Source organism: Lissotriton helveticus, chromosome 1_1 (genome assembly GCF_964261635.1).
Source record: "Lissotriton helveticus chromosome 1_1, aLisHel1.1, whole genome shotgun sequence".
NCBI classification, from domain to species: Eukaryota; Metazoa; Chordata; class Amphibia; order Caudata; family Salamandridae; genus Lissotriton; species Lissotriton helveticus.
This window is the reverse complement of record NC_136057.1, coordinates 105,673,096-105,817,274: the sequence shown is the minus strand read 5'-3', so window position 1 is coordinate 105,817,274 and position 144,179 is coordinate 105,673,096. Positions and strand designations below refer to the sequence as shown.

Sequence of the window (144,179 nt, the reverse complement as noted above, 5' to 3'; positions counted from 1 at the left end):
AGAGATGGAGAGAGAGAGAAGAGGGAGAGAGAGAGAGATGGAGAGAGAAGAGAGAGAGAGAAGAGGGAGAGAGATGGAGAGAGAGAGAGAGAGAGAGGGAGAGAGATGGAGAGAGGGGGAGAGAAGAGGGAGAGAGAGAAAGAGAGAGAGAGATGGAGAGAGAGAGATGGAGAGAAGAGGGAGGAGGGAGGAGGGAGGGAGATGGAGAGAGAAGAGGGAGAGAGAGAGAGGGGGAGAGAGAGAGAGAGAGATGGAGAGAGAAGAGGGAGAGAGAGAGAGGGGGAGAGAGAGAGAGAGAGAGAGAGATGGAGAGAGAAGAGGGAGAGCAGAAGTACTAAAGGAGAGAAAGAGTTAGAAGAAAGGGGAGGGAGCGAGAGAGAATAGGGAGAGAGAGAGGGGGGGGAGAGAGAGGAGGTGGGAGGGAGAGATCGAAGGGGGCTGGCGTTGGGAGTGGGAGGGAGGGTTGATTTTATATTTCTGGTCCCGGGCTGCTCTCGGCGCTCCCTCTGCCGCTCAGTGACACGTGTGCTCTGCAGCATGAAGTAACGCGCGTTACATGTAACTGGGGCGCCTCCCAGTGGATTGTACACAGCAGAGGAGGACTCAGTCTTTTACTTCTAAACTTAAGGACGTGACTAGAAGCCCCGACACCAGCTCGGAGTTCCGCCATTGCCGAGAGCTACTGACTTTGCCAACGCTTGTTTTGGGAGGCCCTGGCAGTTTGCCTGGTTTGCCCAGAATCACAGGATCTGGAACCGACGCTGAGACTCGAAGCTGGTCTCCCAGCTCCAGAGTCGACAGCTCAAGCCCTTATGCCACACTTACACCGCAAACAGAAGGCGGGAAGAAACCCCCTCACTCAGTACCGTCCCGACTCCAGCCCTCCCACAACGGCAGCTCACCTGCCGCAGATCACACGGCGCTGCAGCAGATCACACGGCGCTCACCTGCCGCAGATCACACGGCGCGCTGTCCTCACAGCACTTGGGTTCAAAGTAACTCGCCTGCCTGTCTGAGTCTGGCATCCAGAGCTTTGGGGTCGCCCCGCCATGACCAGTGACGTCAGAGGCACTCCATCCAGTGGGGATGGTCAGGGGGGAGCCCCAGAACCCCCTCCAATCACCCCCAACCAAGGGATGGGGAGAGGGTAAAGGACGGAGGGGTTAGGGGCGGAGCCTACCCTTAGTCTCCTTGGCCTTTATTATTTATTTATTTGTGCATTTTTATAAAGCGCGGACTTTACCCGAAGGTGTCAGAGCGCTTCACAATAGGAACAGAACTGATACATGAGAACATTACACGTGAGCAAAATACAAAGGCAAACGTTACATTAAATGAAGCAAAAGTGACAATCGTGAGCCAACAAAATACAAGAGGAGCAAACGGTGCAAAACAGGAGGAAAAAGTGACGTGTGCAGGTTACAAAAGCGTACAAAGTACAGGTAGAGGTATAATACTGCAATATATGGAGGACACTCAAGCACAAGAACACACGTTACGTAGGCAGTGGTGGCACTTGTGCAGGTATCGAAAATAAACAAATGTAAGAGGTAGGAAACAGTGTGTTACAAGAGAAAATGACGGGTGCATGTTACAAAAGAGAAACAAACACAGGTAGAAGCATAATACTGCAATAAATGGCAGACTCTCAGACCACAAGACCACACTGGGAAGACACCTCCATAGTCATGTACAGTAGATTTTTCTTTTTTTTCTTTTTTTTTTTTTTTTTTCACGGATGATGAAATATTTTATTTAATTTGCAAACAAGAATGAAAAAAATCTAACTGTAATTTTAATAGAAGGTTGGAACTTTTCTAAATTGAATTGAGGTCTCTCATTGTCCATAGTATATTACGTTTGATGCACGTGACCTGCTCTCATGAATCAATCTGAAGACACTAATTTAATAATTAGCCTCCAATTTAAATTTCCTTCGCATTTACAGAACATATTAAAAGTTTCAGTTTTATGTTTTCCCTCCTAATTTATCTACATGTTATTATTCTATTAATAATATTTCATTTAAAGCAGTCGCGGACCCTCTGAGGAGGTTCCGCAGAAGTCCAGGGGTGCACGGGCCACAGGGTAAGAACCACAATGTGAGCAGTTAAGGGCAGCTCGCCTCTCAAGCATACACTGTGCCTTTACCACGTACCATTTATAGTTGGTCTGGTGGCTCAGTGGACTAATGCTTCCACTGTGTTTGACCTCATGGTCATAGGTTCAAATCCCGGCGGGTCCGCTCAGCCTTTCATCCTTCTGAGGTCGATAAAATGAGTACCATTGAGTTGGGTAGCAATAAACATCTGTTATTCAATGCCAAGATACATCTGGGTGAACGTGCGCTTTACAAATACTCATGTTATGTTATATTGTTCAAATGCTAACATAATAACTTTTATGCAGTGCTTTAACTTTCCTGTCTAAGCGCTGTAGACACAAGTGCTCCCATCAACCAATGGGAGTCAAATGCTATTCTTGGGAACTGCACTCACAGTGATTTCTCCTCCTGTTAGGATGATGCTCTCTGGATGAGTTTGACTGATGTGAATCAATGTGTCAGGATCGAATGAAGATTACATTTATTTATTTATTTTTATTTAGAAATTTTTTATTGGTATACAAAAGAAGGTCGTACAAAAATATATATATACAGATATAGGTACACAGATGGCGGTCATATCTATTGTTCTCCCTCCACTGGAGAAGAAAAGAGAAAAGAAGAAAGAAGGGGGGGGGGGGGAGGTACGCACATAGTTGTCTTTGATTGTCCTTTATTGGGTCGTCCTCAGGAGCTCATCGAGCGGGTCCCACATGTGCAGCTTGGCTTTGTGTTCTTTCGAGAAGGTGCCTGTGATGTTGTCGGCTCCCCTCAGAAAGGTAATCCAGTTGATCCATGTTTTAAAGCTTGCTTTGGCTGTGTTTTTCCAGTTCGTTAGGATCATTTTGAGGGCTGCTGTGAGAAGTAGGTCTAGGAGTTCTCTCTCTTCTTTACTTTTTAGGTTCGCTGTCAGGTGCTCAGTCGCCAGGCTGACGAAGCTGATCTCCAGATGTGTTTTGAGCATATCGTTCAGGAAAGTGTTGATTTGTGCCCAGAACTTCCTGACTTTCACGCAGGTGAAGATAAGGTGTTCGAGGGTCCCTTCCTCTTTCAGACAGTTCCAGCATTTGTCTGAGTCTGCTATGCCGACCTTGTGGAGTTTGGATGGCGTCCAGTATGCGTTGTGGAGCAGCCAGTATTTTGTTTGCGCTAGTTGTGGGGTGATTTTGTTTGTTGTCGCTGAGCTCCACATTATCGCTCGCTCCGTTTCATTTAATTGCCTGCCCAGGCGCGTCTCCCATGTGTTGGTTGCTTTTTTGTTCTGCGCCATCTTGGATGGGCTGAGGAGCTTATAGATCTTTGCCGTTTGGTGACCTGCTGAGTTGATGAGCTGCAGATACTTGATGATCCCCGGCTCTCCTCCGCACAGGTTGGCCTTTGTTATTGCTGTCTTAATTTTTAGGAAGTTATAGAACTCTTGGTTTGGGAGGTCATGTAGCTGCTGTAGGTTCTGGAACGTCAGCGGTTTTTTCTTTGTTTCCATTTGACTGGGCGTGCTGATGCCTTCTCCAATCCACGTGTCATTGTGCAGTGTCGCCCCTTGGTAGGTCACTTTAGTGTTGAACCAGATGGATTCCCAGGCAGTGCCTTTCAGTTTCTGCGCCATGTGCCTGTCCACTTTCAGCAGGGCGTCTCTCGTGTGTTTTAGTATGGCGCTCGCTTTCAGTGGGTGCCGGTTCGCTGTTAGGAGTGCTATTGGCTTGAGTCCTCCTAGGATGTCTTGTTCGACCTCCAGCCATACTGGCATGTACGTTTGTGTGGCATCTACCCAGGCGATGCCCTGTCTCGCCAGACATGCCGTCTGGTATGTCTTGAAGTTCGCCAGGTTAAGGCCTCCGAGGTCTCTTGACAGTCTTAGTTTTTGTAGGCTTATCCTTGGCTTCTTGTTTTTCCACAGGAAGATGTTTATGAGCTGGTCCAATTTTTTGTGAAAGGCCTCTGTCATTGGGAGTGGTAGCATTGATAGCGTGTAGTTTATTACCGGTGTTATCATCATTTTGATCGTTTCAATGCGTCCCCACCAGCTGATGAACTTTGGCGACCATAACTCCAGTCTCTCCTTTATCTTCTTCAGCGTGAGGTCCTCGTTGTGTTGCAGCGTTGACGTGAGGTCTCTCCCAAAGTGGAGCCCTAGGTATTTCAGAGGTTTCGTCTGCCATGCTAGGCCGGACTCGCCTAGGACTTCTCTTGTGGTGTGGACATTCATTGGCTTACACTCCGATTTCTCCTTATTGAGTTTGTAGCCTGAGGCTTCTGCGTATTCACCTATTGTGGCCATCAGAGCTTTTATCGACGTGGAGGGGTTCGCTGTTGTGATTAGGATGTCGTCGGCGTATGCTGCTAGTTTGACGGTCTTCCTCTTGAGCTTTACGCCTGTTATCTCAGTGTTGTCCCTGATTCTGGCTAGCAGGGGCTCTAGAGCGAGCAGGAATAGTCCGGGGGAGAGAGGGCATCCTTGTCTGGTGCCTCTGCCCAGCGTGAGCGTTTCGGATGCGCTCCCATTTACCACTATTTTCGCCTTCGGTTTGTTGTAGAGGGCCATGACCATCGCCGTGTACTTCCTGCCTAGGCCAAAGGCTCCCAGACAGTTACCCAGGAAGGGCCACGAGACTCTGTCGAAAGCCTTCTCCGCATCCAGCGCTATCATGACTGCCTGCTCGTTGCTGCTTGCTGTGTGGTTGATCAGGTGGCACAGTAACCTTGTGTTGTCCTGCGACAGTCTGTTCTTTATATATCCCACTTGTGAGGGGTGGATGATGTTCGGCAGGATCCTGTTTAGTCTGTTGGCTAAGACTTTTGCGTAGATCTTGCAGTCGACGTTTATTAGCGATATTGGTCTGTAGTTCTGGGGATATTGTGGGTCTTTCCCCTCCTTGGGAATTATGGTGATGTTGGCCTCGCACATGGACTCCGTCATCCTCCCTTTCTGGATGCATGTGGAGTATGTTTGTGCCATCAGTGTCTTGATGTGTTCGCTGAAGGTTTTATAGAATGTCGCCGAGTAGCCATCTGGTCCTGGCGCCTTGTTCCGTTTCAGTTGGCTTATGGCAGTTCCAATCTCTTCCTCCGAGATGTCAGCTTCGAGCGACTCCCTTTCCGCCTCGTCTAGCTTCGGCAGATTGGTTTTACTGAGTAGGTCACGTCCTGCATCTTTGTTCAGGTTTTGATCCTCAGTGTACAGTTTTTGGTAAAATTGTCTGAAAACCTCTAGTATTCCTTTGTTCGTTGTTTGGGATTTGTTCGTGCGGTCAGTTATCGCTGCTATCGTGTGTTGCCTTTGTTTTGCCTTTAAGTAGGACGCCAGCTGTTTCCCTGCTTTGTTTGCTGCACATAGGTTGACTGACTTGAACTTCGTCAACCAGGAGCCCGCTCTCTCGCTTAGGATCCTGTTCAGCTCATATTTCTTTTTTGTGAGCAAAGTGAGCGTGTTTTTGTCCGTTATGTTAGCACAGTGACCTCTCTCCAGTGCTGTTATTTCCTCCTCGAGCTCACGGAGTTTCTTGTTCCGTCCTCTGTTCATCCTGGCCTTGATGTTTATCAAATTCCCCCTTATTGTCGCTTTGAGGGCATCCCATACGGTGTCTTTCCCTACCTCCCCATTGTCGTTGTGTTCGAGGTACTCTTTGATTGTAGCTTCAATTTCTTTGACGTTCTCTCTGTTCTGGAGGATGTCATCGTTCAGTCTCCACCTCCTCGTTGGGTTTTCATTGTGTTTCCCACTTAGAGTGAGTGTTATGTGAGCATGGTCTGAGACGGTGATTGTGGCTATCTCCGTGTCTTCTATGAGGTGCGTGTGTGTGTTGGACATCAGTATGTAGTCGATCCTGCTGTAGGAGTTATGTGGGTGTGAGTAGAAGGTGTATTCTCGCGCTGTCGGGTGTTGGAGCCTCCACGGGTCTGCCAGTTGATGTTTGGTGCATAAGTCTTTCAGGGTGTTGTTGTTGTTGTTGGAGTTGTGACTTGGTCTGTTTGGGTGTCTGTCTGTTGCCTGGTCCATCGTCTTGTTCATATCCCCGGCTGTGATCAGGAGGTCCTCTTGGGGGAGATCTGATAGCTTGCTGTCCACTCCCAGCCAGAATTGCTTGTCTTCCGAGTTCGGACCATAGATATTGACCATGTGGATTGTGTCGCCTCCTCTCTGGACGCTTGCTATGAGCATGCGGCCATCTTCATCAGTGTCCACTGCTAGTGTTGTCATGTTGGCCTTCTTGCTCAGGATGGTTATTACTCCTCTTTTTTTCCCTTTTGCCGGTGAGCAGAGTACCTCCCCTATCCATCTGGCTTTGAGTAGTTTCGCCTCCTCTTTGGAGAGCTTGGTCTCTTGGAGCATGTACACATCTCCCTTTAGTTTGGACAAGTAGTCCAGGATTTTCCTGCGTTTGACTGGGTGGTTCAGTCCTTTAACATTCATGGACACTACCTTCAAATCAGTGGACAGGCCCGCTCTTGTTGGGTTTGTCATGGTGGTTTCGCTTCGTCGCTTGTGCTTTGCGTTCTGCGGCCCCCCCCGGGGTGCTGGATGGGAAAAAAGAAATAGGAAAAGTATAGGGTGCCTGTGGAGAAAGGCAAGATTCTAGGCCCTTTGTTCATGACGCAACCGGCGGCTCTGCCATGTACTGTCATATCCGCCGACTTCACTCCCCCCCCTAGCCCGACCCCCTCCCCCCCTCCCCCCTCCCCCCCGTCAGTAGTAAACCGGGTGTGCGACAGCAAGGGTCCTCACACTCCCCCCCCCCCAAGTTCTTCCTGAGTCTTTTAGTCCTTAGCGTGTTAGCCAAAAACCCCCCCGCCCCTCATGGTCAATTTCAAAAGAAAAGGATATGGTCAGCGGTTGCCCGCCCGTTCTTCCCGTGGCCACCGTGGCCTTGCTGAGGTAGGTATGGTTGTTCTTGCTGTTGGTGGCTCACGGCATGTTCTGTATCCCGGTGACTGTGGCCAATCTTGTTCTGTGGCCATCTGAGGTGGTATGTTGTTGTTGTGTGAGGTAGATTCCCTTTTTTGAGGTAGGTTGTTGTTAATGTCAGAGTTTCCTTGCATGGTTGCGCATGCTTGTTACTCCAGGCTATTGTTCGTAGCAGTCAAGAGTCTCGGTGGTTGCTGTTGCTCCTGTACATGGTTGTCTGCGACATGCGTGTTCCTTAAAAAGCACTCCTTCTTATTCACCTCCTTCGTGTGTTTCGTCAGAGGATGCCCTTCTCTTTGCCCCTGGGCTCGGCAGCTCCATCTCCTCTGGTTCCGGGTCTCGTAGGTATCGGTGCAGGTCGTTGGGGTCATCGAAGATTCTGCTTCCGTGTCTGTCTGTCACTCTCATCCTGGACGGGCCTGCAAATGTAAAAGCAATGTTCTTTTTCCGCAAATGTTCCCTTTGGGCTAGGAAGCCTTTCCTCACCTCGACTGTTAGTTTGGAGAAGTCCTGGGTGATGGTTACTTTGCTCCCGTTTATCATCATCGGGCGGCCCTTCCTGGCTACCGCAAATATCGCCTCTGTTTGATTTTCTCTTAGTGGTCTGCATATTATGGGTCTGGGGGCGTTGCTGTTCATTTGCTTCCTGGCTGGTATGCGGTACGCTTTGGTGATCTCCAGCGGTTTGTCGAAAGTAAGTCCCGTTATTTTAGGTATTAGGGCCTCCAGCATGAGGGCACATGCTCCTGGTGTGTCTTCCTCCTCCTCGGGTACTCCCAAGAGTCTTATGTTCCCCTTGCGACTCCTGTCCTCCTGCTCCGCTACGGCCTTCTGTAGTGCCGTTGTTCTCTTTATCACAAGCCCCATGTCCTTATGTGTTATATTTGCGTTGTCTTCTAGCGCACCTATTCGCTTCTCTGCCTCGTCAATTCTTCCATTGGCTCTGCTTTGCTCGGCTCTGATTGCTATTAGCTCCATCTGGATGCTGTCTACTGTTTTTTTCGTGGCTTTTGCCAGCTCGTTCCCCTCCGTTATTTTCTTCAGGAGCATGTCCAGCGTTATGGTGCCATCCCCCTGATTGTTTCGTTCTTTGCCCGGTGAGGGCGGTGTCTCATTCTTGCTTTTCTTCAAGTCGTTGGCCCCTTGTTTCCCGTCCCTGCCTGCCATGGCTTCTGTTCCTCTTTTGGCCTGGTTGAGACTGAGCCTCCCTTCTGTTAGTGGCTGTCTTTTTGCGGCTTTGTCTCCTCTTTCTCCCTCCTTGCCCCTCGGGGTGCAAATCGGCGTTATAGGGTCGTCTCTGAACCTGGGTGGCCACCTGACCACTCTGGTTTTGGTCCTAAGCTCCGCCAGCCTTCTGCGCTGTTCTCTGCACTGGCCGTGTCCCCTCTACTATTATTATGCTCCAGCTCTCGCCGCCGTCTGCTCAGGCTTGTTTGTCACAGCGTCAGTGGCCTTATTGATGGCTCTCTGCCTCCTCCCCTGTTGTGTACGTGCCTGGTGCGTGACTGATTGCCCCTCAGTTCCCTGCTTCGTTGGGGAAGTGCGGGCTTACCGCTCTGACCTGCTTGCACTGTGTTGTCGGCTCGCCTAATGCCAGGAGAATTTTCGCAGGGAGGTACTTTGGCTTATGGCAAGATGGCCGCCCCCGCTCACTCCCTCTCTACCAAGATGGCCACCTTGTTCTTGTCTTTTCTGCTGCCGTTGCAGCTGCGGCCTGGCCCCTCGATAGAATTGTGTGGCTGAGGCTGGTCGCCCCTTAGTTCTCCGCTGCGTCGGGAAGAGTGCAAGTTTGCCGGTCTGACCCACTCGCGCTGTGTTGTCGGGCCGTTTATCGCCGTTTGTCGCCGTAATGTACTTGTGGCTGTAGCAAGATGGCCGCCCCTGCTCCTTCCCCCTCTACCAAGATGGCCGCCTTGTTGTTGTTGTTGTTTTCCCTGCTACCGAAGCGGCTGTCGGCCCCTCTGCCGCGGTGTGTTACTGCCGCCTCGTCAGCATTCAGAATTGTGAGGGCGTGGGGGAGCTGCCAGTTCGTTCCTTGCGCTGACCTGCGCGCGCTGCTCCGTTGAGCCGGTGCTCACTTGCGTGACTGATTGCTCCTCAGTTCTCTGCTGCGTTGGGGAAACGCGGGTTTACCGCTCTGACCCGCTTGCACTGTGTTGTCGGGTCGTGTAATGCCAGGAGAATTTTTCCGCCGTGAGGTGCTTTGGCTCTAGCAAGATGGCCGCCCCCGCTCACTCTCTCTCTACCAAGATGGCCGCCTTGTTTTTGTCTTTTCTGTTGCTGTTGCAGCTGCGGCCTGGCCCCCCGATAGGATTGTGTGGCTGAGACTGGTCGCCTCTTGGTTCTCCGCTGCGTCGGAGAGAGTGCAAGTTTGCCGCTCTGACCCACTCGCGCTGTGTTGTCGGGCCGTTTATCGCCGTTTGTCGCCGTAATGTACTTGTGGCTTTAGCAAGATGGCCGCCCCTGCTCCTTCCCCCTCTACCAAGATGGCCGCCTTGTTGTTGTTGTTGTTTTCCCTGCTACCGAAGCGGCTGTCGGCCCCTCTGCCGCGGTATGTTACTGCCGCCTCGTCAGGATTCAGAATTGTAAGGGCGTGGGGGGGGCTGCCAGTTCGTTCCTTGCGCCGACCTGCGCACGCTCCTCCGCTGAGCCGGTACTCACCTGCTCGGTCTCCGCTCGGTCTCCGCACGCCGTGACTGCCTCTCTCTCCCTTCTTCCTGAGGCAGGGGGGGGAGCGGGGGTGTTGGGCGGTCGGTGTTGCGCTCTAGCGGATCGGCTCACCTGTCTTTGTGTGGCTCGCTGTCTTCCCGGTCTTCTGACTCAAGCCGCCATCTTGGTCGCTCCTCTTCCCCCCTGGTCGCTCACCTTCTCCCCCGCCGCCGCCTTATTCTTGGCTCTTTTTGGTCGCGGAGCCTCTCGTAGGGTGCCCGTTTGGTTCCCTCACACTTTTCCGGGGTTTGGCTCAGTTTCTCTCCGTTGGGCTGTGGTGCGCGCCGCTCGTTTGAACTTGGGGTCGGGAGCTCCGGACTTAGGTCTCCTGCCTCTTTGCCATCCAAGCCACGCCCCCTCTGTACAGTAGATTTTTCTATAGTGGAAGGGCTTCTTTCTTTGTCTGTCTTTGAGGCTGTCTTTGAGGCTCATAGCCGAAGGGTGGATGGAACTCCCAGAATGCATCTTGACATGTACAGTCAGTGTGCACTACAGAGCACAGAAGGGTGTACGAGAATTACTGAAAATCTACAAACAGCGTCAGGCGGACTCAAGAGAGGGTTGAGGAGAGGGGGAGGGGCTCGGGAGAGCGGGGGGGGGGGAGGAGGGGGTGGGGGGCATGTGGCCTTCAAACCCACAGCACACTGCATAATGCACAGCACTTAATGTGACTTGTACATGTGCAGTGAGACACTATGCAGCACTGAACCGCAGCCGTGCTGCAGCCCTGTGTGCTGGGTGGGGGGCGGGGGGGGAGAGCAGGAGAAGAAAGGACAGGAGAAGAGGGCACAGGTAGGGGCACAGGAGCCTGACATGCAGTGAGACACTGTGCAGTGAGTGTGCAGCACTGAACCGCACACCTGATGCTGCCCTGTGTGCTGTACAGGAGGACACAAGGAGGGGGCAGGAGAAGAGGGCACAAGGAGGGCACAGGAGCCTGGCATGCAGCGAGACACTGTACAGTGATTGTGCAGCACTGAACCGCACCCGTGCTGCTGCCCTGTGTGCTACACAGGAGGACAGAAGGAGGGGGCAAGACAGGAGGCCACAGGAGGAGGGCACAAGGAGGGGGGCAGGAGAGGAAAGGACAGGAGAAGAGGGCACAGGTAGGGGCACAAGAGTCTGACATGCAGTGAGACACTGTACAGTGACTGTGCAGCACTGAACCGCACCTGTGCTGCTGCCCTGTGTGCTGGGACAGTGTTTGGGCGGGCTTTCCGGATCCGAAGCCTCTGTGCAGCCCAGCACAGATTCTCGCGGTCCATTGTCACACATGGACTGACAAGGGTCAAACCCCGCAGGCACGTCCGGGGCGGCAGGCAGGCGAGGGGTTTATATTTTCCCCTCGCCATTTTATCAGCCTCTTTGCCGCTCTGGACGTCGCGCGTCGGCTCACGGGACACTGTTTTGGAGAGTCAGGCCTACGGGCTGTACCCCCCCTCCGCCTACTCCCTCCCTTTGGAGGTTTGAGCGGGGCTAGGCGGCCCACTTAGCGACGGGCCGCTGTGGAGGTGTGGGTAGATGGAAAACCGGGTTTATATCAGCCGTATGCACCGGCCGGGTCGGCTGAGGTGGGGTCAGGCCTGAGGGTCTGCTTTCATTGCCGCGCTCATCTTAGGGGGTGCAGCGAGGGTCGCAGCCTGCAGCTGTCTTGAGCCGCGTGCTCGTTACAGTGCGTGCCGAGGGCGTCCCTGCCTTTTAGTGGTAGGGGGTGCTGGCGCAGTTCTTCCCTCCTGCCCCGCGTCCTGTTATTCCCTGCGAGCACCGCATATCAAGTGGGCGGGCCAGTGGGCCATGTCGTTGGCCGCGGGCCTCGTGTGTTCGGTGCCGAGGAAGTCCAAGCCCCGGTCCCGTGTGCAGATGCAAGAATGGTGGCGAAACTGTCTCCTCACTGGCCGAGTTGGGCAGTGGCTGATCGTCGGTCCTTTGTTCCCTGCACTGCCGTCTGGTGCCTGCATTACCCTAGGGCGGCGCTTGGGGGTTGTACGCGGGGCAGGGTGTGTTGTAAACCCCCCCCCCCCCTTTTGTGCTCCCTCACCATGGCCTAACGTTGCCTTGTTAGTTCTTGGGGGGCCTGGGGGGCCCATTGACATGCTTCCTCCGGTCCGCCCCCGGTTGACGGGCTTCGGGTAGGTCTCGCTCGCCCCTTTCGCTGGCGTGTCCGCAGCTGCGCAGTACATCCTGCACTGCTACAGCCAGGGTCGGCGAGCTGGCGCGGAGCACTAGAGTCTAGAAGCATTCACATCCATCCCCGATGTGCTAAGGCTCTATGCGGAATATTAGGCCTCTGAGCTAAGGACTGGCAGGGGAGCGCCGCAACAGTGTGGGTGAATCAAAAATTAGCTAGCATTCGCGCCAGGAATTTTCAATTCTATTAAGGACACGGAGGCGAGGATTATGCTTCTCTTTCTTTACTGTATAAAACACAGCAGCCAATAAACATACAGTTTAGTGCAAATAAAACTTCAAAGACCATGATGCTTGGCATAGCCACGCCTCCTTCAGCACCCATAAGAGCCTAGGTCACACCTCCAGCTTCCTCTTTCTTTGCGCGAACTGCACAAGTCCATGAACCATAAACAGTCTATAACTTCTCCAACATGGAATAACCGGAACCTTGTTCCAACTTCATTCTTCAACGGAAGACTTCTTACTCGCTTTTCTTGTCATTGCCTGGAAAAAACCAAAAATACACAACCCGTAACTTCTGTATAAAACAGATTAATCAGAAAAACAACGGGTGGGTAAGCATGATCATACATTGAGCATAGCCGGGTGGGATAATCCTCGCCTCCGTGTCCTTAATAGAATTGAAAATTCTTGGCGCGAATGCTAGCTAATTTTTGATTCTATTACAGGACCGGAGGCTTCAGATTAGGCTAGTTCAAAGCTGTATTAAATACCACAGAAGTAATGTCTCCCACCGGCTTATAATAAAACTGTTTGAATGTCGATTAAGACGACCAATCTGCACAATGCATAATATCATTAACATTAGCCCCCAACAAATACGATTTTGAAGCCATGGCACCTCGCACCGAGTGCGCCCCAAACAATTGCACCTCAAAGCCAGACTCCTTCATGATAAATTTCAGCCATCTCGCTATAGTAGCCGAAGACACCGGTTTAAATGGCTTTTGTACAGCTATCAAAAGCTGTGTGGCCCCCGGGGGCCTTAACGTACGAGTACACTCCTCGTATGATTTCAAGCATTGGACCACACATAACTTTGGATTACTAGGAAAAGCATTATACTCAATGTGTCTAGAAAGTGTTTTCGTGCGACCTGTAATTGTAAAAGAAACTCCCTCCGGAGTAAATACTCTACCTGTAATATCCAAGGCACGAATGTCCGATGATCTCCTACATGCTGACAGACATAACAACATAGCTAACTTTGCCGACAACTGCTTTCTAGAAAGCAAATCGTTAGATGGCCAGGTGTCCAGAAATTTAATAACTGAAGAGACATCCCAAAGTCCAGAATATTTCGGCTTGGGGGGATTCGCTACCCGTACGCCCTTAAGGAGCTTACAAACCAAGGGATGCATGCCCACCGGTTTCCCGTCAATGTGGGCGTGTCCCGCCGAAATGGCCGACCGGAAATTGTTCACGGATCTGTAGGCCAAACCGCTAGCCGCTTTGTCCGACAAGAAATTTACTACGTGAGAAAGTCCTGCCCCCACAGGATCCAGATCCCGTTCCACGCACCAACATAACCAGCTCTTCCAGGCTGAAGAGTATCTCTTTCTCGTGGAGGGGGCCCAGGCTTGCTTGATGAAATCGCTAGCCGTTCCCGAAACTCCCGGCACGTTCCACTGTTGCCTGAAAGCCTCCATGCCATCAGCGTGAGGCGTTGAGACAGAATTAGCGGATGTTGTTCCCGCACTGGTCCCAGGAGTAGCGACTCCGACCATGGAATCCTCCTGGGAAGGTCACAACATATCCCTAGTAACATCGGGAACCATGGTTGCGACCGCCACAGAGGCGTCACTAAAATCACCTCGGCCTTCTGCTTGACAATGTGAGAGGCCACTCGTGGAATCAATAGAAAGGGGGGAAATGCATAATTCACCGACCCCGTCCAGTCCTGTAAGAATGCATCCGTCGCTTCCGCTGCTGGATCCGGTCTCCAGCTGAAAAACCTGGGAAGTTGACGGTTCAGTCTGGATGCAAATAGGTCTCTCTGGCACGGACCCCATAGGTCCTGCAGCCAACTGAAGATCCTGGGAAGCAGCTGCCAATCGCTGTAATCCCGAAGATGTCTCGAGTTCCAGTCCGCTACCACATTGGACTGTCCCGGAATATACTCCGCAATCACCGAGATTTGACGACTGAGACAATAATGCCAAAAATCCTTGGCTATCTCCACTAGCATGGACGATCTCGTCCCTCCCAGCTTGTTTATGTAACTAACCGCAGAGACGTTGTCCATCCGAAGAAGGATGCAACACGTGCTCTTCTGCGGCGAGAGTGTCCTGATCGCGAAGGAGCCCGCAAAGAGCTCCAGACAATTTATGTGCAATTTTAGCTCTTCCTGCGACCATCTTCCTCCTGTGGAAACATCGCCACCACGCGCGCCCCAGCCCCACAGGCTGGCGTCTGATTCTATGACCACTTCTGGCACGGAGCCGAAGATGGCTCTGCCTTTCCACGCTTCCACGTGGCTCAACCACCATTGCATCTCATCCCGCACTTCCTGAGTCAGCGGGACCAAATCGGAATAAGCCAGACCTCTCTGAAGGTGCTGGATTTTGAGTCTCTGCAGAGCCCTGTAATGGAGAGGGCCTGGAAAGATCGCCTGCACTGACGATGCCAACAATCCCACTACTCTGGCAACTGACCTTAGAGATGTCACCTGCTTGCTTAAGAGAGATATGATCTCCTTCTTCAAGTCCTTCAACTTCGATTTCGGCATGCTCAATTGCGCCATCTGTGAATTGATCACAAAACCCAGAAAATCCATCTCCTGCGACGGAATTAACGCCGATTTGGCTTTGTTTATTACAAATCCTAGATTCTGGAGTAGGGATATGGTCATCTGTAGATGCCTGGACACCAGATCCGGGCAGTGAGCCAAAAGCAAGATGTCATCCAGATATATGATGAGGTGCACCCCCTGTTCCCTGAGGTGCGCGACCACCGGCTTCATCACTTTGGTGAAGCACCAAGGAGCCGAGGAAAGCCCGAAAGGAAGGGCCGAGTATTCGAACCACTGTCCTCTCCATTGAAACTGAAGGAACCGCCGATGAGGGCGGTAGATGGGAATGGAAAGATAAGCATCTGTTAGGTCTAAACGCACCATCCAATCCCCTGACTGTAAAAGATCTGTTAACAGATGAATTCCCTCCATCTTGAAATGGTTGTATACCAGGAAGTAATTGAACTCCTTCAAGTTCAAAACAAGCCTGTGACCTCCACCTCTTTTCTGCACCAGGAAGATATTGCTGGAAAACCCGTGCGAGTTGTACTCGCACCTTGCTATGGCATGTTTGTGAAGAAATTCTTCTATTTCGCTGTCTATAGAATTCGCCTCTAGTTGGGAAAAATGGAGAACCCTCGGGGCCACCCTCTGTGTAGGATGTTGATAGAAATCCAGATGAAACCCCTGAATGGTCTGGAGAACCCATGCATCCTGAGTCAGTAGACTCCAATTGTGTAAGAAAAACATCGTACGACCCCCCAAAGGAGTGGGAAAACAATCTAGAGCGCTCACCTGAATTATTCTGGGCGTGGAAGCCTGCCCTCTTTCCGCCTCCATGGTATCTGTTATTGGGGTATCCGCGACGGGTCGGGTAGAAGGTACCTCCTCTGGTCGAGTCCCAATCACCTCGACCCCTTCCAAAATCACCTCTGCGGGGACCTTGATTGCCGAAACGGCCTGGCGAGCGTCCCCTACCTCGTCGGGCCCTATTAAAAAGGTTATTCTGCAGGGCTCGCTTGATGCCCGATTGGGCCTTGTCCAGGGAAGTGAAGGTTCCCACATATTTGGAAACGTCTTTCACGAACCGATCCCCAAAGAGATTGCCCTCTGCCAGGGGCCCCGGTTCCGCTGTGGCCAATTCGGTCAAATTTGAGTCCATTCTCATTAGTAGAGACTTGCGCCTTACAGATGACACGGCGCAGTTAGCGTTGCCGAGCAGACAAATGGCGCGCTGGGTCCAGCCCGTCAGGATGTCCGGATCTATAATGACGTTGGTCTCCTTGGCGTGCAAAGCCATTTCCAGGATCTTGGCTAGGGGCCCAACCATGTCCAACATCTTGTCCTGGCATCCCCTCCAGGCACGATCCAATCCCTTCTTGGGATCCTTGGCGAACTTTTTTAGGACCGTCAGCATACTGGCGTCGATCTCTGGGGTCTCGGCCACCTTATAGGGAAGATCAGGACTGGGGCACTCAGACCGCAGCCTGTTACGGACCTCCTTATCGAACCCTTTTCTCAAATTCTCCTCTAGGTATTGTGCCACGGCAGGGGCTGGAACCCAATCTTGCGACCGGGCATGCACAATTTCCGAAGGATTGAACGTAAATGGCGTGTCGGGAGGAGGGGGCACCGAAGCCGAAGAGGCAGACTTCTTTGCCTTCTTCTTCGGGGGCTGCTCCTCATCTGTGTCGGTGGTATTGGTGTCAGTGGTGGCGGTGGTATCAGTGTCCACGTAATGCTGCTTGCTCTTGGCCTTACCACTGCCTGCGTAAGCGTGATCCGAAATAGCTGGGTTCGGAAGAGAACTCAAAGCGCCGGAGTGTGGCCAATTATCAACAGAACCTGCCTGAGGAGTTGGTGTCTGTTTTCTACCGGACTTGTCTTTGGCACAGCCGTGGCGCTTAGCAAAACTCTCGAGTTGTTTGGTAATCGGCTTTAATGCTGCCGCCAATGCTTGTTGTACAGTAGCTGGCACTGTACTCTCCACTGCCTTATTAACCGAGGCCTGGACAGATGCATCCAGGGCCTCCACAATTTTATCTTCCACTGCTGCAGAAGGCTGCTCCTCATAGGGTCATTCCTCCGCCTCCTCATCGTAATATTGTCAACCTTCCATAATGAATTGCGATAAATCTGAGGTTATACACCCTAATCCAAGAGGCAGGCACTAGAGGAGTCAGGGGGGGGTCAGCCCCATGCACACTGCACGTAATGTTAGAGTCAGCCTAAGACCCCCTCAGCAGATGCTGTATTCAATTATTGCAGCCAAAAAGTAATACAAGGAGCGTGTGCCACTCCAATTTTAGGGCAAAGACTACTGTTACAGCCAGTCAGGCGTAATTACAACCAACTCCGGTGAATAGATCGTGTGGGAATGGAGAAAAAACGGCATTCGGCGTGTGTAGCCCAACGCGCACCCAAATCCTACTAAAACAAGCCCAATCGGTGCGCGTTGTGCTACACGCTCCTGCCGTGTGGTTTGCGGCTCACTGATGCGTCCGGGCGATTAGGGGAGCCCACGCGCAGCCTTCCCGGGGACGAGGGCACTGCTGGAAGCCCCAGGTAGGCGCGACCGTGAAACGGTCTTTTGCTGACTATCGCGCTGCTAGGCGCGCACTTCTTGGAGTTCGGAGCAGAGCTCCGATGCAGCGCGAGGCACGCCTGACAAAACACCCGCCTCCGGCGGGATAAACACAGCGGCAAAGCTCGCTAAAGCTGACGAGCCCCCAAACTGAACAAGCCATAAAACAAGGCACACACATAAGCGCTAAGCACTAGGGGCGCATCTGCACTCATTAATTATGCAAAATACATTCAAAGCGCCCCGAATTAACAACATAAAGTCTCAAGCACACAGGCATATAGATAAGGGGCTGGTCACTTAACTCTTGCTGTGTGAGCAGCAAAGAAAGAGGAAGCTGGAGGTGTGACCTAGGCTCTTATGGGTGCTGAAGGAGGCGTGGCTATGCCAAGCATCATGGTCTTTGAAGTTTTATTTGCACTAAACTGTATGTTTATTGGCTGCTGTGTTTTATACAGTAAAGAAAGAGAAGCATAATCTGAAGCCTCCGGTCCTGTAATAGAATCTCTCGTGCTGATACGCAGGCAGGAGACGACCCGTCTTCACCCCAAGAGGCAATAGGTCGTGAGTCCCAGAAAGCTGCAGTAAGTATGGTTTTCCCCGATCCTGTGCGTACTTAGAACCCTGCCATTAGCACAGGGATTCGTGCTGATGTCTTCGAACAGTGCTGTCATGTGTTCGATTCCCGCCATCGTTTAGGTGGAATGGTTTAAAATAAATAAAATGAAGGTGATAATTTTGGGCTCTGTCGCACTTGCCCTCCCCCGACCCTGGCATGAGCACCGTCCTGGGCTGTCGGTGTGTGTGTAAGAAAGGCCTCTGTCATCTCACACACAGCACTCCGCCATCGGCCTGGTAACGTCAGGGGAATGACCTTAGTACTACACTCACTCCCATACATCGCACCTTCGTGCAGCCAGCGCGTCGGCTAGTAATAATTTTTCTGCGCTGCTAAACGGTTTGCTGTAGGATGCTTTATTAATGTCCTAAGTTTGCCTCACCTCTCCCGCCATCATCGCGTGCTTGCAGGTATGGCCTCGCTCGGAAGCCCCCCCGTCGCTCCCCCACAGTGAGGGCAGCGGTGCCTCCTCCCCCTGGGGGCCCCTCGTTGCTCGGGGTCACTCGGAGGCAGCGGGGATTTCAGATTAAACCGTCCCTGTGGCGTGTAGTGTGTTTAGCTTGCAGCACGGCATGCCGACCTGTGGGTTTTTGTACCTGGGTCCGGGCAGAGGGGCGAGCAGCTGCTACTACTTACATGGGCATTAATACGGAGGCTTAGTATGCGTGTATCAATCCTGATCAACTTTAATAGCTATAAGCACCCAGTGGCTGCAATAACTACCCCCCCTCCTTCAAGGGAAATTTAATGGGAGCGAGACAGTCATAATTCAAGTCATACAAATGTAGACATGCGACTGCTTCAGCTCCCGGCAACTTGCGTGTCTTGAAAGGTCCGTCATCCACTCAGGAGCTTAGAAGGTGGATCCCCGACGGTGGAAGCTTCTTGGCCCCAGTCGAGGAGACATCACATTGTCTGGAGCAGCTATATTTAAATCTGTTAGATTAGCTGCTGACGCTTGTTCACGCACACATCCAATTCTATAGCTAGCTGCGGATGCGTTTCTGTGAATTTTCATTTTGCTGAGCTGTTATAGCCCTAGGAACCACGAAAACACAACACAATTAGCAATATATGGCCTTGGTCTAAGACATATCAGCCCCTGCCAAAAAGCAAAGACTGTATTTGTAGGGTCCCTTGCTCCAGGAGAAAGATAAACAATTTCAATAGACAAATACATATGCATCCGTGTCCAGAGCTCCTCCTAAGCTAGCTGGGGCGGGGCGGGCTCCCCTCTCCACTTAGCCCCCACCTGCCCACTCTCTCAGGCATTCCAGGAAGCGGCTCCTGGAAGCGCTGCACACTTCTGGGTCGAGTCCGGCGGCTGACCGGGGGGTTCGGGCCCCAGCGTCGCGTTCTTACACCAGACCCTGGTCAAATCGGCACCAGCGTGGGCATTGTATGTTTAGTATTAATTCCGCCACCAATTCTGCTGTGCCTGTGGCTTTGCGGACTAATGCTCCCAATTCTGGGCCTATAGTCGAACTTACAACCTCAGGTTAATGTTCCTGATGGGCCCCTCAGATTCTCACCCTTTGGAGATCAATGTAATAAGTACCATTGCGGTATAACAGTAATCATCTGTTCTATTGTGCCGTGGTATCCTGGGATGATACTCCGCATTACAAATGCACATTTTCCATGGTAGCGCTCCACCCCTGACCGAGTCGTGCTGTCGTCTTGGGGGCTGGAACTAGGGATCGAGCATGGGGTCGCATTCTCATCAGCTATTTCTGCCACATCTCGTACACGTGCCCGTGCCAGGTTGTGTCATGTATACCTGTCACAAGGGTACGTCTAATATGCGGGCGAGCTTGCGCGGGCAAATTTTGTGTTGCTAACAGATTTTCGCGGGGCCTCGAGCCTCGGGTCGTGCTTCACCCGGTCACCCTGGGCCAAACCTATATCGGGGTTCCCCTCTCATTTTCACATCGGCTTCCCGCGGAAGCTTCGAGCTCCAGTGGCTTTGGGCTGGCCAACCTCAGCTGGGACAGCCGGACTAGCGGGGCATGTAAGCCTAGATAATTTAGCTTGCACAATAAGCTAGTGAGCACATGAGCATGGGCTGGCTCGGGCCGGTAGACGCCTATGCCTGATGTGCCATCCGGGTCTCTGCAGAACATGTCATGTGGGATCCAGCACCTTTTTACACGCGGCATTAGCTTTTGGGAACTTTAAGATCACACCCAGTATACGATAGAATTTTAACAAACCTGACACCTGGTCGTGAAAGTATTCAATTATGTCTGTCCTTAGATGCCACTCTTTGACCCTGTGCTCTTAAACTCCCTTTCTTCCCCTGCATAAACACAATGTTGGCCACCGAGCATGCCTTACATCTGAAGTCTCGCACGTTGTGCACTAGGGCATTATGTTTCTTGAGTGTTGGCTGTAACACACATTGCATTGTTGAGGCGCGGTAAGTGCCAGTCTATGAACACCACGTGCGGTCGGTGCATGGTTGGTACTTACGTTGAGGTGTTGCTGGTCTGGGGAAGGCTGAGATATCAATACTGGCAATTATATATATTCATCGGCCTTAAGTCTGCGCACACTTTGAGATATTTAAGCGGTCGCACGAATGTTTTGGCTATCATAAACAGGGCCATAATTTGGTCCAGTTTGAACGTTGTGCTATGACACAGACCCATGTACTTTTTCACCGGCCATTTGGCCCATTGGGGCCGGGTCAATTATCCCTGCTGTTGGCCGCAGTTTTTCAATGCTTTTACACCTGCTTCGGGTTGGAAGTTCATGGCGGGAGGAGTTAGAAGATGTTTCTTGACAAAGGGTGTGCCATGATGATGGGTTTTGGTGCCTACGCCAGATTGTATCCCAAACTGTTTTCACTTTGACTACGGAGTCTAGATGAGCACAAGTGGCTCAGCGGGAGGATAACCGGTTTTTGAAGTTGTGCTCGTGCACATCTGTTATTCTCAAGCATTTAGTTTGGTTTGGAATAAACACGTAGGCCAGCAGGGGCTGAGTTCATGAGCGTCGCAAACGGAAGCTCTAACAGTCTTGGATTGTCAAGAAGGTATTATGCTTATTTGGGGTTGTACCCAACGTTTTGTGCATATGTTTTGGGTCACAAACAGTTGTCTGGCGCAGGGCGGTCACTTTACGCCGCGGTAGGCTCAAGCCGCTACATGGTATTTAGGTCGAGGTCTAGTGGTGCTTGTTTTAATCCTTCCTCTGCTTCTTATGAGTGCATGTCAGGTTGGGTAGCTTCCTTTCATCTGGAAGTGTAGGTGCGAGGTGGTCTTATTTTGCGCCTGCGTACGTGTGGAACGGTAGATCTAATTGTGTCCGCAAAACCGCGGGCAAGGGCTGCTTTAGCCTGGTACTTGGGTCGTCACTCGGGACATGGTCATCTTGGACCCGGTGATGCGCCAGCCTCGCCCAGAGCATAACAGCACAAACAGTTTCTGCAAGTCGCTTCTGTGGTTGTCAGTCACTTTTTATAACTTGTCCCGGTAGTGTGAATTCCACTCACACCCCATTCGCAGCATAGAACACCCCCCCACTTCAGGCATAGCGCTCGTCCTGGGGGCCCCTCCTTGGTTTGGGCAGTTTGGGTGTATCCGGGGTGTCCGGTTTGGCGCCGGAGTGGCGCGCACTGTCAGAAGCCTGTTGTATGGTACCTTTCTGTGGTGGTTGGAATTCAGTGTAAATTTTGGGCTGGTTTTGGTGCCGGGTGGCGTGCTCTGGGACAAGTTGGTTTCGGACTATGGCTTGAGCGGAGTCTCGCTGCTTGATTAACATGGTCCTTTTGCCACCAGGAGTTATGCATGTGACCCTTCGGTATGTCCGTTTGATGCAGGCGCCATTGATGGCAATTAGTGATTGCTGGTCGGTCCGGGTCAGGACTCTGTACTATTGTTTCTACTTCCTCACCGTTCTGGTGCATCAGCGGCCACTAAGCCATATACGTCACAGGGCGCTGCTCATACTAGGGTGGCCATGTTCACACAAGGTACCGAATTGTGTGCGGTGTCAGTCAATTGGGGTAACCCGGGGTAGCGTTTTGACCATTTTGATCTAGTTGCTTCAGTTAAGGCATATCCACCCGTGCCTTTGCCAGGGCAGCAGGCAGGGGAGGTAGTTGCATCCATCAAGTGTTGTGGCACAGAAAGTGGAGTACACAGTGGTGGAGCCATTGCGATAGGGTCCGTTGATCTTGGCATGCCCTCTTTACCCGAGGGAGCGTTTTGACCATTTTTACCTGGTCGCTTCAGTTGAGGCATTTCCACCCGGGCCTTAGCCAGGGCAGCAGGCGGGGGAGGTAGTTGCATCTGTCGAGTGTCGTGGCACAGAAAGTGGTGTACACAGTGGTAGAGCCATTGGCGACAGGGTCCGTTGACCTTGGCATGCCCTCTTACTTTACCCTGGAAGAGGGCACACAGTTGCAGCATGCTCCATTTCTCTGGGCCGGATGTACCAGAGAGCCTATCTGCGCGGCAGGGGCAGAGCTGATTGTACTGCAGTATTTTGGGGCATCCGCCTTCTGACATCACTTTGGTTAGCGATGTTTACAAGTGGGTATTTCCACAGGCTCATGGTCCAGCAGGCAACGCCTGTCACCCTCCTGTTATGGCTGGCAGGTGGCAGTATAGCAATCCATACAGCGAGTAGTTGGTGTATGTAAGATATTGGCATTGCCTTCGCAGGTATAGTGACGGATGTATTATGTCTCCAATGCTGTGGGCACCTGTATCAGTCAAGGCAACCCGTCATGGTGGTGTTTGTATGTCAACCTTTTAGACGAGTTATCCTAGAGGTAGCATGGACTAAGCAGCCTTCAGGCTAATTTCACGAGGGCATGTGTGCCAACAGTTTCACCTGTGCTTTCCTGTGATCTAATGATGGGACTCCACACAAGTTATATATTAACTTTGATTTTCTGGGGACCGCGCTACGGCAGAACTTGAAACCTGGGTGTAGTCTTCTGACACTCTGTGTGAGGGTTGTTGTTGGGTCCAAGTGGTTTGCGCTAGAACTCCATTGTACAAATTAGAAGCGCTAGCAGCTGCCCCCCCCTATTTTGCACTTGGTCATTCACCTGGGGCTATGACCCCTCGTACCTGGTCGGTCTACACTTTTGCTGTAGTGGGATTTTGACCCGGGGGTAATCTGCAGATTAGTGTCAGAGGGGCCTTTACCATTTTTGACTGGATCTGAGGTCTCGTTGAGGTGGAAGGGGTCCACCTCTCTCCTGTCGGTCTGGGCTTGTTCCTCTTGTTTTAAAGAGAAACTCTGCAGAGCGTAGGTTGCAGGCTGCATAAGTAGCAAAGTGGTGGGGAGCCCGGACGCCGACGGTGGCCGCCGGCCGGGCTGTGGCGGAATTACTGGGCGATCCGGGGGCAGAGAGGTGCAGCACTGTACTTAAGCGGGCACATAGGGGTGCCAGAGCCTAACTTGGAACCTCATGGGAGGCCGGGAACCCGTGTCGGTGCCCCAGTAGTCCTTCGGGCGGTTATGTGCCTGAGCAACCGGGGGTTTGCTAAGATACGCCCCGCAAGGGGCGTGAGTAGAGTTATTACCATAATGACACAGCAGATGGGTGGTTCGCCACTGTGCTGCTTGGCTCATCAGGCGGGCAGGTGGCGAGAATGCGGCCTGCCCTTGGATCGCCCGTAAGATAACCCACCGTGATTACATAATGTTGTATGTAATAAAATAAACCTGCAGCAACTTTTCCCAATCTAACACTGGTGTCTGTGTGTTATTTGCGGGATGTTGGGTATGTTGGGGCGGGGGGTGCTGTTGTCCTGATGGGACTATGCGGCTGCCCGAGGACACCCTGTGGCCATCAGGAGGGCGGGCCCTTAGTCCCAGAGGACTTCCCCCACCCCCCCTACTTGGGTAAGCCACTCCTCCGCGGGCAGGTGGTGCCCGGCTGAAGCGTGGGCGGGCCAGTGACGCACATCAGGGGCGGCAGGCAGGCGAGGGGTTTATATTTTCCCCTCGCCATTTTATCAGCCTCTTTGCCGCTCTGGACAACGCGCGTCGGGTCACGGGACACTCTTTTCCCTCCCTACCTCTTACCCTGAGTGTCAGCGAAGGGGGGGTTCCTGTGGGAACTTTAATGTGTTCTTTTTCGTTGCAGGCGGAGTTACTGGGCAATCCGGAAGCAGAGAGGTGCAGCACTGTACTTCAGCAGGCACATAGGGGTGCCAGATCCTATCCTGGAACCTCATGGGAGGCCAGGAACCTGTGTCGGCGCCCCAGTAGTCCTTCGGGCGGTTGTGTGCCTGTGCAACTGGGGGTTTGCCTAGATACCTCCCGCAAGGGGCATGAGTAGAGTTATTACCATAATGACTGTAGGAAGGTGGCTACCTGACTATGGTTACCCCAGATTTCTTGCCTGTGTTTAGCTGGTTTTTTTACTTAGTTGACCTGGTTCTCTGCTAATCAGGGCCCCAGGCCATCTGCTCTCTCTGTAAAATGGATTCCATGTACCCTAGGTACATACCACAATTGGAAATGGACTCCTTGTCAGCCCCTGTATAATGCACTATAGGTTCCCAGGGCATAGGGGCCACCAAGGCCTATCAGGGGCTGCAGCATATCTTTTGCCACCCCTGGCTGGTTCTTAAATTGACACAACTGGCTGATTACTCAGCTGGGGTAAGGTGGTGTAATCACCCCTTACTTAGATATGGTATACCTATATCTAAACCTATATCTGGACACATATTAACCTGTGAGCCACTCCTATGGAAGGCCTCATCAATCCTGGAGGCAGAGTGCGTGGTTTCATGTGAGATGGAGCTCTAGCATGAGCTGAGCCTGTCTGCAGCTGTCGGGAACAACTCCCTAAGCTGTTTCAGGATAATGCCATACGATATACTCTTAAGTGCCTTATAATCCTCGCGGTTATATAGCAACTCTGGTTTGGCTTTATCAAAACATGTCGTGTAAGGTGTCATATGATTTGGAATACTATCCCCTCGCCAGTTCTGGCGACGGGGATAGCATTCTACCCCTCTAGAGGGGTAAGACATGTTACTTTACTTAAATGCGGTTAATTTCTAAAAGGACCTTAGATCCACAAAATGGATGCCTCTGCCACAGACAAGAGTCTGACCCCCTGAAGCTGACCGAAACTCAGCCAAATGGGGCTTGGACAAAGGGTTTCCTGTCGCAGGGGGGTGTTACCACCCTCCAGACAGGAGATAGTGGATTGTAGCAGGGAGGTTTGAAAGAAACCAGACACTGCTTGGGGCGCACAAGGCTGCCCCTTGCATAATCCGGCCAAACCGGTTCTGGGGCACTCCAGCCCTCGTGCCAGGGTGGCCTGGATCAAAGGAAGGGGGTGTATCCACCCACTTCCTGGGTCCCACCCATAGGAGGGGACCTAGCAGGTAATCCAGCCCCCAAAATTAGTATAAGACTGGGAGCAGTGCCAATGCACTTCAGATTATCCTGATGAAACATAAGAAACGAAACTCTGGACCCTTCGACATCCTACTCAACGTAGAAGACTGAAGAATCTCCCTTGTGGTCAAGGAGTGACCACCCTGTGCAAACAGGCACCATCCAGCCTTCAACGTCTACTTTGTTGCAGTTCCCGCCGGAACTCGAGCGACAGAGATCGACGAGATCAAGCTTGCCTGCCTTCCTACAGCCCGATCCACAGTCCCTGCAGAGCTGAGACCCGTGGAGGCGACCGGAAGCGTGAGGCACGCCATCTTGGAAAGACCATGAGACGCTGACCGTGCAGCCCACGAGTGACCCTCGAAGCTGTACACCGGGGTTTGAGAAGCCCCAACCCTGAGCCACACTTGCACCGAAGTTCAGCCCTCCACACTCGACGAGTGCTGTGTGGGGCCCTTCTGCTTCTTTTGGCTCAACGCGTTGGCCCGGTCACTTGCCAGCCGGCTAGTGGCTCCTGTGCCGACGAAACTTGAAATTCGACCTGCGAATCTGGTTGCTCCAGATCTGCACCAGCTCCCCTGAAAAGGAGCCCCCACTCTGACCCTCCTGGTTCGAGTGAGAAGCAATCTCCCGGTTCCGCGTGGATTGCTTTTGCCAAGTGTTGTTTGCTCCAATCTTGAAGCCGACAGCGCCGACGGCGAGAGCCTGCGTGGGACAGATCGTGACCTGCTCCTGGACATCGTAGATGCCCCAGAGCCCACGTGACAGCGGAGAGAAGCTCCTCGACGACCACCTGATTGCGCCCGACATTGCCTGGTTCCGTCCTGGTTCCACCCTGGTCACTGCTGAGTGACCCAGACTCTGTCCCCTCTGCTTTCAGGTACTTTTCGACTCGAGTCCACCCTTGGACTCCACCGGACACTTCTCTTTCACCCCGCCTGCAGCCCTTTCAGCTTCAAGCACCAAGAGCCTGCGTGACGAAACCCGACTCAACTTCGACCCTGTGCACCCGCTTCCTGTGGGTGAGGTAACTTTGCTCCGCCGGTGTTCCCACACTGGTACACATCTCTAGGGTCTGTGTCTTAAGTTTTGTTCCTCTAGGTTCAGCGGAAGTGTCCTTAAACTTTAACTTTACAACTTTTACGCACCATTGGTTAACATTGGTGCATGCGTGCGCTTTCCGCACTGCACCCGAATCCCGTGGGCCTCTCCCGACTTCAGCATTGCTTGTCCCGACTGCTCCCAGCGATTCCCTAGGCCCTAGGCCTAACCACTGTTCGATTGGTATCTCTTATACCACTTGTTTAGTATATGGTTTGAGTGGCCCCCCGCCCTCATCCATAATTGTGCAACTTTGTATGTTTAAACTGTGCTTTTGATTTAACGCTTGTGCCCCTTTATTCATAAAGAATACTGGGGATTGTTTTTAGTAATAAATACATATATTTTTATAATATATACTTGTGTGGTGTCCTTTCATTTGATATTACAGGATTGTATGTGGTAAAACAGCTCGCTTAACACGACCTCTTAAGTTAAGCCTTTAGGCTGCTTAGTCCATGCTACCCCTAGGATAGCTTGTCTAACAAGGTTGACTTACAACCAGACACCATAAGGGATTGTTTGGTCTGATAACCGGTGGTTCCAGAATTGGAAACATCACCTATCAGGCCAACTTCTCACATTGGTGAGCAGCGGTGCGGATTTGAGCTTGCTGTTGTTTTACCATTGCAATCTTTTATCAAATTGAAAGATCACATCAAGTACCTTTTAGGTACATATAAATCAAAAGCTTAGCATATTTAAGTTCTGCTGAACTTAGTAGTTGTAGATTAAAGGGATTAGCACACCCTGACTACAACTCACTAGCAAGGTACAGTAGGGAAACACTTAGTGTAGGTAGGTGCATCACTTACACCACACTAGAGTCATGTCTGACACAGGAAAAGCCTCAGGGTCTGCTCCTGTGACAGTTGACCTTACCAAGGCAACTTCCAGCTATGACAAATTAACCCGAAAGGACTTGATTGCCTTGTGCGTATCAAGAGGGTTAAAAAGGGGCAGAAGTCCCACCTGTCCTATCCTGATAGTCATTCTAGAACAGGATGACTTAGAGAAGGCGAATGAAGTTCCCTTAGAGTCAGGAGATGGAGTGAACCCCCCTGTAACTGATACCACTCCAGAGGAGGAAGAAGAAGAGGAAGAAGAGGAGGAGGAGGAGGACTCAGATGTAGAAAAACAGGATCAGAGGGGTAGCCAGGTCCTAGTTGCCAGGCTTAGCCAGGCCAGCTTAAACCTACTTGGGAATGGAGAGGGCCAGCACCTCCCCAGACCCTATAACATTCTCCCAGGCAACAGAAGAGTGAGATCTCCCTCAGGGGACTCTCATATTTCTAGTGCCTCAAGAGAATCTCAGAGAGGTATGACTGCCTCTCAGAAGATAGAGCATAGGGCCAGAATGAGGGCTGTCAAACTCCAAATAGAGAGGGAGGAGGTAGCCTTGGCTCAAGCTAGACTTGCCTTGGCAAGAGAGCAGAAATTGTGTGGCTTAGATGCCACTGGTGGCAGCAATATTCCTAAAGAGAAACCCAGGTCCTATGATAGTAGAAACCTGACAAAGATTGTGCCCCCCTACAAGGAAGTGGATGACATCCACAAGTGGATAACTGCTCTTGAGAGAGCCTGCATGGTACAGCAGGTTCCTGAGGAACAGTGGGCAGCAATCTTATGGTACTCCTTTTCAGAGAAAGGGAGAGATAAGCTCCTCACTGTTAGACATGAGGATGCAAACAATTACAAAGTCCTGGAGAGTGTTCTGATAGATGGGTTTGGCTTAACCACTGAACAGTACAGGTTGAAGTTCAGAGACACCCAGAAGGCACAGACTCAGGACTGGACTGATTTTGTAGATTGTGCTACTAAGGCTCTGGAGGGTTGGCTACATGGCAGCAAAGTACATGACTTTACAGGATTGTATAATTTGATTATGAGGGAGCAGATCCTAAGTAATTGTCAGAACCAGCTCTTACACCAGCACCTGGTGGACTCTGATCTGACCTCTCCCCAAGAATTGGGAAAGAAGGCAGACAAGTGGGTCAGAACCAGGATTAGGCCTAAGAATCAGGACAGTAACCAGAAGAAGGAGTCTACCAAGCCTCAAGATAAGGGTGGGGATAAAAATAAAGAAAAGACTTCCCCAGGGCCCCAAAACTCCAAGAATGGGGGTGGGTCCCAAGACACTTCTTCAACAGAGAAAAAGCCCTATTGCCATGTCTGTAAGCAGGTTGGGCATTACAAAACAGACAACTGTTGTCCCAAGAATGGCAATAAAGAGAATATACCTCCAAAGCCAGCTCCAACACCTCCTGTTACTGTCAACAGTAATCCCCCAGGAAGTGGGAGCACACCCAGGAATCTGGGTGGGTTTACTTTTGGAGCCCAGGAGGACCCTGGCCAATCCAGGTCCCCATCCCCAAATAATCTTGTTTATGAGACTGGCATGGGGTTTGCCAACTTCTCTGATTGCCCAAATACTTTGAGCAAATATAGACAAGAACCCATCATCAATGGTTTGAAAGTTGAAGCTTTTAGAGACACAGGGGCTAGCATCACCATGGTGGCTGATGGTATAGTCCCCTCTAAGCAACTTTTACCTGGTGCCACATACCAGGTAACAAACATTGATGGCATCCAAACAAATCATCCCATGGCAGTAGTAAGTCTCAGCTGGGGAGGTGTCACTGGCCCAAAGAGAGTGGCAGTGTCATCAAACTTGCCTGTGGACTGTCTACTTGGTAATGATTTGGAAATCTCAGCCTGGGCTGAGGTTGAACAGGAAACCCATTCTAGAATGGTAAATTCCAATGGAAAGGTTAGTGGGGCTGTAATGGCTACAGCCCCAATTCAAGATGTCCTTCCTGAAAAGGTTGGTAGGGCTGAGCAACTCTCTGCCCCATCTGTAGCAAAAGCTCTTCCTGAACAGAATAGCAAAGCTGTTATGATAACAGCAGAAACCCAAACTGAGTTCCCTCCTGAAAAGGTTGGTGGGGCTGTGATGGCCACAGCCCAAACTCAAACTGATATGTGTGTTGTGAAGCCTGAAATGATGGATAACTCCACACAAACTGAGAGCACAGAGGAGGACGAGAAATCTCCCCCTCACCAGACTTTAGGAAAGGATCAGCCTCCTCAGGGAACTGATCTTACCCCTGATGAAGGAACTGCCCCAGAGGTGGTTAGGCCTAGCCTGACAGAGCCTCTGATGTCAGTGGACCCTTCTCAGGTGGGACCCAGTCTGGAGCAGGTAACCTGCCCCTCTCTACCTTGCCTTAGTCAGCCCAGGGCTGCATAGGACAAGAAGGACAGTGAGACCCAGAGGGCCCCCTGTCAAATAAAGCACCCCCATCAACAGATTAGGGGCACCAAAACTAGTAGCCCTAGTGAGGTGAAAACTTTAAAAACTCCTGAGGGAGCCCCCTTAAAAACAGTTAGGGACCTCCCACAGATGGATTCTGTTGGGCACAGCCAAACCTGGGACCCAAAGGGCCCAAACCTGAACTGTCCCTCCAGCAAGCCAAACAGAGAGACCCAACCTCCAGCTTTAGGTAGCCAGAGGTTGACCCTGAGAGCACAGTGCAACTCAGTTAAAGAAAGAAAGGCACCCATGGTGGAAGATAATTGGAGGAAGCTGAGCCCTAAATTAGTGGAGCCTCACTTCAATACTCCATATCCAAACCAGCCTTTAACTTTGCATAAACACACCCAAGGTAGTGATTCCCTATGGTGGAGACCCTCTGATAACCCAAGGGTGAGGGACTGCTTAGTGGACCATGAGACAGGGGGTACCCATGCTAGTGCAGGTACTTCCTTATATGGCCACTCAGGCAATATAGGCTTACCTGGCCAAGGATAGCCTTATCTCCTTTCGTTTGGGGTGGGGGTTGTGTAGGAAGGTGGCTACCTGACTATGGTTACCCCAGATTTTTTGCCTGTGTTTAGCTGGTTTTTTGACTTAGTTGACCTGGTTCCCTGCTAATCAGGGCCCCAGGCCATCTGCTCTCTCTGTAAAATGGATTCCATGTACCCTAGGTACATACCACAATTGAAAATGGACTCCTTGTCAGCCCCTGTATAATGCACTATAGGTGCCCAGGGCATAGGGGCCACCAAGGCCTACCAGGGGCTGCAGCATATCTTTTGCCACCCCTGGCTGGTTCTTAAATTGACACAACTGGCTGATCACTCAGCTGGGGTAAGGTGGTGTAATCACCCCTTACTTAGATATGGTATACCTATATCTAAACCTTTATCTGGACACATATTAACCTGTGAGCCACTCCTATGGAAGGCCTCATCAATCCTGGAGGCAGAGTGCGTGGTTTCATGTGAGATGGAGCTCTAGCATGAGCTGAGCCTGTCTGCAGCTGTCGGGAACAACTCCCTAAGCTGTTTCAGGATAATGCCATACCATATACTCTTAAGTGCCTTATAATCCTCGCGGTTATATAGCAACTCTGGTTTGGCTTTATCAAAACATGTCGTGTAAGGTGTCATACGATTTGGAATACTATCCCCTCGCCAGTTCTGGCGACGGGGATAGCATTCCACCCCTCTAGAGGGGTAAGACATGTTACTTTACTTAAATGCGGTTAATTTCTAAAAGGACCTTAGATCCACAAAATGGATGCCTCTGCCACAGACAAGAATCTGACCCCCTGAAGCTGACCGAAACTCAGCCAAATGGGGCTTGGACAAAGGGTTTCCTGTCGCAGGGGGGTGTTACCACCCTCCAGACAGGAGATAGTGGATTGTAGCAGGGAGGTTTGAAAGAAACCAGACACTGCTTGGGGCGCAAAAGGCTGCCCCTTGCATAATCCGGCCAAACCGGTTCTGGGGCACTCCAGCCCTCGTGCCAGGGCGGCCTGGATCAAAGGAAGGGGGTGTATCCACCCACTTCCTGGGTCCCACCCATAGGAGGGGACCTAGCAGGTAATCCAGCCCCCAAAATTAGTATAAGACTGGGAGCAGTGCCAATGCACTTCAGATTATCCTGATGAAACATAAGAAACGAAACTCTGGACCCTTCGACATCCTACTCAACGTAGAAGACTGAAGAATCTCCCTTGTGGTCAAGGAGTGACCACCCTGTGCAAACAGGCACCATCCAGCCTTCGACGTCTGCTTTGTTGCAGTTCCCGCCGGAACTCGAGCGACAGAGATCGACGAGATCAAGCTTGCCTGCCTTTCTACAGCCCGATCCACAGTCCCTGCAGAGCTGAGACCCGTGGAGGCGACCGGAAGCGTGGGGCACGCCATCTTGGAAAGACCACGAGACGCTGACCGTGCAGCCCACGAGTGACCCTCGAAGCTGTACACCGGGGTTTGAGAAGCCCCAACCCTGAGCCACACTTGCACCGAAGTTCAGCCCTCCACACTCGACGAGTGCTGCGTGGGGCCCTTCTGCTTCTTTTGGCTCAACGCGCTGGCCCGGTCACTTGCCAGCCGGCTAGTGGCCCCTGTGCCAACGAAACTTGAAATTCGACCTGCGAATCTGGTTGCTCCAGATCTGCACCAGCTCCCCTGAAAAGGAGCCCCCACTCTGACCCTCCTGGTTTCGAGTGAGAAGCAATCTCCCGGTTCCGCGTGGATTGCTTTTGCCAAGTGTTGTTTGCTCCAATCTTGAAGCCGACAGCGCCGACGGCGAGAGCCTGCGTGGGACAGATCGTGACCTGCTCCTGGACGTCGTAGATGCCCCAGAGCCCACGTGACAGCAGAGAGAAGCTCCTCGACGACCACCTGATTGCGCCCGACATTGCCTGGTTCCGTCCTGGTTCCACCCTGGTCACTGCTGAGTGACCCAGACTCTGTCCCCTCTGCTTTCAGGTACTTTTCGACTCGAGTCCACCCTTGGACTCCACCGGACACTTCTCTTTCACCCCGCCTGCAGCCCTTTCAGCTTCAAGCACCAAGAGCCTGCGTGACGAAACCCGACTCAACTTCGACCCTGTGCACCCGCTTCCTGTGGGTGAGGTAACTTTGCTCCGCCGGTGTTCCCACACTGGTACACATCTCTAGGGTCTGTGTCTTAAGTTTTGTTCCTCTAGGTCCAGCGGAAGTGTCCTTAAACTTTAACTTTACAACTTTTAAGCACCATTGGTTAACATTGGTGCATGCGTGCGCTTTCCGCACTGCACCCGAATCCCGTGGGCCTCTCCCGACTTCAGCATTGCTTGTCCCGACTGCTCCCAGCGATTCCCTAGGCCCTAGGCCTAACCACTGTTCGATTGGTATCTCTCATACCACTTGTTTAGTATATGGTTTGAGTGGCCCCCCGCCCTCATCCATAATTGTGCAACTTTGTATGTTTAAACTGTGCTTTTGATTTAACGCTTGTGCCCCTTTATTCATAAAGAATACTGGGGATTGTTTTTAGTAATAAATACATATATTTTTATAATATATACTTGTGTGGTGTCCTTTCATTTGATATTACAGGATTGTATGTGGTAAAACAGCTCGCTTAACACGACCTCTTAAGTTAAGCCTTTAGGCTGCTTAGTCCATGCTACCCCTAGGATAGCTTGTCTAACAAGGTTGACTTACAACCAGACACCATAAGGGATTGTTTGGTCTGATAACCGGTGGTTCCAGAATTGGAAACATCACCTATCAGGCCAACTTCTCACAATGACGCAGCAGATGGGTGGTTCGCCACTGTGCTGCTTGGCTCATCAGGCGGGCAGGTGGCGAGAATGCCGCCTGCCCTTGGATCGCCCGTAAGATAACCCACCGTGATTACATAATGTTGTATGTAATAAAATAAACCTGCAGCAACTTTTCCCAATCTAACACTGGTGTCTGTGTGTTATTTGCGGAATGTTGGGTATGTTGGGGCGGGGGGTGCTGTTGTCCTGATGGGACTATGGGGTGCGAACCAAGGGGGTCCCTGGAGTCATGGAAAGGGGGTCGAACATTCCCAGGCCTCACTTCTTCCAAAATGTGCTTTTCCTTTTGGATAAAGACACCAGTCAGGGACGCTTTACTCTGATGGGTAACATGCTTCTGCTGATGTTAATTGTGCCTCCTGTGGGGCAGACAGGTACAACAATCCTAACATCAGGTGCCCGCTTGGCTGAATGAAATGCAATGATGAGGGTTGAAGGGACAGTTATGCAAAAAACAAAATTGCATTACTTATGTACTGGTATTACTAAAATCTACATTTTGGAAGCTCCATTGTATCCTAAAATATTATAAAATAATAACGTATGCATTCACAGGCTGTGACCTCGTAGCACAAAAAATGACACGTCACTATTCTCCACTGCACCAATCAAATGTAAATCTGTGGCTCTCTGGTTACAGACACAGACCTCTGCAGGGCATTAACTAAGAGAGGTTTCATATTGTTCTACAGTGCATTTCCCACTGGGTAACATCCTTTTAAAATGCATTTTTAATTTAAGCTACCTAATATTTTATATGCAGCTACCTAATTGAGAAAGTTCTAAAACCAAGCAAAATATTTTGGGGCTTATTTATGAGACGCTTGTGCCGCTGGAGCGTCACTTTTTTTTAAGCTCCAGCAGCGCGAGCATCTCAATCATATCTATGTGCGACGCAAAGTCACCCAGCGTGGCTTTGAGTGGCCTCCTAGATATGGAGTAAGACACAGAAGTGCAAGTTGCTGCGTGGCCTTACTCTGCTTCAAGGAGGCGTTCCATGGGCGTTACGGTGGGTGTTCCCATGCCACACCCACGGATTTTGACGCTGCCCCAGATATACAAAAGCATGTAAACCCGGGACAGCGCCGACACCTTACGCCTCCACACAGCAGGCAGGATGCACCTCACATAGAAAGAGGCAAACCTCTCTCTGGATTGTTTCTGGAACAATCCTGCCTCTGTTGGCGCTGGGCAGCAGTTTGTGTGCCAACACAGGGGGAAAGGACAAGAATGTACCATATTTCATAAATAAGGTGCATTCCAGTCCTTTCACATTGGCGTAGGGCAGCCCAGCAAGAAGACTTGTGGCACTGCTGTAGGAGAGTAGGGTCTGCTTCCTATGGTCACCCCCACTTTTTGCTGTGATTCTCTGGTTTTTCGACTCTAGACTGGCTGTGGCCCTGCTAATCAGCACCACAGCCCAGCTATTCTCTCTCTAAATTATTACCATGTACTTTAGGTACATACCACATTGGGTATGTACCCATGTGGTATGGATTTTGGGTATTGGGTCACCTTTGTGTGCCCCTGTATAGTGTACCCTAGGTACCCAGGGCATAGGTGCATCCAAGGCCTACCTGGGGCTGCAGCATGTATTATGCCACCCCTGGCTTGCCTTCCAAACTGACACCACAGCTCTGCTGTGGCAGCTTGGGTAAGGTGGTGTAAACACCCTTAACTGGGATATAGTATACCTATACCCATACATATATATAGACACATATACACCTATAAGCCACTCCTATGGTAGGCCTTGACAATCTTGGAGGCAGAATGCTTGGTTATAATTGAGAGGGTGCCCTAGCATGAGCTGAGCCCCTCTGCAGCTTTCGTAACCATCTCCTTATAGTTGTTCTATGATATAGCCATACCATATACTCTTAAATGCATTATAATCCTAGCGCTTAATGCTAACTTTGGTTTGGCTTTATCGAAACATGTCGTGTAAGGTGTCAAACACTTTGGAATACTACCCCCCACCGGTCCTGGTGGCGGGGGTAGCATTCCACCCTTCTAGAGGGAGAAGACATGTAGTTACTGGTACACCCGGTTAAAATTAAACAGAGCCCTGGCACCACAAAATGGATGCTGCTGTCGCAGACACAAGTCTGCCCTCCTGCTGCTGGATGAACTCTGGCAGGGGAGGCCTGGACAATACGTTTCCTGTCAGGGGAGGTACCAGTACCTCTCCAGACAGGCTTTAGTGTATTTGGGCAGGGAGGGTTGCATTCAGAAATACTTTTCCAGACACTGCCTGGGGCACACAAGGTGCTCCATGCATAGCCCAGTTCAAACCGGTTGCTGGGGCGCAAGCCCTAGCTCTGGCGTGAAACTAGACAAAGGGAAGGGGGTGTACCCACCCCCTCCCCTGGTCCACCCATAGGAGGGACCTAGCAGGTAGTCCAGCCCCCTAACTCAGTATAAGTATAGGAGCTGTGTCCCTAGGACTTTAGATTCACCTGGACGACATCTTGATGCTGAAATCCCGGAACTTCGACAATCCATACCGACTGGAAGACTGAGGACATCTCCCTTGTGGTCAAGGAGTGACCACCCTGTTCAAACAGGCACCACAAGTAACTTTGCCGGCTAGCAACCTCGATGCTCCCGCCGGATCCCGAAGAGGCTGCAACACAGGAACTGGACTTCCAGACTTCTCTGACCCCGACCCACATCCACAGCGAAGCTGAGACCCATGGCGGACACGAGAGTCGTGGGACCGGAACTCCTGATCATCCTGCTTACTGTACCGACTCCTGAGGTAACTCGCAGTTGTGCATTGGGGTACTTGAAGCCTTAGACCCGAGCACGATTTGCACTGAAGCTGAAGCCCGCACACTCCACGAGTGTCCCGTGGGCCCCGCCTTTGCATTTCATCTCGACGGGTCTTCCCGGTTCCTAGCCCGTTGGCTAGTGAGCCCCTGGAAGACCTTTTTTACAATTTAACTTGCTTTAGTGGTTGCTCCAAGCTTGCTCCAGCTTCCCAGAAAAGGAGAAGCACCCCAGACCTTGCTGGTCTGCAGCAGAGCCAATCTTAACATCCGGCGTGGGTTGCGGCTGCCAAGGCTTGTTGGGTCCAATCCGGATACCGACACCACAGCCATCTAGATCATTTGTGAGACAGCTCAAATCCAGTGCCTGGTCATCGTCGATGCCTCCTGAACCACATGGCTGAAGAGACAAGCTCACCGTCTTCACTTCGAAAGCACCCGACATTGCCTGGTTCCTCCTGGTCACTGGCTAGTGAGCCAGACTCTGTCCCCTCTGCTTTCAGGTTCTACAGATCTTCGATCCACCCTTGGATCCACCCGGACACTTCTCCTCTGGTCGCCTGCAGCACTTCTTTACTGGTCTCCATAGAAAACGACGACAAACCCCGACACGAAAAGGCACCTATGCACCCGACTTCCCTGGGTGGGGTAACAAGAGTACTCCGGTGCTCCCGTGGGTCGTGACTCTCGAAGTGTCCTAGTCTAAAGGGGTTTTACCGTAGTTCATCCGGAAGTGTTCTTAAACAGTAACTTTGTAACTTCTTCGTTCTCCATTATAAGTCAATGGTAACCCGTGGCTGTGTTTAGACACTGCACGCGTCTCCCATGGGCCTCCTACTTCCTAATCTTTGGTTGTTTAGTGTAGCCCCAGCGATTCCTTAGGCCCTAGGGCATAACTGTATTTGTGCAACTTATCGTATGCTGATTGAGAATCTTGTAATGTACTTTGACCTCTGACCTCATAAAGAGTGCAGAGGGGATGTGTTTAGAATAAATACATATATATTTGATATATACCTTGTGTGGTGTCTTTTCAATAAAAATAGTGAGCATCAGGGATTGAGAGGCGGAAGAGGCGAGGCGGAAGAGGCGGAGCAGAATAGCTGCAGTGGGCGAGCAGAGCTGAGCTGAGAGGAGCGGGCTGCAGTTCGGCGTTTCGGTGTCTGGCGTTGCATTTGCGTTTGCGCTGCCAGCTGATTGCCGGAAGACCTCCCTTTCCCTCTGCCAGGGGGTCCGAGCCCACCGCCGCGGAGACAACCGCGGAGATATCCGCCAAAAATCAGCACCGGCTTCGGCGGGAGGCTCGAGGTCAATCCAGAGCCTGGCTACTCTCCAGAGCCCGGCTACTCTCCAGAGCCTCCCCAGAAGCCTGCAGGAGCCCGCCAGCCGACCGCAAGTGCACTTGCCAACCCACAGGTGAGAGCGCCCAGGGGGTGGACTAAGCACAGTGCTAGGCGTTTGGCGCCCTGCGCCCAGCGCCCTGGGCCCTCGCCCCAAGAAGAATTTGAGGCTCCAGTCCAGAGTTTCCAGTTGACCGTCTGCTCGAGAGTGCCGCAAGAGAGAGAAGCGGCAAAAGCAGCAGGTGCGGTCTGCAGCGCTGGAGCTCAGAAGGAATCCCCTCGAGAAACCGCGAGAGACCGAGCAGCAGCAGCTCCCGTGAGGCGGCGCAGTGAAGTGCGGTTCATCACTCCTTCCCTTGAGTAACCGCCGAGCTAAGCCCAGAGCTACAGAGCCACAGAGCCCCTGAGTGACCTCCCGGCTCCGAGCCCCGAACTCTGTAGGAGACAGGCTGCCAGCCGCCGCCCCTGGAAACCCCGAGTCGTGCCAGCTGCCAGTTGTTTCCGCACCCGCCCTCACTACCAGCAGCCAGCTGCCAGCCACGGCACGCAGAGAGCGCTGTGAAGTGTTGTGAGTGCACGCAGAAAGCGGAGCGTGGCGGAGCGAGGCGGGGGCTCGGTGGTGGAGCAAGGGCCCCGCGGCTCGTCGCGTACGTACAGCCACGCACCAGTCTGCTCCTGAAGTGGCTTCTATGGGTGAAACTGCCCGGTTCTATATCTACCTGATTGTCGGACTGTGGATTGTGGATTGTGGACCTGTGGACCTTGGACCTTGGACTTGGACTTTGGTGACTCAGGTGTCTTCTGTTTTGCCTGTTTTGGATACTGGGAGCAGTTATTGATTAATCTCAGATACAACCCGGATATAAGTCTTTTACAATATTTAGGATGGTGTGCGCTGGTGATAATTTTAATCTCCAAGTGCTTCCTCCGACCCGAGAAGTCTACCACGGTCACCATAGTCACCATAGCTCCAGTTGCCAGACGGGGGTCGGCGTGCGTCTCAGATTGGGCTACCGCTGAATCGCCCAAGCCTCGGGTAAGGTGTCACGTGAATAGCCGTGGGGTTCTGCGGAGGTATCTGGGGGCTATCTGAGGAATACTCTGTGGCGGACATAACGCCACTTAAAATCTGTCCTAAGGCGGTGCTTCACATCATTCAGTTATCCTTTCTCTTGGAATGAATTGCTCTCTCCTGCTAGCCTTGTCACATCTCTAGCTGGAGGAACTTTACGTTTAAGTGGTGAACATTTTTTTTTTTGCCATGGTAATGTCTGTCAGGCGATTGCGTTCTCAGTCTAAAGTAAAATCTGTAAACCCTCTAGAAGCCATTAACCATAGTGTCAAGAGTGATAAGAGTGACAAGAATTCGTGAAGTCCCCCAAAACCTCAAAAATTAATCCGTAGACGCAGAATTGGTGCTCACCTAACTCTTTTAAAATCATACCCATCAATAACATCAATGTTCTCTAAAAAGGGAAGAAGTTTTAAGAGCGGAACAGGCCAAAATAATGAAGAACTTGGAGTTGTGGGAAATGAGGAGAATTCAATGGAGGTGATAATGGACTCCGAAATAATTGCTGAGAATGGAGTAGATAGCCATATATCAAGACCAGAAGCACTCTTCCCTGTAATAATAATACAGAATTCTAATGGGGACGTAGGCAATGTAGCGCCCCATCTATTGTAAGTCGAGCTGTTGGGTCATATCAAGAAGGGGTAGAGAAAAATTCGGGGTTGGAGATGGAATTGGCTCAATCTAGGAATGAGGTGGCAGTTTCCACGCAGAGTAAGGGTGGCAAAAGTGAGGACGTCACCCCTCCTCCACTAGCAGATTTGATAACCCTTTTTGAAAAAGTACATGACAATGTAAGTGTATCTCAAAGGAGTTTACTAGACTGCTCATCAATAAAAAGAAGTGAATTTTCTCCTAAAAGTGAACGTCAGAAAGTCCATAGTGAACTTAATGGGCAGACAAAAACAGAAGACCTCACTCTTCCGGATATTGCCATTCAACTGGAAAAGAACGCTGAACGACTGAAGCAGTTAGAAAAATCGGGTGCTCAATGTTTGGTTATAGACCCCCATCTGAATAAGGAAATATTGTCTCCTCAAGCAGGATTTCATTTACACATGCCAGGTATGTATAGCAGTACCCCTACTAAATTCTCTTTGACTTCAGATTTTCATGATTTCTCTATGCCCTGTGATAACCGGGTAGGGAATTCCGCGTTTTCATTGTCAAAAAATGAGATTGCAGGTTCAGGGGGGCTAATGTATACCTTTACTAAATTGGAAAAAATTGTAGCTGCAATTTTGTCCCTGCTGGAGAAGAGTGCCTCTAACTCGGATCATATCCTCAAAGTCCTAACACCCATTTTGGGAGGGGTTTTACAACTTAAACAACATAGCCAAGTATGTGTGAAGTGTTCCTCCCCTATACGTAACAATCTTTGTCAATTTAGTGGCAGAATACATGATGCTGCTAATGGCTCAGGGTTAGGGGAACCGAATAATCAGTCGGTGAACGTTGGATGTTTGCCATCTGGAAGAAATCTAACTCCAAGCCCATCCCAAATTATTGCTAATGTCTCTACAAAGGTCCCCACTGAGGGGAAAAGTGTAAATGTAAAGGTCTCTCCAGTGACAGATACAGTGCGTGTTTACCCAATCTTTAATATGAGCAAGTCTAAAAAAAAAAACCTCATGAATCAGCTGAAATAATTAATATTTTAAAAGCCTCTGGAGTGGGGGAACATTTATCAGCAAGTGAGGGAAGTGTTAAAAACCATTGTAGGAGGAAAAGGAAGGGGAAAAATCGCCGGTTCCCAAAACGTAAGCAGAGAAAGCTGCGGTTCCAAAGCGTAGTACAATCGGATCATTCTAATTTTGCTCCTGATGATGAAAATAACACATCAACAGTGGCAAAACAGGGAGGAGCTTGGCGGGCATCTGTGATGGCCGCTTGAGCACAGCGCTCTCCGGACCCTCGCCGCTCCCGGCGATTTATCCTGACTAGATCCTGATTTCTCGTAAGAATTCAAGTAGAGGACGTTTGGCTGATTACCCTGGCACTTTCCGGAATTTGTTTTGGATCTCTTACTCCTGAGCTACAGTGGTCTGAACTTTTGGGCTCCGCCCTTGGGGTGCGCCCGGGACGGGGTGCAGCTCTGTGGCCGTCCTGGAATTGAACAACAACGGCATGAGATCTGGCCTGGTGAGACCCCCTTCCTGAGTTTCGGTTTCGATTCTTCTCGACCTGTGCCACGAGTGTGCGTATCGCGCTTGGCTGAGACTTGGAGACAGTTCGGACACGGGGCTTCTTCTTGTCTATTTGCTGGTTTGGTGGCCTCCTCCCGAGTGGAACCCTTCTCTTTGGTGTACTTTAGATCCTGAGTTTTGGGTGTTTGGCCCGTCGACCCTTGTGGCTTGTCCTGTGACGCATCTTCAAAATGGCGGGCAGAGGGGACAGAGAAACGCGCAAGACGAAAACACCTCTGCGCGGAGCGCCGGTTCAGACGAACGTCATGGACCGTTATACTCAATCTAAGGGGTCCCCCGGAGCTGCCCTACCCGGCCACAGTACGGCGTCTGAACGAATTTTGGAAGAGTCGGCGGAGCCTTCCCTACAGGATATCATGGGCGCCATCTCGGGAGTGAGGGAATCCACCGGACTTCAGTACGAGGCCTTGGCCCACAAACTTGACACCGTGGCCATTGAGGTGAACCTGATTCGTGCTGATCTCGGCAAGACGAATGAGAGGGTGCAGTCATTAGATATTAAATCATCTAGCCTCACGAAGGACGTCTCGGAGCTCCAGACGGAGGTTGGGAATCTTCGTCGGGTGCACGATTTCATGACCCGACGCCTGGAGGATTTTGAGAACAGGGCCCGTCGCTGCAATGTTCGCCTGGTTGGTGTGCCGGAAAACCCTGAACCCCACTCTGTTGATCTCCTGGTGGAGGGACTGATTTTGAACCATCTTGCCCCCTCCGGGCTTACAAAATTTTTCACGGTTGAACGTGCACATCGTGTCCCGGGGGGCAAAGTTAAGCCGGGTGCTCCGCCAAGGCCTATTGTGGCTAAATTGTTTCATTATAGAGATCGGGACGCTATCCTGCAGGCCTCACGGGCGAAGGGCCCGGTGGCCTTCGAGAATGCCACAGTGAACTTCTACCCGGACTTCTCCCAACAGGTTCAAAGACAGCGGATGGAGTTTCGTGGTGCTAAGAAACGTCTTCGAGATCGGGGTCTACGCTATGCTATGCTTTTCCCCACCAGACTTCGTGTCGAGTATAATGAGCGTACTCTGTTCTTTGATAGACCGGATGCTGTTAATGACTGGCTGGACTCCTTGCCTGACCGTCCTCCTGATACTGAGTCTGCCGCTCACCCTGGTGGTGCCGAAGGTGGTGTGGAGATCTGATTGTTTGACTCTGTTGTCTCGTTTTGAATATGTTCCCAGGAGTGGTGGCCGGCGTACCTCTGCAATATGATTATTCATTTTTTGTGTGTTGTCTTTTGCTCTTACTGTAATCTGGGGGCGGGTGGATCGGAGACCTTTCCTCCTCCGGGGTCTTTGTGTAGACTAGGGGCTTATGGGGCGACAGGCACACTGCAGGTTGGGGTGGCTCTTGAGCTTTTTGCAGGGGTGCAGGGTGGGGGGTGTTTCCTTTCAGCTTGGGGGTGGGGGGATGGGAAGTTCTTCCTTTTTTGTGTGTTGTTTTCAAGGCGAATTGCTTCTGTCTTTACTGAGGTTTCTGGTGTCTAGCTCTTGGATGGGGGGTCCTGGCTCGGGTGGGTGGGATGGGGGGTAGAGGGTTGAAATTTGTTTCCTGGAACGTTAATGGCCTGGGAGATCGCATCAAGCGCAGCGTGGTGTTGAAATATATAAGACGTTTGTCACCGGACATTGTTTTCCTGCAGGAGACCCATTTGATTGGGAATGTATGTAATGCAATGAATAGATGGGGCTACAGCCTTGTGGCACACTCGGGGTTTACTTCAGGATCCAGGGGTGTGGGTATCCTTGTTCGTAACTCCCTCCCTCTGGCGATAGATGAGGTGATTCGGGATGATCGTGGGAGATATATTGTTCTGGTGGGTAGATATGAGGGCCGCACCCTGTCCCTCTTTAATGTTTATGTCCCCCCAGGCTTACAAACTGTAACCTTCACTGATTTAGGTCGTGTCCTGTTGGACATTCCTGATAGTGTACTCTTTCTTGCCGGTGACTTTAATTCAGTGCTCTCTGGCCTTCACGATCGCCATCCCCCCAGGGATACCCCGCATGCCCAGCGTTGGTTGGGTGGGTTTTTGGATACTTTTGGCCTTGTGGACTGCTGGCGATTGTTACATCCTACTCAGCTTCAATACACTTTTCACTCTGGTGCCCATGGTAGCCTATCTCGGCTAGATTATTTCCTGATGCCCGCTGCCCAGTCGTCGGCGGTCCGTGAGATTATACATTTGCCAAGGGGCATCTCTGACCACTCGCCGCTCTGGCTTCGTTTTGAGGTCGGAATAGAGGCAGTGGGCCGAGTGGCTCCCATTAACCCATGGTATCTCTCCTCCCCTGAAACTCGTGCCCTCTTGCTCAAGTCCATAGATGCTTATTTCCTGGAAAACGAGGGGTCGGTCCCTTCGGCGGTGTCCCTGTGGGAAGCCTTCAAAACTGTGATTCGTGGCCAGGCCCTTTCTTTGATTGTTGAAGCTAAGAAAGCCGGGAGGAGGGAGGTAGTGGACCTCGAGGGGGAAATCTCTGCTTTGGAGGACGAGTTGGGATCTGATGTCACGCCTGAGAAACTTCATGCCCTGGGTCTAAAACAGTTTGCATATAAATCCCTAGTTACTGACGCTGCAAAAGTGATGTTTCGTGAGCAACAGGGCAGATTGTATGATGTTGGTGATAAGGCGGGTAAACTCCTGGCGTGGTTGGACAAGAAAGAAAGAGCTAATCGTGTGGTGCCGGTGATTCAGTCTGCGAGTGGTGCGAATGTGATTGATCCGATCGCCATTGTAGATCGTTTTGCGGAACATCTCCGTGTTGTGTATGCTCCTGTGTCGGTGAGGGATGTGGCTGACTCTCGCCTCCTTTTGCGTGATATTGCATTGCCCTGTGTCTCTGATTTGGACCGTATCGCTTTGGACTCCCCCTTTACGGTTGATGAAATAGCTACTGCCATTCGTTCGCTCCGTTCGGGCAAGGCGTTGGGTCCGAATGGTTTGCCTATTGAGTTGTACAAGTTGCGACCCGATAAAATGGCGCCATATCTCCGCGATATGTTTTTGGAATCACGTGAGCGTAACCTCCTTCCCTACGATCAGCGTTTGGCTACGATAGTCGTCATCCCTAAAGACGGTAAACCTCGCGACCTTTGTTCCTCATATAGACCCATCTCCCTGTTAAACGTTGAACCCAAGGTTCTGGCGAAACTTTTGGCGACTCGACTCCTATCGGTTCTTGGGGACTTAGTTCATCCGGATCAATCTGGTTTTATCCCGCATCGCAATACTGCTTTGAATCTACGTCGTCTTCACGGCGTGATAGCGAGGGCGGAGCTACTGACTGAACCGGCCATCTTGGCGTCCTTGGATGCCTCCATGGCCTTTGATACTGTGGAGTGGCCTTATTTATGGGCGACTCTTGAGAAGTTCGGTTTCGGGTGCGAGTTTATTAGCTGGATTAAATTATTGTATGCGGAACCTTTGGCGCAGGTGGTTGTGAATGGTAGGGTGTCTGCTCCCTTCCCCCTGGGCAGGGGCACCCGCCAGGGTTGCCCCTTGTCCCCGCTACTGTTTGCGCTCGCCCTTGAGCCGTTGGCGGCCTGGCTCCGCTGGGAACCGTCCCTTAAAGGTATCCGCTGGGCCCCGGACTTCGAGGACCGAGTCTCGCTCTATGCGGACGATATCCTCTTGTATCTTACCTCCCCTCGTAAGTCTTTATCTGTTCTATTTGACGTTCTTGTGTCCTTTGGTGCTAACTCAGGCCTCGTAATCAATTGGACCAAGTCCTGTGTGTATGTTTTGTCTGGTGTCTTGCCTCCATTACCGAGCAGGCTCCCTCTTCAGGTGGCCCGGGATGGTTTCAAATACTTGGGAGTTTTCGTTACTCTGGACTCGTCTCTTCGCTTTGATCGTAATCTCCTTCCTCCGTTGCTCCGACTGCGTCTGGACGTTGCTCGTTGGCGCAGGCTTCCCTTGTCTCCCCTTGGTCGGGCCGCCCTATTTAAAATGATGTCGTTACCGCGGTTTCTTTATGCTCTCCAGAATTATTATGATCCTGTCCCTCAGTCCTATTTTCGGGAGATTGAGACCCTTCAGAGACAACTTGTTTGGGATGGACGCCCGCGTATTGCTCTTGCTAAGCTTTCCATTCCTTGGTATGACGGTGGCATTGCACTCCCCGATATTAAGAGGTATTATTGGGCCTCACACTTGTCCGCTATTAACCACATCATGTTCTCGCCGGGTAGTAATCCGGCGTTTGAGATGGATCGACTTCAGCTTCCGGGAGGTGACTTTAACAGAGTGCTTTACTCTCGCCCTGCTGGGCGCCATCTTGTGGGTCCTACGTCGATTGCTTTGGCGGTGTGGTGGGCCGCGACTCGGAGCCTGGGCTGGGAGGATCGCTTGACGTTAGCCACGCCGCTTTATGCTTCCGAACGTCTGGGCGGTCTTTGGTCTACCAAGGGTTTCGATCGCTGGGACATGATTGGAATTTCTAAAGTGGGAGATCTCTATTCTAAGGGCTCTGTGCGCACATTTCAGGCCCTCCAGGCTGACTATGGCTTGAGTGGTCGGGAATTCTTTCGATACCTACAGGTTAGGCACGCCTTGACCGCTGTATTTGCTCCTGGTGAGATTCCGCCTGATTCTTCCCCCCTTGAGGACCGTGTCCTAGACGGACATCTTCCTGACAGCACTATCTCCCTGATTTATAAGAAACTGATTAATAATCGGACTGATCTGTTGGTCCGACTCCGGGAGGCGTGGGTTCGTGATGGCTTGGAGCTGGATGACGAGGATTGGCAATCGGCTCTCTCTTCTCCTAAAGAGGTGGCTATCCCGGCTCGTCTCCGTTTGGTCCAACTGAAGATCCTTCATCGGGTGTATGTTACGGGACCTCGTTTGCTTGTGATGGGTTTTTCTTCCGATGGGTTGTGTAAACGTGGATGTGGTTTGAGTGCGACTTTCCTACATATTCTTTGGGAGTGCCCGATGGTGGTTGCTTACTGGACGGCTGTGCTTGAGGTTATGGCTGTGGTGACAGGAGTGTCCTTGTGTCCGGAACCTCGTCGTTGTCTCTTGAATGTTTGGGAGCCCACTGACTGCTCGGTGGCCCAGACTAGGTGGGCCACCCTGGGTTATATGGTTGCGAAGCGAGATATTGCTCAACTTTGGGGGGCCTCCAAGCCCCCTGAACTATCGAAATGGGAAGACAACATGGATTGGTCTATGTTCCGTGAGAAGACTGTCTATGTGGCTAGGGGCAGACCCAGGGCATGGACTAGGGTGTGGGGTCAATGGAATGAGTATCGTGGTGCCATCTGTACTCCTCCCCTTTTGTATGACATTGAGCTTTCCCGGTCTCCTTAGGCGAGCGTTCTTGGAACCTTGCATATAGGGGTTGTGCTGGTTCCCCGGCTCCCCCCCTCCTTCTTTTCCTCCTTCGTGCCCCGTCCCCCCCCCCCCCATCCGGGCTCTTTGGAGCTTATAGCTCTGATTCCACTTTTGTTGCTGTCCCCTCCCGTCCTTTGGGCTGACCTTCAGTAGCACACTCTCGCCTTTTTTGTGTGTCTGTTCCTTTTATAAAACAAAATCTGTTTTTGTTCTGTATATTATATGGAGTATTGCATTGATGATTGATCGTTACCGCTACGGAAGTGTATATTGTGTATTTTCTCCTCTTTAGCGGCTGGCCCGTGTGGTTGTAGGCCCATCTTTGTATTTTATTGCATACTCAAATAAAGGTTTTAAAAAAATAAAAAAAAAAAAAAAAAACAGTGGCAAAACAGAGGATGAATTTGAGTACAACTGAGGAGCAAGATAATGTCCCCCAGACGATTAGTCTGACTAGTAGGACAAGTATTACCCAGAATGAAAATGGGTTGGGTGAGTCCAGGAAAAGAAGGGATTCTAATCTGGAGAGTAGCACAGGAGCAACGGTGGATAATATAAAAATCTTTGTACCATCCCCGAGTATAGAACTAAGTGGGACCGCATGTGAATCAGTGGGTCCCGCCCCGATTTTCATGAAGCCTGATGTAAGTAATGGTGGGGGAGTTAGTCGAAATATGACTACATCAGTTAATAACAATAAAGGGGGTAAATCCAATGATTCCACGAAGAGTCCTTATGATACGAATGTATTGTGGTCCCCAGAGTTAGGTACTGGGCATGTGAATAATGCCTTAATTTTTATCCCTCTCTTCGATGCTGAGCCAATGACATTGAATAGAAGGGCCCTTCTAGGAATTCTATTGGAAATTTATTTATTTTATTTATTTATTTGCAGGTTTATATAGCGCTAGGAATAGACTCCCGTAGGAGTATCTCCGCGCTTGAGACAACCGGCATGAGGGGCTAATGATAGTAGCATTGAAATTATAAAACTCGCAAAAACAATTACCTAATTCCAGAATAGAGATTTGCTTGGCTAGTATTGATTAAACAAGAAAGTTTTCAATTGCTTCCTAAAAAGGAGATGGTTGGGGCATTGTCTCAGTAAGAGTGGGAGCGAGTTCCACAGAATGGGACCTACCACAGACAGGGCCTTACCACCCAGTCTGGTTCTGCTGATCTTGGGAACACTCAGTAACAACTGTTCGCTTGACCTAAGGGTGTGGGTGGGAACATATGGTACACATTGTCTTGACAGATATTCAGGTCCTAGATCGTGTAGACCTTTATGTATAATACAACAGGTCTTAAACTTTACTCGTTGGCGTATGGACAGCCAGTGAAGTTTATTGAGCAGAGGTTTGGATGGAGATCTGGGAGGGGCATTAAGAACCAGCCTGACTGCTGTATTCTGCACTACTTGCAAACGATCTAGTACCTCTTCATTTGCACCTGCCAGGAGACCATTGCAATAATCAAGACGACTGATTACTAGAGCCTGAACCAAAGTTTTTCAGTAGGAGTCTGGGAGGAAAGGGAATATCCTACGAAGGAAACCTATCATGTGGAAACAAGATCCCACAATGCTGTTGTCAAGTTGTTTCATAGTCAACTCCGGTTCCAATCGTACCCCCAGGTTCTTGATTATTAGCTTGGGTTCAGGGACTGGGCCTAAGTCAGGTGGCCACCAGTCAGGGGACCACTGGACCCTGGCTTCACCGAAAAGCATCACCTCTGTCTTACCAACATTACATTGAAGAAAGTTGGAAGACATCCACCAAGCTACTGCCTTCATCCCCTCGGAGAAAGATTGTATAATCTCCGGTGTTAGTTGTTTGAAGGGAAAAAGAAGCTGCGTATCGTCAGCATAGGACACTGGACAGAAACCAAAAGCTCTGGTTATATCAGCCAAGGGGGCTACATAGGTATTAAACAGGGTCGGGCTCAAACAGGATCCCTGAGGAACCCCCTTGGTGATCTTAATCTCTTCCGACCTAAACTCACCCATGGTGACACATTGGGTGCGGTCTGAGAGAAAGTTCCTAATCCAGTCCAGTGCCTTGCCGCCGATTCCACTCACAGTCAGTCGTTCGATTAAGATGTTATGTGAGATGGTATCGAACGCTGCCGATAAATCCAGCAGCACCAGGACAACGGAATAACCATTGTCCTGGTACATACGTAGATCATCCGTTATCGACAGCAGGGCCATTTCGGTACTATATTTTGGCCTGAAACCTGACTGTGAGGGATCAAGGCTACCCGATTGTTCAAGGTAGTTGGATAGATGTTTGTTAGTGTGCTTCTCGATGATTTTCCCGAAAAATGGTAGCAGGGAGATCGGCCTAAGATTTGACATGTTGGTCCAAGGGGAAGAAGTGTTCTTCCTAATCGGTCTGACTAGGGCCTTTTTCCATTCCTGCGGGACACTTCCTGTTGTTAATGAGAGATTCACCAGTCTCTGAATGTCGGGACCAAGTGTTCTCCCTAAAGGTCCCATTAACCTGGCTGGAAGTAAATCAGCCGGGCTCCCACTTTTGATGTCAGTGAGCAGCTTCTGGACCTCTGACAAAGATATCTCAGGGAAATTTTCAAAGGTGTGGGAATTGGTGGACACAGTTTGAACCAAAGTTAGATCATCCTGGCTGGTCATGGTTGGGATAAGTGCCTCTATCTTTTCATAGATTGCGTCAATTTTTTCAGTGAAAAAACTCGAAATGCTGTCACAAAGGTACTGTGATGCCATATCTGCACTTTCACATGCCCTCGGTTTTAAAAAGGTGTTAACAATCTGGAAAAGTGCTTTCGAGTCGTTGCCTGCGGCCTCTAACTGCGAAGTAACATAGTCCTTACGCGCAGATCGAATAGCTTTATGATAGATGTTTATAGCCTTCTGGTGATTGATTTTATCTTCCTCCAAGTGTGACTTTCTCCATATCTTTTCAGTCTTTCTAGCCCTGCGCTTAAGGCTTCGCAGTTCTTCCGAGAACCAAACCTCCTGTTTTCTAGCAAAACTCTTTTTAAATGTTTTTAGCGGGGCAATCTGTTGCACCGCAGTATTGGTGGCTGAGTCCAACTTTGAAAGTGCAATATTAATATCATCAGTGGCCAGAAAGAGAGGAGGAGCGTAAGCTTTTTCAAAGTTTTCATTGGTTATTTTATGCCATTGCCTTCGTTTGAGTGGAATTTGTACAGGGGGATTGGGACATACACCCGTCTCCGGCATTGAGAACTCAAGCACAAAATGGTCTGTCCAATGATACTGTTTAGGTGCATAGCATTCAATGCCAGCAAAATTGGAGAGAATCAAGTCTAAAGTGTGACCTACCAGATGTGTCGGTCCACCATTACGCTGTTTTAGTCCTATTAAGGATAAATCAGTCAAGAAGGATTGTGCCTCACTATTATTTTCATTCTCACTGTGGATGTTAAAATCACCAACCAGTAGGAAATCTTTATCTGGATGCACATGCAAGGCTAATGCTTCCACTAACTGTTTAGATGTACCTTTTATGGGGCCTGGGGGGCGATAAACCAGAGCTCCTTTTCTACTATATTTGGCTGACATGCCAATTTTAAAGACCATCATTTCAAAGGCCGGGTTACACCATTGGTCAAGAACCGAGACCGAGATGTTATCTTTATAAACGATTGCTTTTCCCCCACCGGCTTTATTGGGTCTGTCCATTCTAATGATCTTATAACCCTCCGGTATACCAAGGGTAATGGCTGGGGTTGAATGGGGTTTGAGCCATGTCTCCGTAAGGAAACACAGGTCAGCCTTATGTGTGGAAATGAGGTTCCAGACCTCAGTGTGATGCTTTGCTAAAGATCTTATATTGCATAGTAGGTTGTTTCCACCCTGGACTAATACAGTAGGTATATTTATTAAACATTGTTGGGGGGATGCATTTATTTCTATTTGAAATTGATTCTGACATAGCCTACACGAAAACGGCCCTTCCGGAGAGCAGTGATGTATTTTCTTACATATTGTAAATGAATTATGGCGTAAACACTTTAGAGCCTGTGCAGAGTAGATCAAGTTGGGTATCTTAGCTGCAAAGGAAGTTTCTGCCATGGCCCCTGGTCCCGTCTGGTCGTGGACGGGCACAGACGGGCTTCTCTGTGGCGCGTCTCAGGCGCTTCGCTGCGCGCGACCGCTGCGCGCTTTCTGTGACGAGGGGGGTAAATACCCCTCTGCGTGCTGCAGCTAGAGCGCTGACCGCTCGATGTGGGCGGAAGTCACCTGGCTCTGCCTGACCCGCCCTTCGCTCAAAGGCACTGGTTGCCGAGTCGGACCGGGGCGGGCAGGTCGTGTGATCGAGCCCAGGCTTCACAACAGTAAGTTTTTTTCAATGCACATAAGCCCCTGATCTGTAGTGCAAATAAACAAATTCAGTAAGTGAGTTTTAAAATACGGCGCAGTTTAAAATATCTGCCAATCGTTGCTGTCATTAAAATTTAAATGCTACATTCAACAGCTTACAGCACTTAGCGTCAGCGGGTCGGGGAGACACTGCCACCGTCCTCCCTACTGCAATTCGCCGCCTGCTCCTCGCTGCCTAACTACCCCTCTGCGTGCTGCAGCTAGAGCGCTGACCGCTTGATGTGGGCGGAAGTCACCTGGCTCTGCCTGACCCTCCCTCCGCTCAACGGCACTGGTTGCCGAGTCGGACCGGGGCGGGCAGGTCGTGTGATCGAGCCCAGGCTTCACAACAGTAAGTTTTTTTCGATGCACATAAGCCCCTGATCTGTAGTGCAAATAAACAAATTCAGTAAGTGAGTTTTAAAATACGGCGCAGTTTAAAATATCTGCCAATCGTTGCTGTCATTAAAATTTAAATGCTACATTCAACAGCTTACAGCACTTAGCGTCAGCGGGTCGGGGAGACACTGCCACCGTCCTCCCTACCGCAATACGCCGCCTGCTCCTCGCTGCCTAAATACCCCTCTGCGTGCTGCAGCTAGAGCGCTGACCGCTCGATGTGGGCGGAAGTCACCTGGCTCTGCCTGACCCGCCCTCAGCTCAACGGCACTGGTTGCCGAGTCGGACCGGGGTGGGCAGGTCGTGTGATCGAGCCCAGGCTTCACAACAGTAAGTTTTTTTCAATGCACATAAGCCCCTGATCTGTAGTGCAAATAAACAAATTCAGTAAGTGAGTTTTAAAATACGGCGCAGTTTAAAATATCTGCCAATCGTTGCTGTCATTAAAATTTAAATGCTACATTCAACAGCTTACAGCACTTAGCGTCAGCGGGTCGGGGAGACACTGCCACCGTCCTCCCTACCGAAATAGAGGATCTAAAGTTAATTTCCTCTAAAGATATCGAACTGGTCCTTTTAGCTTGCAGGGACATACCTCAGGTCACCAAAGCAATCTTTACTTCAGGGGTGGTGTCGTCCCTCGTGTTAGCAAATGTGGATGGCTTTAGGAAAAGAGGAATAGATGTCATTGTTTGCCCCACATCCCAGGGTGCTCTGTTGAAGCGACTCAAAACTTCTCATTTTGGGCAAGGGACAGGATTAAATGACCATGAGGGTGAGAATATGACTTCTAAATTTGAGGATTTGAAAATTACAGTTGGGAGGGGATCGGGTGTAAGAAAAATAAAGGTAGTAGCACCCGAGGTTCCTGAGGTTTTTGGCATTGATAGTGAAGATGAGGTGTCAAAATGGAACTGGATCGCAGGCACTTTGAATGGGGCTAAATCTACTAACACTATCCCCATTGAGTGGAGGTAGCCTACTAGGAACAATCGTGTCTTGGAATATGGCGGGGCTAGGAAAAGAATATTTTAAGCTTATTTCCTTAGCACACCTAGACCCCAAAATAATCTGCCTCCAAGAGACGTGGGCAATTGAAGAATTCCAGTTAGATAACTACTACGTGTATTGTAGTGCAGCAAAAAAATCTATAAAGGGGCATGCAAGTGGAGGATTAGCTATTTTGCTAAGTTGCGAGTTAGTATGGGTCCCTGAGATATTTATTCATCCTTCAAATTGCTGTATCTGTGCAAAGTTAAAATTAGAACAAGACAACTTGGGTTGTGCGACATTTCTGTATGTGGTAAATGTATATATTTCTCCAGGGAAGGCGTCCACCCCACTGGTCGACTCCATTTGCACTTTTGTGCAAAAGTTATGTAGCAATGATGAAAGAGTGTGTATCCTGATGGTAGGAGATTTTAATGCCAAGATTAATAATAGTTCAATCGCATCCTTTTCCAATTTGGACCTGGAGGAGGTTTGGTTTACACCAGAGGCAGTATTCCCTTCCAATTTAAGATCTGATAAACGTGGCCTTTTACTGTTGCAAAATTTGAGAAACCTTGACCTTATAGTATTAAATGGCAGATTCCCAGAGGACTCACCTGCAGCCCTCACCTTTCACGGGTCATATGGCAATTCCCTTCTCGACTATATGGCAGTGTCATTTCAACTGTTCGGGGCATGCTCCCAGTTTAAGGTTCTTCCTACTAATTTGAGTGACCACAACATATTGGCTGTCAAGATAGCTTTAAACTTCGAGAAACCTGAACTATGGAATCAAAGGAATGAGATAGTAACATATTCTCGAAGTAATGGGCGCACTTGTTGGTCACATAAGAACCTTCCGAATCTTCATTGGGTATTTAAGAACATTGCGTTCAGTTTAACCTGGGAGAACCCGATCGTGAGATATGAAAGAGTCATGACTGCTGTCAGACAGTTGGGAAGAAAGATGAAAGGTGATAGCGCCGCCCCCAAAGTAACACTTTCTAATGAAATTAAAACTCTTAATAATAAGATAAATGGGTTGATCAGATCCCAATTTATAGACCCATGGCCGTCAAGACAAAAAGAGATATACAGACTAAAACAGGTCCGGAAAAGGAAAACAGCTGCAGATCGCAGGGCCTCTGAAGGCGAAAAATGGGTTAACCTTCGGGAAGTGGTACTCTCGGGGGATACTAGAAAGTACTGGGCATTGATTGCCAAATACTGTGACAGTAGAGTAAAATCTCAGCCCATGTTGATCTCTGAATCTGAATGGTCTACCTATATATCCCTATTGTACGCCCCCAATCCTATAGATGCTGGGGTTGAGGTGTTCAATAGGTCTACATTTTCGGTAGAAGAGGTAGAAGCACCAATAATGAGCAAACTAAAGGGATACATTAAGGGGACGAGATACTCCGGGGCAATGGAGCCGGATGATGTCCCTGTAGCCATAATAAACAAGCATTAGAAATGCAATCGGGCTCGGATTTATTTGAGTTTGAGCTAATGGCATTGTAAATGCCAATGTATTGTTGCTATGTGTTATGGAGTGTGTTCATGTGGTGTGTACTGCCAGTGATCTCCTTGTGAGTGTGAGAATATTGCACCGTTACTGCCTGTGATGTCCTTCTTGTGAGTGTGAGAAGCTTGCACCTCTGCTGCCTGTGGTCTCCTTCTGAGTGTAAGAAGCTTGCACTGCTGCTGCCTGTGATGTCGTTCTTGTGAGTGGGAGAAGATTGCACCTCAGCTGCCTGTGGTCTCCTTGTGAGTGTAAGAAGCTTGCACAGCTGCTGCCTGTGATGTCCTACTCACTACTCTACTCTACTCACTACTCTGCACTCACTACTCACTACTCTACTCACTACTCTACTCACTACTCTGCACTCACTACTCTGCACTCACTACTCACTACTCTACTCACTACTCTACTCACTACTCTACTCACTACTCTACTCACTACTCTACTCACTACTCTACTCACTACTCTGCACTCACTACTCTACTCACTACTCTACTCACTACTCTACTCACTACTCTACTCACTACTCTACTCACTACTCTGCACTCACTACTCACTACTCTACTCACTACTCACCTCACTACTCTACTAACTACTCACTACTCTACTCACTACTCTACTCACTACTCACTACTCTTCACTCACTACTCACTACTCTGCTCACTACTCACTACTCACTACTCTCCACTCACTACTCTACTTTCTACTCACTACTCTACTCACTATTCTACTCACTACTCACTACTCTACTCACTACTCTACTCACTACTCACTTCTCTACTCACTACTCTGCACTCACTACTTTACTCACTACTCTACTCTACTCACCTCACTACTCTACTCACTACTCTACTCACTACTGACTACTCTACTCACTACTCTGCACTCACTACTCACTACTCACCTCACTACTCTACTCACTACTCTACTCACTACTCACTACTCTACTCACTACTCTACTCTACTCACTACTCACTACTCTGCACTCACTACTCTGCACTCACTACTCACTACTCTACTCACTACTCTACTCACTACTCTACTCGCTACTCACTACTCTACTCACTACTCACTACTCTACTCACTACTCTGCACTCACTACTCACTACTCTACTCACTACTCTACTCACTACTCACTACTCACTTCTCTACTCACTACTCTGCACTCACTACTTTACTCACTACTCTACTCACCTCACTACTCTACTCACTACTCTACTCACTACTCACTACTCTACTCACTACTCACTACTCTCCTCACTACTCACTACTCTACTCAACTCACTACTCTACTCACTACTCACTACTCTGCACTCACTACTCACTACTTTACTCACTACTCTACTCACAACTCTACTCACTACTCTACTCACTACTCACTACTCTGCACTCTCTACTCACTACTCACTACTCTGCACTCACTACTCACTACTCTACTCTCTACTCACTACTCTACTCACTACTCTACTCACTACTCACTACTCTGCACTCACTACTCACTACTCTGCTCACTACTCACTACTCTACTCACTACTCTCCACTCACTACTCTACTCACTACTCTACTCACTACTCTACTCACTACTCACTACTCTGCGCTCACTACTTTACTCACTACTCTACTCACCTCACTACTCTACTCACTACTCTACTCACTACTCACTACTCTACTCACTACTCTGCACTCACTACTCACTACTCTACTCACTACTCTACTCACTACTCTACTCACTACTACCTACTCTACTCACTACTCACTACTCTACTCACTACTCACTACTCTACTCACTACTCTGCACTCACTACTCACCTCACTACTCTACTCACTACTCTACTCACTACTCACTACTCTGCACTCACTACTCACTACCCTACTCACTACTCTACTCACTACTCTACTCACCACTCTACTCTACTCACTACTCTACTCACTACTCACTACTCTACTCACTACTCTGCACTCACTACTCTACTCACTACTACCTACTCTACTCACTACTACCTACTCTACTCACTACTCACTACTCTACTCACTACGCACTACTCTACTCACTACTCACTACTCTGCACTCACTACTCACTACTCACTACTCACCTCACTACTCTACTCACTACTCTACTCACTACTCACTACTCTGCACTCACTTCTCACTACTCTACTCACTACTCACTACTCTACTCACTACTCTGCACTCACTACTCACTACTCTACTCACTACTCTACTCACTACTCTATTCACTACTCACTACTCTGCACTCACTACTCACTACTCCACTCACTACTCACTACTCTACTCACTACTCTACTCACTACTCACTACTCTGCACTCACTACTCACTACTTTACTCACTACTCTACTCACTACTCTACTCACTACTCTACTCACTACTCACTACTCACTACTCACTACTCACTACTCACTACTCTACTCACTACTCACTACTCTACTCACTACTCTACTCACTACTCTACTCACTACTCTACTCACTACTCTACTCACTACTCACTACTCTGCACTCACTACTCACTACTCTACTCACTACTCACTACTCTGCACTCACTACTCACTACTTTACTCACTACTCTACTCACTACTCTACTCACTACTCTACTCACTACTCTACTCACTACTACCTACTCTACTCACTACTCACTACTCTACTCACTACTCACTACTCTACTCACTACTCTGCACTCACTACTCACTACTCACCTCACTACTCTACTCACTACTCTACTCACTACTCACTACTCTGCACTCACTACTCACTACCCTACTCACTACTCTACTCACTACTCTACTCACCACTCTACTCTACTCACTACTCTACTCACTACTCACTACTCTACTCACTACTCTGCACTCACTACTCACTACTCTACTCACTACTCTACTCACTACTCTACTCACTACTACCTACTCTACTCACTACTACCTACTCTACTCACTACTCTACTCACTACTCACTACTCTACTCACTACGCACTACTCTACTCACTACTCACTACTCTGCACTCACTACTCACTACTCACTACTCACCTCACTACTCTACTCACTACTCACTACTCTACTCACTACTCACTACTCTGCACTCACTACTCTACTCACTACTCTGCACTCACTACTCACTACTCTACTCACTACTCTATTCACTACTCACTACTCTGCACTCACTACTCACTACTCTACTCACTACTCACTACTCTACTCACTACTCTACTCACTACTCACTACTCTGCACTCACTACTCACTACTTTACTCACTACTCTACTCACTACTCTACTCACTACTCTACTCACTACTCACTACTCTGCACTCACTACTCACTACTCTACTCACTACTCACTACTCTACTCACTACTCTACTCACTACTCACTACTCTGCACTCACTACTTTACTCACTACTCTTCTCACTACTCTACTCACTACTCTACTCACTACTCACTACTCTACTCACTACTCTACTCACTACTCTACTCACTACTCTACTCACTACTCACTACTCTACTCACTACTCTACTCACTACTCACTACTCTACTCACTACTCACTACTCTGCACTCATTACTCACTACTCTGCTCACTACTCTGCACTCAATACTCACTACTCTGCTCACTACTCACTACTCTACTCACTACTCTCCACTCACTACTCTACTCACTACTCACTACTCACTACTCTGCACTCACTACTTTACTCACTACTTTACTCACTACTCTACTCACTACTCACTACTCTACTCACTACTCTACTCACTACTCACTACTCTACTCACTACTCTCCACTCACTACTCTACTCACTACTCTACTCACTACTTTCTACTCACTACTCTACTCACTACTCACTACTCTGCACTCACTACTTTACTCACTACTCTACTCCTGTGTCAGTTTTCTGATGTTAGTGTGAGCCTCCCTTCTATGTCAGTGTACCAGCCTTAGAGCCCCATGTGATGTGATTGTCTCCTTATAAACTGCTTATTACATACTAAGTAAGCTTAGAAGAAGTAACAATATGGATGACCACTGGGGGTGGGGGAGAAGGGGTAAAGGATAAAGATGGAGAGTTCTGGTGATCTAAAAAATGGACCAGGGGTGATGAATATTTTAGGTAAGAAACTTGAAAAAAAAGTGGAAAGTAAAGGGCAAATTTACTGAATGTTAGCGCAACTGATCCCAGCAATCAATGTTTCTGTGTGCGTGGTTCAATTGAGAGAGAAATATTGGCGAGCTATATTTACTAAAAAAGGCCTGTTCCTGCATTCTCCCACTGCACTGCTCCATGATGCACAAGCAGCCACCATTGTGCAAAGGTGTGTGTGTGTGTGTGTGTGTGTGTACGTGTGTGCGTGTGCGTGTGTGTGTGATGGTGTGAAAACTAGATCTGATGCATGTGATTCTCTACATTGCTGGCCGGCTGTTCATGCGCGCACAGAGCTGAAGGGAAAAAAAACACAGCAGTGCACACGCTCCCAGCACCATCTGCCTTCAATTACCGGCACCTCGGACAGCTGGTAATTGAGGATTTATGTATTCTTCTGCGCGTGTCCGAAAACTTTATGCAGGAAGTGAACATTGACAAATTCCTAAGCCCTGTGGCGTGCTGCCTTACTTAAACACAGCCTTGCCTGGACCAATTACCATGCACATGGCAAAATACCACACTCAAAAACCGCGCGCTTTCTGGAATGTGGCAGCCCGGACCCCTTTCAGAATTCTTTTTTTTTTCTAATACATAAGAGCTCGGAAGCCCCGCCCCACTTCGTGGTGACGTAGGTCCGAGCCCTAAAAAGGACCGTGGCGATTGGGCAAAGGTGTTACATCCTCTGTTCGTCCATTGTTATAAGTTTGGGGATATCCCTAATTCCTGGAAGGGCAGTATAATAGTACCTCTATATAAGAAAGGCCCTAAAAATTCTCTTGCAAGCTATAGACAAATCTCCCTTTTGGGCGCAACGGGAAAACTTTTTGCAAAAAGCATCCTTGTCCACCTGCAAGAGTGGGTATTCGGTAATAATCTAATTCCCCTTGAACAGTCTGGTTTTCGGAAGAATAGTGGCACCTTAGACAACATCTCAGTCCTACAAACCCTAATTGATAAATATCCTGTGGGTCGGAGGCTTCCGCTGTATACAGCTTTCATTGACTTCTCCACAGCATTTGATAGGGTAGATCGGGGGACGCTGTGGAGGAAATTGATAAGGATGGGAATCCCAGGGAATTTGTTAAGAGTAATAATCGCTCTCCACTCTTCTACCTGGACTCACGTTCTATTAGGGGGGACCCAAAGCCTATCAAAGAAAATCATCACCCACAACGAGTTGAAGCAGGGGTGCCTCTTGGCCCCTTTACTCTTCTCAATCTACATAAATGACCTTCCAAGCCGGGTAGGGGAGAGTAAAGGGGACCCTCCACAAGTGGGTGATCTAATATTAAGTTGTTTGCTGTATGCTGACGACGCAATCATCATGGACCTAACTCCAATCGGGTTGCAAAGACGTCTAACGGAGCTGGTCAAGTACACTAATGAATATTTTTTTTAAATAAATACTTCTAAGAGTAAGGTAATGATTTTTAGTCAGAAAGGCTGTAAGGTTAGATCAAATCTGAAATGGTTTTCGGGGGATGAAAATATGGAAATAGTGACATTTTATCCTTATTTAGGAAACTATTTTACAAATAGGTGCTCTGCTAACAGACATTTAGATCACTGCAAAAGTAAAGCTATTTCACAAGCATCGGCAATTAACAGCTTGTGGGAAAAGACATTTTTCACATACAAAATAAAGATTCCGCCGACCTTAAATTCGCATGTGAAACAATGGTATGCAACCTTTACCACGCATTTTTTACCACGCAATACCATTACCACAAATTTTTTACAACGCAAAAACTTTTACAACGCAAACTTTTACAACAGATACTATTACAACGCAAGTACTTTTACAACGCATGTACTTTTACAACGCATTTCGTAAAATAAAGGGGTATTTTAAGGGTTAAGGGTTAGGTTTGGGTTTTTGGGTAAAGGGGTAGTTTTAGGGTTCAGGGCTAGGTTTGGGTTTTTGGGTAAAGGGGTATTTTCAGGGTTCAGGGTTAGGTTTGGGTTTTTGGGTAAAGGGGTATTTTTAGGCTTCAGGGCTAGGTTTGGGTTTTTGGGTAAAGGGGTATTTTTAGGGTTCAAGGCTAGGTTTGGGTTTTTGGGTAAAGGGGTATTTTTAGGGTTCAGGGCTAGGTTTGGGTTTTTGGGTAAAGGGGTATTTTTAGGGTTCAGGGCTAGGTTTGGGTTTTTGAGTGAAGGGGTATTTTTAGGGTTCAGGCCTAGGTTTGGGTTTTTGGGTAAAGGGGTATTTTTAGGGTTCAGGGCTAGGTTTGGGTTTTTGGGTAAAGGGGTATTTTTAGGGTTCAGGGCTAGGTTTGGGTTTTTGGGTAAAGGGGTATTTTTAGGGTTCAGGGCTAGGTTTGGGTTTTTGGGTAAAGGGGTATTTTTAGGGTTCAGGGCTAGGTTTGGGTTTTTGGGTAAAGGGGTATTTTTAGGGTTCAGGGCTAGGTTTGGGTTTTTGGGTAAAGGGGTATTTTTAGAGTTCAGGGCTTGGTTTGGGTTTTTGGGTAAAGGGGTATTTTTAGGGTTCAGGGTTAGGTTTGGGTTTTTGGGTAAAGGGGTATTTTTAGGGTTCAGGGCTAGGTTTGGGTTTTTGGGTAAAGGGTTATTTTTAGGGTTCAGGGCTAGGTTTGGGTTTTAAATAAAATTAAATTAAATTATAATAATTTAAATTACTTACATTTAAAAAAAAATTATATACTTACCAATACTTACGTTGTAATGGTATGCGTTGTAAAGGCATCTGCGTTGTAAAAAAATGTGTGGTAATGGTACTTCGTTGTAATGGATCCTGCGTTGTAAAAAATGCGTGGTAAAGGTATGCGTGCTAAAAGTATGCGTTCTAACGTCATACATCCGAAACAATTGACAAATGTGAGTGGGCTAAGTTCGAGAAAGTGGAAGGTAAAATTTGGCGTCAAATATGTAACCTGAGTCACGCTGCATTAATCGCGGCTCCTAGGCTCGAATTTGGCCCTCTCTCTACGTATGTTTTGTCATTGGCAGGGTCTTTAAGGTGGTGTAACGATTTGATAAATGGTCAAGAAAATCTATTAAGGCTAGCATTGCACAAGGAAATTTTTGGTAATTTATTGTGTAAAAGTGTAATTTTTAGAAACTATTTAAAAGCTTTAAGCATTTTGGGTTTAGACTTAGCAGGGGCAGCAGTTTTAAACAAAATAGCATTAAAGCAATTAATTAAAAAATCCATGTATGTGATCTCACGAGAAAGAGATCTGAAAATATGCAGAGGGAATGGCAGACTGGACTGCATAGCGGAGAGCTCAATTATTAAAAATCCTCATCCGTATGTTCTTTGGAACTTGAAACATGGTGTATGCAGAGTGATTCTACTCTTCAGAATGAATTTGTTGCCGTTGAGGATAGTAACAGGAGCTTGGGAGGGTATCCCCAAAAATGAAAGACTTTGTGATTTATGCAATGGTGGTATCCAAGATTTTAATCATGTTTTGATTGTGTGCCCAGCACTTAGTTCAATACGACGCAAATTTCTAAGGCATGTTTTTTTACATTATAATATTTCAACAGCAGAACAGGCACGCAACTTTCTTCAGCACCCCCCGTCAGAACAGATATGTTTTAAGATTTTCTGCTTTTTTAAAGAATTTTTAAATGTATATTAGAAGTCAATAAGTAGGGTGATTAGTGGATTATGTAGTACCTTGTATAACTTCCCTTGTCTTAGCACTTTTGAGCACTTTAAGCATTTTTAATTCGTTGTAACATACGATAAGTAACAATTATTTATTAGTGTGTTTAACAATCCTGTTTGCTACTTAACTTTTTTGTGCATCTTCCGAGTTATTTTGGTTATATTGATGCTAAATAATAATTCTGGGCTCTGTCCAGGATCAGGGCATCTATGCACGAGCACTTTATCATAATATACTTGCACCTTCAGTAGCACTTTACAAAATCATCTGTTGTTAACACTGTTCTCTGTTCTCGACATAAGAAATGTTTTAATTGCTTTTGCTTTTGTTAATCTGCTGCCTGTTTATTGGATAACAATTGTATAAATGTAGTGGAGTTTATTAATCATGGGCTAAAGACAAAAGGGTCGAATCATGTATAAGCCCTGGATAAAGATTACGTTTTTATTGCGTCAGCACAATGTAGATTGCATGGGCACTTAACATGGCACTTTATAAAAACCGGCCGCTATTTGCATTTAAAATTCATCTCCCAAAAATAAGATTTAAAAAAAAAAAAGATTTTAATTATTATATTAGATTAACGTTAACCGTACATTGGATGAACTATACATAATTTCTTAACCATGCACTGCCCAAATGTAATTGTAGATTAGAATAGATCGCTTCATTAAATTAGGGAGTCAGCCAATAGTGTTCCTTACTAGATAATGATTAGAAGATTTCAGTCCCCCGGAGTGACGTATTTAATGATTAACAGAGATTAGTCCCTTTAGGGATGAGGTAATTTTAGGAAAATTGTTTATCACAGTATTTATTCGTAATTAAAGTTAGGGGTTTAATGAAAAATGTATTATGTACTGTGTGTAATGTAGGATAATTACAGGATGTAACCTCTTGGGTTTTTAATACTGTTTTTTATGAATTAATGTTTTATTGTAATGTTATGTGGAATTCTTCGGAATTCCAAATCATAATAAAATAAATTGAAATTGAATTGTGTCTTTTCATTTGGTATTAAAGGGATTACAATTGGTAAAACAACTAGCTTCACATGCTTTCTAAAGTCTTAGCCTATTGACTGCTGGTCCATGCTACCCCTAGGATAGTTTTCTATAAGGTTCTTTACAACCACCATCAATAAGGGTCAGTCAGAAGTCAGTCAGAATATCTTTATTCGACTTATTACAAGTCATACAAATAAACAAAACAATAAAACCCTGAGAAGGGATATATACATAAATAACCCTTCAATGACCTAAAAACATCAAACTAAATACATATTATATTATAAATACTATATACAAGAATAAATAGAAAATGCATTATACAATCCATCAAAGTAAAGAAAAAACATAACAACTATTAAAAAAGTTTAAGGCGACACCTGACCCCCCCTTTTTGCCCTTGCAGCGGCCACTAAAAAGTTGGCAATACAAAAAGTTGTGCGGGGATTTGTCAGGAGTTGTAAATAAAGCAACGCCGGACGCACCTGAGTAAAGCCTGCTTCTTTCAGGATAGGGAGCAAATATTTTCTTCTCTGCTCATGGTATAGGCTGCAAAACATAATAAAATGCATTGTGTCCTGAACAGAAAAATGGTCACAACTGCATGGGGGGGCTAAGTCTGGCTTCTGCCAAGATGTAAAAGAACCTAAATAAAAATGTAGCAGGTTAAACCTAAATTTAGTTAGTAAAAACCTGTGGTAAGGGACTGTAACAAAAATGAGATAAGATGCAAGGGACGATTCACTCACCAAGAGATTGTGAGCCCTAACTGCTGGCTTCTGCATTTCAGCTTCCTCACGACGTGTTTCCATCATAACCCTGAATGACTGTTTTATAAGGTCTATGTCCAGAGCTCTAATTTTATCTGGGCTTAGAAAGAGTTCTGGGCGGCCCAAATCAGTAAATGATTTAATTAAGTAGGCCAACCACGGGATGCTACTATGTTTATCAAGTAATAAGACATCCTTCAATATTATGTGGTTCAAAGGAAGATCTTCGTTCAACCACATTTTCAGCCACAGAGTTAGAGGTGCTAAACTCAGTGAGTCTGACAGGTAGGGTAAACCCACCTCTTTATGTATGGAAAAAGTCGGAGTTGACTGGGGAATAGAGAGAAGCGACCTTATAAATCTATTTTCTGCCCTTTGGATGGGATCAAGATTCACGTACCCCCACAAAGGGGATCCATATAGGGCAATAGCAACAGGCTTGCACTTATAGATCTTTAAAAGTGCTTCCATGGGCCTGGCTCCCAGCTTACCAGCATAGCCCAAGAGCGATGAGGAAGATCTTATAACCGCCAGCCTCTTTGCTCTAATCTGTGGCCCCCACGTTCCGTTCTGGTCAAACAAAACACCCAAGTAGGGAAATGTGGTTACCTTGGCAACCAGGGCCCCTCTGCAGAAGAATGATTTATGTTTCTTTTTGAAACGTTCGCGGCCCATAACCATAGTATGTGATTTAGAGACATTAACCCTAAGGTCTAAGGTTATCCATGAAGGAGCCAAAAGCGTCCAAAAGACGCTGCAAACCCACACCAGTGCGAGCAATCAACACGGCGTCATCCGCGTACAGGAGTGCCGGAATATGGACATCTCCTGCACGTGGCACGTCCGCGTCCTGGTCTCGCAGATATTCCCCCAGGCCGTTGATGTAGATGGTAAAAAGCGTGGGCGCTAAGATGCAGCCTTGCCGAACCCCTTTTAAAGATTTAAAAAACGGGGTACATCTGCCGTTGTTTGAAACTCGGACAGCTGCAAAAAGCTCCTGATGCATGGTGGCCATGAACGTTACCAAAGCTTCATCAATACCCATCTCCAAAAGAATTGTCCAAAGTTTTGCCCTATTAACGAGGTCAAAGGCCGAGGATAGGTCCATAAATGCCAAAAACACCGAACCCTCCTTGGCCACCGTGTACTTTGAGATGAGTAAATGCAGATTAATACATTGTTCGATGGTCCCTTTTCTCTCCCTAAAACCATATTGTAGGTCAGACAACCCGCCACAGCCCTCAACATTCTCCCTCAGTCTAGATAAAAGGACTCTGCCCAGAATTTTTATCGTAGAGTCCAAGAGGGATATGGGCCTATAAAACGCGGGGTCGTCCCGCTGACCTTTATTTTTAAAAATGGGGACGATGGTAGATCTGGCCCACGAGGCGGGAGCTGGGTTACAATTAACTGCATTAAACACATTTGACATAACCTCAGCCCACAGTTTAGGAGAGTACATAAAAAAGTCAGCAGGGACTCCATCGGGGCCAGGTGCCTTATGTTTGGTGGTAGCCAAGATAGCTTTCTCCACTTCTTGGGGATTAAAGATAATGGGATGAAAGTCCACGTTTGTTAATGGAACATCTTTACAACCGACTTCATCACCCCCATAAACATTTTTAAAGAAACACAACCATTTTTCATCTGTGATCACGCAGTCCATAGGTGCATTGCTGTCATCAGAGAATATGGGCTGTTTGATAATCTCCCAAAATCTCCTACTGTCCTTCAGCACTGCTGCCGAGAGAAGATTATCCCATGTTTCGCTTTTAATGGTGTCTTTGCGTTTCTTGACGGCTAACTTATAGTTTTTCCTTAATCTCAAGATTACATCTTTATCCCTTGGAGTATTTTTTAAAGCTGCCAACAGTTCTCTATGGGCTTTTGAGCATGCAGAATCAAACCATCGCTTATGTCCTTGTACCCCCTGGAATGGTTTTGCTAAAAGATCCTTGGATACCTGATTACAGATTGCCTCATAGGCCGCTACTATGTGAATACCTTGCGTACCCGGATTTTTACAGATCTCCACATTGTCTTTGATTTTTGGAAAACATTTTCCATAAAAATTTTCCGGAATCACTTTAGCCCACTTCACTCGTCGGTCTTGATCAGTGGTCCTCAGGGTATGTGCCGGTTTTAGTTTCATAGGAGGCGCCCCCGTCTGGGCACCCCAGGCCACTTTGAGTAAAACTGGGTTATGGTCACTATAGTGTGTAGCAACTGTGCGATAAGCCATGGTCCGATTTAAGATCCCTGGTGAGACAAAAATGTAATCGATCACTGTGCCATTTTGGGCGCCGGTAAAGGTTGGCAATCTCAGGCCACTGTTCGGTTCATACAAGTCGTAATTAGCCAACAGATCTTCAAGCTCCTGGCCCTCTGCAGAATGTTCGAAATGAGGGCCCTGTAAGGCTGCGTCATCAAACTCATTTGTACTTCTTCCCTTACATGATAGGTTACATAAATGAATGTTAAAATCGCCTAATAAAATAAACTCAAAAGCTAACTCGATATTCTGTACTGCTGTATTTAAAATATTATCCAAACTGGAGATATTGCGACCGCTATATTCAGAATTCCCTGAATTGTAGAAATTTACATATAAAATCCTACATGTTTTGTTAATCACCCTTTCAATCATTAGGATATTGTCAGAGTCAGTACTAATCTGCCTATAGCTGCCCACTAAATCTAATGCAAACAAAATCACCAAGCCACCTTTGGCTCTGCCCGCCCTACTAGCCACTGCTGGTTTAGTAAAACAGGTGAACCCATCCCACCAAAGATTGCTGGATGTGTCCCATGTTTCTTGCAAGGCGATTATATGGTGCTTAGTGACAAAGCTCAACCAGGAATTATCTTGGCGTTTTGCAGCTAAGCCTGCTACATTCCAACTAATAATCCTGCAGGAATCAGTGGGTAACCTTAGTTCATTTGCAGCCTCTAAATCACCCTCAGCTACTAGTTGCGATAATGGGCCTTGGCTGTTGTCAACTAGGCACGGGCTCTGTATGCCCTCTCCCCCCGTACTCGAGTTTACCGCAGCCACAGTACAAGATGCAAGCAGTTGCTGTGCAGAATTCATTAACACTTGAGACTCTGATGCTACATTAGGTACAAAATTATTCGGGTACTCAAAAGTATTCAAATCTCCGTATTTTACTATCGGGTTGTTCAACACCTCCCTATCCGTGTCAAATCCTGGTACGAGTCAATCGCAAGTATTCAGGTCAGATAGAGGGCCAAACCTATTCCCTGTGGCAAAGCCCCACTCAAAAGGAGTAGCCACCTGACCCTGTCCATATAAAGCTGGGTTCCACATAGGTTGTGGGGTATTTGGGCGTGTAAGAAAATGGTCGTTTCTCAACCAGTGTGAGGGCCTAAATCCCTGCGCGCTATGTTCATGGCCCATAAGGCCAGAACCCCAGCCATTAAACCTTGGATCATGTGCCTGTTAGTTAACTCTTTCTGGTAGTTAAATCTTCCTGGCTCACGATATGCTGGGCGCTTGAACCAGTCATTAAAATGTTGAGATGTAGTACCCCCACCCCAGCTACTGGGGTTAACGTGTCTTTTGTAACTGGGAATAATGGGTATAGTAGCAAACTGAGTCTCATCATAAAAGAACTTTAGAGTAAGAGGAACTATAGAGCCGCTACTGCGTTGCGGTGGGAAAACATTATTCAAAATTTCTGGGAGGACCTCGGCATTGGCAAAGTTTAGAATGACACAGTCCCCCTGGAACTTTTTGGGCTTACTGCCAATCCAGGAGACCCTCCTAGTCATAACGATATCCCCTACCAGTTTATCAAGCCCTTGTTGTGCCATATACATATTATTAGAGAGCCAATGTAATGCTTTATCCTTTAGATCTTGATTGGACTCTTTTTTCCCTTGTGATAGAACCGGGACATTCGCCAGCACCAACACTACTGGCGAAGCTTCCACTACAAATTGGGCTGAAACATCCTCTTGTTGTATAACCGCTGTAGAACCAGTGGTGCTGTTTCGGCCATCTCCATTGTCAACGACAATATCCTGACCAGGAATAGGTACAGAAGGCAACGCTGGCAAAAGCAGCGGACCTTGTTGCATGGGTTGTAAATTACTTTCGGTTGGGGTAGCCTCCACAACTGTGGGTGTTAGATTTGTAACGAGAGAGGATAGATTCTCTACCTCATCTACTAATTTAATATGTACCCCACCCAGTTTTTTAACCTCAGATGTTAATTTATCTAATTTCCCGATGAGGGGCTTAATTATTGTCCTGATCTTGATGTCTATCATTTCTTGGATCCTATTAAGAAGATCATCATCGATAGTACGTTTGGACTCTATATCAATGTCGGGCTCTACATATCTCCCCCCCAGCCTAGTGGGTGGTGTCGCGGGTTTTTTCCTTCCTAATTGTTTCCCCCCCCCTCTTTGCTGGGAGTCTTCTGCAAGCTCTAACAGCCCGTGTTGAAGGCTGCAGAGATTGTGGGTCTTCCTCCGGGACAGCTGGCTGTTGGTTCACATCAATAAAAACACTATCTGATAGATCTATTAAATCAGTTCTATCTATTGGCGAGTCAACGTCAGCGTCAGCAGCTACCTCAATGCTGTTATTTTGAGGATCTTGTTCTGCGGAAACTGACAGCGGTTTTTCAGTGAGTGAATCCGATGTCGCTGTACTTAAGATGCTTGTAGAGGGGCTATCTGTATGCAAAATAGGTGATTGGCTTAGCCCGAGAGATTGCCTTCTCTTATTGTTAATATTACTGACTACTTGTACCAAATATGAGTCAATAGTATTCACTGCCTCAACCGGGGCAGGAATCAACTTTTTCCCCATGATTGAAAAGGTAAATATTTGATGATCTTCAAGGCACAAATCTGGTGAGTACAAACAATGTTGACAACGATGTACCGTGCAGGTCAGTCAAACATCCAGTAATGGAATAGGAGGCCGATGCTTCTTAATCAAATATAAACAAATATGAACTTAACTAGAGACAGTACCTTATAGATTACGTGGGAGGTGTCAGGGGGGTGGCCTAGCCTGGCCTCCTCGTGCCGCTGAGGGCCGTAGAGGGCCCGCCCTTTGCCCGGGCTTCGCCCCGGGCGTCCCGCTCGCGTCCCGCGACGCGGGTCTCTGTCTCCCTTTATTGGCCTCCTAGCGCACTGCTGGCGCATTTCGCGTCACTTCCACGCGCCGCCGCGATGCCTGCCGGGAGTTGTGGTCCCTCCCGGAGCGGCGGCGCGGTTTCTATGGCCAGGTATGACTCTCTTGGCGGTGGCGGCTTGTGCGTCAGCTTCGGCGCTTGCTCTGGCGCCCGTTTGCAGCCCGGAATGACTCTCGGTGGTGGCGGCAGACCAACGGGTCACAGGAATTGACTCTCGGCGGTGGCGGCAGGTAAGTGGTCTCCCCCGCTCTGCCGGTCTCTGTCTCCCTTTATTGGCCTCCTTGCGCACTGCTGGCGCGTTTCGCGTCACTTCCACGTGCCGCCGCGATGCCTGCCGGGAGTTGTGGTCCCTCCCGGAGCGGCGGCGCGGTTTCTATGGCCAGGTATGACTCTCTTGGCGGTGGCGGCTTGTGCGTCAGCTTCGGCGCTTGCTCTGGCGCCCGTTTGCAGCCCGGAATGACTCTCGGCAGTGGCGGCAGACCAACGGGTCACAGGAACTGACTCTCGGCGGTGGCGGCAGGTAAGTGGTCTCCCCCGCTCTGCCGGTCTCTGTCTCCCTTTATTGGCCTCCTTGCGCACTGCTGGCGCGTTTCGCGCCACTTCCACGCGCCGCCGCGATGCCTGCCGGGAGTTGTGGTCCCTCCCGGAGCGGCGGTGCGGTTTCTATGGCCAGGTATGACTCTCTTGGCGGTGGCGGCTTGTGCGTCAGCTTCGGCGCTTGCTCTGGCGCCCGTTTGCAGCCCGGAATGACTCTCGGCTGTGGCGGCAGACCAACGGGTCACAGGAACTGACTCTCGGCGGTGGCGGCAGGTAAGTGGTCTCCCCATCAATAAGGGTCGATTAAGGCTTTCCCAGCGAATTTTTTCAAAAATTTCACTTACAACTTGGGGCCCACTATAGAGCAGTGGTGGAGGAGACCAGGGAACGGGGCAGCCTGCCCCCAGATTGGAGACATGCTGAGGTGGTGGTGTTCCACAAACCTGGTCGGCCCCCCGAACAGCATGCTTCGTACCGTCCAATTTCTCTTTTAAATGTGGAGGCCAAGGTCTTGGCCAGGCTGGCTTCATGCCCCGACGGGCGATGCAACAAAATATTAGGCGGGCTCATGTGGCGGTGGCGGTGGTTCGCTCCACTGGGGTGCAGGCGGCGCTCTTCCTGGCCGACATGGACAGGGCGTTGGATTCGGTTAGCTGGATATACTTGTTCTCGCTTCTGCCCCGACTGAATCTGGGGCCCGTCTTCGTGTCATATGTTCGATTGCTTTACACGGATTTGACTGCCTCCGTTCGTGTGGCGGGGGTGTCGTCCTCGAGTTTTGCCATATGGAGGGGAACCAGGCAGGGCTGCCCCCCCTCGCCCTACTTATTCGCCTTGGCCATGGAGCCGCTGGCTGCGTGGGTCCGTGTGGATGCGCAGATGCGGAGGTTTGAGTGGGAGCGCGGTCTGTCCGACAGAATCGCTCTATATGCGGACGATGTCCTGTTTTTCTTAATGGACCTTAATAGGTCAGGCCCCATCTTATGCGCATCTTACAAATTTTAGGAGAGACGTCGGGTCTCTATATCAATCCGGGCAAATCTACCCTTTGGGTGCTGGGGGATGGCCCAGCACTCGGAGACTGGGCGTCGGCCCTTCAGACAGCAGTGGGAGGCATTAAATATCTTGAGGTATTCCTGTCCGAGATCTCTGCTGTATCCTGGGAGCGTACGATTTACGGTAGGTTGGCCATCTTTAAAATGGTGGCTCTGCCTAGACTACTTTATCAGTTGCAAAATCATCCCTATCCTATCTCACCCTCTTGGTTTCGGCAAGTGGACTCGATTCTAGGACAATTTCTATGGGTGGGCGGTGATGTCCGGGTGGCGCTACGCACGTGCTTTCGGTCGACGTACGGTGGGGGGTTGGCGACCTCTGATGTTCGCTCATATTACCAAGCCTCACATCTCCTTGTATTAAATGAATGGTGGTACAGGGACAGGGGAGACCCGACCTATGCACTGGAGCGGTTCCTTATGGAGCCACACACACTCCACACGTTGCTGTATGAGACGCAGAGGCGCAGAGCACTGCCGTCAGCGACCCAGGTAGTATTTGATGTTTGGAGGCAAGCCCTGCGGCGAATGGGGTGGTGGCACGCCCTGACTGAGGAAACCCCTCTCTGGCGGAATGGCCGTCTCCCTGACCTAGCCGCCCTTCGAGGCTTTGCGGGGTGGGATAATATCGGCATTTCCAAACTAGATGTCATGGCGGGGACGTCGCTTAAATCGTTCCAGGACTTGAGTGCAGAATATCATATGCCCCATACCCAATTCCTCTGTTATTTACAATTTCGGTATGCTATTGCCCCATATTTGTAGGGATTAACGTCACTTCTGGAATTTAGTCCACTGGAGGCTCGGGTCTTTATGGGAGACATTGAGACAAAGAAAATATCACGCATCTATCAATCCCTGATCATACATTGCTCTTCCGACTTGCAGAAATTGAAGGGGACCTGGAAGGATGATGCAGGGACATTGGAAGAGGAGGACTGGAATGAGGCTCTGGCAAGCCCCAGAGGCGCGGCCATTTCTGTCCGCCTTAGGTTGATCCAATTCAAATACCTGCATAGGGTATATTTCACTAGGCGGAGGCTGTGGCAGGCGGGCCTTATTGTATCCCCAAACTGTACTAGGTGTGGAAGTGAAGAGGGCACCTTCTTTCATACGGTGTGGGGTTGTAGCCGTCTGGACAGGTTCTGGAATGGAGTATGGAATGGCTTGGATGAAGTCCTTGGATGGGTGCTCCCCCGCACGCCTCGCCTGGGCCTGTTGCATGTTTTGGATGGAGTGGGGGGAAACCTCTACAAGAGGCATTTACTGTTACTGGGACTTACAGTGGCCAAACGAGATATAGCGCAGGCGTGGAAGGACCCGAGGGCTCCGACATTGGAAGCGTGGAAGAGGGGGTTAGATTTTTGTATATGGATGGAGAAGCGCATCTTTCTTGCCTGGGCCGTCCTCGGAAACACTATAAGATCTGGAAAGGTTGGGCTGATTTCAGGGGCATTTGGCTCGAGCCTCCGCCAGAACAGGACCCGATATTGGATGACTGAGCGTGCTGTGCCGATAGATGTGTGTATACAAATTGCTGACATTGGCTGATACCGTGTGGGGGGGAGGGATCCGGGAGGGCTGGGGGTTGGGGGGGTTGGGCCGGAGGGAGGGGGGTTAATAGTATTCATTTTTACAGTTTTTTTAATGTAAAAGACATGATGGATTGCACTGCGTTACGTGTATCTACTTGATTGGCAGCTGCCTCTAGGGTACAGAGCTCTGCAATTTCTATGTGGTCTATCAATAAAATCTGTTTAAAAAAAAAAATAGGGGTCGATTAGACTAGTGCAAGGTGCCCACTAGAACTAGTGGACATCATATGCCAGGTTAACTTCTCACAACTGCCCCACACATATTCTTCATAAATGAGGCCCTTTGTTTTTAGCCACACCTTTGACCCCCACCACGATCACTGACCTTTGCTTTGCTAAATACTTTTTAATATTATTTCCCCACTGTAAAAAATATTTTTTGGAGGGAAATAAGGGCGTTTATGGTTGTCGATAGTTGTCAATGATGAGGGTACTAAGTTCTAGAACTTTTTGACTGGAGGGGGTCCTTACGCCGAAAAGATTTTGACAGGGGGGTCTCGGCATCAAAAAGTTTGAAGACCTCTGCTTTATGGTATAAGATAGTTCACAGTATTCAAACATCTAGGATTGCAGTCCGTACTTTCAGCAAATATTTATTTTATTACAGATCAGCATGTTAAAAAACAATACACGGTACAAAAGGAGAAAGAATACAATTGTTGCCCACATGTGATATAGTAGATTGTAATCACTGCTCTAAGTAGAGGCCTTTTATTCGCAGGTTGTTCAGCAAACTGTCCTGCAATGTCTGTACAAATGGTGGCACCTCCTGTCCCACATGAAACCATAAACCTGATGCACACATACTTCGGGGCTGCAAATACCTAAGGCCAGTGGCATCTGACTTCCATCTGACCCCAAAACTCCACTTGCCTCTCCTGGGTAGTATTGTTTAATGTAAGAAACAAAATGCCAATGATATACAGCATGAACATAACATCCTAGATGACAAACTCCACAAATGTGCCCAAAACTGTGGATATGAGCCCTAGAAGGCCTTGCAGAGCAAATCTCATAACTTAGTAAATAGGCAGCACCAGGTCTTATCACCAGGTAGCCAGAATAGCCCTTAAAACTACAGCAGACTGGGTGTAGGTAAAGAAATGTAGCTGTTGCTTTCTGTCCATTTGCTGCTATCTGGAGATTGCATATTGTCTCCTCTGTAGGAAAGGGGCAAGTTATCCTGGAACCTTTTCTTGACTAATCCTTTGGCACCTTTGATGACTGCCACTGTTTTTGTTCCTTTGTTCCACATTGTGCTCAGTTACTTCATCCCCCTATAGCTGTTGTCGTGTAGTTCCTATAAACATATATAGGATCTGCACGTTCAGACAACATACACTGTGGGATTGGTGTCCAGCATATTCCAGACACCCCCACCGGGTATGTTAGCCTGTACACCAGCTACCTCACAGTGTCACTATAAACCCTTCTTACCAAAGAGAGAATAGTTTTTAGCAACTATTGTACATAACAACTCTGTCCCATCAGGGATCGTGGAAACAGTGCAGTACTTTTCGCTCAGTTACTCGTGCTCACTTTTGTTTCAGAGTAATGCACAGAATAAACAGTAGGGACCTTTTTCAATAAGCATTTATTGAACCAGCGTCATTCTGCTGTAAAATAGGTGTGCTGAAACAACCATAAGACAAACAGATCTAAATGATTATAAGAACCAAAAGAGTAAAAGGATGGTAAATTCCTACCATTGTGCTAGAACAATGAATACAGACCAGAATATAAAATACATGACAGTAATAAATTCCTACTCCTACAATGCAGCACTATCTTGATGTACCTACGTGTACCTAACATTTATGTAGGTGTAGAGCCAAGAATCCCCCTAGGATAAAGCCAACCCCATTACCTGAAATGAGAGACTGTGTGACCCTGTCTTGGTCTGAAGATGGACACACTGCGAGGGATGTCACACCACTGCGAACTGGAGTGTCTGCCTGCAGGAACATCAGCGTCTCGCGTCAATGTGTCAGTATGAAAGTCCTTCTTCGCCTCCCCCTGCCTCAGGAAAGATATGGTGTTTATATGCCCAAAGTGGTACCCTCAGGGGATCTACCTTGCTGTGTCATGTCGGACTAGGATGACGGAAGGAATAACCCTTATACATAGTTATTATGCAGGAGATGGTAGTCTTGCTGAGATTCCAAGAACCCTCATGTATAATGGATGAGGCTAGTTTTCCCGAGAAAAAAACCCACGTCCTGTAAGCAGTACCGTAACTAGGTATAATGTCACTACCAAGAACCGTTATGTAGTGTAATGGCAGGGAAGATATAGGTAAAAGGTTCGGTAATTACCTGAGCCTATATTGGGGTATCTGTATGAAACATAACACTGTGAGCAGGTGTGGGTTTTTTAAACAATGCCTTGTCTCAGTAAGTGGTAAGTGCATGCATATGGTTTTACTTCTATGTGGAACTTCTGATGTTATATTGGCCGTGTCCTTCTAATAAATGCCTTGTCACTTTCTTTACATTCATACGGTTACGTCATTAAGAACACTGTTGCATTTTGTTCATTCATATAGAATTTCCCAGGGACTTTCTGATGTTGTTTTAACTCTACCTTGCTAATAAATGCCTTGTCAGATTCAGTGTAGTCTTAAGTGGGGACATTTCATATTGTGTTTGCTCTCCATTTCTTATGAATGCACTCTCACGTTCAAAACATTTATATAGTTTCTCTTCAATGTGAGCATTCTAAAGTCATATTAAATATTGTTATGTAGCAAATCCCTTGTTGCATTCTGTGCAATACCATGGTTACTCCCTAGTGTAAATCTGTTGATGCTGTTTTAGCTTATTCTTCCTATTTAAGACTCCATCACATTCTGTATGTACATCGCATTTCTCTCCATGTGGATTTTCTAATGTCATTTTAGATCGCCATTTGTCATGAATGTTTTGTGAAAGTCAATACATTGATATGGTTTCTCGCCTGTGTGAACATTCCGATGTTAAATTTAATTTTGCTTTCTAACAAATCCCAGTCACCTTCTGTACATTGATATGGTTTCTCTCCAGTGTGGTTTGGATGTTGTTTTTTAGCTCTCTATTTGTTAAAAATGCTTTGTCACACTCCGTACATTCATTCGGTTTTTCCCAAATAGATTTTCTGATGTCGCTTCAGATCTCCATTTATTAACAATGCATTGCCTCACTTTGTACATTGATATTGTTTCTCCCCAATGTCGCCTTTATGTTGTTTTAACACTCCATTTGTACTTAATGCTTTGTCACACTCTGTACATTGATATGGTTTCTCCCCAGTATGGATTTTCTGATGTCGATTTAGTTGCCACTTTCTTATGAATGCTTTGTGACACCCTGTACATTCATACGGTTTTTACCCAGCATGGATTTTCTGACGTTGCTTCTGTTCTCCATTGGTTATAAATGCTTTGCCACACTCTGTAGATTGATATGGTTTCTACCCAGTATGGATTTTTGATGTCCTTTTAGCTCTCCATTTGTTATGAATGCTTTGTCACACACTGTACATTCATACGGTTTCTCCCCAGTATGGATTTTCTGATGTTGTTTTAGCTGCCACTTTCTTATGAATGCTTTGTCACACTCTGTACATTTATATGGTTTCTCCCTAGTGTGGATTTTCTGATGTACTTTTAGCTCTCCATTAGTTATAAATGCCTTGCCACACTGTGCACATTTATATGGTTTCTCCCCAGTGTGGATTTTCTGATGTCGTTTTAGCTCTCGATTTCTTATAAATGCTTTGTTGCATTCTGTACATTCATATGGTTTATCCCCAGTGTGGATTTTCTGATGTTGATTTAGATGCCACTTTCTTATAAATGCTTTGTCACACTCTGTACATTGATATGGTTTCTCCCCAGTATGGATTTTTTCATGTCGTTTTAGCCCTTCATTTCTTATGAATGCTTTGCCACACTCTGTACATTGATATGCTTTCTCCCCAGTATGGATTTTTTTATGTCGTTTTAGCCCTTTATTTCTTATGAATGCTTTGTCACACTCTGTACATTGATATGCTTTCTCCCCAGTATGGATTTTCTGATGTTGTGTTAGCTCAGGATTAGTTATGAATGCTTTGCCACACTGTGAACATTGATATGGTTTCTCCTCAGTATGGATTTTTATATGTCGTTTTAGCTCTCCATTTGTTATGAATGCTTTGTGACACTCTGTACATTGATATGGTTTCTCCCCAGTATGGATTTTCTGATGTTGTGTTAGCTCAGGATTAGTTATGAATGCTTTGCCACACTGTGCACATTGATATGGTTTCTCCCCAGTGTGGATTTTCTGATGTCGTTTTAGCTCTAGATTTCTTATAAATGCTTTGTTGCATTCTGTACATTCATACGGTTTCTCCCGAGTGTGGATTTTCAGATGTTGATTTAGCTGCCACTTTCTTATAAATGCTTTGTCACACTCTGTACATTGATATGGTTTCTCCCCAGCATGGATTTTCTGATGTTGCTTCTGTTCTCCATTGGTTATAAATGCTTTGCCACACTCTGAACATTGATATGGTTTCTCCCCAGTATGGATTTTTTTATGTCGTTTTAGCGCTCCATTTCTTATGAATGCTTTGCCACACTGTGAACATTGATATGGTTTCTCCTCAGTATGGATTTTTATATGTCGTTTTAGCGCTCCATTTCTTATGAATGCTTTGTCACACTCTGTACATTGATATGGTTTCTCCCCAGTATGGATTTTCTGATGTTGTGTTAGCTCAGGATTAGTTATGAATGCTTTGCCACACTGTGCACATTGATATGGTTTCTCCCCAGTGTGGATTTTCTGATGTCGTTTTAGCTCTAGATTTCTTATAAATGCTTTGTTGCATTCTGTACATTCATACGGTTTCTCCCGAGTGTGGATTTTCAGATGTTGATTTAGCTGCCACTTTCTTATAAATGCTTTGTCACACTCTGTACATTGATATGGTTTCTCCCCAGCATGGATTTTCTGATGTTGCTTCTGTTCTCCATTGGTTATAAATGCTTTGCCACACTCTGTACATTGATATGGTTTCTCCCCAGTATGGATTTTTTTGTGTCGTTTTAGCCCTCCATTTCTTATGAATGCTTTGCCACACTGTGAACATTGATATGGTTTCTCCTCAGTATGGATTTTTATATGTCGTTTTAGTCCTCCATTTCTTATGAATGCTTTGTCACACTCTGTACATTGATATGGTTTCTCCCCAGTATGGATTTTCTGATGTTGTGTTAGCTCAGGATTAGTTATGAATGTTTTGCCACACTGTGCACATTGATATGGTTTCTCCCCAGTGTGGATTTTCTGATGTCGTTTTAGCTCTAGATTTCTTATAAATGCTTTGTTGCATTCTGTACATTCATACGGTTTCTCCCCAGTGTGGATTTTCAGATGTTGATTTAGGTGCCACTTTGTTATAAATGCTTTGTCACACTCTGTACATTGATATGGTTTTTCCCCAATATGGATTTTCTGGTGTTGCTTCAGTTCTCCATTTCTTATGAATGCTTTGCCACACTGTGCACATTGATATGGTTTCTCCCTAGAGTGGATTTTTTTATGTCGTTTTAACTCTCCATTTGTTATGAATACTTTGTCACACTCTGTACATTGATATGGTTTCTCCCCAGTGTGGATTTTCTGATGAAGTTTTAGCTGTCCATTAGTGATAAATGTCTTGCCACACTGTGCACATTGATATGGTTTCTCCCCTGTGTGGATTTTCTGATATAGTTCTAGATCTCCATTTGTTCTATATGTTTTGCCACACTGTGTTGTCATCTTCTACATATTCACACGGTTTCTCTTATTTGTTTTCTTTCCTATAATAGGTTAGTTCTTCCTTCATAATAAGCATCTCATCAGACTTGCTCAGTTTGTTCAGTGTGTTATGTCTTCTATGTACATCAGCTGATCCCTAAGTGCCAAGTGCAGACCTCATTGGACAGTACGGGTTTTCAGCTGTAGAAAAATACTTTGGCACGGCATTAGCCTTCATGGGAAGTGATCTCGAGGCATATTGTTTTTCCATCACTTCCTAAACAAGTAATTTACTGCCTTCACCTTGTTCGAACATTATTGCATTTGTTTCATCTATAAGAAAAAGATTTAAAAATAAAAACACACTGGATAAGCTTAAATGCAGAGTCCATCACGAAAATTTGTTGGCATGTAATTGTTCATAAAGACAAATGCGCTAATGAAATTCTAGATTACACTTTCAATGTAAAGATGTAGTAGACAGAGAAAGGGCATACGACCCTTCAATGATCCCCTTCTATCGAGGAGTGCGGACTAAAAGAGCAACCAAGACACCAGAGAAGGTTCCTTGTTCATTGAGTGAGACCCTCTCCCTACGACACGCTACAATGTTAAATACATAGCAACACAATGCCTCCTTTCTTATCCAGGGAATGCTTCCTATTCTCACAGAGATTAACAAAAATACAAAATGGAGCCTTTTCTAGTGAATGGACCATGCAAGACAGAGCATCACAATAACGACAGGAAACATAAGCGTATGCTGCAAGGGAGTCCTTTATAGTATCAGAGAGTCTGGAATAGGATAGACAGGTAATCTGAGTATCTTCAATATAGTGTAACACTAGAGATCTGAGACTCTGACCATATCTAGCCAAGGAACAGGCGGATTAGAACTACTTTACGTCAATGTAATAGAAAGAGGCCCTGTTGATCCAAGAGACAGGATTCCATGTAAGACTTAATCCTCACAAATAAATTCTCTTGGAAAACTAGATTCTATTACCACTATTGTTCATCACCTCTTACACCGTCACACACCAGTCATCAAAAGTACCACCAAAACAATCCTTGAATATCAAGTTTAATATCAAACAATATATACATATATATATATATATATATATATATATATATATATATATATATATGTATATATATATATATATATATATTAAAGCTCCAGTTTACGCCGGTCTCGAGGGTCACTCTTGGTGTCGGGTGCCGATAAAAAGCGCCGGTGTATCGCGTTTAAATATTGCAGCTCCAGTCCTTTCCACACATGCCCAGCCGGGCCAGGAATAAAGACACGGCACTCCCGGGCTCAGGTACATACAGCGGAGGTATTTATTTAAGCAAACGCGTTTCGGGACAGCGTCCCTTCGTCAGTGGTTCAACAGTGAGTAATGCAGTTTCAAGTTTTTAAAACGGCGCCACAACTAGGCATAAACATAGAAAGTGGACTAGTCCGTCCACAATGACATAGCGCCATCTTTGAGTGGAGTCAATGTACATATTCAACAAAATACATCACAGTTTGTAATTGTATTAGAGCTTTACGCCGTGTATCGGCAAATGTGACTGATTTAATAGTCACAGAAACACTTATTCAATGTTTATATATTTTAAAACCAAGGGAAATAGTAAAATAATATTTTAGAGTGCTTTGAGGTAGGGTAGCTCTGAATAGAGCTGTTGTGTTGTGTGGGTGATGTAAGTACCAACATGTAGGTACCAATGAAGAGTCTAAAATTCAATGTACACCGTCTCCTCTGTAGATATTTTGTATGTTCTAATATGGGTTATTTAAATGTAAATGTGTGGAAAAGCACTTCATGCTTTAAAGCAATTGTATTTTTGAACTGATTGTTCTTTCCTCTTAGTCCTCCTCTTTGGTTTTTTTTCCCCACACTCTTCTTCAGCATGATAGTTGATAAATTTGTTCCCTCAAAAAATGTATATACATAAAACAATTATATTAAATACATATAAAATATATTTTTCCTTTAAAAGAAGAATACATTTTACAGCTTTTGATATTTGCCATTAAAAAACCATTGAAATTCACTGAAAAAACCATAGGTTATAGACCATATATAGTTAGGAATTAGCTTTTACAAAACCTTGAAAAGTCACTGAAAAACCATAGGTTATAGACCATATATAGTTAGGAATTAGCATTTACAAAACCTTATTTTATCATTTGAGATGTCATCAGTGATGTCACTGACCATGTCATGAATGATGTAATATGTGACATGATCAGCAGTGGATTGCGGGTGCGCGATATATAGTTAGTGCAACTAACTATATATGCGAATTTCAATTGTTTTGTGTGAGTAAAATAAGGTTTTGTAAATGCTAATTCCTAACTATATATGGTCTATAACCTATGGTTTTTTCAGTTAATATATATATATATATATATATATATATATATATATATATATATATATTGTTTTTTCTCACAAAGTTCAAGTATAATCAATCTAAAACCAGATAACAAATCATTTGGCGACCACATATAAGACACACACATTTGTTATAAAAAATGTTAATTTGCAGGAATCAATTAGAGTAATTGCACTGTCTGAGGGTTTTCTTAACGTGGTCCCAGGATGCTTGTTTCCGGTCCAGGGAAGACATGGCTTGGCAGTTCGGGCTGGACTGTTCCCATGAGGCACAGGGACAGACTGATTTGCATATGTCCATGTCTGAACTGGGGTGGCAGAGTGAGCTAAAGAATGGTGATGGATTAAACCCAGATCAGTTGACTGGGGGTGAGTGTTTGATTTTCTCAAGCGCTCCGTTCATCATCCCCTTTTGTATCGCTACTATTCTAATGTGTTTTGAGAATACAAAGGCTATTTTTGATATAACCTTGTGTGGAGTTCCTTTTGTGGTGTGCCTGGGATGTTGTTGCTGTTGTGTGCATGCGCAAATGCTTTACACATGGCCTCCGGGATAAGCCTGACTGCTTGTGCCAAGCTACCATGAGGGTGAGCAGGGGTTATCTTTGTTGTGTAACTCCCAAGCCCTGACTAGAGTGATGGTCTCAGCCTGGCTCTGGCGCAAGCCTTAGCCAACCAGAGATCCCATTTCTAACACTACCACTACCTAGTTGGGCGCTTTGTTGACAGTGCGATACAATGTGTAATTATTGCTCTGAAGGTCATTTTGGATCAGTCGCTATTGAGCAGCTACAAGCTATGTTGTTCTAATAATGTTCTGGCTTCACAGGAGAGAATAGGAGTTCCTCATTTCTAACAGAGTTTTCACAGTTATTGGAGACTTTAGTCAGTACAGTGAATCCAGTGCATATAATTAACTACGAGACATTCATTTGAGTGCTTACTGTCAGACCACAAATACTTGGTGATTAAGGATTAAAAGGGGTATGACGGAATCCCCATCTTCTAATTATGTTTACAAACACGGCTCTAATGCTTGGCTGCTAATGACAAGGGTAACTCGTCATGGAGTTTCCATTGATTTCAATGGAAAGTGTTAATAAATGTTTCCAGGGGCTTAGCATCCAAGTGGTTAAGCAGTGTCCGATGTAATTATGACTGATTATGCTTCCTTTCCCCCTTTCACTCACTTGTTAATAATCACGTTTGAATGTCACTATTGCGTTTACATTTACATTTGAAATCTTTATTTCGACCAATAAGATCATAAAAGATGTACAGACAATCAAAATCATTTGTAATTTAGACAATTCAATAAAACACTGCTTATAAAAATTAAACTACAAGGTATAAGTCAGTTCATCCTCAGAAATGCTTAAAACCATTAGTAAACTAAGATTATTAAAAGTGTTAAAGGTCCACCTCCGCCTTCAAAAAGCGAGTACGTGCGTGCCACATTGCCGTTAAATACTTTGCCACTGCGAACACTATTGGGGGACACACATCAGTCTTTAGGATTCTGTACGCAGGGAGGAAGTGTCTGAAGCCCAGATTTTTGAGAAGGGGGACGAGCCAGTATTTCCTGATTTTTTGGTAGGTTTTGCAGAAAAGTGCCACATGTAAGTCATTTTCTTGGAAATGCGTGCATGCCGGGCAGCACTCTTTAGTCGGAGGCAAAGACCAGGAACGGCCATATCGCCACTGCAGAAATAACTTCCTGGATAACACAGGGGTCATACCATCCAAAGCACATTCCAGGGAGTAACAGTCTTTACTTTGAATAAATAGGTTCGTTAAAGAACCCACACGCGTACTATCCAAAGCAATAGTAAGCTTTAGGTCGTAATAAGCTTTTGACAGTGCTTTGCGTGTAATCCTGCTACTTGCATTTGCCGGGTCAGTCCATAGTTCTAATAGACCTAGGCTCTTGAACGACCTTTTTATGTAGCTTAACCATGGAATATGGGTGGCATTTGGTGCGGTTAGAAACTCCTGGAGCTCAGTCCTGTAATTAATAAGTTCTTTGCTGCTCCACAATCGTCGCCAAAAAGTTAGTGGTTTGAGTCCCAATTCCTCTGCAATTGGCCTAATACCCAAGTCCAATCTCAAAGGGAATAACGGCGTGCTTGGGGGTAGAGCTACCAGCTGCCGGGTGAATTTATTTTCCGTAATCATCAAGTTTTGGGCAGAAGTGTGACCCCACAATTCGCCCCCATAGGTAACTGCCCCCCGTGTGCCTGTGATTTGTAGATTTGGATAACAGGACCAAGTGGACGATATGTTGAGTTCTTCACCATCCTCGAAATACCACCCACTATCTGCACCAGTTTCATGTTAACCTTGGTCTGGTGTGTTCCCCATGTCATATTCTCATTTAGGGTTACCCGTAGGTACTCAAATGTAGAGACACTCTCTAATCGCACTGTGCCAAGCAGGGGATTAGGGCGTGTTGAGGGGGTGGGGTTTAAGATCATATATTTTGTTTTTAGAAGCGTTGATCTCAAGGCCCCTCTCCATGCAACATTTTAAAAACCCATCCAGGGCGTGTTGAGGGGGTGGGGTTTAAGATCATATATTTTGTTTTAGAAGCGTTGATCTCAAGGCCCCTCTCCATGCAAAATTTAAAAAACCCATCCAGTACCCGTTGTATTCCCATGGGGGATTTCGACCGCAGCAGGGTGTCATCCGCAAACATGATAGCGGGCACCCTGCTGCCATCCAGTTTGGGAGCGTCAATATCACCGATCCCTGTCAGGTGGGCGATTACCCCGTTCACAAAGAGGCAGAACAGGGTCGGTGCGAGCACACAGCCCTGTCTCACCCCTCTGTCAACGGGGAATCTATCCGTGAGGTTCCCATTCCTGCCACACCTGACACGCGCAAAATTATTCTGGTGTAATTTCATCAGAATAGAAAGAATGTCTACCGGGACACCTATGTCTGCAAGCACACTCCATAATTTAAATCTTGGCACCAAATCGAAGGCGGCTCGCAAGTCCACGAACCCCTCGATTAGTGCGGTCCTCCAATAAATGAGGTTTAGGCGGAATATCTGGTCAGTTGTAGACACCCCCCTTCTAAAACCCGCCTGATATGAGCTCAGAGTAGCAGTTTCCTCAAGCCAGTTCTGCAGCGGATCTAGTATAAGCCTCCCAAAAAGCTTCTGGGACACATCTATGAGGCTGATGGGCCTGTAATTGGCTGGGAGCAGAGGCGAGCCCTTCTTGAATATAGGAACAACCTCTGCGCCCAGCCAAGTACAGGGCACCTCCATGCCATTCAGGACAGCATGGGGGCCCATACATCGGGCTCTTGTTTGAAAAGGTCGCCTGGGAGACCATCCAGCCCAGGCGCTTTGCCCGATGACAGGCCCGCAATAGCAACTCGCACCTCCTTTTCTGTAAAGGGGTCCCCCTCTACATAGTTAGTCGCGGATGGGGGTAAATAACGTGTGGCCCCAGTTTCCTCTGTGTAGAGGTACTGAAAATGCTCTTGCCATACACTTGGTGCAATATTTGGTTCTATTGCCGATACTAGATCCTCGGATCCCGTATTAACAATTCGCCAGAACTTACGGGAGTCCCTGACCTCTAAAGATCTAGAGAGCTCCTCCCATTTATCTTGATCCCATTCCATCTTGGCATTGGTGACCAATTTCTTGTATTCCCGTCTTCTAGTCTGTATCTCCAGTCTACTTTTGCCCTCCTTAATAGAAGACAGGAGATCTCCCTTTGCCTTGCGACATGCGGCATTATACCATGTAATACGGTGGAAGCCGCCACCTCTACTATGTCCCTTAGAAAAGAGGTCTGCCGCCAAGGTCCTAACAAGTTCCTCATGTGCCAGCCACAGTAATTTATGAGTTTCCCGTGTACTGGGTTCCTCGCTGAGGGTACCCACTTTTTTAATATTGGGATGAGTCTTGTGTAAAGGCTGGGTAGCTTCTCTCTACTACTAACTAATTTTTCCCACCTTACTCTCCTTCTGTTGTTTTCAAGGAGACGGCCAGAATTTGACACCACCGTAGCATGGTCCCTACCCTCCTTACCAGGGAGAGCGTAGTCCAATTCTAGGGCGTTATGGTCGCTATCTAACACCCTAAAATCAATAATATGCGACCACGAGGACAATTGGACTAGGACATAATCTAGTCTTGACTCCCTCCCCACTCTATTGAAGGTATGTTTACTGGGATTATCAGATTTGGTGCGCCCATTACACGCCCTGACGCCATGTTTGAGGGTCAGGGCGGTGATCTGTAGCGCAAGTAGGGTCCAAGCTCTAGGCGGAGGAGCCACCGTGGGGGGTACTGACCATTTAGCATCCTCCTCTAGGGAGGACCCATCCAAGAGGCCTGCAAGGGGCTCAAAGTGTGAATTCAGGTCCCCACCCACCACAAATGGGATCCCCTTGGGAATTTCGCTAAGGAAAGCTGACAGTTCCTCAATCGTAGGCGATTCCCGTGATATGTTTACTGGTCTAGAGTATACATTTATCACGGCAAGTCTCCGGGAGTTTGTCCATTCGAGCAGCACAACTAGTATGTCCTCTGAAACCAAGGGGAGACTTGTAGCCTGGCATCCCAGGTGGGTTGCCACCCATGTTGAAAGGCTTCCAGACGGGCGGCCCCTGCCCCCCCATTTCGCAGGAATGGAAAATGCCGCAAAACCATGGGGAGAATGCTCATCCCTCGCCCAGGTTTCTTGAAAAAGGCATATATGTTTAGAGTCAATAAAGGAAGTCCATTCCAGTTGGTCCAGCTTATTGCCCAGGCCAGCCACGTTCCATGATATTATCTTCAAGGATGGTGGCCTTAGGTTCGGGGGTGAAGTAAGGGAGGGAAGTAAGGGAGGGAAGGTTATCATTTGGGTTACCCCGGGGGCGTCATTCTTGTAGCCGAATCTCCTAATACTTCTCCTGGTTCCCTGTTACTACGGAGCGGCTCAACAATGGTTTGGTTGACCTCCCTATTATACCTTGGAACATCAGACTGCCCTGTCTCTATCGATTGATCCCTTATAGATCTAGGGGGTGTGACAGTTGCCTCCATACCCTCTCTGTGACAATAGTAATACTCCTTACCATTGCGCCCAAACTGTCAATCCACCATTTCTAAGTAGCTGTACCTATTGGATGTAGGAAAATATATAGGCTGGTGGGCCCTGGGGCGGGGGTAGTCTCCTGTTTCTTTCCCCCTAAACACCTCCCCTCCCATGATACATTTCCCAACCCTCCTCCTCAGAATTTGTTGTAAAGTACGCTGGATGTTGGTTTCTGGGGTGGTTGAAATTTCCTCTCCCACTAAAATCCCACCCACCCCCCCTCTTCGGGAGGCTGCCCCATCTCTCCTCCTCGCATGCGTAAGTCAACGGGGGTAAAAAAAAAGAGAGGGGTAGGGACTTGATATTGCTCCCCTGATCATCGGGGAACCATCCACAAATGTGGGAGACGGTCCTAGGATCTCTAAAACTGATCAGGACACAATCTCCATTGATGGATTTTTTTGAACTGCCTACCCATGGAACCCTTCTTACCATAAGGACATCGCTGGTTATGCCTTGCGGGAGGTCTGTACATAGATAGCCAACTAACCACCTTGTTCTTTAAAGAAGCTGTGGATTCTTTAAAAGTGGTTTTCAGCTCTGGAACCCCTGCTAAAATTACTGTGTACGGACTCGCCTCCGGAGGCAGGTTCACTGCTCTAAACTTCTTGATATTGCCTAATGCCTCAACTGTTGGTGCTGCTAATTTCTGGGACTGATTGGGAACAAAGGCGTTGTCCTTAGCCTGCATAGACATAGTTTGAGAAGGGGGTTGTTGTACATGTCGGGTTGTGGGTTGATTAGGATTAGCTGCATTAACCTTGGATTGCATGATCGTACTTTGGAAGGGGGTTGATTTAGCCTTTTGGACCAAGGGTGATGCACTATTGCACAAGTTACTACATGTGTAACGATATATCTGTAAGAGACATTAGTTAGTATTAGATTCCTTACCTTAGAATATCCCCAGGCGTCAGACTGGATCCGAAAACTTTTGCGTAGCAGTACCCTTGCGCGTCGGTAGGCGTCGTCTGCGGCTCCGCGTCCATCGTCGGCGTCGTGGGCGCCGTGATGACGTCGTTGGAGTACTTAGACGCCGCCTCCGCGTGCTGACGTCAGTTCTTAGACACAGCTTTTCCGCGCCAGAAACGCAGAGCCATGTTAAAAACCAACACTGGTGCCATTGAAACTAGGGCCCTGAAAGGGGACAACCATAACCCTAGATATTGGTTCGCAGAACGGGGAGGATGGGCGGGTCGGTAAGGAATCTAATACTAACTAATGTCTCTTACAGATATATCGTTACACAAGTGGACAAAAGTGGGGAACTGGGGTGGGAATAGAGACCGAGGCCACTGGGCAGGCTATGGATTCAACAACCCACCCCCTGGTCATTTTACAAACTGGAGAGGCCCACCTCTAACCAACAGATATGAATGCCTGGATATGGTCCACTGACCATTCGTTCCCTTTGCTAATGACAAAGTCAGTAACACCATCCAAATTCAGTCAATCCCGTCCAGCTCTCCTTCCAAGCTTAATACTTCCTTGTCGGATTTACCCTTCTATCCGACAACTCCCCTGGCTCAAGACCCTAGCCATGCTCACCTACCCCTTTCTGAAGAGCCACATATGAGGCAACAGCATAACTCTTCAACCTCTTCTGAATTACAACTCCCTTCTTCTACCCCTTTCCCAATTACCCAGATCGATGATTTAATAATTCCTGCACATTCACATCCACAGAACGCTAACTCCATTCTATCATCAACTTGGGATCTTCCAGTCATTTATTGGAACGTGGCGGGCCTCAGATCCAAGATACATCTTCAGTCATGGATTGATGCGATTAACAAACACAATATAGTTTGCCTCCAGGAAACCTGGGCTATTGACCCCATTCACATTCAGGGGTACAAAACTTTCCACATCCCCGCCAGTCCGTCCATCCATGGCAGACCAAAGGGTGGCCTAGCTATCTATCTTTCTAATCAAATCTCGTTTATGACGATAAAGGTATCCTTAGTGTCCCCATCTATCCAAATTTTAAAATTAGCCTTTGATAAATGTTCTGTATATTATTTTATCAATATGTATAACAATCTTTCGCCTGCTGATTGTGCAAAGTCTTTGTCAGAAATCACTTTTTACCTATATGAACAGAGAGCTAAGAAACCGCAGCTGCAATCCTATGTTGTGCGGGGTGGGGACTTTAATATCTATCTGTGCAGCAACTATAAAAAAGGCATCTGCGGGCTCCAAGACGAACATGACTCCCCTATCACCCACTTTATACACTCTAGCACAGGGAGCCTTTTAAACGACTGTCTCTTTTCATTAGAACTCGAGTTTGCGAACGAAATAGTGTGTCCCGCTGTTGAGTTCAAGCCGACCTTCCATGGTAGAGGCTTGTCCACCACCATCGACTATATCTTGTGTTCGCAAATCCTAAAGAATCGTTTAAAACATTTTATAACAGGTACCGATCCTTCAAGTGATCACTATTCTAATAGTATTACTATTATATTTAACACAGCTGTTTTAACTAACAGTAAGTCCAGTCTTTTAACCCAACAATCCCTGGTGATGGACAAAATCAATGGCTATACAGTAAAATGGTCAAAGATCAACCCCAAGGAGGTCACTAATAAGATCATCCAAAAAATCCTTCCCCTAATATATATTTGTTTAGATGAGACCTCACCTCCTCGTATGATTCTCTCTACCTTTGGCAAAATCTTAGAAGCTATTCGGCAGGAGCTTACTCGCCAACATAAGGCACATGATAAGGACTCGCGGGGATGGTTTGACTCCCGTTGCCGCAAAGCCCTTAGTGCGCTAAAAAGAGCACTTCATAGTCAGGATAGGGACACGGCCCTAATAGCCACATTAAGAAGGAACTATAAACTGGCCCTGAAAACTCGTAAAAGGGAAATAAAAAACAATCTCTGGGCTCAACTCCATGAGAGCACAAGAAGTAAGGATAGCTCGCTATTTTGGCGAACAGTTAAGTCCCCCTTTTTAGTGGACGCTACAGCTGCTCGTCACCTTGATGTGGCTGTACCTGCTGAAAAATGGGTCGCTCACTACTCACAGATCTTCGGGGATTTCTCCCCAGCAGCCTCGGCCTCTCGAACCAGTGGGGAGGTCCTTACCACGGATAACATCTATCCTATCGACCTCCACTTCGATCTCACAGAGGTCACCGCTGCATTGACTTCCTCGAAGACCGGAAAAGCTCCCGGCCCTGACGGAGTCCCACTCGACATCTTCGTGAGTAACCTAGATCTATGGTCCCCAATTGTTACGCAAGTTATGTCCGCAGTCTCACAGGCCGGCTTAATTGACTCTTGGTCCTCATCTGTCCTCCTACCCATTTTTAAAAAGGGAGAACGAGACAACCCAGCCTGCTACAGACCCATCTCCCTCTTGGACTCGCTGGGTAAGGTCGCCGGGAGGCTAATCCTGGAGCGCCTCCAGGATTGGGCCATAGAGAATAAGATCATCACCGACCTCCAGTTTGGGTTCCAGGAGGGACTGGGGACTGTAGAACAGGCCCTTAATCTGACACTACTTATGGGTAAATATGCTAGGGCTAAAGGCGGAAATCTTTATTTGGTCTATGTGGACCTAAGCTCCGCATTCGATTGCGTAATCCATTCCAAGTTATGGGAGATTCTGAGCAATCTGGGCGTAGACCCTCCACTTCTGAAATTTCTTCGAGAGCTCTACACAGATGCCAAAGCTTGTGTGAGGTATGGCATTAATGGAGAGTTATCGGATTCATTCAGCATTGTTAAGGGCGTCAGACAGGGGTGCGTCCTTGCTCCATTTTTATTTAACATCTATACAAATGGAATGGAGCAAGCCATGCTGGTAGGCGGCAAAGATCTCCCCTGCATAAACACCCGACCAATTCCAGCACTACTATATGCTGATGATTCTGTCATTCTAGCGAGAACGCCAAACCAGCTCCAACTCCAACTGGACAAGTATTGTCAATATATGCTCACTCTTGGCCTAAAAGTAAACAAATCCAAGACCTTTGTTATGCATATTGGCAAGAAAGTTCAGAAATGCAAACCTCTCTATATTGATAATACCAGATTAGAAAACGCCAGGAAATACCCTTACTTGGGAATCCTTATCGATGATCAAAACTCCTGGAAACCTGCCATCACTAGTAAAAAAATGCAGTTTCAGCGCACAACAGCAGCGTTGACTTCCTTTTCCAGGAAGTTGGGTAAGCCTGCTCCCGCAGAGATACTTAAAATCTTCCAAGCCAAGTGCTTGAGTGTGGCTACGTATGGAGCGGGCGTATAGGGCTACGCTCCCGTTGGAGAGCTCCAAGTAATCGAAAACGACTTATTGAAATATGTACTAGCTCTCCCTCAAAGCGCTCCTAATTACGGTAGTCATATCGAGCTCGGTTTGGATTATCTATCTGACATCATTAGATTCCAACCGATCCTCCTTTGGCACCGTATATGGACCAAGGAGCAATGTCACCTTTCACGGTCACTAATAACTGACTGTCTGTCATTGACCCACTGGAAAAAGATTCCCTGGCTATTTTATATTTTTAATTTTCTGAAGGATTTGAACTGTTTAGCTTTCTTCACCAACCCTTCCTCTTTAATGGACATACCCAGAAAGACTTTGAAGAATCTATGCATAACCCATTTAAGAGACCTTCGTATGTGCTCAGAAATTGGTAAACAATCAAATACCCATTTAATGGCGATTCAATCCTCTCCTGGCATACAACCTTATTTGACCTATTATTTGTCAAATTATGACAGATATGTTTTAACAAGATTTCGTTTTGATTCTTTTTATCGTCTTGTCTCGTTTCCAGAGCTTTTAGACTGGCAACGTGAATTAATTAGATGTCCTTGTGATGACTGTACCCCCCAGTCTACATTGCATGTAATTTTATTCTGTAGTCTCTACGAGACCCCGCGTAAACGGTGGTTGGTCCCACTTCTTCGACAAACAGGTCTTAGAAGATGTAGACCCGCTCTTTTGGCACTACAGTTTTTAGACTCCCAATTTGTCGCAAAATGTATAGCTTGCTTTTTAAAGGCATGTCTGAAAATTCGATCTCAACTAGCGGTTTCTGCATTGTAAATTTTATGTGCAAAATTCTTGTGTATATAGCTTTTTGCTAATCGAGGCAACATTGTACAGACGATTTCTTTTAAAATTTAATTCAATATTTTTTCCATATATTAGTTAATATTTTACTTACGAAAATGTTTATAAAATTGTTGCAAATATTTTCTATAATGTACTTTTATGATTGTAAAATCAATCGAAATAAAGTTTCTTTTGACTTTTTGACTCTTACAGATATATCGTTACACAAGTAGTAACTTGTGCATCTGAAAGAGACACGTTAGTATTAGATTCCTTACCTTAGAATAGATACCCCAGCAATACCAACCCCGGTGGTGGGTCTGCGAACCAATAATCACACCAGAAAGTCCTGGAGGACGGAACGTCCAAAGAAGCCATCCCTCCGGACTTGGCTGTCCAGGCAGTAGTGTCTTGCAAACGTGTGCAGCGATGCCCACGTAGCTGCCTGACAGATGTCTTGTAAGGGCACACCCCTGCCCAGGGCAGTGGTAGTCGCATTGGCTCGGGTAGAATGAGCCCGCAATCCAACAGGGGGCTCCTTCCTAGCCAAGGAGTAGCATGCCTGGATACACAAGATGATCCACCGGGAGATGGTCCTCTTGTGCACCGCTTTCCCCTTCTTAGCGCCCACGTAACCAACAAAGAGTTGGTCATCCACCCGGAACTGGCGTGTGCGATCCAGATAAAATGAGAGCGCACGTTTTGGGTCCAGACGGTGGAGCCGCTCTTTCTCTTTAGAGGGATGCGGTGGTGGAAAGAAGGTAGGCAAGGTGATAGACTGCCCGATGTGGAAGGTCGTGACAACCTTGGGCAGGAAAGAAGGTTTGGTATGCAGCACCACTTTGTCCGGATGGACAGAAAGGGAAGGTGGAGTACAAGAAAGGGCCTGAAGCTCACTCACGCTCCTGGCAGAGGTGATGGCAACCAGGAAAGCAGTCTTCAAAGTCAGAAGGCGAAGAGGACAGTTGTGAAGTGGCTCAAAGGGAGCGCACATCAGAAACGTAAGAACCAGGTTCAAGTCCCACTGAGGCATCACAAACGGAACAGGAGGAAATGTATGTGTGATGCCTTTTAGAAATCTATTTACAATAGGGGACTTGAACAAAGAAGGTTGATCAGGCAGCCTGAGAAAGGCTGAAAGGGCAGAAAGGTAGCCCTTGATAGTGCCCAGAGCAGAGCCCTGCTGGGCAAGAGAAAGAAGAAAGAGAAGAACCTCAGAAAGAGGGGCAGCAAGAGGATCCACAGCCTTTGCTGTGCACCATGCCACAAATCTGTTCCACCTGCAGGCGTATACCGACTTTGTGGAGGGACGCCTGGCTGCCAGAATTACGTTACAGACTTCAGGAGGCAAGTAAAATGGCCTCAACTGTCGCCGCCCAATCTCCAAGCATGGAGGTGGAGACTAGACAGGTTCGGGTGGAGGACCGTCCCCTGCTGCTGCGACAGAAGGTCCTCCCGAAGAGGCAGACGAACCGGGGGATCGAGTGACATACTGAGTAGCTCTGGATACCAGTACCTTCTCGCCCAGTCCGGAACCACAAGGATAACTTGGGCCCGGTCGCGCTTGATCTTCTTCAGCACTCTGGGCAGAAGTGGTATAGGCGGAAAGGCGTAAACAGACCGCAATTCCACTCGCGACGAAAAGCGTCTCCGAGCGAGTGCCGCCTTGGAAATTCCAACGCGCAGAACTGATGACATTGCGAGTTCTCTTCGGTGGCGAATAGATCTAACCAAGGCTCTCCCCATTGCTGAAAGAGGCCTTGCGCCACGTCCGAGTTCAGATGCCATTCGTGATCCATCAGGCACTGACGGCTGAGCTCGTCCGCCCTGGCGTTCAGAGAACCTGCCAGGTGTTGAGCCACCAGGGTCACGCCATGGCGTTCCAGCCACTGCCAAAGGCGCAGAGCCTCCTGGCAAAGGGTCCACGACCCCACCCCGCCCTGTTTGTTGCAGTACCACATGGCGGTGGTGTTGTCCGTGAACACCTGCACTACACTCCCCCGGACAGAGGGGAGGAATGCCTTCAGTGCTAGACGAATCGCCCGTAGCTCCAACAGGTTGATGTGGAGCCGGACCTCCGCCGGAGACCAGAGGCCTCTGATCTCCGCCACTCCCATGTGGCCTCCCCAGCCCCGGAGGGACGCGTCCGTCACAACTACGTGCTCCGGTTGGGGAAGGGAGAGGGATCTGCCGCTGACACAATCGCGGTCCGTGAGCCACCACTGCAGCTGTCTCGCAGTGCCCTCCGAGATCAGGACGTGGTCGGACAGGTTGCCCTGATGCTGGGCCCACTGAAACTTCAGGTCCCACTGCAGAGCCCGCATCCGCCACCTGGCGTGATGCACCAGAAGGATGCAGGAGGCCATCAGCCCCAGAAGCCGCAGCGTCAACCTGACCGAGACCCGGGATAACGGCTGAAAGATGGGAATCAGAGCCTGAATATCCCGGACTCGCTGTTCGGGTGGATAAACCCGAAACTGCGCTGAGTCTAGAACTGCTCCGATGAAGAGGAGCTTCTGAAAGGGGCACAGGTGTGACTTTGGCACATTGACGGAGAACCCCAGCTGGTGCAGGAGATCTGCCGTAGTCTAGAGGTGGCTGACGACTGTCTGGGGCGAGCCCGCCTTCAACAGCTAGTCGTCGAGGTAGGGGAAGACTGAAACCCCTAACCTGCGCAGATGAGCTGCGACCACCGCCATCACCTTTGTGAACACCCGTGGGGCGGTGGTAAGGCCGAAGGGGAGCACGGTAAACTGAAAGTGCTCGTGGCCAACCGTTAACCGCAGGTAGCGCCGGTGGGCCGGCAGGACGGGGATGTGGAAATAAGCGTCCTGCAAGTCCAACGCTACCATCCAGTCTCCAGGGTCCAGGGCAGCTAAGACCTGAGCCAGTGTCAGCATCTTGAACTTCTCCTTCCGGAGGAAGCCGTTGACGTTCCGTAGATCCAAGATAGGGCGTAGGCCCCCTTTGCCCTTCTTGGGTACCAGAAAGTAGTGGGAGTAGCAACCACACCCTACTTCTGGCCCAGGAACGAGCTCGATGGCCCCCTTGGCCAAGAGGGCCGTAACTCCCTCCTGCAGAAGTCGCAAATGATCCCCCGATACACGGTGGTTCTGCGGTGGCATGGCTGGAGGAGTCGCCTCGAAGGGGAGGGAGTAGCCCCTTCGGACGATTTGCAGCACCCACCTGTCTGAAGTGACAGTGCGCCAGTGGAGGTGGTGATGGCGAACCCTGCCCCCCACTGGCGTCACATGGGCCTGAAAGCACGGACTAGGAGGGTTTTGAGGCGGATGCTGCGGGGGAAGGTGTGGACTGACCTCGCCGTTGACCCCTACCGCCTGGACGGCGGTTACCACGGCCGCCACCACGTTGGGTATTGCCCTGCGGAGCGTGGCTAGCGGCACGTGTGGGTGCACCCCTTCCGTGGCCACGAAAGGAGTGACATAGCAGCCGATTGCTGGCGCGGGGCCGAGAGGCCCAAGGACTTGGCCGTAGCCCTGGAGTCCTTAAAGCGCTCGAGCGCATGGTCTGCTTTGTCGCCAAAGAGGCGACGGCCATCGAACGGCATGTCCATGAGTGTGTTCTGGACATCTGCCGAAAAGTTGGCGGACCTCAGCCAGGCGTGGCGTCTGACCGCCACCGTCGTTGCCATCGCTCTACCTAGCGAGTCTGTGGTATCCAGCCCACACCGGATGGAATATTTGGCTGCATCCCGGCCCTCCACAAGGGCTTGGCCGAGTTTGGCCCGTACCTCCACTCTGGCAGCACTTCCGCGACCGTATCCCACAGAGAGTGGGTGTAACGGCCCAAGAGGCATGCGGTGTTGGAAGACCGCAGACCCAGACTAAGGGATGAGAAGATCTTTTTACCATACTGCTCATACCTCTTGGATTCCCTGTCCGGCGGGGCCGACGGGAACGCGGTCTGGGAATTGGAGGCCTGGATGACCAGGCTCTCGGGGGTGGGGTGGGTGGACAGGAAACATGGGTCGCCCGGGGCAGGGCTGTGGCGTCTGGCCACGTTCCTATCTACGGGCGAACCCGTAGCGGGCTTGGACCAAGTGTCCAGAAGAACGTCGGTCAAGGCCTCATTAAAGGGCAGCAGAGTATCGGCCGAGCTTGACTGTGGTTTAAGGACCTCAGTGAGGAGATTAGTCCTCACGACCGTGACGGGGAGCTCAAGGTCCAAGGCCTTGGCAGCCCTCATCAGCACCACACTGTAGGTTGCCCCCTCCTCCGAAGCCACGGTAGGAGGGGAGACAAAACCAGTGTCTGGAGAGGTGTCCAGGCCACTGGCCTCCCCAAGGTCTCCTGCCCAGTCCTCATGAGATTGACACTCTCTGGTCAGAGGGTCCTCAGACTCCTCCCAGTCCTCTTCATCACCCATCTCCTGAAACTCAGGGTTCTCAACTAATGGGGCCTGTTCATAGAAGTGAAACTCTCCAAACGACGTCTGGAGCGGCACCCATCGGGGCCGTCCCGGCGCCGGAACAGGAACGAAGGTGGAACCGGGGACGGCGCCGCCCGAGGACGGTGCCGGAGGCGACACCTGAGGGTCCGACGCCGGGGAGGTCGTAAGGTCCACCGGCGACGAACCAGATCCCGAAGGAGGTCCAGCGGCGTCCCGCGGCGCCGGGCCCGAAGGCGCCGGCGGCGCCGGAACAACTGAACCCCTCGGCGCCGGGCCCGAAGCGCCAGCGGCGTCGGGATAGTGGGAACCTGAGGCGCTGGGCCCGAAGGCGTCGGGGCCGCAGCACCCGACGGCTTCGTGGCCGATCCCCCCGACCCGCTAGGGGTCCCAGACAGGTCCGCTGGGCCCGAAGGCGCCGGGGAGCCCGTCGGAGGAGAGAGGTTCCTCATGGCCATGAGGAAGCGCTCGATCTCCTCCGGCGCCGCGTTTAGCCCAGGGACCGTAGGGTATGGGGCTGGACGCGGCGCCCGCGACTCCGACGGAGCCGCGTGGGTGGTGTCACCCGAACCCCCGCCGCTTGGACTTCTTGTGCCTCTTACCTGACGACGACTTCGACCCGGAGGAGTGCGGCCTACTCTCGGAGCTGTGGTGGCTCCGAGCCCGCGACCTGTCCCTCGACCTCCCATGGGACCGAGACCTCTCGCGGCGCGGGACCGACTGCCGGAGTGCGAGTTGCCTGCGGGACCGCTCCCGCCTGGCTTTCGAAGAGAGGGTCCGGCAGTCGGAGCAGGCCTTGTCGTCGTGATCGAAGCCTAGACATGTTAAACACCGGCGGTGAGGATCCGTGACCGACATCAGGCGGTCGCAATCCTCGCAGTGCTTGAAACCAGGCATCCCTACGGCACCGATCGGAGTCAAAAGACTTTGAGAAATGATCAAAAGCGATCAAAAAGTTAGTCAAAAAATGACTAGGGTTACTGCTTTTTCCAGATCTGCGCTTGCTGGCGCGGAAAAAAGAAGAACTGACGTCAGCACGGGGAGGCGGCGTCTAAGTACTCTGACGACGTCATAACGGCGCCGACGACGGATGCGGAGCCGCAGACGACGCCTACCGACGCGCAAGCGTACTGCTACGTAAAAGTTTCCGGATCCAGTCTGACGCCTGGGGATATTCTAAGGTAAGGAATCTAATACTAACGTGTCTCTTTCAGATACCCATTTTAGTGGTAGCTGGGACACCCTTTTTATTCTTGTCTCTACGCCCCCTCTACCGCCCTTAATATCTGCTTTTAAGCTATCGGTTAGTTGCACCGTTGATTTCTCTATGGACACTAGCCTGGCTTCCATCTTAATTAGCCGCGCTTCTAGGGGACTTAGTAGAGACCTCAGAAGAACGCCTATGTCTGCAAGCGTAATATCCTCACCAGAGGTCTCAAAGGGGTTCATGTTAGTGTGTTCTGTTGTCTCTACACGCGGGATCTCGGTTGATATAACCTCAGTTGTATCGGTGGGCAGGTTCTCCGTTGTGCTTAGGCCAGGGCTGTTGACCTCCAGGGTAGGATTAAGCTTTGGAGTTTTTGCCTTCCTTCGCCCTTTGTTTTGAACTTCTCTTTTCCTTTTGGGGATAGCTCCTTCCCTTACCCCCTGCAGTCAATTACTATCTCTGCCATTGGTGGTATCAGCGTCGGGGGCAAGGGCAGGAGTAGGGAATAGGGAATAGGATAGGGTGAAGTTGGACTTTTGGCAAATTTAGCATGCTCAGGTCGACATATTCGCTGAGGTCCTTTGCACTGCAATGTGAGGTTGAGTTTATTATATCTAGGTTCACGGAAGAATCGCCAGCACTAGATATCCCATTGTTAAACTCAATGTGCTCAATATGCTCAGGTCTGTTGTCAGGGGTCTTAGCCTGTGCCAAGGGATCCATAGAGGATCTCCTCACCCAGTCTATTTCTTGTGAAATGCGCCTCTCCAAGACCGTAATTTCATCGATCAATAGTGACCCTGCTTTAACAAAGTAATTATCCAATGTACCTTTGGCAGCTCCCGCTGCTGCCAACGTGCTTTTACTCCTTGTTTACCTCGTGGTCATCGTCGCACAGAATTAAATCCAATGTTTGCAGGAAAAGGATTTCAGATGAAAGTAAATCAAGGGGGGTGGCCCAGTCCCGGTCTCAAACAGCCTCAAACGGCCCGCCCTTTGCCCGGGCTTAGCCCTGGGCTGAGTCCCGTGCACGTCCCGCGTGCGTGGGGATAGGAATGCTTATATGCGGGAGTTGGGGGCGGGAAGAGACACCAGGTGCGCTATGGCGATGGAGCGCTGTGCACCCTGGGTCTCGCAGTCCCAGCCCCGGCAGCAGTGGTAAAAGGGCGGAGAGTAGAAGGTCCTCGTTGATCAGGCTTCGTTTTGCCCAGAAGTCCGGTAAAAGGCAGGGAAAAAAAGCCCTGCAGCAGCTTACAAAGTCCCAGGCTGCGAGCGGCTCCCGCGGAGCGGGGGCTGCGAGCCTTAACTAGCCGCAAGGGAGCTGGGGGCGGGAAGAGACACCAGGTGCGCTATGGTGATGGAGCGCTGTGCACCCTGGGTCTTGCAGTCCCGGCCCAGGCAACAGCGGTAAAAGGGCGGAGAGTAGAAGGTCCTCGTTGATCAGGCTTCGTTTTGCCCAGAAGTACGGTAAAAGGTAGTGAAAAGAAGCCCTGCAGCAGCTTACAAAGTCCCAGGCTGCGAGCGAGTCACTATTGCACTTTATGTCACATTTTATTCACTCAATTCTTTAATGCGCCGTCTTGTAAAAAGTATTTATAAATTGTAAATAAGTCTTGATTGAATAATCTTCATGTACAAACAGGGTGTTTATGAATGAAAATTAATTCATAGATTAAAAACGGATGGTTACCCTGAACTCTTTTGGTTTGAATTTGCATTGTGAGTGAGCTCCTAATTTGGAGCACTGTCTTAAGTTGTTGTAACAAGCTTTATTTCGATATCATGTATCTTAAAAAGCAGTACAAAATTGGATAAAAACAGTGAAAAAATTCAGTGCATACTTATTAACAAATATTTCATAATAAGCAAAGAAAAGTTTTTACACATGAGAACAAATATGCTTAGGTAAAACAGTAAAAAATTCAGTGCATACTTATTTAGCATATATTTCAAGATAGGCAATGAAAAAGTTTTTGCACAAGAAAACAGTCTAAAATATATGCTTAAGTGACATGCAGTAACCTAAGAGATCTGAGACGCCAAGCCCAACCTAAAAATTTGGCCAAGCCACATGCAAACAGGGGGCGAGGGTCAGAACTTAAGATTCGTAATGCTTCTTCGTGTGATCTGGTGCCAAGACTTCTACAGAGTGGTTTCAGCCATTTGGCACGTGGGGCTGCATAGGCTGGGCATTCAAATAATAAATGGGGTACTGACTCAGGCCTATTCTCGCAAAAGGGGCAATACAAAGTCCTTTGTGCAGGAACCTTCCATCTAGCAGTTAATTTACCCACCGGAAGTACACCCGCCCTAAATTGAAAATATAGCGCCCTTTCCCTGGAATTTGAAATCGTATCCATGTATGGTTCGCATAAGGGGACCTCCTTGAACATCAAAAATTCCAAACTTGTTTTGCAAAGATTGGCCCTACTATTTCTGCCACTAATCACCCAAGTCCAGTATAATTTCTTCAGAGTTGACTTGGGCGGGGCGGATCTGCACAGCCAGGCTTCTTCAAGACCCAGGTCACAAAGAAGACGCTTAACTTCCTTTAGCCAGCGGACCTTAGGCCAACCTGGTAAAGAAAGGAGATCGTTAAGGCCCTCTGCATAGCTAGACAATTCAGGGACCCTCCAGATTCGTGCCCACAACAGAAGAGGACGTAGTCTCACCAGATCACTGATGGCCCGAGTACCTGCATCTAACAGGAGTGGGAGGGACGGTGTGCTATACGGGAGTCCCATAAGGTCTTTGTGGAATTTGTTTTCAGAGCTAGATAAGGAATCTACATTCTGTATACCCCACAGCTCTGCCCCATACAAGGCTGCACTCACCGCTCTGGCCCTGTAGATGTCGAGTACTGGAGCGATGGGTTTTAGGGACGAGGTGCGTTGTTCCTTGAGGAGGATCCCCGCCACCCTCTTGTGGGTCAGCAGCATTTTTTGGTGGTGGGGTTTCCAACTCATGGAATCACAAAGGCGCATCCCTAAGTAATCGAACTCCTTAACCCTCTCAAGAGGGACAGAGTCCAAGGAGGGTGGGATAATGGGCTTCTTTGGGGGGTTTAACACCAGGAATTTGGTTTTCCCCGCATTAATAACAAGTCCCCGTACGTCGCAAAAGGCCTTAAAATTAGTTAAAAGGCTTTGTAGGCCTACTGGGCTTTTTGAGATCAGGAGGGTGTCATCTGCAAATAGAAGGGTGGGGATCTTCCTGCCCGCCAGGGATGGTGCATCAGCTGGGTGCTTTAGCAGATGCTCCACCACTCCGTTAACGTATAAAGAGAACAGAGTGGGGGCTAGTACACAACCCTGGCGGACACCCCTATTTACAGGGATACATGGTGTTTTTTGGGCCTGATTTCCCCACCTGATCTGCGCGAAGTTGTCATCGTGGAACTTTATAATGAGATTGAGTAGATAGCGAGGAATACCCATGGCGTCAAGAACACTCCAAAGTTGAGTACATGGGACCAGGTCAAAGGCAGTCCACAAGTCTATAAAAGCAAGGTACAGACTGCCCTTGCCCAGTACAACCACTTTCCAGTATAGCATCAATAGCCGGAAAGACTGTTCGATGGTCCCCGTGCCGGTTCTAAAACCAGCCTGGAAGTCTGAAAGAATTTGCTTCTCCTCTAACCACTGTCTGACCCTCCCTAAGACTACCTTACCGGCCACCTTCTGGGTACAATCTAGAAGACTTATAGGGCGATAATTAGCAGGGTCGTCCCGGCTTCCTTTCTTGAAAATCGGGACGACTTCTGCGCCCTTCCATGAGTCCGGGAGGTTACCCCCATCCAGGGCATTGTTCAGGAGGGAAGCAATAAGTGACCCCCACTCGGCTGGATTAACCCGAAGCAGATCTCCTGGGACACCATCGGGTCCCGCGGCCTTATTTGGGACCAGACGGTTAATTGCTCCGATAACTTCCTTAGGCGAGAAAAAGATAGCTTCAATAGATTCTGTGTGGTCAGGAGGGGGCTGTGACAGCATACTAGTGATAGGGCCCATTGATTGAGAGTAGAGCCCGGAGAAATGGTTAAACCATACTTCACCAGTTATATTACAAGTTAGCAAAGAGTCTATTGGTTTGTTCCTTGCTCTCAACAAGTCCCAAAAACCTTTGGGATCTTTCCTAGAGCTAGCCAGCTTTAGGTCATTCCAAAACTGTGTATCGTGGTCACCCTTTGCCTTCAGTATGACCCTTCTGTAGTTTATCCTCGCTAGTCTGATACGACCAGGGTCCTTACCTTTCACTGCATTGATTAGTTCCCGTTTAGAGGAGCGGCAAGCAGACGAATACCATCCTGCACTGCCTAATGGCCCTGCTCTTATATTGCCTCTAGAGCGTGCTGAGCTAACCCTAAACAATTCACCAAGTACGCCTATAGTTTCAGAAAACAAAGTTGGAACATCAGGTTTGTTATAGCCCTGAGCATCTAGCTTCAACAGAGCATTTGACATTATGGATTTTATTTCAATGATCTTTCCTTCGTCAAGAGCAACTTTGTTCCATTTTAGCCGCCTCCCGCAGTTGGAGGGGCATACTTCGTGCGAAGTTTTCCAAGCATGAGTGGTGAGAGCTGGAGCCTTAACATTCCAAGGTGTAACCAGGGACAATACTAAGGGGTTATGGTCACTGTCACTAGTTGGCAAGACCACCATATCAATCAAATAGACCCAAAGACTAAAATTCAGGAGTATATAATCAATGCGTGAAGAGTGGCCCACTCTGTTATATGTGTGTGCCCCAAGAGGGTCAGACTGAGATCTGCCGTTGGTTGCCCTAAGATCGTGCTCCACCAAAGGGCATTAAGATCTATGGCACTTTGAGATCAGCACCTAATGGGCGCAAGGGTAAGAGGATTAATACCTCTACTAGCATCATCTTCCCCAGTGCCCAAAATATCCTCGCCAGCAAGTGGCTTAAATGAGCAGTTAAGGTCCCCTGCGAGTAAAACAAGGGCATCAGCTTTACAGGATCCCAGTTCCTCATCGATTCCTGTAAGTGGAAGCATGGATTGGCCACCCCTAGCCCCTCTAACATAAATATTAAAGACTTCTAGGTTCCTGCCTCCGGGCCCTTTAATTGAAATTCTCTGGAGGTCAGGAGATTTAGTGGGTATTGGCCTAATATTTAGACCCAGGGAAATGCTGGCCCAAATTAACAAGCCGCCCGACGGACTACCTTTACCCCCTAATGATTGGACCGCGGGCACAAAGTAGGTAGAATATCCCACCCTGTGCCGCGGTTCCAGGCACCAGGTCTCCTGAAATAGGCAAATCCCGAAGGAGTCAACAAAGGAGTACCATTCGTGTATATCAATGTTACGTGCAAGGCCCGCTACATTCCAGCTGACCACTTTCAGTGTAGGACCGCCAGCGTCCCCTATTGCTGGGGCAGAGGCGGCCACTAGTAGGAAGGGAGTACAACTAGAGATCCCAGCCATACTCACGGTTAGCGAATCCCCCTTAATCACCGAGGGTAAAGTGTGAGTAGTCTCAGGACCTGGGGATGCCCTCGATGGTAAAACGAGACTACCCACAGGGAGATCTTTATCTCGAGTTTCCAGTTCCAAAAGTACAGACACCCGCTTAGTCTCTGATATAGTATACGGTACTTTGGCCACAACTTGGGAGGGGTCAGTGGTCAGATTTTTAAGGAGATTTGGGGGAGAGCTAGGGTCCAAAATAGCAGACGCTAACCTCCCTGTACCTGGTCCTATGCTTGCAGGTCGGTTGTTCTGTAAGGTGCAGCTTGGTGACATAGAATCAGTACTCAAAGAAAGGGGAATGAGATCGGGGCCATATGCAGGAGCATTTTTCCTAAGGAGTCAATCTACCTCATCTAAACAACCAAACCTGTTAAAGGTTGGTGCCCCTTCCCACCAACTGTTGGGGCCTGACCATCCATCTCTTTGCCCACCCCGCACAGGGTTTCGAGCTAGTGACCAATTCCCCACAAGGTTTGGACTTGGCCATGGGGGATAAAAAAAGGTAAGTGGTCTAACTACAATAGTTGAATTCTCACCACGTGTATCCCATGAGCATAGGTGCTGTGTCGTGTGGGGGTTTTCAAAAGAGACGATAATGCAGTCGCCTGGGATAGATTTGGGTGTAGAACCTACCCAGGGGACCCTTCGTACCATTAAGATGTTACTTCTTATCTGGTTAGGTAATTGCCTGTTTGTATTTAGCCAGTGGATTACCTTGTTTTTGAGTGACCAGAAATTTTCTTGGGATTGTGTCTCCAATGCAGGCACTCCAGCTAGCACCGCAACGTAAGGCTTTGCATCGGGGGGAGATCTATGTAGCCCCCTCGAAAGTTATGAACATTTGGAGGTCCCTGCGGATATGTTAGGTGGGTCACAATGTTTTTTGGTCTCGGGGCAACAGCATCTTTTATAGGTGGTATTCGTTGTACAGGCTGTTGAGTGGGGGCTTTGGCTGGGGGATTAGTGACTATGGGGTCATAAGCCTTTGAGCGTGGTTTGGTTATTGGCTTAATCGGGGGCTGTACTGGTGGGGCTACTATTGGTGCCTGCATAGTATTCTCTACTCCCAGCAAGATATTGGGTGCGTTTTGTTTTAGGCTAAGACTGGCTAGCGTAACAATAGTCTTGTCCATCTCAAGAAGGTGATTTTCTATACGTGAAAGTCTGAGTTCGAGGGGGGGTAAAAGCTTTTTCAGAGTCTCCCATACTATTTTTAGAAATTCTTCATCGCTACCCTCTAGCTCGCACGCGGGTCCCCCATTAACCCCCGCAGCGAGGTGTGGACAAGTCTCCTCAACTGGTGTGTCTATTTCGACTTTACCTATACTCGAGCAGTTCTCCTCGCCACTTGAACAAGGATCGGCTTGGGATATATCTCCACCCACCCTGCTTAGTCCAGAGGGTCTTCTATTATTAAAAAAGTGTGCCCTAGCAATTTTGGCCTTCTTCCTGGCATAAGCAGATCTTGCAATGCGTTTTCTTTTTTGAACAACATCCCTATGATTAACACACATATTCGTCTTGTGCGCCTTAGGGCTTTTGGGGATACATAAATCTAATACAGGAACATTCGTCAAGGGGCTCAGGATCGAGTTAGGAGGGGCCAGCTCTAGAGTAGTGGCTTGCACAGGTGGTAATGTGACTGAGGTGTGGTGGATATCAACCTTTGTGATTAATGGCCGGGGGCCAGTCAGGCGTTCAGGAGTTTTGGCAGATGCAATATTGCCTAGAGATGACTTTTTCGACATAACTAGGTCCTGGGATAATCTTCTGGCTGCGTCTAGCTCTATGGATACTCTGTGTTGCATTTTGGAGATTTCGATGTCAATAGCAGTATTTGTCTTAGTGATGAAATCATCAAGGGTCCCATTCAGCAATTTCCCTCCTTTAGCGGTCTTACTGCGACTTGCACGTGAACACATAGTCTCTCTGTGGGGATTGTTTCTGGCAAGCGTGCAGGCAAACTCTAGCAGGGAAACAAAGAAAAAGGGAGCAAAGTGAGAGGCCCAGTCCAGTCCTTACCGTCCTCGAACGGCCTCAAACGGCCCGGTCTTCGCCCCGTGCTGCGTCCCGCGCGCGTCCCGCGGTCCGCGAGAAGGGGCGGGGTTTAGTAGAGAGTGCTGGGGGCGGGAAGAGACACCAGCTGCGCTGTGGTCATCAAAGCGCTAGGAGTGCTGGGTCTCGCAGTTCCGTCCCGGTCCCCGCAGCCAGTAGTCTCTGCTCCGGTGCTCCAATGACCTGTGTGTCAGAACTCCTCCGGTGGGCAGGGAAGAAAAGCGGAAAGGCAGTGGCAGTGAGCAGCTATGCAAACGGCACCCGTGGAGCGGGAGCCAGAAGCCGCTTTTAGCCTGCGATAGTGCTGGGGGCGGGAAGAGACACCAGCTGCGCTGTGGTCATCAAAGCGCTAGGAGTGCTGGGTCTCGCAGTCCTGTCCCGGTCCCCGCAGCCAGTAGTCTCTGCTCCGGTGCTCCAATGACCTGTGTGTCAGAACTCCTCCGGTGGGCAGGGAAGAAAAGCGGAAAGGCAGTGGCAGTGAGCGGCTATGCAAATGGCACCCCTGTCTTAAGTAACCATATGACTAATTGAACTGTGAATGATTCAAATCATACTTTGAAGTAATCAGGTTACATACCCGACAGAACCATTATTTATATTACATTGTATTGCCCAGGTTCTGAGGGATACGGGGTCACCCCATGGTGATTTACATGATTATGAACTTAAGCAAGGATATATTTTAACTCCCTTACTTTTTCCTTTTATATATGTGTGTCAGTTATCAACCAAGTACCTGAGTCTTGACTCCACAGGGTCAGAAGAATTGATCTTGATTCTTTATCTTTGAAGAATTCTTCCCAATTCCTCCACTTCACTGCAATCGAAATATATTCAAGTAGCAGTAAAGAATGGGAAAGGGGAATGGGAATTAAAAGAGACTGCCACTGTAAGATTACTTGCTGATCACCCTCTAATGTTTTTCAGTTCCTGTAACAACAAAAACACAAGGTTACAGAATCTTTCTTTTAACTACTTCTCCTGCTCTAGTTTCTATTTTATTCTTATAAACTATTACCTGCGTAATCAGTGGTTTTAGTTTCTCTCTGTGAATAGTCCTTTAATATGCTGTAGTTGAAATCTTTTATTTTGATTGTCTTTTTCTGTCCTTTTTTACTCTTCTTTTTTAGATGCAGTACTTGTCCATAAAAGATCAAGTCGACTTGTTGGTGAGTATAAATATATATATATATTTTCACCTACAATAGTTTTTTAAATATTCAGTCTTTTGTTTTGAGAATTCAATCATCTCTCATGTACATAATCTTCCTGTCCTTTTCTATCTTAGATATTTCTTTGTCTTCAGTTAAATAGTTCTTTCTTCTAACATTTAAAAAAAAGGATCAATATAGAGGGAAAATAGTAAAGGGGAACAAGGACATCCCCAGGATAACTTCAGTTAGATCCAAGGGTAGTGGAAGAAGTGTTCTATTTGTGGATCAGGATCCGGGTCTGTCTGAGGGCATTGGTAGAATCTAATTGGGAGCAGCTGGTATCAGAGACTCAGAAACAATTGGATCTCTGTGAGTGCCATTATCAAACTATGTTGGGAACATGCAATGTTCTTAAAATGCTGATCTTGCCGAAAATCTTATATTTTTTTACGGCAGTCCCTTTAGAGATCCCAAGAAGTAGTCTTGCTTTGTTGCAAACAATATGTGCCAGATTTATATGGTCTCAGGGCAAAGCGCGCAGAGCAATGCGGTACATGGTCCTATCCAGGTAACAGGGGGGCTGGGCTGTACGTTGTACTATTACGTATGTATGATACAGCGTATGAGTATACTTTTGACTGGCGTTGAATCAGCAACTAGTGCGGAATCCCCCTCCATCTATCAAAGGTTGCTAGGTAGTGACGCCCGCAATAGACTGTTTATTAACGTGGACGGGAGCTACTATAAGCGCACTCGGTTCAAGCTCATTATTGCTGCTTACAAAGTATGGACAGTGGTTAAAAAAAAGTATGGGGTGCAGAAGATATCTTGGTATACGCCATTAACAATAACTACTCTTTTCCATCAGTATTCTATTACCGGATAATGTGGAAATGGAGGGACAAAGGGGTGTGTACAGTTGGTGATCTATTTCTGGTAAATGACATGAAATCTTTCGATCAATTAAGTGATCAATTTCATTTACCTCAGGCTGACTTTTTTAAATATTTACAAATTCGTGATTACTTTTTAAAAGCCCGATGGAGAATTCAAACTATTCCCCTTTTTGAGGCAGTTCGGAAAGGATCATGGATCGGCACACAGTATGCTTTAATGTTAGATGTATTAGATAACGACTTGGAAGCTCAAAATCATAAATGGGACAACTGATTGGGGTGTCAGGGTATTCAACTGGAGACTTCCTTAGAGCTGGCGGGGCAATTATTCATGTCAGCAAATCTGCACGCCCAACATTTTAAAACAGTATTTAATTTTAAATTACATGCCAGCCAAATTGTCCACGTGGGGTTGTGTAAATGGGGCTAAGTGTTTTGGCTGTGGGACCGAAGCAGCTGATATTGTACACGTATTTTATTCATGCAGGCACTTATCCACGTTTTCCAGGCATATAGAGAAATTTCAGGCTGAGATTTCGGGGGTACCTATACGATTAGCTGCCACTCAGGTTCCGTTGGGGGTTGAAAAAGGATCGACAGTTGATATTTTACCCATACATTTTGTATATTTGATTTTTCTTGCTACTGCCGTTGCAAGGCTCTGTATCGCATCAATGTGGCTACAAAAGGACCCCCCATCTTTTGAGTTATGGCGGGCAAGATTTCTGTCAATTTTTTATTTGGAATATAGTTTATGTGCCGTGAAGGGTAGACGGAAAAGGAAACTAGGTCGCCAGATATGGGGGGTAGTTATGAATTACATCGAGGCACAAACGTATTGTCTTGTGCCTTCATTATATCTTTCTCTCTTAGTTAGGATGATTGTATTTGTGTTTGCCAGACAGTAGCAGCTATAACAAGACTAGCTGCGTTTAGTTTTGTAATTATAGGTTACGGATATCCGGGACTGATGTGTAATTTTGATGATTGTACTGTCTTTTCTTTTTGCCTTTGCTGTGAATGACTTTCTCTTTGAGAGAAATTATGTTATTTGTTAGATTTATGAATATATTTGTACTCATTAAGCATGGGCCAAAAATCCGCTACCCACGCGAAATTTGTGGATTTTTGGCAATTTCGCGATCTGCGAATCTCCCGAAATTGCCGACAATTCGTGAATTAGCGAGCAGGCGGATTTTTCTTTTTTTTTATGCCCAGCTCACTCAAGGGATCAAAGTTACAGGCACACATGGTCACTGGAGACACATCTTCTGGCCCTTTACGCAGCTGCAGTGTAGTAAAAGCACTATACATTTACCCAACGAGGTAGCACTTACTGATTAGCCAGTAGAAAGAACTCCAGTTGAGTAGAGGTATTGCACAAAACGGTGGCATCTTCGTGGACAAACACGCAGGGCGGGATTCATTCTGGCACGATGCTCCTGTCACAAAAATTAAACCTCAACAGGAAGCACTTACAGATATCAATAAAGCAGGTGCCCGAGTTAATGCTCAAATTCAGTAACGTAGTAATCAGCCCTAAAAAATTGTGAGCGAGGCTGTGCAAGTGTCCTTTATCCCCATATCTGCCATCGAAAATGAGCTGTAATCCTTGAGGAGGTCTTTGCATCCATGTGTTTCTCGAGTGCCATCCCTGTGTAGTTACTGTGACCAGAAGTCTGTTATCTCCTCATGGCATGCGAACTCGCATGGAAGCCCCGCCCATTTGGCCCCACCACACACACACTAGGGTACACGACATCACATTATTGCAAATGGCAAAAAAAAATCCGCAATTTCGCGGGAAAATCCGCACACTTTTTTGCCATTTCGCGCAAATTCGCGGACCACGGATCCGCAAAATTCGCCCGTACTTAGTACTCATGGACTTTAATAAATGAATAAAATAAAATAATAGTTCTTGATGTTTAAATTATCCTTTGATATTCTTGCGCTGATAAATAAGATGCCCAAATGCTGGTTCTATTATTTATCAAGAATGAAGTCTCAAACTGAATTCTGTGTCTTTTCAAGTCTCTAGTTAGTTGATTAATTTCAATGAAAATTGACTAACTTCTGAGAATACAAAGTTCTGAACTGTTTTTTCCTTTCAGAATAGATGACTAGTACCTGAATGTTCTCGATGATCGTTTCTAATGCTGGAATTCCACTCTAAATCTCTTCTGAATCTCTCTGTAACTTCCGATTAAGAAACTGATATTTTCGCCAATAATCCTGACTGAAAACTGAGAGCTCCGGCGACTCCCAGCTGATTTCTCCGATGCGGGAGTTGAAGTGCGCAGAGCTTCTAACGCTCGCGCACAATGTAAAGGATCTCCTTAGACGCTCAAACACTAGAGTGCTAAACTCAGTTCCACAATTACGGCCGCCATATTGAGGTTCAGCGCAGCAGCTAAAATACAAAATAATGATTGAAGAAACGCTCTAACACAAATGTCAATCTGAATACTGGGACTATGGCCGCCATCTTGAAATTCCACGCAGCCACCAAAATAAACTAAATAAATTGCTGAGCTACTATTTGTCTCCAAGATAACTGTAACTTCTTTCTCTTACGTCTTGAAAACGCTTTGTGACCCAAAAGCCTAGAGATGGCTTGTCTGGAAATCATATTCAAACTAGGACCCAACCTGACAATATGATTCATCTAATCAATTTCGTTTAACAATTTCCCACCAAATAGGAAAATGTTAAGTGTTATTCTTTTTTGTATCCCGATGACTTAATCTTATTCGATCTCACTCCAAAGAAATCGAAGTGTTTTATATAAATATACTTTGAAACATTACGTTAAGATGAATGTTCAGAAAAGTAACATCAGATTAGCTGATGTAAGTAAGGAAAAAAATATGTATTGCTGGAAATCGGGGAATGATATAATGAATCAGGAGAAATATCCCCGTTTCTGTAGAATTTTCTCCCAAAATCTAGATTCAAAATTCCATACCACATATTTAAGCTTGAAGGCTTTAAGCCGCAGGGAAGCGACTCATTCATTATATAAAGATATTGGGAAAATGTACTTTAAGCACCTTATGATGATACATATAGTTGGGAATCCACATTGTCTCATTCCTGTGCAATCTGTCAACTCCTATGGTGGTCTTGGTTCCAACGTAAGGGTCATAGATACAGGAAGTCCATGAGTGCCATACATATTGTAAAATTGCCAAAGCTTGTTTGACAGATATATTGTTTTAGCACCGCCAATGCTTGTTTTGGCTACTGAGGTGTTGTCACCACTGCTTGTTTGTTGAAAGGTAACCTCCTGCACATTTCCTGCCGGCTGCTTCCTCCTCTTGCTTGGCAACCACTACCTGTGAGTGTGGCAGTTGTTGTCCACTGCTGCCTGACAAGCTGGTGGTACTTCGCTTTGTTTCGGTTCCTTCCTTGTCAAACAGCTGACTCCTAGCAATGCTCGCAAGGGAATTCCTCAGCTTCCTTCCTGCAGGGTCTGGTGCTGATCAGCTCCCTTTCCTGGAAACGCCCACAGGGAATTCCTCTGCTTCACTCCTTGCAGCCTCCTGCGGCAGCCAGAACAGATTATGGAATAAGGCCTCCCTGGCCAACAGCTAAGTGGAGTGTGCTCACAGAGACTTGTTGTGTGTTTGAACTTTGTGCTCATAGTCATTGGGGCCAATTCCATTGTGGTTTGGAAGGCCTCCTAACAGCATTTGCTCCGTCAGATTTGGATTGGGAATGTGTCTTTCCGACCGACCGAGTACGATGCAGTTAGGCGTTAGGAAGATTCCAATCCTAACCGGATGCCATTTGGAATGACCGAGCCGTATGGAGCAGAATATTACGTCTGTATGGGCAGCGTTTCCGACCGACCGATTATGATGCTGGATTTGGACAGCCTTTCTGAATTGTGCTGTCCGACTAGAATCAGCAGTCGGAATCAGACTTTGGGAGCCTGTAGCGGGTCCCCCTGCACTCTGAGCCTTCCCAATCGGGTCTGTGGGGTACCCATGGGTCCCCCTTACCAGTCATGTATAGTGTGGCAGGCACCAGGGGGTGTCCACCACAGGGTGCCCGATTTTGTCTTAGCCACCCCTTTCTTCAATGGGAGCCTAAGCATTTGGTCAGAACATAGGCTCCCATTGAAGTCAATATGAGTCCAACCAAATCGTAACTGGAAGGATCCGGATGCATCGTACTCGGTCGGGTGGATTCTCCTGATCCGAGTCGGTCAGAAACCATTCCCAAACCGATTTGGTCTGGAAGATTTCAAACCGCATCGGAACAGGGCTCCTAGTGTATTTTGACCAGTGCTCAGAAAGACAAGCTGTGTGCTTTGAAATGTGCACTAACGCTTCTGTAATCACAAATGTAAGCAGAGTAAAGCAGTCTGTTTGGCAATAGCAGAGACCTTTGGACCTTTCTCTTTTTGGGACAATCTCTGCCCTACTGTGTTGTGAACGCACATCTAGCATACTCATTTGTTGCTTTTTTTGTTATGTTCGTTTGGCGTGCACGCCTCCTGTTAAGGGCTGAGGGCCATCCTGTTATTTTCTGTTATGATTATATTATTATTTTACAGTGTGTAATGACTTGTAATGAGAAACTACTACTTTGAAAGCACAAGGATAGAATGAAAGTCCCTAGAAGCAGTGATTGCGTGTACTAATTACCCTGCAAGGATTAACTCAGTGAAGAGAGTGCACATACAGGTGATTATTATATGAATGTATGTAGCATGTTGGTCACTGTGTAAGCGCTTATGCATCGCTGATACCTGTTCTCTTCCCCCATGTAGCATTGTCTCTTCCCCCATGTAGGAGTGACGACATGGCCATAATGAGGGACTAACAAGCCTCATAATCAATCAGATGGCATCATTTATGAAAGAAAATTACACAAGCCAATTAAAAACTACACGAGCCAATTAAAAACATGGGGGGAGATTGGGCCGAGCTTCCACTCCACACTCCATACTCCATTACTGCATGCCTCGCAAAGCGAGTAGCTCATGCGCGCTGCCGCTATAGGCTCAACCTAAAAAAGTCTTGATGATGGAACCAAAACTAGTGGACCAATGGTAGCATCACTCCACTAATGCGTGAATGAGTGCTTGTGCGTGCACAAACGGAATTACACAGGCACCATTTCTTATATGTACTGATCCAAGATAATGGACACACATTGTATTGTATTGTAATTGCATTTATATTGCGCTTACTACCCCTGACAAGTGGTCGAGGTCTTTTTACTGCAAGTAGCACGCTACTCTGGGTCCCTTATAGGATTAGTGTTGAATTAATATAGTGAAATATGAAAGTAATTAAAGTGGTGGATAGGTTAGTCAGTTATTTGGATTCTGAAGGATAGCGGAGGGGGATAGAAGCGGAAAAAAGGGCTGTATTTATATAGCGCTTGTTACCCCTGATGGGTGGTGAAGCGCACATGGCTCTACAAATAATTTTTTATGCAAAAGTGACAATAAAAAAAGGACAGTGAGCACAATGTATTAATATAGGCCACAAAATAATTGCACCTAATGCATTGTTCTTTGGTGGTAAAGGGACCGAGAACAAGATGTCCAAGAGGTTCACAGCACAATGTGTAACTAAAAAAACATGATTCAAATCTCAGCTTCCCAACATGGTCAATTTTTGGGACCCTATGAAAATATGTAATAAATATAAATACCTAGACGCGGCTATTGTGCATTAACTGATATATTACATCATAACTTTTATTGGACGTTTTGCAACAATCACTACAAATATATTGTTTTACACAGTATCTTTAATTTTGGTAAATTTTTACAAGCTTGTAATAATGGGACCGAACCTCCGTACTTGTGTCTAATATATTTTTAAACACAAACGAACACTGCAAGCAGAACGTCTTTGAAAGTATTAGTAACAATTGTACTACAAGACTGGTATTGATGAAGAATGGTAATGAAATTGTTCAGATGAAAGATTACTACTGCAAGACTGTAAGAAAGAAGAAGAGAAGATAATCTAATGCCACAGTCAGAATATTACACCCCGCTCTTTAGCATCCTCGGTCAGTGTACAGTTTCAAGCTCTGGGTGCTGTTGTGAGACTGTCAATAGGGTTTGCTCCAGCAGAAGGAAAAACTGGTAAAAATGTCAGAAGTCTTGTTATTGCTGCCCATCCTCGCACAAAACCTCAGCAGCAAAACTTAGGGTGGACACCCTCTGATAGTGGAAGCGATGAGCCATCCTTGTACAGATATTCTGATTAATCCAAGGATTTACAATTTGCATTTCACACCTTGCCAACTCTAGTATGTCTCAAGGTTTGGCACATTTTTGTACCCATGCAGCGACAGGACTGAACATTAATCCCAAAGCAACCTAAGATCATAGGATCCATGTGTTGTAGAGGAAATTTCCAGGTAATCTTTTGTCCAATACACAAGGTTATTTTACAGTTTTTAGTTTTCAGTTGTTCGTTTATGACAGCTGTGGTTGGACCATCAACACTGATTATGGATTAACGCCACAGCAAAGATGTCAGCATTACTGTAATTATCCAAGGAAATGCAACGATTAGGCCAAGCTTGATTAAAAAATATCAAGGGTGCCACCCATTACATCAGCGGAAACACGATTAAACCATGTGTGCCTAAAATAATACAGGATGGATCACCCCTTATGGCAGGATCACTGTTCTGTGAGGAGTCGAAATTATGTCCAAGACTGCCGTCAGTCTTGGACATAACGTTCAAGATGCATCCCTCACAGCAGCTGCAAGTCATCTCCATGAGATATAGGACTTGATTTCATGTACATATGCTAATTCTTGGCAGTTCACTCCGAGCTGATCTGAGTGCTACAGTATGTTGATGCACCAGTAAATCAATGAGGATTCCATTTAAACAGTTTTTAACAAGAGCAATACGACACTAGTTCTGCAAAAAAAAAAGATTCAATTATCTCTTCTCTCCAATCTCACGAGTGTGGATTTTCTTGTGCAGCTTTAAGTAGCCGCTGGTACTGAAAGCCTTCTTGCACTCAGTACATTTATATGGTTTTACCCCTGTGTGGCATCGATGGTGTATTGTTAGATGGGACTTAGTAGTGAAAGCTTTGTCGCATTCAGTACATGGATATGGCTTCTCACCGCTATGGGTTCTCTTATGCTCTATTAATGCTCTGTTTTTAATAAAAGATTTGTCACACTCAGAACACTTATATGGTTTCTCACCAGTATGGATTCTCTGGTGTATCAATAGATATGCTTTATCAATGAAAGCCTTTTCACATTCTGAGCATTTATGTGGTTTTACCCCAGAGTGTAATTTCTGGTGTCGTGTTAGCTGTCCCTGTGATCTATAAGCCTTGTCTTCACATTGCATACACTCATATGGTTTTTCCCCAGTGTGTATTCTGCAGTGTACTATTAGCTGTTGCTTTCTAAAGAAAACCTTGTCACACTCTGAGCATTTATAGGATTTCTCGTCACTATGAATCATCTGGTGCCACGTTAGTTTTCCTTTCTCACTGAATGCTTTGTCACACTGCGAGCATGTAAATGACCTTAATGCTGTGTGGCGTGCTTGGTGATTCTTCAGAATGGATTTTATACTGAAGGCTTTGCTGCACTCGGGACAATTATAACGTTTTTCCCCAGTGTGGCTGTTGTGATGCTGCCAGAGTTGGTGTTTTGTGAGAAAAGCCTTCTCACACTCAGTACATTTGTGTGGTCTTAACCCTGTGTGGTGTACTTGGTGCATCTGTAGAAGATCATTTACATGGAAAGCTTTTTCACACTCAGTACATTTGTAGTTTATTTCCCCAGTGTGGACTTTCTGATGGTCCATGAAGGTTCCTTTTACAGCAAAAGACTTGTTACATACAGTACATTAATGCGATCTCTCCCCAGATTGGACTCTGTGATGGTCCAATAAAGATTTCCTGAAAAAGAAAGCTTTGTCGCATTCAGAACATTGATGTGTTTTTACCTTGGAATGGTATTTTTCATGTTGTGAGAGATGTTGTTTTGAAATGAAGGTTTTGCCACATTTTTAACATATATAGGGTCTTAGCCCTGAGTGACTTGCTTCGTGTTGCCTCAGAGATTCAATTCTATTAAACGATTTCTCACATGTAGTGCATTTGTATGGCTTCTCCCCAGGGTGAATTAACTGGTGTCTCACAAGACCTAATTTAAAGGAAAAGGTTTTGTTGCACAGAATACATTTATTTGGCCTTCTCTCGCTGTGTTTCTTTTCAGGACTCATTAGTAAAGTTTCCTAACATATATTTATTGTTTGGACTAAATTGATGTGAAATCTCCTAAGAGTAGTGTTACTAAGTTGGAGTTGCTACAGTAAGTCACTCTACTGTCTCATTAAAGCTGAGTTAGCATGGAAGATTTTGTCAAATTCACAATATCTGCGTGGTCTCTCCTGTGTTACTCTTCTGATATTCCGAATTCCCTGTAGCCAGCTTCAGTACTTTAGTGTGGTCTGGCTCCTGTATGTTTCTTCTGATGCTCCGTGTTCCCTTTACTCGTGTCGTGTTATGTTCAGTACATTTGCGTGGCATATCTCTTGTGTGAATTATGAGGACTAAAAGTTCTCTTTAATGATGACTTTACATATTTGGTGGATATTGATTGCCTAGCTGGTGTAAGACTGGGCGTACACAAAGTAATATTTGCTCTGGAATTCCTCTTTACAGTAATCACACTGATGGGCAATCTGTAATGGGTTAAGGTTTCCAAGTTTTAGTTCATATTTTTTAACATAAAATGGACCAAATTAGTTTGCATTACCTGGTGCCTGGGAAGAAGCTTCTTGGATCACGACAAGAAAGTGTCCAAACTTCGGAATGAATTATACACAAAGTTGTTTATCGGTTTCCTGTAGGACTGCTCTTTTGTGACCTGTTAGATTGACAGAAAAGTAGAATAAGTGTTTCATGAGACAAATTAAATACAAATCATTTGAAATAATCTATATAAAATACCTGTTTCTTCAACAGAAGTAATCTATGCTGAAGAAAGATTGGAAATTATTTGCACACATCAAAGGTTGAATAAACAGGATTATCTTTGATTATAGCTCCTACGCAAAATACAGTTTATCCTACAACAATGTACACAACACGGATTAAGACTTCCCCCTGTACGAGCCTCACTTTTATTTTTACACAATCCTCATTTGTTTACTCTAAAAATATTCTAAATATAACAACAAACAATATGAGCAATTATGGAAGCAAATAAATCAATATAAAAATGGTAAACCAGGGACAAACATCATGAAGTGCTGCTTAATGGAGAAAATACCGACAAGAGTGATATTTTCCTACTTGTCTACTTAAAGTCACCCCATGACGATAAGATTGCACTTATGCCTTCAAAGTAGCTTTTCGATATGAACAACAAACTAATGAAAGATTTTTTGATCTGGCGTGGAAAAACCACCATGCAAATGCACAGAAAGATGTTATGGATCTACACGCTTCAGCCATTGGCTTGTTTCTGGAAGCCGCCGAAAATTGTTGCTTGCTTTGAAGTATCCTTAATATTTAGGATCAGTTGTTTTGTTCATTTCATTCTCTTTCTTGTTTCTGGTGCCACGTACAAGGATTCATGGTTTGCATTGTTTCAGTGTGTCCTGAGGAGTGCTCCTTTGCAATTAATACATTTAAGACCAGCCTTAAATTGTCTTTGCTTATAAACAACAAGAGAGGTAGGGTTTAAGAGACACTCCTATAGCCCAAATCAAAGATAAATAACAACAAAGGAGTGACTACAAATTCTGGCAAAAAACACATAAGAACTAGTGTCTTTAACCAAATAAGGAAAGGAAAAACGTGACAGAAGTGTACCGAAAAACCATAAAGGTTTTTAAGAAAACCCTCACTCACCCCTAGTGGGTGACATGCCTCATCATCGGGTTCCACCGGGCGGGCCGAATGGCTACCCAGTGTGCTAAGACACCTGCAATTGCAGTGGAGCTGGTTTTTCATGAATGGTAGTGAACTAGTGATGAGTGTGGTTAAAACAGAACGTACTGTAGTCAGAAATTAATTTTAATAAAGACACAGCAAGCTCTCATTAAAAACAATTATGGACAAACATTTGGCCATTAGTTTGAGCCAACTGTGTCCAAATAGTGATCAACGGTCGACATGTTTCTGCTCAGGGAAGCCAAGTCAGCTGAGCTTTCATCAGGACCACAGAATAGTGTAAAAAGAAAACCCCATTGGGCGGTGTACACATGCTAAGGCGTACCCTAACCTCAGCGGTGAAAGTGCAAGGAATGTAAGATTTATAAAAAACTCACAATTTTGTACCGGACTCCCCTGGCATTTCCAGGTGTCCGAACCTGTGGAGAAAGAAAAAACGGAACACACAAACAAAACAACAGATGAAAAAACATGCACCCATTGTCGTCCTGGACTTAACTGAGCTCCATTATCAGCCCAGTTCTTAGTCTATCACGCTTCAAAACACCGAATGGTGATCAAATGTATTCCCTGCTCAAATCCGCATAAGAAGTTTTTTGCCACAATATTTATTGACTTTAAATAGTAGCCCTAATGGGGAATCTAAATAGCCCCTTTTCAGATACCCATTTAGTAAGTCACGACGCGTCTAAAAATAGTATCTATCGCGTCTTTGGCGTAGACATTTACTGAAATATTTTTGGAAATAATGTGCAGTCAAAAGACTCAGAAGATTGACAGTGAGTCCCATCATATTACAAAAAAACGGGCGTGCTGGTATGGCCCAGAGAGAGAGAGAGAGAGAGAGAGAGATAAATGGCAGTTAAAACAAAGGAAATTACGTGAAAGGAAATCGCACTTCACTCCATGGGACCAGTGGTGGGGGTTACTTCACGTTGGAGGTACTACAAGAAAGGAAAGAAAAAGGCGATCAAGCAGTTTCGGTGCAGCGTCAACAACACATCGCCGTGCATACACCACAGGGGTGTGGAATTTATTAAAATATCTACTTGTCCATGGGGCAGGTCGATTCCTAAATCTACTTGTCCTGTAACAAAATCCACTTGTCCCTTTGGTGCCATGTTGTGCAACGACAAATTATGGCAGAAATCTCATTATATAGGATCTCTTATAAAGCCTCTCTGATTATGCCAGGGATCATACCATAGTAGTGTTTGAATACTAGCAATCCCTTTATGTTGCTACGTTTCCGCCGATCTACATGCTGGGACTGAAGGTAGTGGTAAACAATAATTCCAGGGTTGGAATGTTCTTTTGAGTCTCTGCACACCTCCTAACTGCCATGTTTTAAGGGTTTTCAACAACTTTTCTCTAATCTTTTCCACTACTGAGAAATGTTGGAAATTTACTCCTGACAATGGCAGACGTAAACCTTCTTCCAGAGTTGGGAAAAAAGTGGTTGGAGGGAAAATAAACTTGCAACACTCAGGTTTTCGCATGAGCAAATCTACACATGCAAATTTGCTCATGCTAAAATGCAGTTCACAAATATTTTCTAGGAGTACTATTTCTTGCCCTACTGCTGTAAATTCTTGTGAATTCACGAAAGCCATATAGTTGCCCTTAATGCAAGGACATATACCAAGGGGGCACTTTTTAGACTTTCTTTAATAATAGGGCTCCTAATTTAGTCTGGCGTTAACCATGACCGTTTGTGTTTATTAAAATTCTCTCTCTGTATCGGCTGGCTTCATGGTGAGGGACAGCATTGTGCTCTTTCACAAGGAGCATATCGGCACACAAAGTAGTTTTGTTCAGTGCCAGTAATTAATGTGGCCGTGTGTGCATTTTGGAAACGAAAAACTATTTTTGCTTTTGCCAGTGTTTATTATAATGCTGAGGGTACGGGAGCTCTCACATCAATAAGGTTTTACAAAAACCATGCCAAAACAAGTCACGCATTCCCAAAACTAAAAAGCAGACCACCATTTCAGACCTATTGTCTTTGCCAATGCTTGTTTATTTGCATGTTTCCAAAAATCTTATTGAAACTGGTTACACTGATTTTCTAATATGAATATTTTGGGGAAATACTAGCATGCATCAACACATGTTACTAAATGATGCTGCAAAGAAATGGTACCTGAAATTTTACAGTAGTTTAGAAAAAAAAAAGTTTTTCCTACTTTCATTTTTTTGGAACATTCTATATAGAAAGCAAAGGATCATTAATCCTGCTTTCAAGCTTCTGCAAATATTTGCATCTAATCAGAGAGCATTTTGGGAGCATTATGCATAGCCTGATATTGCTAAACTTTGAAATCGTGTGCCCACATTTTTATACTGGAACCACTGTCAGTAGTGCAGACAGAACTTACATTTACCGAGAGCGCTCAGCCTAATAACAAAGGCTATCAATTAATTAACCATAAATACAAGTTTAAACAGCATTAATATATGCACACAAATATTAACTTATCTGCAGGCAGTGCCCTTCCCTGATCCTTAATGTGGTACTACAAACTGGCAGCCAAAGGGTTTGTGCTGCAGGGGGTTGGGCCTGCTTGTCCCAAGGACAAAATGCACATTAAAACTTGTTGCCCTTGACCCCAAACAATATGTCCTGGGCGTCGGGCTATAGGAATTCCACATCCCTGCACCAAATCACCTCTTACTTACTTCACTCCAAACAGCTCCCCATCTGCGACCTAGTTTATTCGCATCCACCGCCCGAATGTTAGGGATTGTGATTTCACTAGCGGTTAATGAAACATTACGCTTCAATCGCGTAATGACGACATGTGGACCCGCCCTGTTGGTATCACAGGTCCACCCCCCGTTTTGTCGTGTATACTTTCATCGGCGTAACGAAGTAAAGGATCTCTCCCACGTAATAATTTTATCACCCGAGACAGTTTCACTTTGTTCAAGACTTTTTAGAGGGGTCAAGGGTCACGTTTCATAATAATAAAAGTAAAAGGGTCGTTTTTCCACAAAACACAGTACGAATCAAAGGGATGACGTGCCAAAGATATCACGTGATCTATGAGCTGGAGTGTGATATTTAAAGGTGCAGAAGCCAAGTATATCACAAAACTTTATTAGTCATGTTCCTTTTCACAATAAGCACAATAAGATCACGCCACAAGTGCAGGTTAGTGCATTTAGCACATACATTTCAGGTGGTCATGATATATAACACAATGGGCGAAAAGGAACCCAACAATACGAAAGGTATGTATGAAGGCCAGGTGTCAGATAGAAGAAATTACAGGTCACATGGGATAACGTATTACATAGTACCTAACCAGCAATTATTAAACATAAAAGTCAAATAAAATTGACGCTGAGCAGTTCCTGATATAGGACTAAGTATCAGTGAAAAAAGGTTGTAATATACCATGTAGTTCATATTACATTATCCCATAGTTGGTGGTTTGTCCACAAGATAGGAGAAACCAATTAATGATGCAGTACTGAGCCCCAGGGTATATTATCGTTCAAACCCCTTTGATGGGTCGAAAGGCGATAAACCCAACGCTGTTCTTTCTCATATAATGACTCTTGGATCCTAGTGCCACCCGTTAGTTGTTCTATCACTGTCCACTTTACATCATTAGGTTTGTGATAAGCTTGTATGAAATGAGTAGTAAGTTTTGTTGTGTTCTTTCGGCACCTAATGTTGCTACGATGTTCACCAATCCACAATTTTATACGTCTCGTAGTCATACCTACGTAACGTAAGCCACATGGACAAGTGACCAGGTAGGCTACGTTTTCAGAATTGCAATTCGTATGTTGATGTAACACCCACCGTTTACCTGGCTCAAGATCTAGGGTTTTTGTGGGGGATGTAAGATGGCATATACTACACCCCCCACAGGGATAGTGCCCTAAAACTGGAGGAAGTCCCCATGCATTCAATACAGTTTCGTTGGTGGGTTCTGGTATATGTGTTGGGTTGTGTGTGGACCAAAGAGTCCCTCATGCTCCTGGCTCTCTTATAGGAGAAAAGGTTTTTTTCCCATTTATGATTTTTACCTGTTAAGATCTGCCAGTGCTTGTTAATGGAATGACTCACTGTGTTCGACAAGGAGTTATAGGCCGTGACACATGTTAAAGGGATATTTTCCTCCATCGTCCTGGGATTGTCTTCCAACAGAGCATCCCTCTGTTGGTTCCTGGCTCTCTTGCAACTTTTGTCAAGGATTTTGCGTGGGTATCCACGTCTCTTTAGTTTGTTTGTCAAGTCCTGTGACTGATCTTTAAAATCCTTTGTCTCACTGCAGTTACGCCTAAGGTGTAAATATTGCCCGAAAGGTAAATTCCAACAAAGCGGGCGTGGGTGGAAGCTCGTGAAATGTAAAATATTATTCTGCTCACCCTCTTGGTAGCTTGGCACGAGCAGGGTTATCTCAGAGGCGATGTGTAAAGCATTTGTGCACGCACCCACCAGCAACAACATCCAAGGCCCCCCCACAAAAGGAACTCCACACAAGGTTATATAAAAATAGCCTTTGTATTATCAAAACACATCAGAATCATAATCACAGGATGTACGTTGTGCCAACTGGCACGGGCAAGATTTACAAGGGATTATATGTACACAGGACAGGGCCACACGGACCACTGTCAGGAATAAGCACTTGGTAGAACTAGAACATAGAACATAGAACATAGAACAAGCAGAAGCTTCACACATGATGCATAGAAACACATTCAGAGGTATAGGCTAGAAGCTTTGCACATGATGCATAAGAACACATTCAGCGGTGTAGAAAAGCAACTTTGTACATGATGCATAAAACACATTCAGAGGTACCAGAACACAGGGTGCGCAAAACATACAATACACAGTACATTTCCTGGCACCCTGGGAAGCACATAAACTAGCATTTAGCGCACAAATCACATTTAGGTCATAACTCACATCAAGGTCCAGGTTGCACCACTGCGCCAGAACCTAAACGAGCAGCTGCCCACTACTTGCTGGGCAGCTGTGACAAATTGCGACAGGGGCTCTCACTAGCCCTAGGACAAAACTGCGCCAACTGTTGGAGCCCTCTAGGCTCAGGAAACACTACTGCAGCACAGGTTGGAGCCATCTGGCTCTGAGAATCACTGGGGCTTGCTCCTGCCCCGGGAAATCATTATTAAATTGTTGAGGCGGCCCACTGCCATCCGGGGCCGCCCTGAAGGCACCTCTGAGCATTGCGGAGCGCACGGACTCCGACAAACATTATGCCCCCACAGGGCCCTCGAGGCTCTAAAAATACATATTGTGCCCTTTCTGGAGCCCTCCAGGCTCTGTACAAAACGGTGGGGCGGCCCACTGCCATCCGGGGCCGGCCTAGCTCTGTGCTCCCCGTGGGAGCGGGAATTACTTGCGCCCTCTCCCCCCTCCCCTCCGGGCAGCCGTACTCACCAGCTGCTTCCCGGAGGCGGCAGGGGCGATGTCCTCTTCACCCGGTCCCTCATCTCGGGACCGGGGCTTCCGGTAGGGGCTACTCGAGCCTCCGGGCAATTTCCCTCTTTCCGGGGCTCCCTCCAGGCCATGGGAGCCCCGTATCATCGGCGCAGGTTGCTGCTAGCGGCCCGGGGCTCTCCCCAGCTCATGGGAGCCCCGGGCCGTGGGAAACCTCCACCCAGCCAGCTTCCTTTTTCTTTGGCGGAGGGGCGGGCAGCCAATTGCGGCGCTGCGGCAGGCGGGACTTCCTCGAAGCAAGCGGAAGTCCCGCCCCACTCCAGGCGCCCGGCCGCCTGACTTCCTGTGTTGCTGCGCCATCACTGCTTGGGGGCAACAATGAGGGGTAGGCACCCTCGAAAAATACAATAAAGGTAGAAAAGGGGTGGGCACCCGTGATTAGTCAATAAAAAACGGGTAGAACGCAGGGTAGGCACCTGCTAATTAAAATAACGATAATCTGGCATAATGCAGGGTGGGCACCTGCGAGGAGCCCAAGGCAGGGAGAATCCCCAGCACACGATGCAGCCCAGCGCTGCAGGGCGGAAACAAGGCGCTCCTTTAGGAAAAATAAAGCACCCACTAGGTTCTGGGGCACAGCAACCATCAAGCCTCCCAGGAAAGACTCCCAGAGCAAAGGGGTCCCAGCATCAAGCAGGGGATCCCAGAAAAAGGTCTCCAGGGCAAGGGGAAAGTCACCCCACCATCCTCAGGCCAGTCAGAAGGGTCCAAAAGAAGTCCTCCAGCAATCCAGGGGCTGGGCAGGGCCCAGTGAGGCAAGCCTTCCCCTGGCCCCAGCAGCAGCACGCCCCTGGTAGATTCAAGTCAGAAACAAGAACATTTTACAAGAGGTCACAGCCTCTTTTTATACACACAATTATTTTGTCTAAAGGTGCAGGCAAGGGGCGAACCAGATACAACTGGTTCCTGAGCATTTTGTTTTGCTCAGCCCCTCTACCTATTCACATGATGGGTCAGGGACATCAGACACACCACAGGGGATGGAGCCAGTATTGTGGAGGGAAAGGCCAGCCCTATTCAGGTCCCAGGTGCACTCCTCCCCAGCCATCAACATGCAGATCTCCCATTCACCACCGGGGCAGCCCCATCCTGACTCCAGGAGCCTGGCACACCAGCCAGCCCCAGCCAATCACAAGCCAGCACATTCACTGCACAGACAGGCCAACTTCTAGAAGTGGCACTTCCACACTAGACACAATAATGGCCCACACATCATCGCGCAGCATTTAATCACACGAGTCCGCACATACCAAACTCGCATCTGCACTCCCCACGCATCAGGAACTACCAGGGACACACACATTCCCCATGCATTCCTATGGGAGGGCAGGCCAATCTCACACACGCACTCAGAGAGCCTGCACTTTACACTTGGACACTGTCAAAGTGCGCAAAGACCAGAAATCACTATAATTATGAAACACTAAAAAGCAAAAAGTTCAGGGGTGAACCTGCCAGAAGGGCCAAGTCCAACAAATAGTAGTGTGGACCACATCACAAAGGCACACATCACAAAGGCACTATATGTAATGAGAGGCTTGGGAGGTTTAACAGAGTTCCGAAAAAATACACCAGAGAGGTGAGGAGTTGCTGCAGTGATTGGAAATATTATATTCAGCAAGATTATAGAGTTATCACATTACTCCGCATAGTGATCGATGGGTGAGTTTTGAAACTGCTTTGAGGACGTGAACTTGCTTCTGACTTGCATTCATGGTTGCTTTAAAGGCATAAAAGGTGTGGAGCATAAGAGAGAGGAAGATGAACAGAGGGCTTTTAGTAACTATTACAAAATGAAGGAGAAATATGATAAAGAAAAGAAAGTGTGATTGTCTACTTTCAAAGATGGCGATTGGGTTTGCATTTGCAAACCAGTGTTTACTGCCCAGAGTGTGGTGACACAGGATGGCAAGGTTTGGAATGTCTGGAATGTGGCAGATTACAGTAATGGTTTGGCTGATGAAGGAAAGGTGTATGGTTAGGAGATTGGAAACTTCATAGTTAAATTGAAGAAAAACTAAAGTGGAGAATAATTAACATGCAGATATGAAAATGAAACCAATTCAATGGGAGTTGGGAAATGATATGTGTATGAATTTTGGTTAATAGTTGTAGAAGATGGGAGTCCTTCATGAGTAAAACATCGACAATTGTCTCTAACAAAGGGCCAAGTAGCCCACTGTAGCACTCGACTCTCTCAGGGTAACAAAGCACAGCAGTCCAAGGCCTACTCAAGGATGGCGGTGTAGGCGAGTAATCCCAATTTGCTGTTATGCAACAACACTACTCAAATTATTGTCCAGTCAGTGATTTTTTCTTTAAAAGAGAAAATGTTATTCTATTAAATACACATTACTAAATACAATGCATTATTTTACAAACAAACGTATTCAGGTACGTGAAAATACCTTTGGCGACACCCTCATAACTTATTACCTCCCCCCCCCCCCAAGTACTACCAGATGCAACATCACAATATAATGGGCTGTTTATAATGAACTCGCTGGCTTAGTCAGGGTGTCCCCACATTAGCAAAAGCAATCAAGTTCTGACTCTACATTGTTCCACTATTAAAACCATTAGGGATAGTATCACATGTAATGCATTCAGTTCAGTTCAAAAGCTTTATTCGGTTTGTGATAACAACCATATAAGCAAACATAAAGAAAAAAGTACATAATCACAGCCCCCGTAATATTCTTAAAATTGTTAATACTTAGTATGAGGAACTATTTGTGCAATATAGGCATTATACAGGTGTGCAAATTTCGCAAAATAAAGTGTCTGGTGCTTACATTTTACGTAACAAACAATAGTCATAACCAGAGTTACAAATATTAACAATGTAAGTTGTGTGCAAATTACGCTATAAAGTGTCACGTGCCAGTAAGAATTCCTTTCTGTGTAAATTATGCATTAAGTGCAAAATGCCTTGAATACAAGATTTATTGTACCATATCATATTATAAATAGACTTTAAAAAATAATAGATTTCCTAGCAGCAATGCATTTTAAAATATAGGATGCCACATAAAAGCAAACATCCGGACTTTCCAGTGTGGATAGTAGCCTCATAGCATTTTGAGTGGATCGAACATGATATTTTAAAAACAAAGGTTTCAGATAAAATTTCCTTAGAAAATAATAAAATGTACAAAACATTAAAAATGGCAGCAACTTTTCTTTGATATGTTATCACATGGGCATATAGAGTTGGTACTTCTTTTCATAATCGGGAATGCCACAAGATGATGAACAATCCCTAGCCTTAAACGTGTCAGGACAAAGCGATTAGAGATTTTTGTTACATCAACCAAGTATGCCTGAAAACCAGCTTTAAGGTTTGATTGTTGGTAGAATACAAGAGTAGGTTGTTGCCCAATTAATCTACCTTGTATCTCCCTTTTATAGGCTAAAAATGTTTCTTTAAGCTCTTTTTGTGTGATTAAGGCTACATACTCTGGTTCTATAAAGATGTTACAGTTAAACAAAAGGCTAAACCAATAATGAATAAAGCTTAACCAAGGGATACGTAAGAAATGGTCAAGCTTCAGACAATCTTTAATAATACCTTTATTAAATAAGTCCGCAAAGCATAAAAACAGGTTACCCCCTTGCCAAAGTATATTTGCTGGTAAGAAGATCAAGGTTGACACACTGTTCCAAAGTACCTAAACCCATATTGCGCTGGTGATAGGATTGTATTGTCAAGGGCCCATGTTTCGAGTCTTTTCAGCATAACCATACTCATTACCTTGATAGATGAATCCAGCAATGATATGGGTCGGTAGTTACAAGCTTCTGATTTGGAGCCTTTTTTAAAAAGGGGAATAACTATTGACTGACCCCAGGATGGCAAAAGGTGAACTTTTACAGCGGCATTAAAAATCCTTGCTAAAATCAGGGCCCATAGATTCATTTCGCTCTTATATAGGTCAATAGGCACCCCATCCGGCCCCAGGGCTTTACCCCCTTTACTGGCCACTAGCCCTTCATATACTTCTTCAATATTTATCAATAGGGGTAGTATGGGCCAAGTAGAGTTGGAAAACAAATTAGTATTAATCCTACCTGGATTAAAAAACATTTGTAAAATGTTCGATCCAGGGATTGCAATTTACATGAGAGGTTAGCTCTGGTCGACAATCATCCTTTAAAAAGGGGCAATTAATTGTCTCCCAGAACAGTTTGCTATTGTTGGTGGCTGCTGCTATACTGAGTTTATCCCATGCTTCACCTTGCAATTCTCTTTTGCGGGCCTCAATAGTTAGTTTATAGTTGAAACGTAGTTTTTGTATATACACTTTGTTAAGTGGCTTAGTTCCTAATGCTAACTTCAAATTATGTAAAGCCTGAGTGCAGCTCCTATCGAACCATCCCACGTGTGCTTGTTTTTTAGAACTATGGTTCTTAACAAAGAGCCCCTTTAAAATTTAGTTAATCCTAAGGAACTTAGAAATCAGGGACATTGGGTTTACATCTTCACTAAGGCAATAATCTATTTCCTGTCTGCATTTGACGACCACTTCCTTTTGTATTTTTTGTGGGTCAACACCTGCCCATTTTATCCTCATGCCATTTGTTCTTATAGGGGTAATATCAGTAATATGGTTGGGGTTATTTAGTTGTCTATTCCCCAAGCATAGCAATGATAACAAAATACTATTATGGTCACTGACAACCTGTTCTGTGATCCATAAGTTATCATAGTCACTATTACACGAGATTAAAACATGATCAATAGTAGTGGCAGCATTCCTGCCAGTGAAAGTTGGGCAAATAATGTTTTCCAGAGTCATAGTACATCTCAACAGTTCCAGGTTATAATTTGCTTTTGCGGAATTTAAAACTGTGCCATATTCACCATGGGGAAAATGCATAAAATCAACATTATCCTCTGTGGTATGACCCTTTGTAAAGCCACAACTTTTAGTGTGGGCTAATGGGCACGGTTGAATGTTAAAATCGCCAACCCAGAGGATAATAACTTGTCTGTTTGGCACTGCCAATGCCCTATCAATTTCTATTTCCAAATTATATACTCCCCCTATTGTTGTTAAAAATGTTATTGTAATAATTGATAAGTAGCAAATCTTTGCCCTTATGAAATCGGAGCCTCATTAACTGGCAATGAGAATCTATTGTAATACAGCTTACAATTTTACATTCCACTAGTTTGTTGGAAACAAGAATCAGGAGACCACCCTTAGCCCTTCCTGACTTAGAGTCAACGGCTTTGGTCCAGTTTGAAGTGTATCCCTCTACAAAGATTGGATCTCTATGTCAGGTCTCCTGCAGGAAGATTATGTCATAATTTGATGTAATAAAATCTTTCCAGAATGGTGTATTTAATTTCCTGTTAAGGCCTCCTATGTTCCATGTCATAATTGTATAACCTTCTTTTACATTGGCTGTGACAGGCACCTAATAGGATGCAAAATGATTTGGCACTTGTTAGTTATAGACACTGACGTTACATCACTAGGCAGTATCTGGGTTTCTAATAATCCACCTACGTTTGATTGCAACAATGTACTAACTGGAATTGTAACCGATTTGAAGTTACGGTTACTAGAATCCTGGTATCCAATAGGTAAAAAGGATGACAGACTGACCTCTGGTACTCCTCTTTGAACTTCATTAGCCCGACTCCCTGTTACTTTGGGCTTCTGTAATGTTCCAACATCTCGCATAAGTCAGTCATTATCTTCCATGGAACTCAGTACCTGATATCTGTTAGATAAAGGGACAATTGTGCAGGGTGGTGGTAGTGCTGATAATGGTGCCTGTTTGTTAGAATTAAAATTGTAGATTGAACTGCCCTGGTTTGTATTCAACATTAGGTGTCTATAGAAGTATCCTAGTGGCATAAGAGTCATATTATACTCACATTGGGATGGTGGGGGAGCATTAGCTAGAGTATTCTGTGCCCAGGCCGGGGATTCAAAATTTATAATAACACAATCTCCCTCAAACTTTTTCTTGAGTGGGCCAATCCATCCCACCCGTTGCGTTAGCAATATCTGGTTTTCCCCCGTCATCGGGAAGCCACAATTGTTATACAGCCAGTGTAGGGTTTTGTTTTTAAGTGCAGTGTGATTTTCCCACTGTTCTTTCCCTAGTTTAGGCACATTTATTAAGACTGCCACATAAGCCCCACATTCAGGGGGCAGATCAATAGTTAGGGGTGCTTTATTTATATTAGAAAACGTGGGATTTAAGTTGCCTACTCCAGGTGTGTCTAATACAGGGGGGATTACTAGCCCCTACATTTATTTTCTCCCTTTGATTCTTATTACACTTGGCAATGGCATCTTGTTTAGCTTTATTCTGCAAAAAGTTTTCCTTTACTACTTCGTTATGGTTTAGATTTCCTTCAGGTATCCTCTCTATGTGTTGGTTAGTTGAACTGGATATTGGTGGGTTGCTCCAATGGTGTGCAACAGGGGAATTTTGGGTAACAATAATGCATCGGGCTTCTCAACTGATGCTAGAGGGGTTATGACATGGGTTAATCCCAGATCTGACTACACGATACAACAGGTGACGGCGGACACGGAGGGTCGATTAGTGGTCTCCACATTAAAGGTTAAGGGATTGGAATTGTTCATAGTGAATATCTATGGACCAAACTTTGACTGCCCGGAGTTCTGTACAACTATGGCTAACATGATGGGGGAAAATGGAAGGCTATCAATTCCCTGGGGTAGCGACTTAAACCCAGTTAGGAACCCTGAGATAGATAGATCGGGAGGCCCAGTGAGACGGCCAGTAGCGGCAGCCAGGACTATTGAAAGCATCATGATTAGCAAGGATCTAATGGACGTGTGGAGAGAGATGCACCCACATGATGGTGGCTACACACATTACTCTGCATACCATAACCTCCACACATGTATAGCTTATTGGCTGGCGTCGTCGTCTCTCGTGTCTGGGATTCGCGCTTGTTGGGTCTTGCCGCGCACTTTGTCTGACCATTCTCCGCTTTTATTGGTTTTGTACATACCCAAGAAAACAATACCAGCGTTTACGTGGCGATTCCCACCCTATTCGCTTCTGGATCCGGTCTTTAAAGAAGAGATGGCGGAAGCTATTGACGCATACTTCGCCACGAATATTGGCTCTGTGGATAGTGTCCAGGCGATGTGGGAAGCTTTAAGATGTACATTGGGGGGTGGCCATGACTAAACATTCGGGGGTGCTCTGCTCCATTCAACAGAGGTTAACGACCTTGGAAAGTGGAATAGGGGATCTGGAGGCACGACAGTTGGCAGGGAAGGAAGAGGAGGTAGCAGGTGCAATGAAGGGCTTGCTGAAGGAGTATCAGGAAGCGGCGGATAGCGAAGTGAAGCATATGGGGAAATATGGAGCGGAAGACGTTCCATACCACCGGCTTGAGAGGTTATTCGCTGACCCTCTCCCACTACCAGCTGTTATCTTGAAACCGGTAGATCGTAGAACAGGCATACTTGATTTCCTCAACTCAACAAGGCACGAGTGGCATTGGCTATTACAGCAGCAAGCGGGTGCATTATTATACTCCCCGGAAATGCCAATACAATGGATGATCTGGCCAGCCCCCTGTAGAGACAGGGGGGTCACGCGAGCATTGCACGCGTTAGCTACACATTAAGCAAGTGACTTGTTCTTGGGTGGCATTGCAAAGAAGTGGGACGAGGTCTCGGCCACAGTGGAAGCCCCTACAATATTGCAACGTTTCCAGTATCACAGAGTGCGGAAGGAGCTACATCAACAATTAGGGGATGACATGGACAAACTCCCAGAGGTGCGGAAACTGACATACCTCATTAAAACCAAATCCCCTCGGAAACTTGTCTCCAATATTTATAAGTTGGCAATGTCCCACAGAGCAAACCAACATACGAAGGCGAGACTAGCCTGGCAGCGCGAACTGGACTTGACGATAGACTACGCCATTTGGTCCTATTGCTATAACAACACGAAACGTATCTCATTACACAGTAGAAACAGACTTATACACTTCAAATTTATCAACAGAGTGTATTACACACCGGAAAGGCTGCACAGATACGGACTGAGAGAGGAGGCGAAGTGTGATCGATGTCACTCTCCGGCAGCAGATTTCCTGCACTTGGCGTGGACCTGCAAGGGGGGAGAATACCACAATAGAGACAACAACAGCGATTGAAGATGGGACTGTTTTCCCCATCTCTCAGTAGATGGTGCCCTCTTTCGACACCGGGTACACATACCTTGCGGGGCGATGGTAGATGATTGGATTGACGGACGGCACAGGTGACTTAGATGGTAATTAGACGATAGCGGGGGTAACTAAAAGGAGGGAAGAGGTTTAGCGGGCCTCGATGGATAGGCTCCATGGTCATGGGCTGAAGAACGAAGTGAGAGTACTGATAGTGGTAGGCAGGGTTGACATCTCTTTGTTTGTCATAAAATTTGAATAATGTTTCCGCTTACTGGTGCACAGAGTTCGCTCCTGACATGAAAGATGGGAGCTACGATTCTTAATTGTGACGCTGCCCTGCCTCTTGAGTGTGGGATAAGAAGCTGTGTAGAACGATAAACATTGACGAGCTGCCGGTCTTAGAGTTGTGGGCGTAAAGCTGTGTATACCGGTGACAACTTTTGAAATAAAAATCTAAAAATAAAAATCTTAAAAATAAAAAAATGTCACTGCAGTCATAACATAATAGGTGTATTTGTAAAGTGCAGAAATACCCGTAGGTGTCTTGGCGCTGAATAACAGATGTTTATTGTTACCCAACTCAATGGTACTCATTTTATCGACCTCAGATGGATGAAAGGCTGAGTGGACCCGGCGGGATTTGAACCTGTGAACATGAGGTCAAACACAGGCCCCTGCAGTTGCTGCTTTAGTGCACTGAGCCACCAAACCCGGTTGGTCATGGGACCAACTACAAGAGATCTCCACACTCTAGAGCCTGAGCACAAACGCACAAGCTCAAGGAGTGCTCACAATCATGGTAACCCTCTCCTGGGCACAAGGCCCCAGGAGACTTTAAGAGGCATCAATTTCTCAAAACATCTGAGAGTCTGCTGCCACCACCGAAGGCCCCCCACAACATTTCTGAAACACGGTTGTGCCTCCTCACATGCCCCTCCAGGGTACAAGGGCCCCAGGACTCCTCACATGCCCCTCTAGGGTACATGGCTCCTCACATGCTTCTCCAGGGTACAAGGGCCCCAGGCCTTCTAACATGCTCCTCCAGGGCACAAGGGCCCCAGGCCTCCTCACATGCCCCTACAGGGTACAAAAGTCCCAGGCCTCCTCACATGCCACTTCAGGGTACAAGGGCACCAGGCCTCCTCGCATGCCCCTCCAGGGTACAAGGGCCCCAGGCCTCATCACATACCCCTCCAGGGCACAAGGGCCCCAGGCCTCCTCACATGCCCCTACAGGGTACAAAAGTCCCAGGCCTCCTCACATGCCACTTCAGGGTACAAGGCCTCCTGGCATGCCCCTCCAGGGTACAAGGGCCCCAGGCCTCATCACATACCCCTCCAGGGTACAAGGGCACCAGGCCTCCTCGCATGCCCCTCCAGGGTACAAGGGCCCCAGGCCTCATCAAATGCCCCTCCAGGGTACAAGGGCCCCAGGCCCCCTCCCATGCCCCTCCAGGATACAAGACCCCAGGCCTCCTCACATGCACGTATTGACTATGGCAACGCCATCCTCAACGGAATCCCCAAGGTCCACCTTGCTCCAATTAAAGCTGTGCTCAACCTTGCAGCCAGGCTCATCACAGACTGCAAACGCTTTGATCATATCTCCCCAGCTCTCAAATCTCTTAAATGGCTCCCTATTGAAGGGAGATCAGCTTACAAAACGGCCTGTATTACTCATAAAGCCCTCCACCAAAACACACCGCAGTACCTCCCCAAGAAACTCCTCATCGCTGGTACCACTCGTCCTCTGAGAAGCACCAACGCCCTCCTCCTAATCCCACCTCTGCATGAAAAGAAAACCCCACAATCTCGCTCCTTCTCTGGCAATGCCCCTACTATCTGGAATACCCTCCCTAAAAACCGGCGCTGTACCCCCTCGTACACTAGCTTAAAAAAATACCTCAAAACCCACCTCCTTAACTACTACTGGGGACCCTAACCTGTGCCCGACTCCTGATCTCTTTTCACCATACCGTATTTGTCTCTGTAATATATGGCCCTCTTCCTGTACCCCACTCTACCTATAATACCTGTATTGTATCTCTTCAGCTCCTGTTTCATTCCTTCTTCATTTGTAATCATGTTGTTTTTTACTTTGTTATTGTGCTTTTTATACCATGTTTGCCTTATTCTATCCCGATCATGTAAAGCGCTCTGATACCTCTGGGTCTAGCCAGCGCTATATAAAACCTTTAAAATAAATAAATATAAATGCCCCTCCAGGGTACAAGCCCCCCCCCCCCGCTGCCTACAAAGGGGGGGGGGGGCTTGACCACAAGATCATGGGAGGGGGGACAGGGCGGTCTCTGCCCCCACCCACCACACACACTCCTATCTATGCACGTGCCCCGGTGCCCCCCTCCACTGACGTCATCAGCCGCCTCCAGGCGCTCCCCTCTCGCTCTCAGCACCCAAAGCACCTGAAGCCATCCACTTATCGCTGATTGCTTTGATTCAGCGCTTCATATCCACCTGATTGTGTGTCCTCGGCAGCTCTGCAGCGCCTGCCCGCGTTTGAACAGCCTCCGAAGCGCTCTGCCGCCGGGGAGAAGTACCAATTCCTCTGAGCATGCGCAGCTCCGAGTTCACGAGCAATTATGACTGAGCATGCGCAGCTCGGAGTTCACCTTGACAAAGACGAGCATGCGCAGCTCGGAGTTCACAATGACAAAGACTGAGCATGCGCAGCTCGGAGTTCACGTTGACAAAGACTGAGCATGCGCAGCTCGGAGTTCACGTTGACAAAGACTGAGCATGCGTAGCTCGGATTTCGCATGAACAAACGCTGAGCATGTGCAGCTCGGAGATCAGACCCGCATCTCAGAGCATCATCTTGTACCTGTGTCGCGGTATCACAGCGTTCACGCTGTGCAGAGCCTAACAATTGAGCATGCGCAATCAAATGTCACTGTCTTGTATCAGTGTTTCATTATCTACGCATGCGGAGTCGGATATCCACGTCTTGCACCTGCCTACCTATGAAGTCGGGCATCATGAACTTTCTTTGTGTCATGATCTGCACATGCGCAGTCGGATATAAACAAATGTCCCGTATCTCTATATGCGCGTGCGCAGTCGGGCATGTGTAGTCACTCCATGTCTGGGCGTGCGCAGTCGGGGATCGAGGCGGTGCTTTGGGCGGTGTTCCGCTGCTGGTGCTCACTCTGCCGCCGCTGACCCGGAAGCAGACACGTGTGTGAGGGCGGGGGGGGCTTCATTCCGCCCCCGCTGCTGGTCCTGACGCTGCCCCCGGTGACCTGGAACTGTTCATCTCTCAGGCCTGAGGAGAGCTTCAGCGGCTCCGTTGCTTCTGCCGACTCTGCCCCGGGTGACCCGGAAGTGAAACTGTTCATGAGTTTCCAACATTGAAGGAGAAGAGAAGAGACCCTGAGAGAGGAGAGAGGGTGAGACTGAGGGGGGGGGGGGAGAAGGAGGATGAGAGGGGGGCAGAGGAGGAAGGAGGAGGGAGAAGGGGGGAGGAGGGGGCAGAAGAGAGGGGGCAGAGGAGAGGGGGCACAGAGGGGGCAGAGGAGGAGGGGAGAGGAGGGAGGGGGCAGAGGAGGGGGTGAGGGGGCAGAGGAGGGGGTGAGGGGGGCGGAGGAGAGAAGGGGGCAGAAGAGGGAATGGGGAGGAGGTGGGGAGGGGGAGAGAAAGGGGGAGATGAGGGGGGCACAGAGGGGGCAGAGGAGGAGAGGGGGGAGATGGGCAGAGAAGGGGGGGAGGGGCAGAGGAGGGGGTTGAGGGGGAAGGGGGCAGAGGTAGGAGGGCGAGGGGCAGAGGAAGGGGGCAGAGGAGGAGGAGGGAATGGGGCAGAGGAGGGAGGGGAAGGAGGTGGGGAGGGGGAGAGAAAGGGGGAGATGAGGGGGGCACAGGGGGCAAAGGAGGAAAGGGGGGAGATGGGCAGAGGAGGGGGGTGAGGGGCAGAGGAGGGGGGTGAGGGACAGAGGAGGGGAGCAAGAGGGCAGAGGAAGGGGGGCGAGGCCGAGGGGCAGAGGAAGGGGCAGAGAAAGAGGGGACAGAGGAAGGGGGCGAGGGGCAAAGGAAGGGGGCGAGGGGCAGAGGAAGAGGGGTGAGGGGCAGAGGAAGGGGGGCGAGGGGCAGAGGAGGGGGGTAAGGGGGCAGAGGAAGGGGGCAAGGCCGAGGGGCAGAGGAAGGGGGGCAGAGAAAGAGGGGACAGAGGAAGGGGGCGAGGGGCAAAGAAAGGGGGGGCGAGGGGCAGAGGAAGGGGGGCGACAAGCAGAGGAAGGGGGGCGAGGGGCAGAGGAAGGGGGGACGAGGGGGCAGAGGAGGGACGGGGAGGAGTGGGTGAGGGGGATCTTAGGAGCATCAGAGGCAGAGGAGGCGGGCAGAGGGGGCTTTAAGGTGGGAGTGAAATAAAAAAGCCAAGACTTGGCCTTCAATAGATATTTTTAAATTTCATATCCAAATATTCTTCTACCATCTGTTAGAATGTTATTAGTGATGATTCGCTCAGCAATAAATATCTGTTATAGGAGATACCCTTCGAGGGGAACATGCGCTATCCAAGAAACACGTTATGTCTCAGTGATATGAGACCTTTTACTGCAACTCTTGTAACTCGGCCGTGAGTCGGTTTGACAGTAAAAGGCCTCTTTCCCCGTCTGACACCCACTAGTGCAGGTTACAGTAAAAGGCCTCTTTCCCCGCCTTACACCCTCTAGTGCAGGTTACAGTGAAAGGCCTCTTTCCTCAACTTACACCCTCTAGTGCAGGTTACAGTAAAATACCTCGTTCCCCATCTTACACCCTCTAGTGCAGGTTACAGTGAAAGGCCTCTTTCCCCCGTCTTACACCCACTAGTGCAGGTTACAGTAAAAGACCTCTTTCCCCATCTTACACCCTCTAGTGCAGGTTACAGTGAAAGGCCTCTTTCCCCGTCTTACACCCTCTAGTGCAGGTTACAGTGAAAGGCCTCTTTCCCCGTCTTACACCCACTAGTGCAGGTTACAGTAAAAGGCCTTTTTCCCTGTCTTTCACCCTCTAGTGCAGGTTACAGTAAAAGGCCTCTTTTCTGTTTTACACCCACTAGTGCAGGTTACGGTAAAAGGCCTCTTTCCCCGTCTTACACCCACTAGTGCAAGTTACAGTAAAATACCTCTTTCCTTGTCTTACACCCACTAGTTCAGGTTACAGTAAAAGGATTCTTTCCTCCGACTTACACCCTTTAGTGCAGGTTACAGTAAAAGGCCTCTTTCCTGTCTTACACCCACTAGTGCAGGTTACAGTAAAAGGCCTCTTTCCCTGTCTTACACCCACTAGTGCAGTTTACAGTAAAATGCCTCTTTCCCTGTCTTACACCCACTAGTGCAGGTTACAGTAAAAGGCCTCTTTCCCGGTCTTACACCCTCTAGTGCAGGTTACAGTAAAAGGCCTCTTACCCCGTCTTACAACCACTAGTGCAGGTTACAGTAAAATACCTCTTTCCCGGTCTTACACCCTCTAGTGCAGGTTACAGGAAAAGGCCTCTTTCACGGTCTTACACCCTCTAGTGCAGGTTACAGTAAAATGCCTCCTACCTCGTCTTACACCCACCAGTGCAGGATACAGTAAAAGGCCTCTTTCCCCCGTCTTACTCCCACTAGTGCAGGTTACAGTAAAAGGTCTCTTTCCCCCGTCTTACACCCACTAGTGCAGGATACAGTAAAAGGCGTCTTTTTCTGTCTTACACCCACTAGTGCAGATTACTGTAAAAGGCCTCTTTCCCTGTCTTACACCCTCTAGTGCAGGTTACAGTAAAAGGTCTCTTTCCCCGTCTTACACCCACTAGTGCAGGTTACAGTAAAAGACCTCTTTTCCCCGTCTTACACCCACTAGTGCAGGTTACAGTAAAAGGCCTCTTTCCCCGTCTTACACCCACTAGTGCAGGATACAGTAAAAGGCCTCTTTCCCGGTCTTACACCCACTAGTGCAGGATACAGTAAAAGGCCTCTTTCTCTGTCTTACACCCTCTAGTGCAGGTTACAGTGAAAGGTCTCTTTCTCTGTCTTACACCCACCAGTGCAGAATACAGTAAAAGGCCTCTTTCCCTGTCTTACACCCACTAGTTCAGGTTACAGTAAAATACCTCTTTCCCCGGTCTTACACCCAGTAGTGCAGGTTACAGTAAAATACCTCTTTCCCCGTGCTGTCAGTGTTGGGCGCAGTGCTGGGGGCTCCCACTCCTGATGGGCTATTTCACAAAGCTGCTTTAAGAGATGTGTGGAATTGCGTCAGTATGTGGGCGACAAGTGTGGCGTTCTCATAATGCTTTGTTCCGTTTACCACAGAAAAAACACAAACTTGTAATAACAAGCATTGGCATAGCCAATAGGTCTCGCCTTTGGTACCTTATAAGTATTTAGCTATGCAGCACAATATCCTTGGTGCAACAACATCAACTGTTCCATGGCTAAACACTTATAAGGTCCCAAAGGCGAGACCTATTGGCTATGCCAATGCTTGTCTTATTTGCAAGGGCATGGTGTTTGGGGGGGAACCTTTGTATGCGGGAGCTTAGTTTTTCGAGGGGCTGTTTGGAGGGGCCTTGTTGCATGGGTGGGCTTGTGGGTGAGAGTACGTGAAGCTACTTGGGGTTGTCTTGTTTGAATGTGGGAGCAGGTGGGGAAAGCTTGTTTTGGTGTGGGGATGGATGGTGAAGAACCTTCTAGTATGCTGTGGCTTGTTGAAAGTGCTTGACTAGGCGTGTCTGTGTTTATGGGGGGTCCCTGCTTGGAAGTTGTGGCTCAATAGAGTATTGCTCGGACACAATCCTATTGGGTGTCTTCATCGAATGGCTGTTGAGGGTTGTTATTTTCATTGTGTGTGTGGGGGGGCTCGTTGGGAAATAGTTTGCTTGGAAGTGGAGACTGGTTGTGAAGAGCTTGATGGGTTGTTGGGGCTGGCTTTCTTTGGGCGTGGGCTCTCTGGGGTATTGTGTAGGCATGTGGGTTGCTGAGGGAAATTTCCAATGGGTGTGGGTCGTGGCAGGTGGCTATATGGTTGAATATGGGGAATGGATGGGGTGTTCTCCTTAAGATGTGGGTGTTCACAGGGCTAATTTTGCTTTGCTTTTGGGACTGGTTGAGGAAGCGTTATTTTGGTTTTATGCAATGTAGAGCTTGGGAAGAGCTTTACAATGTCAGTCCATTTGGTGGTTTTCTCTGGATTGAACGTGAAATCACTATGGGATATTGCGTGGGCGCTATTGCGGAGGGTTGTTCAGGACGTTGGGCTTGGTGTACCTTGAAATTTGATTGGTATTGTTTTGGTTGCATGTGGTGCATGGCTGTACTGATAGTAAGGTTTGTTTGGATGAGGGTGGGTAGATATGAGGGTTGGACTTACTTAGACACACGGGATGTTGGAAAGTAACTGTTAATTAGTCTTATTTATGCTGGGTGTGGGGACTGCTTAAATCGACTTTGACTGGAGAGTGGGGCTGGTTCGAGGGAGCATGCATGGGCGAGGGGGCTGGTTGGGAGTTGACCTTACTGGCGTCTACATCGTCCTTCATCTGATGGTGATGTTGATGGCACTTACTTTGTTTATCTGCTGCCAGCACATGTTGGTGGTCATGCTCAAAGGAGGGGTGCACTGAAGTGGTTTACCAGGGGTTGCGTTTTGCGCACATGTGGATGATAGTTTGGGTGCTTTACCTTTCGGTGGGATGTGAGGGCTCGTTTGATGTCGTGCCCTGGGGTTTATTGGTAGGGAGTCTTGCGGGAGTCTTTTCACAGCAGCTAGAGCAGTTTTATCAAGAGGTCGGAGTGCTGAAATCACGGAGCGCTGAAATCCTGAAACTACGCACCAGCATGAACTACTCCGCTCAGTATCATCTGTGTAGGTGGAGGGGGCACCGGTAGGTGAGGGGGGAGGCGGCACCAGTCTGACCCCCTCATGCACAGGTTCTGGGGAGGAGGGGCCGCGCTCTGTGCGCTCTCACCCCTCCAGCCCCGGCCGTGCCAGGGCTCCCCGGGCTCTCAGCCTAATTACCAGCAGCCCCGAGCGGGGACGGGATGTGTCCTGAGGTGCCCTTGGCAGACATTGCCAGGGAGTGACGTGCAGACGAGAGGGAGGCGGGGACCGGAGCACCGGGGCAGGGGGTAGGGACAGGGAGTAGGGAGGAGACTGGGGAGCACCAGGAAGGGGGCAGAGACCGGAACCGAGCTCGGTGTGGGGGCCGAGGGGGCTCCTCTCCCAGTCCCCGCACACCCTCGTCCCTCCGCCGCCGCATCGCACCGATGGTAAGCAGAGGAATGAAGACAGGCGCACACTAAAGAGAGGCAAAGTGGGACGGGAAAAGAAGAGAGAACGTGAGAAGTAGAAGTAGAGAGGGAAATTAGGCGGGAAAAGAGACGGAATGAAGGATAGGAAGACAACCAAAAGAGAGAAGAGGAGAAAACAGAGTCACAGTGAGTCAGGTGAAAACAACACAAGCAGGAGTGACGCTGACTTTTCTCTATTTCTGCCGTCCCACTTGGACGGACTTGGCCTGACTTCCTGCTGCCGGAGAAGGTTTATTATCTTCTTTATGGGGCCATCTGTTTGGCCCCATAAAGATAACAAACCTTTTGGGCCAGCAGGAAATCAGGGCAGTCCGTCCAAGTGGGACGGCAGAAATAGAGAAAAGAATACGTCACCATGACCTATTTCCCAATAGATGGCCACCGTTTAGCATAAACGGTGATGCCGGCCAATGGGAAAGAGGGGCAGGGCTTAAAGCCCGCTAGTGACACTCACTAAAAAAAATGCACAGCCATCGCAGGCTCGACCTAAAAACAAGTCTACCCGACCCCCCAGACATAAACACACATGACCCCTTTAGAAACAGTTTGGGTACAGAAGTAAATCATACTTGGCAAAGAAAGGGTGCTCCACCCCTCGCAAGAATGGGCTTGTGTCAGAATCATAATTCAGGCCCCTCTCCCCGGCTTTGGGTCCTGGTGGCACTGTACCTGCTGTCCCACTGATAGCTATGCCTCTGCAAGGCGCATGTGACGAGGAATATGACACAGCAATTTAATTCCCGTGGGACTCAGAACGAGCGACTCGGGGTTTTGGAACAAGACGGGTGATCATTACTCAACTCAATGGCAGCCCTCTTATCGGCAGCAATACAATGAAAGGTTGGGATGTCCTACGGCGAATACATATTTCTACAGACAGCACGCAACCCACTATAGCAATGGCAGAAATCCTGCAGTGTATCATCGCAAGGGGAGGTATAACTAGAGCTCTTCACCTGGGAATCCAAGGTCCCACTGCAGCCTGCGGGTATACACTGTTCCTAGTTAATACATTGCGCTACTAACCATTCGGGCTTTCCTTAAAAAAAAAAATGTTGAGAGCACCACCATATGGCGTTCTCTCATAAACAATTGGCAGTGTTTAAAAAAATAAGTGCTGAGCACTTGAACACTTGAAAACACCGGCACAAATTAAGCACTGCAAAACACTCTTCTTTAGGTCTTGCTAAGCCAGTGCATGCGCTGCTCGGAGAGACATTTAGTAGGTGAGTTTTCAAAGTGCTATTGGCTGGCCTAGCGCTTGCGTTCACGTGAGCGTGCACGCGTGCAGGCCAGCCATCTGTCTTTCATTAGCACAACTCGGCCGCACGTCTTTCGCATTGATCGCGATCACTTTTGCTTTCACGCCAATTACCTCCTCCGAGGGACAGCTGGCAAAGAGCTGCCGATTTGTCGGTCATTTTAATAAAGTGGGCTATTGAGTAAACTCATGCTCCTGATTTACGTGTGATCTGCACTTACACCTTCAAATTCAGGTAAGGCCAACTCGGCCTGTCATCCTTCTGATGTCATTACGTCATAGTAACTCCTGCTGGCGACCACCTTCTGCGTTAAGGCGACAAGTTATCAGTGACCGTTAGTTAATATAAAAGGAAGTTCTTTATTTAAGTATCATTGGGCTTCAGGGGTTCATTAATTGGCTTTTGCGACTCTCCCCCCCACCCCCCACACACACACACTCAACATCAACGTCCTGGTTTGCTCGTGGCTCGACACTATTGCGCACCTCTGCCCCTGTAGTATCCCTGCCTCCTCACACTGTCTCTTCTGACGCGTTTGCGAGAGTTAAACATAATTGTTCCCTCTTAGGTTAGAGCGAGGACGCTATCTCCCGCCCAATGATGCTAGAAGGGAGTTGGACAGCCAGAGTGTAAAGTTTGTTGACTACTTTTCTGTGGTGCTGTCAGAAGCCTGATAGGGCTGAGCCACTCTAAACGGGATCCAGGTCAACAGTAGCCGGTCACATCACAAAAGGTGTGGCTTAATGGCTCAAATGCGGCATTTTTTCCCAGCTCCAGGTGGCAGGTTGTATGCATATTGCCGATGTGCAACAAGAGGACGTTAGTCTATTCATTATCTTGCTTGGTGTTGCACCTGGTACCTTCAGCCCCCCCACCCCACCCTTACGTTGACTGTCCCTGTTGTAATTGCATTTGTTTAGCGCCTAAACCCTCTTGAGGTGTCAAGGAGCATCAGCCGAAGCCAGCACGGTAGGCCATGGGGTAGTGTTTGCCAGCACGGTAGGCCATGGGGTAGTGTTTGGATGAATGAATGTGTGTTGAATTGCGTTCATGTTGTGGGGTCCTGTGTGTCTAGAAGTGTGCTTTTCAGTGCTTGACCGTGTGAAGGTGCGACGTGGGAGCAAGGAGGTGGCAGTAGCTGAATGCACTCTGTTGCACAGGCCCTGCACATGCATAAATCGTGGCTGCTTATCTCTGGAGGGATGCGCCTTCGGACGTATGCAGGCTCTGTGTAATGTTAGTTGTGGAGGCGCAGGAGGTAGGGGAGAGTGCAGAAACGGATGCTGAGCGCTATTCTGTAGCCAGGGATTGTTGCTTTAGAGGCAGAGGCTGCAGGGACGGGCTAGATTTAAGTCTCCCAGGGTAGATGTTGTTGTTGAGGGTGGTTTATTGCACTTCAATGGGAGAGCCATTCCTCACTTTGTCTCCATGTTCTTAGTAAAAAGTTCGATTGGTTTGGGAGGGTTGTTGGTGAGTACACCATCGTCACGTGGTTTGCATAGAGGTAAGTGGCCATGTCATGAAGGTCTTCCTTGCTCACCCTGTGAGGATACAAAACCAGCCCGTGGTCTGAGAATGCTTCATCCAGTCTGGATAAATATATATTCTGGAAAACCAAGTTGTCTATAATGCAGTGATTCGTCTGCACTCGACCAAGTGATTGTGAGTAATATTCAGTTCTCCCCTATTGTGTTTGAACCAGAGTGGCCCAGGGGTCATGCCCATCGCTGTGGGCACATGGGGCATAAAAAACCACATAATACATGAGTGATCCCAAAGGGTGTGTGAGTTTTCTCTCTCTCTCCCACTCTAGGAGCTGCATGTTATCTCTCCCCAGATCACAGCTTCATCTACTTTGCTTTCTGAGTCTCTTCATGTGGTTGTCATGTACTGTCTTGTCAGGCCAAGGGCACAGCTTGGTCAGTAAGATTGGGGTGCAATGAAGTTCTGATTTTCCGAACAATCTCACTGGCAATGCTTGTTAAAATAGACCATGAAAAGCAGGACATGAGGGGGTGTAAGGAGCAGTGTGAAGAGGAAGGTGGGCTCTTAAGAGTACTTAAAACTAAATATTTTTCAAACTAACCCTTCTTTAGGGCCTTCAAAACAGGCAAGACAGTGTAATGCTGCAGGGATGGTGACTTGTGTCACTTGCAGTAAAACTACTAGTATTCCATGGTATAGAATCCGGTGATTCCAGTGGAGCTGCCTTTAGAGCACCTTTCCGTCGTTGTGAGGGCATAGGCAGTATTGAATGAGAGGCAGTGCAGACCGGGGTGGGGGGCTCTATACGGGCACTCTTAACGGAACAAATGCAAACTGGTTTACTCCGTGACGGTTGGCATAAGACCTCCAGATCTGTACCTGGCGGAGCACCAGGGAAGTGGCATACACTCACCGGGTCAATCTCTTCATCCCCCAAGGCTGGCGCTCCTAGCATTGGCTTCATCTGTAGCTGACCTACTTATTATTGGGTCCTTATCCCAGGCCTGGCAGGCAGCCTGGTGCTAACTGCACCCTCTGGGAAGGTTTGGCGTATGGTTTCCTCTTGGTACGTGCTGTGAGGATAGTTGCAGCAGCTTTGGCCAAGCTTCCCAGTGGTGTATTTGATGGGCTGGATCACCTAATGCTCTAACTCCACTGTTATCAGGAGAGTAGTCCAACTAGGGTTCAGGGAGGCCTCTGACCACTCAAAAGGTACAGTGGCGGCTAGTCGCTCACCGAGATGTAAATCAGGCCGTCCTACCTTTGCAAGGGCATGAATACTTGTTAGTTCTTCAACACCCGTTGGGCTCTGTAGAACGGTGATACCCAAGGGAATCCAGATAATTATGCATCTTTGCCCTCTTCTCTCCCCTCCCCACAATGCCATGCTCTCCGGTGACATTGTTGCCTATAGACACTCACAATAAAGGGAAATAGGTTTTGTTGTGGTGACACTGACTTGAGAAGTACCTATTCCTATAAATGAAGTGGAGTGAAACAGGTGATTGTGTGGGGTGTGTGGTAGACCATGTAGTGTATGGTGATACTTTTTAAAAGATGCATAGGCAGAGAAGCAGTTTGAAAACTGTATTTCCTCCTGGAGATGAGGCTTATCGCTAACTGCCTGGAACAAGGGAACCCAAATCCTGCGCTTGACCAAGTCATGAAGTTTTACTCTCGAAGAGCAGCTGTATCTCGGGACAGTGCAGGCACCTGGGTGATGTTCAAGGCCCCAAAGGGCATTTAAGCCATCTGTGGCATTGAGCACACTCCACCGTGCCCTGCAGACCAGGCCCTGGATACAAGCTTCTTTAGAAATAGCTTGGGAGTGTTAACGCACCTGCTGCACAGCTCATTCTGTCCAGCAGGCAACTATAAAAATATTAAGATAACTCAAATGATCTTTCTGCTGGAGAGCCAGCGGAGTCTGGTGGGTCATCTTAAAGTATCGTAGAAGTAGGGCTCGAGTCGGGGTACCACGCAGGTGGATGGCGTCCCCCTACTTATTTTACTGGGTGGACGGCGTCCCCCCCTCCCCGCCAAACAGCTGGACTTCACTCTTTGGCCTCTCTGGGGCGAGATCGGAGCTCACAGCACGCTGCTCACGCGCTGACTTCTCAAATGCAGTCACATCTAAGGGGTGAGCGAGGGGAGGCAATGAGCCCGATGGGCCACACTCTAGATGGTCTGTTTACCAACAACCCGCATATAGCTATTACCCAGGTCATCCCCTTGATCTGGACGGATCACGCAGCAATCTGCTTCTCTATCGAAATTAACCCCAGCAAACTTAATTCCACCTCTCCGTCTCTAGTCTCCTACAGAGACTGGAAACATATTAACCTTGATCACTTAGCGGAGATAATGCAAGATAGCCATATCCCGGACGAACATGACCCCACCTTAGCGTCCTTTAATTACCTGACCAACCTAAACACAGCCTGTAGTAAACTAGCCCCGATCAAAACCTCTCACCGCAGTAGGAAACTTCCTTCAGCACAGTGGTTTACGGAGCCCGTACGAATTCAGAGACAGTACTGCAGGAACCTGGAAAGGCAGTGGCGCCGCCATTACAGCCCTGCTGACAAATTGACCTATAAAAATGCCCTTTCCACCTACAAAAAACTCATAATATCAGAAAAAAGTCATTATTACACCTCCCAAAGTAACCAGGCGAAAAACTCGGTAGGGGAATTATTTCAGGTGGTTACTCACCTATCCAACCCCCCTGCCCCACGCCTAGAAGGATCACAGTCTCTTTCTGATGCTCTGGCCAATTTTTTCGAGGATAAGGTTAGTTCCATCTTTTTGACCTTTTGCCACTCCCCCACTTCTCCAACCCCCATGGCACCTCCCACCAACAACCCCCCGAGTTTTTCATGCTTCGAAACGACCACGCAGCAGCAGATTCAACATCTGGTAGCTTGTACTAAATCAGGATCCCCCCTCGATCCATGCCCTCCTGCTGTCCTGAATCGCATCCCGGAAGCAATCTCTCCTGCCCTATCAACAATCTGCAATGCTATGTTTTTAACAGGCACCTACCCATCTGTCTGGAAGAAGGCTATTATTAAACCACTTTTAAAAAAGCCAACACTGGACCCTCTCCTCCCTGCCAGCTACAGGCCTATTGCATGTCTCCCCTTTCCAGCCAAGATTTTCGAAAAAATAATGAACACTCAACTCTCGAAATTCATTAACGATAACAATCTACTTGACGACACCCAGTTTGGTTTCAGACAAGGTCATGGAACGGAGACAGCACTACTCAAAGCAGCAGATGAAATAAGAGCTACGATGGACAAGGGAGGATCGGCAGTTCTTATACTTTTGGACCTCTCCGCTGCCTTTGACACGGTCGATCATGTCACTTTGATCGACCGTGTCTCAGCTTTAGGAATAAGAGGCAAAGCCAAAGATCTCCTTGCCTCATTCCTGGCCAACCGTCCCCAGACAGTTAAGATGGGTAACTACACCTCCCAGACCTTTTCTCTCCCTTGCGGAGTACCACAGGGCTCCTCGCTAAGTCCGACGCTTTTTAACATCTATGTATCGGACTTAGCGAGGGTAATAAAATCTTACGGAATCGCCCTCACAACGTATGCAGATGACACCCAATTAGTGTTATCGGTACACAACGATGGTACTTTAGTCGCAGCCAACTTCCAAGAGGGAATGAAGGCAATAAGTTCCTGGATGTCATCAAACAGTCTCAACTAAACTCCGATAAGACGGAGGTGATGACATTCGGGAACTTGCAGCCCATCTGGTCCCCTCAGTGGTGGCCATCTCAGTTGGGGGTCCCCCCCCAACCAGTAGTCAAGGCACGCAATCTGGGAGTCATCTTTGACAACAAGATGACTTTTCTTTCCCACGCCAACGCTGTGGTATCTTCCTCCTTCTATATCCTAAAAAGGATTAAAAAACTACTTCCATACTTACCGCCGTCTGCGGGCAAAACCCTAATTAGCACCTTGGTGTTTTCTAGAACAGACTACTGTAACGCCCTCTTTCTGAATGCCCAAGAAAAGGTCCTCAATAAATTACAGACAGTACAAAACGCTGCAGCCAGAATCCTTTTAGCCATTCCCAAATTTGCTCCCACTTCCCCTTACATCAGAGAGCTGCATTGGCTCCCCATACGGAGTCGGATCAAATTCAAGGCTCTATGTATAGCCTATAAAGCTATCAACAATCCTGGCCCACAGTTCTTAAAAAAAGCTCTCCATCCCCTGGAATATTCTAGGACCTTACGATCATCTTCAGCCCATTTGCTGAAGGTTCCACGGACAAGAAGGACTAATTGGGGAGACAGATTTTTTACCATAGGAACTGCCAAACTGTGGAACACACTGCCATTCCACATTAAAACCGCCCCCACGCTATTAAACTTCAGAAAGAATCTCAAAACTTGGTTGTTTTCACCTTAAACCCATACACATCTCAAGAGTAAGTTCAGCAACACTAGCGCCGAGACACCCTATGGGTATTTGCGCGCTTTAAAAATCGCATAAAAAAAATAAATAAAGCCACCTTTTCTGACGTCACTTCCGGTGACAGCGTCGCCCCACTTCTTTTTTTAGGACTTGTACCTGCGTAGAAGGTTTATATGCCTGCTGCAAAGAATGTGTAACCTGTACATCACAGAACTGTTTTTTGTAGATAGCTCAGTGGGCTTCTGCTTATGTCACAGATCCTTTTCTTACAGTTCATAAGTTACAATCCTAATATAGCGCATTGAGCTATGAACTCATCAGAGCTGTCTGGTAAAGGTTAGAAAGTTATGTATATTTTTTTAAGTCTTTCAGTATCCTAATGTTGATGGATTTTGTTTGGGTAGAAATACATTCCTAAGGCCATTCCTTGTATTACATTTTAAATTGTGTGTGTGTGCTTCAGCAGACCAAGCAGTTTTGAAGTATCCTGCCTCCCAGTATGGCTGACGTGACTTCTACACCCTGTAGTCTTCATTGTTATGTATACACAGTTTGACACACTTCAGATCGTCTTTGTTATGTGTGTGGTAAGTGTTTGGACACCCTGCACTTGTAGGGCTATAAATGGAATACATGTGAGATGGGAGATGAAGGGCTCTGTTTAAGGTTGGTAG

The 144,179-nt window shown here is 47.5% G+C and overlaps 1 protein-coding gene across 1 annotated transcript; it reads right to left on the bottom strand.

The window, feature by feature from the left end:
* Nucleotides 1-71,453: 71,453 nt before the first annotated feature.
* Nucleotides 71,454-130,774, bottom strand: LOC144759982 (uncharacterized). Its single transcript, XM_078646515.1, has 3 exons — nucleotides 130,510-130,774; nucleotides 113,224-113,334; nucleotides 71,454-76,974 (listed from the first exon to the last, which is right to left on the bottom strand). The coding sequence occupies exon 3, from the start codon at nucleotides 76,660-76,662 to the stop codon at nucleotides 74,281-74,283; it is 2,382 nt and encodes a 793-aa protein (XP_078502641.1). The 5' UTR covers nucleotides 76,663-76,974; nucleotides 113,224-113,334; nucleotides 130,510-130,774; the 3' UTR covers nucleotides 71,454-74,280.
* Between the last annotated feature and the right edge of the window lie 13,405 nt (nucleotides 130,775-144,179).

Bases quoted from the DNA above. Each gene is read 5' to 3' on its own strand.
- LOC144759982 (XM_078646515.1), bottom strand. From the start codon at position 76,662: ATGACAACACAGTGTGGCAAAACATATAGAACAAATGGAGATCTAGAA.